The sequence below is a fragment of the Mesoplodon densirostris genome, chromosome 10 (genome assembly GCF_025265405.1).
Source record: "Mesoplodon densirostris isolate mMesDen1 chromosome 10, mMesDen1 primary haplotype, whole genome shotgun sequence".
Taxonomy (NCBI): domain Eukaryota; kingdom Metazoa; phylum Chordata; class Mammalia; order Artiodactyla; family Ziphiidae; genus Mesoplodon; species Mesoplodon densirostris.
The window spans coordinates 40,204,144-40,344,153 of NC_082670.1; the positions used below are offsets into that span (position 1 = coordinate 40,204,144).

At 55.8% G+C, this 140,010-nt stretch overlaps 1 protein-coding gene across 3 annotated transcripts; it reads left to right on the forward strand.

Moving 5' to 3' along the window:
- The first annotated feature begins 11,292 nt into the window (after positions 1–11,292).
- On the forward strand, positions 11,293–113,374 carry GRM4 (glutamate metabotropic receptor 4). Of its 3 annotated transcripts, none has more exons than XM_060109691.1 (10): positions 11,293–11,811; positions 49,751–49,967; positions 76,631–76,766; positions 79,696–79,850; positions 81,991–82,131; positions 97,049–97,249; positions 97,441–97,577; positions 99,110–100,045; positions 107,000–107,246; positions 113,325–113,374. In XM_060109691.1, the coding sequence occupies exons 1-10, from the start codon at positions 11,293–11,295 to the stop codon at positions 113,372–113,374; spliced, it is 2,739 nt and encodes a 912-aa protein (XP_059965674.1). The 3 variants fall into 3 exon arrangements, with proteins under 3 accessions (XP_059965674.1, XP_059965675.1, XP_059965676.1); XM_060109693.1 differs by lacking the exon at positions 11,293–11,811 and adding an exon at positions 40,041–40,126 and having other exon boundaries at positions 49,732–49,967; XM_060109692.1 differs by lacking the exon at positions 81,991–82,131.
- Positions 113,375–140,010: the final 26,636 nt, after the last annotated feature.

Here is a 140,010-nt window from a genome sequence, read left to right on the forward strand (position 1 = left end):
CGCCTCGCGATTGGAGGCGGCTCGGGCCGGGCGGCCGCCAGCTCCTCCCCGCTGCGTCCCGGACTCCGGGCGGCTCCGCGCAGGGCTCGGACCGCAGCGTTCGAGCCGCCCGCCGCGGCCCGGGCTCCGGCCACCGCGAAAAGCCAGCCTCCGGCCGCCGCCTCCCTGCGCCCCCGGCGCGGGCGGGTGCGCCCCCGAGTCCTCGCCGGCGCGCGGTGAGTTGTGGCCCGCGGGGAACGGGCAGAGGGGACCGTGCCCTCCGGCCTCTGGGGCGCGAGCTGCGGCGGGGACTCCAGGGCTCGGGGAGGTGGCCTCTGACGAGCTCCCGAGCTCGGGGCTGCCCAGAGGGCCGGCGGACCAGAGCTTTCGGGGCTGGAGGGCGCGGGACCCGGGCTAGAGGGTCTCCCCTCGGGGCTGGGGACGGCCGTCCCACCGCCCCGAGCCAGGCAGTAGGGCAGCGGCTCTTTCGCGGGCCTGGGGGAAAGTGTCTCTGTGCCTGGGGTTGTTTCGGGTTCCCCCGACTGGGGGGTCGAGCCCGCGCTCAGGTGGGGGCGGCGGCATCAGAGCGCCCCCTCTGCTGAGAGGCAGGGCGGGCGGGGGCCGGGCCGTTCTTTACCCCGGTTCCCCGCGGTCTCCCGGCGGGAGAACAGCACCAGCCTCGCGCGCCTCAGCTCCTTGACCCACACCAGCCCCGCGTTCCGCTCCCGTGGCCGCCCCAGCGTCGCCTTCGTCTCCGACCGACCCCGGCGCCGGAGGCTTGCTCTCGGCGGAGGCGGGATGGGACGGCACCCCAGGGTCTGGGGTCTCCCCGCGGCCCCGGGACTTCACGGTCAGGTGCTTCTCGGATATTCGGGACCGACCCTCTCCGGGACCCTGATGAACCTTTGCTTCTACGCGGCCGCGGGGCGGGCAACCGGGCCGCGTGTCCGTGTCCGTGTGTGTGTCTGTGTGTGTTTGTTTTGGGGGTGGTCCCCTCCGGGGTCGGCTTTCCCCGGTGCTCAGGAGCTGAAAGCGCCCCCTCCCCGCGCGGGGGCGGGGCTGGGAGGGGGAGGCCCCGACTTCGAGAGGCGCCCCCGCACCGGGGCGGTCTGAGGCTGTTTGTGCTGAAATGGGGTGGCAGTGGCGGCGGCAGGGAGTCCTGAGGCCCGAACCTAAGAGCGCCCCCTCCCCTAGGCCGCGAGTGACACCCCCGCCTTCAGACTTTCGGTCCTTTTTGGAGGAGGCTCCTTGTCTCTTTCCCCACTCCGCTCACCCTCCCTGCCCCTGGTGCGGGAGAAAGCTGCTTTGCGGGACTGAGCTGGTCTTGCTTAATGGGGTGCCCCAAGCCACGTGCCTGTTGGAGCCGTGGTTAGTCTGTCTGCCCCTCTGTCAGTCTGGCAGAAAGCCAGATGACGGTGGAGGGAGGAGAGAGAGAGAGAGAGAGAGAGAGAGAGAGAGTGAGAGTGTGTGTGTGTGTGTGTGTGTGTGTGCTTCATAGTCCCTCCTCTCCTCCATTCTGGGGTGAGGTTGGGGGCTGAGGGCTGGCAGGGCGGCCAGCTCTGGAAGAGTCTCCATCCTGGGCATCCCATTCCCACAGCCTCCCATCCCTGGGCCAGCTCATGTTGGAAGTGAAGAATGTTCTAGTTGCCATTGCCTCTTCCCCAGGATGTGTCCTGGGTCTGCCTTGCTTTCTCCCTGGCTCCACATTGGCTGCTGGGCCCCAGGCTCTGGGTGGGCACCTCTGTGCCTCGGAGGCCTCAGGGCATGAGGTGGTGGGAGAACTTCCATGAAAAGATGAGGACTTGCAGGGGCTTTTCTGATGGCCTCTCCTGACGTGGCAGAGAGAATTCCCACAGAGCAGTCTGGAGGCCCCTGGGTGTGGTCATCCACAGGACAGGGCAGTGGGCTTATCTCCTCTCCTGGGCAGGCCCTGGGACTAGTGGCAAGGGCCCCCGAAGAGGCTACAGTGGGGAGTAGGGGTCAGAGCCCTTGCCCCTCTCCCTGATCCCCTAGAGGACCACTTCCTGGAGGGCCTTCCCAGCCCCTAGGGTTCTGTCCTTGGGATGGGGTGGGGAACCTTTGGGGATGGTGCCTCTGAGCCTCTGCTTAGCCCTGGATGGGCATGCCTGTCCACTTGTGAATTTGGTGACCACTGTCTTCATCTCCCCCCAACTTTTGTCATTCTAGCCCTCAACTTTCCCTTAAATGTCAACATCTTCACACCTGTCAGGGACAAAAACATCAAGAAGTTCTTCCCTCCTGAGGTCTTGCTCACTTCTAGGGCTACCCATCCCCGGGGCATTTGCTGTGAAGAGAGATTCAGAGAGGAAGAAGGCAATGCTTAACCCAAAGGAATGCTCTACCGGTGGTGGATTTTCAGGAGAGAGATGTATGGGATGGTGGGGGCGGGGCGTGCAGCACATCCCATAAAATAGGTCCTGAGCTGGCAGAAGGGGAGGAGGGAGCATGCCAGGAGTTGAGCTGCCTTCTTGGCCTCAGTGGTCCAGCACAGGCCGCTCCTCCCACCTCCCTCCTCTCTCCTCCCCCAACTTTCCTCTGTGTGGCTTCATTCTGTTGGAGGCTTGACATCTCCAGGAGGGAGCGTCTTGCACAGCGGCAGGCAGGCAGCTGAGGTAGGTGAGAGTCAGCGAGCAAGCCTGTGAATGAGCAGTGTGCTGGCCAGACGGGTCGGGGGCGGGCCCAGACCAGAAGGGCTCTGCAGCCCCCACCTGCTTCCTGAGGGGTCCCCTGCCCAGCTTCCAGGATGCTTGGCCACACCCGAACCTGTCCCGCTGCAGGGGAACAGCTGGCAGGAAGCGATGGCACCAGGACTATTTTCTGAGCTTTATAATTACAGCCACTAGATACATCCTCTCCCCTAGACAAGTGTGGGGCCGGCAGCCCCTAATTACCACTGACCCCAAGACATCTGCCCACCCCTGCTGTCCTCCTCTGCTCAGTCTAGCACCCCATGTTCCAGCGGCCAGGCCCCACTGGCAGCCTGAGTAGCTGGGCCCGCCAGCTGCTGGATGGGAGGTTATCTCACTTCTGCAGAGTGAGGCTGCCTTTGCCACCTGGAGAAGGCGCGGGGGAGCTGGCATCTGGGCTCTGGCCCTGCTCACTGGGGCTGGCAGAGCTGCTGGCTGCCCAGGCCGACCTGAGGGAGGAGGCCGAGGGGCTTCCCCTGGTGGGCAGCGGGCCCGAGTGGAGGGCACCAGCTTTCTGGTCCCCCCACCCCCACCCCAAGCCTGGTGCCGGCTCCTGGAAAGAGCAGGGAGGGCTTGTTTCCGTGTCCACTCTGCCCTAGTTAGCAGGGGAGTATCAAAAATTAATTTCAAGATCTCACTGCCTTTGGCCCTTGCCAGAGTGCAGGCTGCCTTTTCTCTGGCTCCTGGGAGCTCTGTTTCTCTCCTGGCTGTGCAGCTTCTGGCCTCCCTCTGTCCTCTGCTCTGCTTCTCGTCCACTGTCTCCTTGCTGCCTCTCAGCCCAACCCCAGGCATGTAGCTTTGCCTTCCCAGCGAGCTTCTGCTCCCCGCCAGTCCTGGAGTCAAGCTCCGGGGGCTTCTGCCTCAGTACCGCCCCCCCTTCTGCTCCCCCAACCTCTCTTTCCCTGCCTGAGCTTTGCTCCTGAAAGGGAGGCTTATAATGGGAACTTGCTTAGGAAAGATGAAGCCTGCCCTGCAGCCCTGCCCCCCAGCCCCCCAGCCCACAGGGCAGAGAGAGTCTCTAGCCGCCTGTCCAAGTTTCTGTTGGCTCCTTGGAAAGACGAGCACCACAAGGATAGTAAAAATCACCCTTAAATGAAAGCTGATGACTCCCGTCAAAATGTTTTATAATTAACCTCACCGTTCAGCAATCTCGTGGCAGCAGGGAGGCATAAATATATGTGTACACACGTATATTAAATAAATTGGGGAATGCGGTGCATAATGACATTATCTGGACCCCATTCAATTAAGGTAGATATTATCTGCAGTAATTGGGAAATGCCAGCCCATAATGAGAGCCCGTGCCATTTCGGCTCGAGCCATGCTGACGAGCAAGCTGTGGTGTCTCCGTCAGCCTCCCTCTTCTGGAGAAAGCCCTGGCCGCCCAGGGGCTGTGAGGACGCCCTGGGGAGCTCAGCTGGCTGGCGGTCCCAGGCTGGGCCACCTGCATCGGGACCAGGAGGTTTGAGTCCTCCCCGGGTCCCCCACACTCAACCCTCCCAGCCACCCCTCTGTCCCTCAGGGGGACAGACTAGTCTCTGGACCCGTGTTCTGGTTGGGCCATGACTTCTAGTAAAAACACTTCATCGCTACAGGGTTATTTTTAGATTTGAATATAGAAATAAAGATTGGGGACTTGACCTGGATTCTTAAGTTTTTGGCAGGGGATCGCTTCTCAGATGTCACGGCCCCTTCTTTATGCCTGGCCTCAGGGTGCCTTAGGGTGGGAAGTCTCCCCCACAGCTGTGGTTCTGTTCGTGGCTGTTCAAGGCAGTAGGGTTTGGACAGAGACTCCCTAAGCCAGTGGGCCCCAGCTTTCCAGGGCAGTGCCGGGGTTCAGGAGAGGGGACAGGAAGAAGGAGGAGAGAGGAAGAAACAGCATTAGCAGGAAGCCCACAATAGCAACAGCTGCAAACAAAGGCACTTGCCCACTTGGATGTTGTGCTGGAAAACTGGATGGTCCTGGCAAGTGGGGGTGGGGTGAGTTGGGGCCAGAAGGAGAGGCCTGGGGGTCTGCATGGGGGCTGCTGGTTGGAGGAGACCTTGAGCAAGCGTGAGCTTGGTGGCTGGCCCCCTGGCTCTGGGAGAAGGGGAAGGTCAAGGCTGGGCATTTTCTGAGCTGAACTGGTGGGACCCAGTGCCAATGAGATGTGCTTGCTTTGCCTTCCAACTGATGGGAGCTGCTGTGGCCTTAGCAGGTGGCTGCCTTTGAGCCTCTGGTTTCTCTAGTTCCGAGTCCCTGCCTGCTGTGCTCACAGGGGGCCCTCCTTTCTCCATCCACACCATGGCCCACAAGGTCCTGCTTGATCTTGTGCTTGGAGCCCTCTCTGACCTCCTCTCCTGCCTCTCTCCCTTCCCACTGCCCTCCAGTCATGCTGACCTCCTTGCTGTTCCTTGAACAATGAATGCTAATCATATGCCCAACCCAGGGCCTTTGCACTTGCTGTTCTCTCTACCTGGGATGTTGTTCTCCCAGATACATGGCTCATGCCTTTACGGTTTTTAATCTCTGCTCTAATGCCACCTCCTCTGAGAAGCCTTCCCTGACTATCTTTTTCTGAAAAAGCTCCTCTGGGTCATTCCCTTTCTCCTTACCTGCCTTGTGTATCTTCATAGCCCCTTGATCCCCTGAAGTGCCACCCATCTGTGTGTAGATGTATTTATTGTCTCTCCTGTGCCACTCCCCACTGGGATGTTGGCTTCACAGGGCAGTTGTTTGTATCTGTTTTCACTTCCAGCGTTTCCCCAGTGCTCAGAACAGAGTCTGGCACACAGCAGGAGCTCAGCACGTATTCGGATGGCACATTGAATAACTGAATGGTCATGGATTATATTCCATGCCTGCCCACACAAGAGGGTTGTAAGAATTCAGGGCAAGGTCTGAGTCCCACTCAGGAACCTGGAATGCTGCTGCAGACCCCCAAGTCCCTGCCCTGGCCTCCACACTGGTGAGGGTGGTTCTGTGCTGGCTCTGGGCAGGGACCTGGCTTTGTCTGGTTGTTGATTAAGAATTTCCTGCATTCTGAGCCTTGGGCTGGGCACTGGGACACGGAGATGAGGGCGGTGCTGTGCACCCAGGCCCTTCACGTGCTCCCAGGCTTATCAGTGCCAAATAACAACACACAGAGAGAGGCTTTATGGCATTGACTGTGGAGGAAGGAGATAACAGGAACTAGAATCATCAGGGCAGGCTTCCTGGAAGAAGAAGTATCTCAGTTGCTCACTTGAAGGGTAAGCCTCACAGGGAGGAGGCTGGAGGGAATCCAAGCGTCGGGGAAGCATGGGCAATTGGTTTGTTTCCCCTTCTTAGTTTCCGTTGGCATGAAGCTCAGGAATTATGTCCTCCATCCCTTCCTTCGCTCCTTCCACACGCATTTCTCAGTACCCACCACATGCCCAGCACAGAGCCAGTCACTTCTGAGCCAGGCCGTTGTTTTGGAACAGGGAGAGGATGGCTTTTGAAGTGAGCTCTGGGGTTTCTGAACTTGGGAGGTTCCTGATCAGGCCAGGGAGCTGGAACAGCTCAGGGAATTGAAGGGAAGGGGGCATAGGGTCCAGACCCCCACTTTTCTCTCCTTCTTGCTCTTAGAACATGGCTCAGGCTGGGTCAGTGCCTGGAGCAGGGCTACTCTTCCTATTATTCTACAAATAGATTACCTGGGAGAGAAGGGTGGAAAGACCCCAGGGATCATTCAGTCACTTCCACAGACCCTGGTGGGGGATGCCAGGCACCGTGCAGGCTGGGAGGCAGAGATACCAAGATGAGCATGACGTGATTCCTCTCAGGTTGTGGTCCAGGTGGGGAGAGGGTTGTGCTGCTGGGGTTTGAGGGAGATAATTGATCACCCCCTTTCCTTAGGGACCCGAGTCATACAGGTGGAGATTTGTTGCTGGTGCAGCTGGGGTGGAGCGGGCTTCTGATGACCTGCTTCCTGGGTTAGGCTTTGTCCATTTGAAAGGAGACTGTCTAGCAAACCTCACCTCTGCCCAGCCAGCGCAAGTCCCCAGGGGGACAGGAGAGAGGGGGACCTTAGAGGTGACCTGCAGTCCCAAGGGGGTGGGGGTGGTGTAGGAAGGAGGGGAGAGGCCTCACGTTCTCCCTCACTGTCCGCTTTGGGGAGTGGAGCTGCCAGCCCCTCCTTCCTTGGAAATGTGAGATGTGGGCGATGAGGCGTCTAAACAGCTTAGGGGGTTCAAACCCCACTCCACTCCTCCATTCACAATCCCTGAGTTCTCCCAGCACCTGGGCTGGGCTGGGCCCAGCAGAGGTCAAGGTGAAGAGAGCTGAAGTAGGTGCTGGAGGGAACCGGGGCAAGCAGAGGGGGAGGGCCACCATAGGCCCGGAGGCCTGGCTCAGGAATGTGAGGAGGGTGTGCTGGGGACCCTGGGCAGGCGGGGAGTCCTTTCTGGACCTGGCTTTCCTCGTTCCACCCGCTCAGCCCTAGGGGCTGGCCTGCTGGCCTGCAGAGGAGCCAGGAGGCTGAGCGTCCCCTCGGAGGGCTGGAGGGGGGACTGAGCCGCTCTGGTTGTGGCCCCCACCCCTGGAAGCAAAGCGCAGGGTCCCTCCCTCCGACTCTGCCGTTCATTTTGTGTTTGGGAGAATTCTATTTCTTTAGCTTTGGGAGAAGGAAAAGCAGCTCAGTGAAAACTAAATTGGAGCTTACTAAGTCACAGTAGCTCTTTTCTGGTTGTTGTTTTGTGGTTTGTGGTTCTTTCTGGCCCAGGCCCTGGCTGGAGAGGGAAGGGTTGAGGTCAGGCAGGAGAAAAGCCTGGAATCCTGCTTGTTAAGACTCGGAAGGGGTCACTGAGGTAGGTTTGGCCAGTTCCTCCAGCGTTTGAGAGACCCTCAGGAGGTGGGGCTGGCTGGGCTAAGGGAGGGGTGAACTGCAGCTCTCCCCCCAGCCTCCCCTCCCCCATCCCCTTTCACTGAGGAGAATGTTCTGGAAAATGCCATTGGCCAGTGAACTATTGCTCTACCCTGTGCTCCTCATCCCTCCCTGCCTAGTTCTGTCCTCCCTGGAGAAAGGATCTAGCAGGGACAACAGAGGGAAGTGAGTAAGGGGCTAAGGAGGGAGGTGGGAAAGGGAGACTGAGGACCGGAGAGGAGACCCATCTGGGGGTCGGTGGCCATCCTGGTGATTTCACCTCGGGCGGGACCCCCCCTAACTGTCCCAGTTTGAGCCTTCCTGGCTGTTTTGGACCTGGGGGGGGGTCTGAGGGCTCCCAGTCCCCCCCCAGCTCCCTCCTCCTCTGCAAGTGGAGGTGCCCCGTGGGGGAGGGAGGATCAGCTGGGTTCCCCATGTCCACCCCACCCCCAGCCTCTGCTCTCCTGGCTCCTTTCACTCCCAGGTATTTTTACTTTTCCCTGGTGCCTATTATGCAGGATCAAAGAAAGGAGGGGAGGCTGAAAGAGGCGGTGGTTTGCCCAGCTCTTGGAGAAGCTCGGAAAAGGCAGGCCTGGTAGGTCTGAGGGCTGGAGGGGACTCGCTGCAGGCAGGCTGGGACCCAGTCCAACGGAGGGAGGCCTTGTGGGTGTCTGAGCAGCTTGGGGCAGGGCCTGGGGCCTTGCGGTCGTGATTCTCATCTTGCAAGGATTTGCCTTTCTCCTCACTGAGGCCTCCTTCCCCTGTGTGGCCTCTGTCCTTCCCCTGCCTATGGTGTGTGTGTGTCTGTGTGCAGGCACTGATCAGCCCAGAGGTGCTCAGGCTTCAAGAGAAGGCAGTGTTGAGCCCTCACGAAGGATCTGGAAGCCTGAGCAGGGCCTGACTGTCAGAGCTGCTGTGCACTGGTTTCCCAGCCTGAGTCTGCCCTGTTGCAGCCTTGGCTCACCACCTTGTCCTGATGCCAAAAATCTCTCCATCTGAAATTCAAGAAAACCAAGCCTGACTTCCTAGGATGTGGGAACTGGGCAGGGCCTGAGAGACCCTCGGGGCCAGCGTGGTGGGGTGGTCAGGGCCTGGGCGGCCTGCACAAGCTCTGTGTCCCTGGGCTGTGTCACTGTTTGACGTTTGGTGCCTCAGCTTCGTCATCTGTGTGATGGGGATAAAAATCCCACCTGGCTCATAGGGATGTGAGTGTCACCTGAGAAGCACCTGCATGGTGGCTGGCACACAGCACTATGCTGTCCTTTGCTGTTATTTCTCCATGGGGCACAACAGGCGTTTGGACAAGACAGCGTTTCATTGTGCGGGCTGTCTCGCCCATGCCATCTCTGACCCTGCCTGGCTGCAGGCTAGTAGGTGACTCTCTCCCATCACTGTGATAACTGATATGCTCCCACAGGACAGGATGGCCTCCAGACTGGGTCTTATTCCAGCCCATCCATTTTACAGATGTGGAAACTGAGGACTCCCTAGGGGACAAGTGTGGCTTCCAGCAGGGCAGCAGCAGGACTGCGGGGTGGTCTGAGGCTTCTGCTGTTTCTCTTCTGAATCCCCTAGAACTGGCCTCAGCAGCTAGTATACCCCATCCCCTTACTCCCCACAGCCCCCTGGGAGAGAGATCTGATAACTCACTCACACAAAGGGGTGAGTGCTGATGAGGGGTCCACACAGGTGTAGCTGCCCCTCTCCTGTATTTTAACAGCTCTTAAGCCTTCCCCAAAGCACTGACCACCAGCCCTAGGTCACTGAGTCCTGGCTTCCTGCCAGCTTCCCCAGGCTCTCTCAGTGTGACTGGTGCTGGCTTTGGGTCCTCACCCGCCTTGACTTGCTGTTTGACTTTGGCAGAGTTATGTGGTCCCTCTGGGCTACTGGTTCATCTGCAGAAGGGGGCTGAGGAGAATTAAGAGCCATACTCTTGGCCTCTGAGGAGCTAAATGGAGGAGGGAGCATTCTGATGCGGGGGTAAGATGTGAGGTGAGGGTTTAGAAGAAACCCGGGAGCTGAGGCTGGATCCTGGGGTGTGCCCCCTCTCCTCCTCTACCCCTTGTGCAGACCTGGAGCAGTCAGGGCCTCTGTGGGGTGGGGGATGGGTGGTTCTGAGACTTGGTCTTGATAGAGGGACCATATTTCCAGGGACACCTCCCAACCCAAACATAAACTCTTCTTCCAAATGGCTAGGGAAACTAAGGCACAGAACGGGTGAGTGGCTACTGGTCTTCATTTGACAAACCCATGGGGAAGGGGGCCTTGGGGTCGCCCCCTAGCCAAGCCCTGGCTCAGCTTTCCACCTTTCTCCCTGGGGCCTCCTGAGTCGAGGGGAGGGAGGTTGCTGGTGGTAAGGGAAGGCTGGGCCCACACAAGGAAGTCCTAGGGAAATTAGCCCAAATTAGCCATGAGAATGAGGAAGAGCTGGTACTCTCTCCACCCTTGCAGATAAATATTTAATCACAACAACAATAATAATGGCGATCATCATCGTAATGTGCACTCGCTCAGGCCAGAACCCAAGCCCCACTCTCAGAGGGAGGAAGTGGGGAAGAGAGAAGGAGCAAAGAGAAACTAAGAGAGAAAGACCCTTAGAGAGGGGGAGGGGAGGGGAGGGAGGCCCAGCAAGAGAAAATGAGCCTCAGTTGGGTTGACCACACCCCCACCCCACCCCTGGCTGCCGCAGGCCGGGGCAGGGGCAGCTGGGGTGGAAATGGGAGGGTTCACCTAGCCCTCCCCAATTCAGCAGGAGAACCCCAAACCCTGGCAGCCCCAGCTTCTCCCTGGCCTTCAGGCTGAGCAGCTCTCAGCCAGACTTTTTCTCCTGGGGACTTGTTGGCTTTCCTTGTCTCTGAGTCCTCAAGGAGCCCGAGTGTGTCTGGTTCCAGAGCTGGGAGCCGGAAAGCTGGGTTCCAGGCAGTGTTCTGCTGCTCTCCTCCTGTGTGACTCGGGTCAGGTGCTCTCCTGCTCTGGGCCTTGGTTTCCTCATCTCTGAAATGGGCTGTGCCCTGTGGGACCGGTTTCTGCCTGCTCCTTCCTGTGGGTGAGTGTTGAGAGGGGCCTCTCTTCTGCCCAAGTCTCCCAGGCTGTTGCCTGGGGAGAGTGCTCTCTGAGGCCTCAGGTCTGATGGTAGTGGGCACAGCCCTTAAGAAATCTTCAAACACCACCCCATTTCTGCCTCAAGTTCTCCCATTTGGACCAAAGTTGAGCAGCAGCTGGGAGGAAACCAAGTTCAGGAGATTTGTGGTCTTTGGCTATAACCTCCAGCATCTCCTGCTCTCAGGCTCCTGATGAGAGATCCGAATTGCTAATGTCTTCTTTGGGCTTCTCTTTGATTCTCTCTCTCTCTCTCTCTTTAAGGTTGGTAAGAGGAGAGCATTGGAGCTGTTTTCTCCTTGATGCCAAGATCTGCCAAGCTAGGAGCACTCTCCTCCTTTCACAGTCATCCACCAAAGACAGGCCTGCAGGACGTGGGGACCAAGCCCAGAGCTTTGCTGCACCCCAGGCACTCCCTGCTGTCTGGGAGCATGGCCTGTGCCCGTAACTGAGCATTGCCTGCGGGGCGAGGACCACCAGCATGGTTCAGCCTGTTGGCTGCCATCAGCCGCCCTGCTGCTGAAGCTGCGCTGGAGAGACTTGTGGGGGCTGCCCTGCCCCTGCTCCCCCAGGCTGTGGGCCAGGGGCCCACACGGCTAGGAGGGAGGCCTGCCATTCATGGGTCTCTAGGGATTTCCGAGATGCCTGGGAAGAGGGGCTGGGGCTGGTGGTGGGCCCGGCTGCTCCTTTGCCTGCTCCTCAGCCTGTCTGGGCCCTGGGTGCCTTCCTCCCTGGGGAAGCCCAAAAGCCACCCTCAAATGAATTCCATCCGCATAGATGGTGACATCACTCTGGGAGGCCTGTTCCCGGTGCACGGCCGGGGCTCAGAGGGCAAGGCCTGCGGAGAACTCAAGAAGGAAAAGGGCATCCACCGGCTGGAGGCCATGCTCTTTGCTCTAGATCGCATTAACAATGACCCGGACCTGCTGCCCAACATCACGTTGGGCGCCCGCATACTGGACACCTGCTCCAGGGACACCCATGCCCTGGAGCAGTCGCTGACCTTTGTGCAGGCGCTCATTGAGAAGGATGGCACGGAGGTCCGCTGTGGCAGCGGCGGCCCGCCCATCATCACTAAACCTGAGCGCGTGGTGGGTGTCATCGGTGCTTCAGGGAGTTCGGTCTCCATCATGGTGGCCAACATCCTTCGCCTCTTCAAGGTTAGTGCCTGCCCAGCTCCTTTCTCTTCTTCTCCTCCTGAATCCGAGGGAGAGAGTGTGTTTCCCAGCACCCCGAGCAATATCTGAGAATTTGGGGCCGACCTGTGGTGAGGAGGGACCCAGCTCCGTGGTGCTGACCGTGGTGCTGAAACAGCACCTGCGGCAGGCAGCTCCTGGATCAACTCCGCTCCTCTGCGGGGAATTCTGAACCGGGAGGGGAAAGGAAGTACTGGCGAACAACAGAAGGGAGGAGGAGATGGGCAGACAGAAATATAAAAAGCCCAGACAGATGGACGAATTGAAATTTAGGTAGATAGAAAGGTAGACAGTTTAAAAGATAAGCATAGAATGGGGATGTGAATGTTGGAGATTGCCAGGGAGAAAAAGCAAGACTTTTGTTTTGACATTGTTTTTCAATAATTGCAGTTGCCAAGAAAGATCTGTTTTTCTCCTGGGTAGTTGAGAAAGCCCCGCATGGCCCTCCCGCTCCACCTCAAGATTATAGTTAGAAGACGTGTCCTGATTTTTTGGATGATTTTTTGGCTACTGAGCCCGCAGTGAACGGAGATGAGGACGGGAGGAGGCCTGGAGGAGCGGGCAGTCCCTGTTTCTGGTGCCCTTGGCCCTGAACTTAGCTTCCCTGGCTCATTACGTTCCTTCTGCCCCTCTTCCTTGCACACCTTTCTCCCTTTCCTTCTGGAATTCCTCCCTGCCCCCTCTTTGCCACCTCCCTTCCTCTCTTCCTGGGGCAGGAGCTGCTGATTTGCAATTCAATTGGAGCCAAGTGCTTCGCTAAGCTGCTAAAACTACTGAAAGCTACTGGGTAGAGAGAAAAACATTACAAGCATTTTACCAATAATTATGTGCCTGCTTCTCTCTGGGAGCCTCCTCGTTTGCTGTGTGTGCATGTGTGTGTGTGTGTGTGTGTGTGTGTGAGAGAGAGAGACAGAGAGACAGAGAGACAGAGAGAGGGAGAGAGAAGAGGGTGAGGGAGGAGGAAGGGAGGCACAAAGGGAGCCTCTGGGTCCCTTCTTCACTCTGGTGTTAGATTCTTGGCCTCTGGAATCGGCCCCTTGTCTCCTCAAAGGCTCCAGAGTTAGGGAGTGGACAGAGAGAGGCTGTTTGGCCTCATGCAGGATGGGAAGTGCTGAGGCTGGAGCCGTGTCTCCTGGACCCTTTCTGGAACACGTTTGCCCAATCCCATGATGCATCAGTACTTGGGGGGCATTTCTGGGGGCCGGGGTAGAAGTGGGGATGAATGGTGCGAATGTCCCTGTGTTGGCTGCGGGGGTAGGTGGGAAAGAAAGGTGGTTGGAGTTGTCCTGTCACAGCAGGGGCGGGGTTGGAACTTTGCCATAGGCTGGTCTGGGCCACGCGTGCTGTGCAGTCCTTGCCTTGGGGCCTTCTTCCTGTAGTGTTGGTTTTGCTTGATGATCCAGATGAAAACACTATTTTAATTTAAAAACAAACGGATGCATTCTGAAGGTTGCAAAATCACGCTGAAGCCGGAGACTTGAAGGAGACTTTGCCTTTGTAGTGGGCAATTTGAACAACCTCTGGGGAGCAGTGTTGCTCGTGGTCTTGGTGGGATGGTTGGGGAATGGGAAACTGGTCCAGTCCCTCCACCTGCCCAATTCTGCAGTGAGGAGTAGAGACCCAGAGGGGAGGGGGAGCAAGGCTCTGTGGTCCCAGGGCCTAGTGGTGGCTTCGGGGAGCTGTGTCATCAATTCAGCCTGCCTTCCCTGGGCTTGGGAGGTGAGGTGACCTGGGTCAGCAGCTGTCATCCTATCTGAGTGGGGCACAGTCCCCCAGCCTTTGAGAAGACCAGACTACAGGCGGGGCTGCTGCAGTGTCCTTTTCTGAGCTTTGTATTAAACACCTTGGTGAGTCTGGGTGTTTTAAAAAGTGTTTTATAAAGATGATAAAACAACGTGATTGGGCCCTTGGGGCTATGACATTGGTAAGGGTCCTTCCCCACCATGTCCCAGAGGGGAACCAGTATGCACTTTATAGGGAGGTGGAAAAGATGAAAGGAGCTGAGAGGTGTCACCAGACACATGGCCAAGGCTCTAAGAAAGGTCGCTGTCAGCATTAGTCCTTGAAGCGGGTTCTTGGAAGCCCCACACAGCAGCGGGCTGTGACTGCTGTGCTGACCTCTCCCAGGATGGGGGAGGTCGCTGGTGGGGTGAAGGGGTCTGGGGCCAAAGGGCCTCACCAGCCGAGGGCTCTTCCGCTGCCCATCTGGTCACATATGAATGTGGCGTGGCCTGGGTTTTGTCCTACACAGAGAGCAAGATGGGACTGGGAGGTAGAGGCCTTGCGGGGGGGAAGGAAGGGGGACGGAAGGGGCCTGTTGGGAAAGGAAAGGGGACGGGCGGTGGGGGAGATGGGGAGAGAGCCAGAAGGAGACAGCTGGCTATGGTCCAAAGTCCCTGGGTCCCTTTTAACAGCATTAATGTTCCAGGCTGGCGACAAGAGGGCTCCTCAATAATTAAACTGGTAGAAATAAGAGGCTGGGCCAGAAACTGAAAAGCTATTTACAGAGAAAAAAAGGTTGAACTTTGAGGAGGGAGGTCAGGTGCAGAGCTTCAGGCAGGGAAGGATGAGGGAGGGGCATCTTGGGGGTCAGGGGAGCTGCGGTGTCAGGTGTCTGTTTCAAAGGGCATCGCTGCGCCCCAGCCCCGCTCCCTGCCAAGGCTATTAGTGGGGTCTGCTGGGAACTTCCCCCAGAGGCTGTGATTACAGCTCTCTTTCCTCCGGGAGGTGGATTTCCTGTGCAAAGCTTAGAGAGGAGCTCTGAGTTTGGGGGCACGAGGGGTAATTTCCTGCCTGGAGAATGCTGATGGGGTTCCGTCAAGGCCAGGGTATGAGCAAAACTCACACCTGCCAGAGCTGGGAGGGGCCAACTTCCTGTCGTACAGTTGTGGAAACTGAGCCCTGATTAAGGGACGGGCCAGGGCTGGGAGTCAGGTCCCAGCTCCCAGAACTGACTCCTTCCAGACTGCCTGCCCAAAGCAACTGGGTTGGAAGTGGGCCTCAAACCCAGGCCTTCATTAGGGATCAGAAGCCCTGACTTTGGGAAGTTGTGGGTCTGACAGCTTATATCCTTTACTCCCCTGTTCTCACGCACTCTTTCATCTTCATTTTGGCTCCATTCTCCTAGTTAAGGGAATATTGATGGAGGTAAAGAATACTTTTCAGAGGGGAGCCTAACGCAGAGGATGTGGCCTCTACAATACTATGTTGTGGGGACAGCCCAGGTTCTGAAGCCAGTCAGATCTGGGTTTGAATCGCTGTGCCACCAGAGTTACCTCACCATATCCACCATATCTACTCACCATACCAGTCACTTACACCATAGTATGAACGAGCCAGTAAGGTCTTTTCCTGAGAGCAGTTATTGTTGGGGGGAAAAAGAACATAGTAAGTGCCCTGGAAGGAAACAGTTTTCAAATCCTTGACCTGTAAGAGCTCAGGAGGATCCAGAAATCATTGCATTGAGTCCCTCATTAATTTTGCAGTGGAGAAAAACAACAACAACAACAACAAAAACTGAGGCTTGAAGATGGGAATATGGCCTAGCATGGTGGTTAAGAATCTGGAGACTGGAGCCAGACAGCTTTCGCCACCTTGGCAAATCGTTTAGCCTGTTTGTGCGTCGGTTTCCTCCTTTGTAAAATGGGGATGACAGTGGTCTCCTAAGCCTGGTGTGGGAATTAAGGGTTAATGTCCAGAAAAGGCCTAGCCTGGTGCCTGGCACACAGTCAGCCTGCAGGAAATGTCACTGCACAGCTTGTAGCTGGGCCTTAAGTCAGCATGAGAGACTCTGTTGATGTGGAAGAGGCTGGACCGGGTGGGCAGGGACAGATGGTGACCTTTGAGGCTGATCCTGGAGAGGACCGACCATCTGCTGGGCCTCAGGTGTCTCCCTGTGGTGTGGAGACTGAGTGGCCAACTTAACTTGCAGGTAATGAGGATTTTCTGGCTGTCACTACAGTGGGGTTTGAGCACTAAGACTGGGGTGGAGTGGTGGGAGGGCAGGAAGGGGCAGGTGGGAGAGGGGATGCCAGCCAGCAGGTGGAGGGCAGGTGCCCAGCTTCCTAGGAGAGGCCGGGCCAGGGACACTGGTGGGCGACATTGGCTCTCTGTGCCACGTCAGCCTGGCCTGTGAAGGCTTGCCCTTCGCGGGTCTGTGAGTGCTGTAAGGGTTTGTGGTGCTTTTTAGAGAAAGCTGTCTGCCAGGTGCTTGGCTTGTCTGCCCCTCAGTGCCAGGCCCAGGGCTCCTGGGGAACCTTTGTGGCTCAGCTGATACCCCATGTTCTGTTGAGGATGTGGCTTTCCTGTCTTGAAAGTGTTTTCACTGCACAACCAGGAGGAGCTTTCAAGAGGGTCCACCCACTCTCCCACAGCCTGCCTGTCTTCCTTGAAGACAGCTCCTTCCCTGCAGCGCCCAGGCCAAGAAACTTGGTGGCATTTTTGACCTCTGCCTTTCTACCATCTGCAAATCCTGCAGGCTCTCCTTTAGGACATGTCCTTGTGCTGGAGTCTCCTCAACCCCCACCTTGTGTGCTCTCACCCGGATCCGGCAGAAACCTCTCTCCTCTCCCTGCTTCCAGACAGGCCTTTCCACAGCCCAACCTTTGCTCAGCTAACAGAGCGATCTTGCTAAAAGCCAAATCCAACCTGCTCCCCACCCTGCTTAAACTTGTTCTTGACTTTGCGTTGCTCTTAGATTAAAACGCAAACTTCCAAGATGCTTGCCAGTCTGACAGGCCCTGTGCTACCTGGTGCCCTGACCACATCGTTTTGCCTCTCCTGGGTGCACTCCATACCAGTCCTACTGTTTTCTTTATGTTCCTTGAAGACACTGCGCTGTTTGCCCACCACAGGGCCTTTGTACCTGCTGTCCCGTCTCTATTGGAATGTTCTCCTCCTACTCTTTGAGGCTGCATCCTTCTCATTCAACCTAAAGTTTAAGTGGACCCTCTTCAGAGAAACACCCTCCATCCCCCAGTTATTCTATATTATTTTCCCATCTTCCCCTTCATGACCCTCACCACAGTTTGTAGTCATGTCTGTATTTCTTTCTTTGTTTTCTTGTTTCTCTTGGCTTCCCCTCTGGCCTGCTGCCTGTTTTTGTATGGCCCATGAGCTAAGAATGGTCTCCGTGTTTTAAATGGTTGAAAAAAAATTAAAAGCAATATGTCATGACACAGGAAAATTATATGAAATTCAAATTTCAGTGTCTGTAAAGTTTTATGGGAGCGCAGCCATGCCTGTTCATTTACATATTGTCTAGCACTGCTCTTGAGCTATGCCCTTGGAATTAAGTAGATGAGACAGAGACCATCAGCTGACCCCTGCTGGCCTCTAAGTTGCGCCTATAGGACCCCAACAGATGCCAGGTCCATGGGGGGCCCTCAGGAAATCATGGCTGAAGGGACTCATGGAGAGTGAGACATTTGCAGCCCCCATGTCTCCCCAAACTCTGCGATGACAGCAGGGTGGCCCCCGTCTGCAGAGCCTGCATGAGCTCCTGGCTGTGGGGATAAGTGTAGGTAAGCTCACTTTACCATGGGGTCCAGCCACTGGCTACCAGTGCCCACCACTTTGGTGACCCCTGGGCCACCTGTTTCCTCCTCCCAAATACCTCCAGCCCCTTGCTGACTTACAGAGTTCTTTTCACTTAATGCTTTGTTCCCCGTTAAAGGGTATCCCCATGTCCCACTGTTGGCTGTTATTAGAGATTTGTCCCAACAAGGCTCACTCAGTAAATGTTCGGGGGTGAATGAGGGACCCTCCTGAAGAGATCGTTGGGGTAAAATAATCACAGCATTTACATGGCATGTATCCTGTGCCAGGGTCTGCCCCAGTCCTCACAGCAACCCCCAGGGGTAGGTGTACAGCGGTTGTCCCCATTTTACAGACGGAGAACTGAGGCTCAGAGAAGCTAAGCAAATTCCCCAAGGTCACACAGCTAGTAAGTGGTGGAGCTGGGATATGAACCCAGGCTGTTTGACCCTGAATCTACCCTTTTCACCGCTCTGCTCTCCTTTCTCTTGGTCATCAGATAGTCTTGGGTGAGATCTGGCCCAATACTCACTGTGTGGCCTTTCTGAGCCTCAGTTTCTGTATCTGTAAAAAGGAGTGTGATGATACTCATTTGGCAGCAGTGATAAAGTATGCAAAGCCTTGGGCTTCCCTGGTGGCGCAGTGGTTGAGAGTCTGCCTGCCGATGCAGGGGACACGGGTTCGTGCCCCGGTCTGGGAAGATCCCATATGCCGCGGAGCGGCTGGGCCCGTGAGCCATGGCCGCTGAGCCTGTGCGTCTGGAGCCTGTGCTCCGCAACGGGAGAGGCCACAACAGTGAGAGGCCCAAGTACCGCAAAAAAAAAAAAAAAAAAAAAAAAAAAAGTATGCAGAGCCTTTAGTGGGTGCTTAGGGGAGGCTGGTGTTATGAGAACAGGATGGATAGACATTAAGGTGTGAAGTGCTGGGCAGCCGAGGGGGTCGGGGAGGAGCGAAGGAGGTGTAGGAAGTGGTCTTGCTGAGGGTGACTGTCAGGGCCTGTTCTCCTGAGGTGAGGACCACACAGCCCTCCCTCTGCTTTTACAGCATTTCTCTTTCCCCCAAACCCTAGGTGTCCCTTTGTGGTGGGAGTCTGGGGAGGGGGCCTCAAGACCCAGGGTCAGGCCAGCATCTAAACAGAGTGGGGAGGGAGGTGAGGGGAGGGGAACAGCCCTGACCACTGAGTTGCCAATTCTCTCTGTGCTCCCAGCAAGTGCTTCCCTGTGGGTGGGGCACTGGGGTACAGGTTGCATCGCCTGGTGGTTCTCAAGCCTGGCAGCTCATCATAGTCACCTGGGGAGCGTTGGATTCCTGGGCCTCCAGTGGTGAGGAACCCTGGGGCTGGGTCTGTATCTGCACACCTGCTGGGAGGCTCAGCTGGCTGCTGGATGGATGCTCTGAGTCCTCCTCGGTGTCCCGGTATTCCCGTCCCATCTGGGCTTCTCCAGCGAGTGCCCCCGCCCACCCCGCAGCCCTCTCAAGCCCACTTCCTCTGATGTGTACCTTTGGGTTGCAGGACCTCTCTGGACATGGGAAGTTTGGGAGTGGAAGCAAGAGGGTTTCAGCTCTGATCACTGGACTGGCAAACAGGCTCATTACCGGGAACGAAAAGGAGAGAATGGAGGCCTTTGGGGGGCCTCTGGGTAGACTTCCTGGAGATGCCCTGGAGGGAGGCCTGGTGGGCTCCTGGAGCCTGGGTAGGGCTGACAGGGCCCCTGGGCAAGGTGTGTGACATTGTGGAGGGGCCGAGGTGGGGCTGAGCTTCTGGTTTCTGGCTCGCTGTCCCCCACCTGGACCTTGGTTGGCCCATCTGTAAGAATCCATTCATTCACTCACTCACCAAGTGTGTATTGAACATCTTCTCCGGGCCTCGCTCTGCTAGAGCTGTGGCCTCCAACTGGCTACACACTGGAATCAGCTGGGGAGTTTAAAATTCCTGGGTATCCGAGCCCACCCAAGGATTTTGGATTTAATTGATGTGAGATGGGGCCTGGGCTCCCCAGGTGATACTCACGTGCAACCCCAGGTGGAGAACCGCCATGCTAAGCAACTTTATAAAGCAGGCAACAAAGCAGATGGAGGCCTGGCCCTCGTGGGCTTCCACGTTTGAAGGGAAGGCAGGCAGTGAACAGGTAAAACACATAAATGTATAATTGTCACGGGAGAGCAGTTCCTTGTAGGACAAAGCAAGGAGGTGGCTAGAAAGCCATGGGGGTGGGGGTGCCAACTTAGGATGGTTGGAGGTGGACTTTTTGAAGGGGGACATTTGTGCATAAACTTGTGTCGAGTGAAGGAGGTCGCCCTATGAATATCTGGAGGAAGAGTTTTCCGGGTAGAGGGAACAGCAAGTGCAAAGGCCCTGGGGCAGGACTGTGCTTGGTTGATGACTTGACCCAGGAGCTCAAGAGGGAGGACCCAGACAGCCCTGGGGCCAGGGGGAGGAGGACCAAGGGGGCTCCAAAACCCACATCTGCTCCTTCTAGCTGCAAAGGGTATTGGGAGAGGAGGGCTACCAGGATTCTGGTGACCTTGGGCAAGTCACTGGGCCTCTCAGGCCTTCAGTTTCCTCACCTGTAAAATACGTAGGTGGTTCTTGACCAGTCCTTGTGAAGCCACAGAGGTGATGGGGAGAAGATGTAAGGGTAGAGCCCATGTGAGAGGCTAGTTCTTTCTCCTGGCTCTCCCCCTGCTGGCCTCTGGCCTCCCCCTCCCAAGCCCCCTGTACCTCTTCTAACTCCTCCCCCTTCACTTCCCTGCTCCCCGCTCCCTGACCTGAGGATGAACAGAGCTGGAGACAGGAGGGAGGCAGACGGGGACCCTGAGGGGCAGTAGCTTTCAGTGGTCAAAGCATGGGCCCTGGGCCAGATGGCCTGGTTCATACCCCTGCTCTGCCATTTATTACCTGGGAGGCCCCTCTCTGTGCCTCAGTTTCCTTGTCTGTAAAATTGGGGACCCTTGTAGCCCCCACCTCATAGGGCCTTGTGAGGATTACATGAGGAATACAGAGAAAGAGCTCAGGGCAGTGCCTGGCATGGGACTCTGGATATTGGCTGAGTGCCTGGCCATGGGGGGGGCAGCCCAGAGCAACGGCCTTGGAGGCAGCCACACAGTAGGTCACTCAGATCCTGGCCCCAGATCACTGGGCCTCTCTGGACCTCACCATCTCATCTATAAAATGGGCAGAATCACATGCACCTTTCAGGGTGTGGATGCAGAATGATAAGAACGGGGAGCGGGTGGCAGGCTGGGCGCACAGTAGGTTCAATAATATTTGTCCTCATCTCTTGCTGACAGAGTATCCAAGGGGCCTTTGAGGAGGCGTGTGGTCTGGGCCATGAAGGGTGGGGGGCTCTGTGGGGCGGAGGGGCAGGTCGCTGGCTTTGGGCAGAGGAATGACTCTGGTGAGTGTACCCGAGTCCCCCTGTGTGACGGTCCTGGGGTCCTCCCGACCCTCCCAGTTGGGTGTGGGGGATGGTAGGGTGATCTCCGGCTCCCCCCTTGGGGAGGGCTGAGGGTCCCCTTACCAGAAGTCTCCCATAGCTTAGGGACCTGCGCTCTGGGCCTGGCTCTGCTGCTGATTCACTGTGTGACCTTGGGTGGGATGGCTGCCCTCTCTATGAGCCGAGGGCGTTGGATCAGGTGGGCTCTGACCCCGGTCCTTTACCTGGAGCCTTTCCTGCAGAAGGAGCGGCGAGCTTACTCCTCAGGGTTAAGGCTGACCACCCATAGCCTTCCTTGATCGTGGGCCGTGCTTTCCAAAGCCTGCCTCCCCGCCTTTGCCTGGGCCATGCCCTCCTCCTGGAATGTCCTCCCTGATGCCTGACGGGGAGAGTCAGGCTCCTCCTCCAAGCCCTGACTCAACATCCAAGACTTTCCTGACCCTCCAAGGTCTGAAATCCTGGGGTACATGGGGTTTCTCGTGTGGCATTCTTGGGTCTCCCCAAAGTTCACGAGCACGTTGAGGGCAGGACTGGGTTGGACCTCTCTTGGTGCCCGGCCTGGATACAGACAGAAAAACAAATCGGGGAGCCTGCCATCCTTGGGACAAAGAGTTGGACGAGGGAGCTGTGCCTGCCGCATGGGTGGGGCTCACAGGCCGCAGGGCTAAGCCCACTTTACTTCCCCCTGCCCAGCCTGGTTTGAACTGTGTATTTTTCGGTTGCCCCCGAATTATTAAACTAGCATTTTTATGACCAAGACATGTTGGAAATGAAAAGAAGGAAAATTCTGCTTTATATTCCAATTGACCTTTTCACTTGCCACCTGCTCAGGGGGCCTGGGCCGGGGCGAGGTGATGAGATGCAGGCCCAGGCCTCGCCTCCTGGTGCTGGTGCTGGGGCTGCCGTGGAGAGTCCTGGCCGGAAGCTCTGTTGGGGGAGGGGAGCAGGGACACCCTTAGTCTGAGGCCCTCTTTCTCTGTACATGTGTCCCCAGTCCTCTGACTCATTCTGTCTCGCTCTGCAGCTTTGTTTCCCTCTCATGGCCTCCCCCATCTCTCTCTTCCTCCTGGTCCCTTTTGGACTCTCTCTGGCTCTGTCTGGGTCTCTCCCCGGGTGACCTGGGGCAGCCTCATCCCGGGGCCCCGTGGTTCAGGTAGGATGTAAAGTGGCTGCCAAGCCCACCTGCTCCTGGCCGGGCACCCCCCAGCCTCGTGCCCACTCTGGACACCCACCTGCCTCACACCTGCATTTCGGTCGTTGGCATCTCAGCGCTGAGCACTTCCTAGTGGGCGCCCAACCCACCCAGGCCCCCACTCCTGACTCAGGTTGCCTCCCACAGAGCTCCAGAAATTTCCTTGGAGGTATGGCCTGGCAGCGGGCACACCTTGATGCTGCTCTGGGCTCCACTTTGCTCGCCCATGGAGTGACAAGGGCTGGCTCTGTGTCCTTCCCAGGGCTGTGGGGAGACCAGGCCAGGGGTGTGGACCTGCTTCAAAAAGGGAAAATCCCGGCTCTGACACGTACTGCTCTGTGACCTTGGGCAGGTCACGTAACCTCTCTGAGCCCAGTTTCTGGTCTGTGAAATGGAGAGGGTGGTTGTGAGGGTTAAATGGGACGATGTAGATGGCCAGCACAGGGCCTCGTGTCCAGAGGTGCTCAAGGACAGTAGTTGCGGCGCCCTGTGTTCATGCGCTGCTCTCCCCGCCCCCTCCTTTCATCCCTCATTCCTGGACCTCCGTCCTCCCCGGGCCTCCCTTTCTCCCTGGGGTCTGCTGAGAGGTGCCCCAGGGTGACCAGGAGGCCTGTGCTCTGCTCAGCCCTGGCCCAGCGCAGGGACAGTGAGGGTGCCACCAGGCCCGGGGCCCGGGGAAATTTTAAACTCATCACAGCTGAACTGTCTGGAGGGTGGGAGCCCCCTGGGTCCCACCCCAGCCCTGGGCAGAATGGAGAGGTGTCCTGATGGTCCTCCATGTCTCCATTTAGGGCTGCAGAGCAAAGAGAGTCAGCTCTTACCTCATTCTCCATCCCCCTGGGGCTGTGGTTTAGGGGAGAGGACAGGGCTGCATTAACCTCTGCCAGGGCTGCAGGCGGCAGGGGGCGTCTGTGTTCAGTGCAGCTTCCTCCCAGGCTGAGCAGCCTCCCCCCTTCCAGCCTCAGGTTCTGGAAGCTGCCAGGGAATCCAATGTGGCCCCCACCCCAGGGGGGCAGGAAGAGGGCAAAGCTTAACCCTTAGGAGTGAATTCCAGGTGGGAGACATTTGAAGTTTAGGCCTGGGGGGGTGGGGCTGTGAGGGGCGTGGCTTCCACCGTCAGCTCAGTTCAGAGAGACCTACGGAAGGTGGGGTGCAGGGAAGTGGGGTGCACCCAGCTCTCACAAAGAGCCTTTTATTTTACTAAAGATGAATGGCATCTCCTATGTGGGTCTGATGGGAAGGGGTTTCCTTCGTTCACCGGGCATCATATATTTTAATAATGCACTCTTTCAAGCACATGGAAAATTATAGAGAATAATATAATGAACTGCCCTTGTAACCACCCCCTGGCTTGGTCAAATATTGATATTTTTACTCTAATTGTGTCAAAACTTGTTTTCTTTTTAAAAAAGAAAACATTGCAAATATAATCAGAGGCCCCTGCTTGCGTATCCTCATCCCACTCCTTTTCTTACCCCCACAGAGATGGCCCCAGCACTGTCCTGTATGGGTTGTTTTTAATTCCTTTAATTCCTGTGCACTTGGGGAAAAAAAAGTGTATATATATATATATATATATATATATATATATATATATATACATATATCTCTCCATAAATAATACTTAGTTCTGTTTTGCCTGTTGTACGCGTGATAGACACAGGATCACACTGTGTGTGTTCTGCAGGTGCTCAGTGTCACATTGCTCTGCGGTTTTCTTTTTTCCTTTCCTTTTCTGGGTAGCTCTCCACTGCAACAGTGCCCAGTGCGATTACTGTCCATTCTGTGTGGTCACCTAGGCAGGTTCCCTGAAGATCGTTCTGTGTAACCATCCTTGCCAACATCTCCTTGTGCTCTTGGAGAGTTTCTCCTGGGTCACACCCAGGAGCGGAATTGCAGACTCATGGGGAATAAACTTCCTGAACTCTCCCAGAGGCTGCCATGTTGCTCCCCACATTCTGTGTCAGGGCACTGGTTTCCAAACCTGCCTCACCACTGGGATCCCCAGGGGCTTGTTAACACAGGTGTTCCTGGGGTGCCTGAGCCTAAGCCAGCCTTGCTAAGGAGACAGTCATGGTGTGGAGTCTTATTTCATCAAGTCCCCGGGAGCTTCTTGGACCTGCATTTGGAGGTGCCCCTCCTGGCTCTGCCACAGACTTGCTGTGTGGCTTTGGACCAGTTGCTAGATCTCTCTGAGCTAGGATACCCTAATCTATAAAATGGGGATGACAGTGATGGTGAAGACTCAGCCAGGGCTGGCCTTTACTCCCTAGGGTATAGCCTGTGGTGTCTCCAGGGTGGCCGCAGCCTGGCTGGGCTCTGGCTTCATTCAGAGGAGGGATGTCCTCTTTGACGCCATCTGTGAAATCATGCTTGGATTCATTATTTTGCTTAACAAACATCAGGGCCCCCTGGTTTGTGCAGACTGTGCCATGCTTTAGAAACACGGAGTCTGGGCCAAGGACCCTCAGCTTGGGAGTTGAATGGGGCAGTAATTCAATGACAATGACATGAGTGCTCTAATGGGGGTGGACAAGATGCCCTGGGGGTGGGTGAGGGGGGACCTCTAACCCGCCTTGGGGGGAGGTATCAGGGAAGGCTTCCTGTAAGAGGACAACTAGCTGAGGCTCACCAGCCAGGACACAATTAGCTAAGTCGAGGGGCGTGCTGGTGGGCAAGGAGGGCATTCCAGGCAGAGGGATCTGCATCCCATGGCCTGGTGGTGAGAAAGAGAGAGAGAGAGAGAGAGAGAGAGAGAGAGAGGGAGAGAGGGAGAGAGGGAGAGAGAGAGAGAGGGAGAGAGAGGGGGGAGAGAGGGAGAGGGAGAGAGAGAGAGAGAGAGAGAGAGAAAAGAGAAGAGAGGAGAAGAGAAGAGAAAAGAAGAGAAGAGAGAGAGAGCCTAGTGTGCTTGTGGGGGCCTGGCTCTCCCACCTGCCTGGGGCTGCAGGAGCTGGGCCTGACCAGGCTGCCGCCTTCCCCACAGGGGTCGCTCTTGACAGCAGGATGGCCTTGGGTCGCAGCTGGAAGGGGTTTATGGGAAGCCTGAAGTGTGAGGAAACGTTAAGTGCCTTCTAAGTACTTTGATTATTTTAAATTGCTTAAGTGGTTTCTAAGATGGTCCTAAGTATCCCCGTGACAAAATCAATTAGAAAAGTACAACAAACTCAATAAGAGGAGAGTAGCCCTCTCACCTGCCTTCCCTGCCCTCATTCCCACCTGGGCCTGGGCGCTCAGCCTGGACCAGGACCCCCTCCTCTCGCCTCCCAACACCAGACTGGGGCTCCCCCACCGCCTGTGCTGGGCTCTCCCGGCCTTGAGTCCTGACCCCTCCCTCAGGCATTTCAGTTGGTGGTGGGGGAGGGAGGGTGTGTGTGTTTGGGGACTTGACAGGGTCTCCTTTAAAGTTGCTTCTCTCTCCGGAATGAGCCTTTTGTCTGGCCGCTGGGGGACCTGGAGCACCCTAGGCACGGCCTCCTTTTCAGTGACAGCATTATTGTGTGAGTGCATCAGACCTTCCCCTGGGTGTTCAAAGGAGCCAGAGGACGTACCCCAGCCCCAGCCTCTCCTGGAGGCAGCCACCGCTCCCTGCGTGCCTTCCAGAGAGCTCTCAGCCTGGGCGTGGCTGCCGTGTCACACACTCCAGGCAACATTCACCAGCACGTGGGGGGGGTGTGCACACGTGTGTTCTCCCCCTCCATTTTCACACATCCGCAGCTGCTGCTGGGTGAGCTCCCAGTGCTCTTGGGGTTCGCCTCTGTCGGCGCGAAAGGGCTTTGTGTGGCCCCCAGGACTGCCTGCTTCCTGTCTCCTCAGGACGGACACTTAGTAGTTTCTGATCTTGTGCTTTTACAAAGAGCCATGATGGGTAATTTTGTGATTGGCCACTCCACAGGTGTCTGTAGGGTGGATTCCTACAGACACGCGTGGGGCAAAGGGCAAGTGTGTTTATAATTTCTTGTACTCTTGCCAGCAAAGGGGTGACGGCTGGACTCGGTGGCGCCCCGTGGCCGGGGCCGTGGCTCCAGAGGAGGTCCTGTGGCTGATTCAGACTTGGCCCCCGTGCAGCCTCGTGTAGTGGATCTTGGGAGGTAGGGCCGAGCTGGCCCCTGGGCCTCAGCTCAGGAGCTGCCCAGAGGAGCGAGTGGGCTCATGTCATGTCTCACTGGTGGCTGGTGGGGTGTGAGGTTTCTGAGCCGCTTCCTCGGCCGTGTCTGTGCACGTCCAGGGGGCTCTCCCTCCACAAGGAGTCGTGGCAGTGAAGGCTGGGGTGCTGGGTGCTGGGTCCTGGGAAGCAGGAGGTGGCAGGGCGCTACCTAATTGGAGCCGTTATCCTGGGAGTGACAGGTGTTCAGGTGCTCCCTTTGGGGGTGGGTGGAAAGGTGGATGTGGCAGGTGCAGCGTAGGAGGCAGAATCAGGTGTCCTCCGTGATGCCGTGGGCATAGAGCACAGGGGTGGGGAGAGGTGCCCAGCTGGACTCTGCCGGCCTGAGGCTGGGGGACTGTGGCTTCACTTGATTCCTCCTCAGGAGGAAAGCTCCCAAAGCCCAGGAAATTCAGCCCCAGGATTGCAATCCAGCATGGTGGCTGAGGGAGGGTGTGGGCAGGGGGCCAGTCCAGCAGGGAGGGGAGATGACCTCACTCGCACCATTTGCTGTAGGCAGGAGGGATGCATGGCAGGAGGGGTCTGGGAGAAGGAGGCAGGAGCCCCAGGGCTCCCAGGGTGGCCTTGCCTTGGTACCCATCTCGTGCACCTCAACTCCAACCCTCCCTCCAGCCCCTGCCAGCTCCAGTCCAGTTCCCCGGGGTCATTCCCCGACCACACCCCTTGCAATGTCCAATCTGCTAACCTCTGCTTCTGATGTCCCCTCAGCCCCTGAAGAATGCTCTGTCTACCTTTTCTTTACATAAAAAATAATTGAAGTATAACTTGTACATGGTAAAGTACACAAATTTCGGGGGCATTACTTGATGAACTTTTATAAATTAAGATACAGAACATTTTCAGTTCCCTAGAACATTCCCTTGAGCCCCTCCCAGTCCACATCCCTCCCTCCCCAAGGCTAATCAGTAGCCTGATTTCTAAAAGCATAGATTCGTTTTTTTTTTGAGGTACGCGGGCCTCTCACGGTTGTGGCCTCTCCCGTTGCGGAGCACAGGCTCCGGACGCACAGGCTCAGCGGCCATGGCTCATGGGCCCAGCCGCTCTGCGGCATGTGGGATCTTCCCGGACCGGGGCACGAACCCGTGTCCCCTGCATCGGCAGGCGGACTCTCCACCACTGCGCCACCAGGGAAGCCCCCATCGATTAGTTTTGTCTGGTTTTGAGCTTCATACAACCAGAGTCATACAGTCAGTCTTTTGTGTGTGGCTTCTTTCACTCACATTATCTGTGAGATTCCCCCACGTGGTTGGGTATTTTGATGATTTGCTCTTTTTCATTGCTCTGCACTATTCCACTGTGTCATTGTTTGTGTAGTTCAGCATTCATTTACCCATTCTGCTGCTGCTGGACATCTGGGCTGAATTCAGTGTTTGACTATTAGGAATAAAGCTCTTCTGAACATTTGCGTACATGTCTTTTAGTGGACATTAGTGCTCATTTACATTATATATATAAATATGAGTAGATATGATTGCTGGCTCTTTGGCTGCATGAATGATTAGATTTAGGAGAAACTGCCAAACATTTCCCTAATGGGATTATACCTTCCCGCCACATTTGTTTTTTCTTTGGAAATTCTACCTGTGCTTCAAAGGCGCATCTTGAATGCCACCTCTCCTGACATCCTGATGGATAACAGCATTGGTCACTTGGATGTCAGCTCTACAGGGCACGGTTGTGTCCCTTTTCTTGTCTGCTCTATCTCTAGGGCCTGGAACCTGATAGGTGCTTCATAAAATGAATAGTTGAATGTATGTCCCTGGCCCTGTGTCAGGAGTTTCACATAGGTTATCTAATGTAAGTCACTGGCTAGGAAGTCTGTCACACTGGCCCTATTCTACAGGTGAGGAAACTGAAGCTTGTCCAGAAAGCAGTGGAGGCCTGCAGCACTGCCTATCCCTGAAGCCTCTGCTCATTCCACAGTTCTCAGCGGCATGTGTTTGGAATTTCTTGCTCTTTTTCAGCTCGCCCACTTTGATTTCACTCGGCCTCATATTCTAGTCCGGGGGTTGTTGAATTAAATCTCATGGGTGACCTAGTTAGCTTGTGACCCAGCCAGCTCCTGAAGGATCTGTCAGCTTTTTCTTTATCCTGAGCCTGTGCCCTAGAATCAGGGTTTTCCAGGTTGGGATAGGGGTGGGAAGGCTGAAGAAACCCACCCGTATGAAATTAAAGCCCTCTTTTGGCATGGCCAACATTTCTACCTTGTCAAAATCCCTTTCCATTGGTTGTGACAACCCCTGAGGTCACAGCCTGGCCACCGTCATTTGCATTTTCCCAGTGAAAAAATTGGAGCCCAGGGAGGTGGTGTGACCTGCCTAGAGCTGTCAAGGAGCCTGGGCAGGAGCTGAGGTGAGGGCCTTGAACTCCTGCCTTCCAGCCATGTGCTGTAGGATTGTGGGGTGTGCTGGGAGTGGATGGAGAACGGGAGTTAGGCTAAGAACCCACCAAGGCTTGTCCCAGGGCCGCTTTGGGAAGCTGGAAAGGCTCTTTCAGGTCATCGATTTACTAAATGGTCTTTTAGAGCCCTGAAAGGTGTGCTGGGGTGTCTCAGGGGCAGATCCCCAGAGGAGCCTGGAGGCTACTGTCCATGGTGCTGAAACAGGACTTGGCCGTTGGGAAGCAGAGGAGGGGGCAGTAGAGCTGGCTTTGGGGGCGCTATAGCTTTCCAGGAGGTGCTATCCTGCCAGTTTTGGTGGGAGCTGGGCATGTGGCTGGGCAGACGGTGCAGGCGCCTTGATATTTTAATTGAAGCCTGGAGACACGGTTACTCTCTCTGCTGTGCTAACAATGTACGGAATAAATAATTCATTGGTGGCTGTGTTGTGCCTGCTGTTCTCACCCATGGGGGTGGCCACACGTGTGCTCAACATGCAAGCTGCTGGGTGGGCCAGGAGCTGCTATTATGGGCTGGTGGCTGGACCAGAGGCGGCGCGTTGCCATTTTAACAGGGCCTGGTCACCTCTCAACCGCCGTGAATCCGTTTCCTCCCAGGCAAGCCCCAAAGAGAGGTGAGTGGAATGCGGGGCCAGCTGCTCCTGTGTGCTGTAGTTAAGTGGCACTTAAAGGTCTATTTGTCCTCAGAGCAGCCTGAAATGGCAGCAACCTGGAGGAAAAGCCCCTCTTTTTTTTTTTTTTTTTTTTTTTTTTGTGGTACGCGGGCCTCTCACTGTTGTGCCCTCTCCCGTTGCGGAGCACAGGCTCCGGATGCTCAGGCTCAGCGGCCATGACTCACAGGCCCAGCCGCTCCGCAGCATGCGGGATCCTCCCGGACCGGGGCACGAACCTGTGCCCCCTGCATCGGCAGGCGGACTCTCAACCGCTGTGCCACCAGGGAAGCCCAAGGAAAGGCCCCTCTTAATGGACACTCTCCCTGGGCTGTGTTTAAACTGGTTCCATTGGATTCAGCAAATATGTATGGAGCTCCAAGTTTGTGCAAGATACCGGAGCAGGTGGTGGGGATGGGAGAGATTGCCAGTGAATAAATCTGGGTCCTTCCTGGATGCGGAGGTATGACATGCATATGATTTGTCACAGCTCAAGTTGGGGGTGTGGGAGGGCTGTGGTGGAGGTACAGGCGAGAGTGTGTGGGGGCTCAGAGTAGGGAGAGGTCGGTTCTGACAGGGCATACATGGGGTGGCTGCCTGGAGGAGGTGTCCTGCAGGCAGAGAGGGAACCATGACAGTGCTCCAGTGGAAAGGACAGCTATGTCTGGCATGGATGCAGCAGGGCTCCTGGCATGGGAGAGGGTCAGTGGAGAGGGAGTTGGGATGGATTAGGGGCTGAGGCCAAGAGTGTGGGCTTGATGCTGCAGGATGGTGCCTTGGTCCGATTTGGGTGTTAAAATATTCCTTTGGGTGTGGAGTGGAGGTTTGGTTGCAGGCCGAGGCCTGAGGCTGAGAGAATGGTTAGGAGACTGATGGAACAGTTCAGACCGGAGGTTATGGTGGCCCGAATGATGGCCTAAAGCATGGTGTCATTCATTCATTCATTCATTCATTCACCAATCAAATAATTAGTGAGTCATATGTTAGGCTAGGTTAGGAATAGAGCAGGGAACAAAAACACATGCAATCCTTCCCCACATGGAGCTGACCTTCTAAAGGGAGAGAAAGACAGTAAACAAGCAATAATTCAAGAGGTGACAGGTGCTGTGGAGGAAAATTGCAGAGGGCCAGGGGTTTCGAGAGCGATGGAGGAGGTGAAGCGCTCTTTTAAACCAGGTGGACAGGGAAGGGGCGTTTGAATATAGGCCCAGGCAAGTGAGGAAGGGAACCAGGTGCCTGGATGGTATTGTGGGTGAAGGGCACAGCCAGTGCCAAGGCCCCGAAGCAGGAGCATTCTTGGTGCATCTGAAGAACAAGGAGGCTGTTCAGAGAGGAGGGGAAGAGGTGGCAGGGCTGGGTCAGCAGGAGCTCTGGGTCCCAGGACAGAGTGTGGCTGTTCACTTCAGATGCATGAGTGGCCTGTGGAGAGTTTTAAGCGGAAAGTGATGGGATCAGATTTATGGTGTCAAAGGCCCTCTGGCTGCCCTGTGTGGGCTGAAGGTGTAGCCGTGTCAGAGGTAGGCATGGAGGAGTTTATGTGTAATAACCCTCCCTCCCTCTCCCCTCCTCCCAGGGGGCAGTCAGCCCCCAGCCCTCCTCTGCAGAAAGCCCCTGAGGAGGCTTCCAGGAGGCCTGGCAATTCTGCAGAGCCCTGTTCTTCCCGTCCCCCTGCCCCACGCCCCTGGTCCCCAATCCCTGGCACGCTGCGGCTGGGACCCTCAGCCACTGCTGGATGTGCCTTGTTCAGGGCCCTCTCTTGGCCTTAGTCACCATAAGGTAAGCATTGTGGCAAATGTCTCCCTCGCTGAGTTGATGTGAGGTTTAAATGGGAGAATGTCTGTGAAAGCTGTAGAGGGAAGGCCATTATTATTACAAATTTCAAAGCTAGAGGGCAGACAGAAGGGAATGGTTGAAGGGGGCCCTGAGAGTAGTTATTTAGGAACCTGTGACTCCAGGTGGCGGTCCTGGCTGAAATATGCATAGATTCAAAAGCTGCAGGGAAGAGATATTTAGGGAAGCACATGCTGACAGACAGCACAAGGAAGTGGTGGGTGTGGGGTGCACCCTTGCCCTGAGGGTGCTGCAGTGACCCCCTGATGTCTGAGCCCTGGGTTGAGTCCTGTCCTCACAGGAGGTCCTTCTTCAGCTTCCCCTGTGCCCTGTGCCCCCTCTGGCCCCTTCCCACCGAGAGGTTGGGGCCAGGAGGGTGTTTCCAGCTGGAACCTGCTGTGGGCACCAGAGTGTCCTCATCTGGGGAGTTGCTCACGCTCCCCACCTTCCATTACCATGCCTTTCTCTCCCCCACAGAGAACCTGGGGACTCCCCAGCCTCCAATCAGCTCAGGCCCAACCTCAGGAACCTCCCTCCGTCCCTCCTCGCGAGGGTGGTTGAGTTATCTGCCGCTCATATGTTTGGCAGAGAGCTGGCGGTGAGACCCAGACTGGGAGCACGTTCACCATGGGGCTCCTTCTGGGGGAACCCCTCTGATTGCTGTCCGCAGCCGTGGATCTGCTGAGGCCCTCCAGGAGCTGCTTATAGAGCTGTGAGCGGGAGACACTGCCTCCCTGGGGCTAGGGGAGAGGACTCAAAGAAAGGGCCTGTTTAATTTAATTCTGTGTTTTATTGCTCGTTGGATAAATAACCTTCATTGAGATGGAAGGTGGGGGGGGGATGGACAGGGAAGTTTGATTAATTTCGAGCTGGTTTCTCATTTGTTAATTTTCTCCCAGTTCAGCAGGATTATTAAAACAAATTACCGACACTGCTCTCTCCTCCCTGGGCTGGAGCGGGGCTTGGTTCACAGGAGTGATCCTGCCCCTCTTTTCCACTACAGTTATTTAGGTACGACTTGGGGTGAGGGATGAGGCCTCCCCTGTCTCGGGGTCTCTGGGCGAGGCCCCCATTTCTTCTTGGGGATCTTCACGTCCCTGCAGCCTCATGGAGGTGCTGGGCACCCAGGGAACGGTGGGAGGTGCTGGCCAGCCAGGGCCCTCTCCCTCCAGCAGTGCCAGTTACCTGGGTGGGCTGGGGCCTGGAGTGAGGGACAGGCCTGCCAACTCCAGCCCTCTCCCCAACCCATGGGATCCCAGGGAGCGGGACAGGCGGACGAGCATGGCAGGTGGGCTCACAGTCTCTGGGCTGCCCCTCCCCCTGGTGCCCAGTCCTTCGGTCCTCCTCAACCCCCGCTGACCCTGTCTAGGCTCATCAGCCCTCGCCCACCTTGAGCTCTGCCCCTGCCAGGCTGGATCTCCTATTGGTTGGGTCAACCCTGCAGAAAAACCGCCCCTTGACGGGTGGTAATGGGGTGGTCAGCACTTTCCTGCTCACTGTGGGCAGTTGAGAGTTCCAGCTGCTTGATGGGCAGCTGGGCAGGGTGGTGACAGTTCAGGGGGTGTTATGAACATTCTTTTGTGCTCCCCAAAATGCACAGTAAATGCTGCCCCTGCCCATCCTGATTATACAGGAGTGTGTGTGTGTGCCCGTGCACACACACACACATTCAGGTATATTTAGCACCATGAACCACTGTCAGCATGTGTGCTTGTGTGTCCAGGATGTGTGTGTGGGACTCAGGGCGTGCTTGTGTGAGCTTGTGCTCCTGAATATGGGGGTGGGTGTCTCAGCTACACTCAGGTAGACCTAGTGTGCATGCCTGGCTCAGGGCATACCATGTGTCTCTAGATGTATCTGTGTGTGACTCATGTAATTCTGTGTGCGTAGTGTGTGCTCTCGTGTCTGTGTACCTGGGTGTATGTGGAGCGGGCAGGGGCGAGCACCTTCTGTGTGTGTGTGCGCGCGCGACGCCCTCGGCACATGCACGTGAGCGGGTCCTTCGGTCTTGGTGGACTGAATCTGCCGGCTCCTGGCAAGGCTGCTAGGTGTGTCCACGTCTGTGTCCGTGTGTGCATGTTTCCTCCTCCCTGGTCCCTGCCCCCATTGGCTGATACTCTGGAGCATGAGATTGGATTACCTGGACTGTCCACCTGGGCAGGCTGCCCTGAGGGTGACCATGGGGAGACCTGTCTCTGCTTGGCTCCGCGTTGCTTGGGGGACACAGGGGTCCCCTGGAGAGAGGCTGTTCCCTGTGGCCTCCTGACCCTCCACTCCCCCAGCCCGCCCCAAAGGACCTTCTTGCTGTCTTCATCTCCAGGCCTGAGCTGTAGGGAGGGGCGGGTGAAGGAGAGCTGCCAGGCAGGATAGATGGCCCTGAAGCCTGGGCTTGGGGGGCGGGCACCAGCTTGACCTCTAACTCCTGAGGCTGGGCAGTGGGTGTGGGACGCCTCGGCCTCTGTGACCCACAGGCTGTTGAGGCTGCCAATCCTATGAGGCACAGTTCACTCCAGATACTTCCTCCAGGAGAGATGTGTTATATCAAGTCGAGTGAGAAGGGCCATGGGTCAGGGGACAGGGAGGGCTGTGGGGCTGCTTGAGATGAGCTGTTCAGTGACAGCCTCTCTGAGAAGGTTATGTTTGATCAGAGATGTGAATGAGTGAAAGGGTGTGCTCTGTGGCTCTGCGGGGGGGAAAGCCAGCCGGGCAGAGGGCACAGCACGTGCAAAGGCTGTGAGGCTGGACCATTCTTGGGGCTCAGGGGCTGTTTAAGGAGGCCAGTGTGGCCAGAGGGAAGTGAGTGGGGGGAGGGTTGTTAAGAGCTGAAGTCGGCCAGGTAGCAGGTGTTGGGGAGATGCTTGGGAGGCTTTGGGCCCTTCTGAATTGTCCCTGCAGGTGCCCGCTGTCTGCTGGGCCTGGCTGTGCCGGGAGACGGGACCCCTCTCCGGGCTCTGCTCCCAGCGGCTGCTCCCAGTGGGACCTGCTGAAGCCCGGGCTCATGGGCAGACCTTTGTCAACTCTCTGGCTTTATGGAGATTCTGGGGCAGGGGCCTGAGTCGGGGGGACCAGGTGGGAGGGGCCAAGATCCGCTCCGGGCTTCCCTCTCAGAGAGGAGTGTCAGCTCAGATCACCAGTTGCTGGAAACTGTGGGCATGTCCTGCCTGTCCCCTCACTGTCTGGACAGGCCCCAGATGTGCTGATGGCTCTCGCTGTGGGCTTGGAGGGAGGCCGGGCAGCAGGATGGAAAGATTCCTGCTCTGGCATTGGTGGGCCTGGGTTTCCATCAGTAGCTGAGGGATTGAGGGCCAACGACTTCTTTCCTGTCTCCAGGTCCTTGCCCATAAAGTGCAGAGAGCAATGTCCACCTGGAAGGGGTGTTGTCAGAATGAAATTAGTGAGGTTAGAAGGCCCAGTCACAGGTCAGACCCCAGAGCAGACCTGAGATGAGCATGGCGGGCAGCTTTCCTGGGTGGTGCCCTCAGGATGGAGGAGAAGTAAGAAGGGAAGTTCCAGGGCCACTGCCTTCATGAGCTGGTACCTTGGTGGGTGCCTGGGACTCATCACACCTGGGCTGCTGGGGGAACAGCGTAGAGCAGGTCCTCAGTACTGGGCAGGACCGTGCTGTCCCCATCCCATCACAGTACCAGGCACACTGTGGGCAGGTGGACTGTGGTCGCTGAACGGAATCAGACATCTGCAGGTTTCTGCAGTAGATGGAAGGAAGCAGAAGGGTCTGGGGAGAGGTTCCCCCCCCAAATCATACCTGCCATCCTTTGAGAGGAGCTGGGCCCTTCCAGGCTGGAGGCTGAATTTCTGGGCTGAGAGGCACAGAGACAGCACAACAGAGCTGGGGTGTCTCAGAGGTGATTCAGGTCAATCCTTACTTCCACGGGGAGGTGGCAGAGGCTGATGGCAGGTGGAGCCCAGCGGCGAGAGTTCAGATGCATGTCTTTGGGCAAGTAATTCAGCTTTTCTGGGCCTCGGTTTCCTCACCTGTAAAGTAGGCGGAATGCTAGTACCTTGATGACAGGTGTCTGGTGAGGACGAAATAAATGAGTGCTGAGAACAGAGCCTGGCACATAGTGAGCATTCAGTAAATGTCAGTTATTACTGTGATTGTTATTTTATGATTATTAGATGAGAAACCTGGGGCACAGGATGGAAGAGGGTCTAGTTTGAGGTCACACGATGAGTTAGTGACAGACTAGAATTCAGGCTCTTTCTACCCTGGCCAGATCTCAGAGCGGCAGAAGGTGCCGGCAACGGGGGTGAGAGGCGGGGTAGCTTCCCCTCCGCTCTGGGCTGAGTCCCTGGCCCCTCCTCAACCTGCTATGTCACTGGGGCAGCTGGAGAATCCCCAGGAGCCCAGTTATCTTGAAGGAATGGGCTTGACCCAGAAGAGAAGCGGGCAGCTGACCCGGAGAACTTGTTTGCCTGGCTCCTGGCTTCAGACTCTTCTTTTGGTCTTGGGTGCGCGCAGAGTTCAGGGGAGGGCTCACTGAGAGTTTTGTCACAGAGGGAGACACTTGGAGCTGGAGGGATTTTGGGGGGGGGTCAGGCTTCTCTCTATCTCCACACACGCCCCGGGGCCAGGCCACCCTCACCTCTTACCTGGACTAGTGCAGTAGCCTTCCCAGTGCACTTGGTGGTTCCCATCTTGCCCTGGATCTGTTTCCAGTACAACCATGTCTCATGCTATATTCTCCCATCCTCTCTGTGTTTTTGCCTTTCCTTGAACCAGCCACAGGGCCTTTGCACCTGTCTCACCTCCATCTGGGTTGTTCTTCCCTCTTTACCTGGGTATTGCCTACCCATCCTTCAGGTGTCAGCTCACTGCCCCTCCTCAGGGAGCCCTCCTTGGGTGCCCTGACCAGATTCAGGCCCTTACTCCAGGCTCTCACAGGTGACCCCCGCACCCCCCACCCCCGACCTCTTCCCAGCCCATCTCAGAGGTTGTGATTATGTATGTTTTGGTGTGTGTATCTGGTTAGAGACCGTCTCTCCCACAGGACTCAGCTCCATGGGAACAGCGGTTTGTCTGCTTTTGCTCACTGTCGTCTCCCCGGTGCCTACCATGGCGCTGGGCACAGAATGAGTGCTCAGTAAATATATTTTATTTTTGTTTAATAAATTTATTTGTTTATTTTTGGCTACACTGGGTCTTCGTTGCTGCGCACGGGCTTTCTCTAGTTGCGGCGAGTGGGGGCTTCTCTTCGTTGTGGTGTGCGGGCTTCTCATTGCGGTGGCTTCTCTTGTTGTGGAGCATGGGCTCTAGGCGCACGGGCTTAGTTGCTCCATGTGGGATCTTCCCAGACAGGGATTGAACCTATGTCCTCTGCATTGGCAAGCAGATTCTTAACCACTGCACCACCAGAGAAATCCTGTAAATATATTTTAAATGAATGCATGATGGGTTGGGAGGCCCATATCACCTCCACCCTTGCCAGGGCCCAGAAACCCTTGTTTTGCAGATGGAGATGGGGCTTCCACAGCAAATGTCCCCCAAGAGGGAACCCTGAGTTAGAACAGCACCCCAGGTACACCTGCATGGGACCCCCTTCTTGAGGGTGCTGGTGAGAGATAGGTCAGAGCCAGGGGCTGCCAGTGCCTGAGGACAGCGGTGGGCGCAGCTAGGAATCAGAGAAGCCCCTGGAGGTTGGCGGTGCCCCCTGCAGGCTGGGTTCTCAGCAGCTGGCTCCATCCCAGGGCCCCGGGAGGCAGTGCTGGGTCAAAGGGGGGTGGGCAGGGGAGAGATGAGCTCTGCAGGTGGCTAGTTGTCAGCCTGCCCTGTGGTCTTGGCTAAATTGCTGCACTTGGCCTACCCATTCCCCTGTCCAGCCCAGGGCTCAGGCTCCCTCACTCCAGTGGGGCCTCCTCCCTGCCAGCCTGGCTGTGGCTGAGCTGTGATATAAATTACCTGGAGTAATGGTGATGTGACTTTTATCGGCTTGTGTGTTCGATAATGTTTGTACATCCCATTATATCATATTATATTAACACAGAGCCATATATTCCACGCAGCGCGGCACATTTACCTGACTTGGGAGAACACTGGGCAGATGCCGTGGTTCATCTCTCGCTGCCTGGCCATGCCCCCATTGCTGGCCAGCAGGACAGTGCCATTACAGATGCTCCAGGGGCACCCCGTTTACTGAGGTCGTCCCGGCCCCGCCCCCGACACCCGCAGCTTGGGGGTGGGCTCAGCGGGTTCTGTGGAAGAGGCTTCCGGATGTCACCCCCACATCGTGGAGGCCCCGTCCTCTGTCCTTACCTTGTGAGTCCAGGGCTCATTAAACCTCCATTGAACAGATGTGGAAACTGAGGCTCGGACACGGGAAGTGTGTATCCAAGAGATGCGGTGAGGGAAGGCCAGGAGCAAGGACTCTTGGCTCCCCATCCTGGCTGCTTCCCAGGGGCAGGGATGGTGTGGACACAGGGCAGGAGGCTGGCAACGTAAATGGAGTATGTGCCAGGCGGGGCGTAGGGGTGAGAATGCCCAGGTGCCGGAGTCAGACAGACCTGGGTTCAAATCCTGCCTTGCCACTTGCTGTGTGATTTTGTTTCCATATTTTCTTGGGCCTCAGTTGTCTTATCTGCCAAATGAAGGTAATAATAACATTCACTTTGTGGGGTTGTTGTGTGCAGATTAAATGAGAGAATCCCTGTGGAGTGCTGGGCGTGGTGTAGGAGCTTCTGAAACGGTAGCTCCTGGGCCTGCTTGGATTCCGCTAATACCTGCGCAGCCTCCTGCCTGCTGCTGTCCCACCCGGCTCTCAGGATGCCCAGCCCCAGCCCGGCCGGTTCTGAGTGCCCGGTCCCTGCTCAGCCGCACCCTCACCTCGGTGCCCTGGGGTACGGCAGCCCCCTGGGCTGGTCCCGAGCCCCTGCCCCTTGGACACTTGGATGTGGCCTGGTGCCCGGTGCTGCCCGGCTCCCTGGCCCACAGGCAGCCTCATGGCATGGAGAGAGCCCAGCTTGGCCATCAGGTGGGCCTGGGTGTGGCTCCCGGCCCCAAAGCTAGGTGACCCCAGGCACGGGCCTCAGCTCTGAGCTGCAGCCTCTCGTGTCAATCGGGGCGAAGGAAACCTTCGCGCTCCCTCAGGGTGTGGTGAGAATCAACAGGAGAGTCTGTATCAGTAGCTGCCGCACCTGGTATGTATCAGACACAAAGTAATGGCTCCTGGCAGCTTGGATGTTTGTATCTCTTTCCAAGCTTTCATGTCTGTTGACAGAGGCCGGTTCTCACCACTGTGCCCACTGGACAGATGTGGAGACTGAGGCTCACAGGGGCGGTGACTTGCCTGCAGTCTTGCAGCGAGGCAGTGGGCAGAGGGGGTGGTGGCCTGCTTCTCACCTCTGGAAACCTGGGCTTTGGGCCCTTCTAGGAGAAGGGGGTGCAGGCACTGCAGCCTCATGGGGCTCCCCTGGCCCCCACCGTTCCCCCCCAGACTCTGGGTTCCTCCATCCCTCGGCTTCCCCCCACATGTCACTCTTGACAAGCTTACGGAGTCAGCATGTAAAACCTGCAAAAGTGAGTGTAATTTATTGATCTAAATTTTGCTTATGAAATAGGACAAGTGCTGATTTGAGGATCTTGTTTCCTCTCGCCCTTACGCTGCCTGCTCCCCCGCCCGCTCTTACCTGCGGTAATTCCCCCGAGCCTGCATCAGAACCCGCTCCTTTGTCAGCCCCACGAGGCTCTCCACTCTACGCCCTCTATTCTTTTCCAGGCTCCGTGCCTTATCGGCGCCCCCCCTTTTTTCCTGGGCTCCTAAGAAAACATATAATGTTTAAAAGGGTGAGACAAGGTGCTGAATAAAACACTTTCTGGGGAAATATTTGTTCAAAGACGTGTTGCCTGCATCTGTCTGGTTCTCTCCTGGAAAACATAATTCAGAGCAGGCCTGGAATTAATCCAAGTGTCCCCTTGCTTTCCTGATAAGAGGGTGGGTGGCTACCCGGGAAGGGGAGACATAGGTGGGGGGGGGATGGCCCCCCAACGAGTGCCTTCTAGGATATCACTGTGAAATCAGGGGGATAGGGCCCCAGGAGGTGCATGAGCTGAGCCCTGGGGTGGGAGGAGGGATACCTCAGAGCATCTTCCGTGAGCAGGGTGCTGCTGTGGAGCGGCCCCCTTCCACAGAGCAATGCCCTCCACTTACCCAGGTGAAGTGTCAGACCATGTGAGAATCAGAACTCGGTCGTCTCTGTCACCTTGGCAAGGCCCCAAGGCTCTGAGCCTCGGTTTCCTCACCTGTCTAAGGTGCTTGGGACCCTGCTGAGCTTGTCCTCAGGCTGGCTGTGTGGAGGCAATGAAGTGGCTCCTGCGTTTATTGAGCCAAGTTCTGTGCCAGTCATCCGAGGACACAGTGGGGAATAAAAAAAGGCCCCTGGATTCATGGAGCTGATGTTTTAGGGGGAGGCGGATAATAAATGAAATAAGCAAGTAAATCTAGAGCATGTTAGAAAGTGATCATTATTATGGGGAGAATCAAAGCAAGGGAGGTGGAGATGGGGTGCAGGAGAGGGACGCTGGATTGGTATTAAATAGGGTGGTCTGAGAAGGTGATGTTTGAGTAGTCTTGAAGGGAAGGATGTGAGAGAGCGAGCCACATGGGTCTCTGGGGAGACCTGGGGGAAGAGCAGTCAGGCAGCGGGAACAGCCAGTGCAAAGGCCCTGAGGCAGAGTGTGCCTGGCATGTTCAAGGGAACAGCAAGAAGGCCAGTGTGCCTGGAGCCACGTGAGCAAGGCCAGGATGGTAGCTGGAGATGAAGTCAGAGGTAATGTGTTGAAAGTGCTTTGTTAAAATGCCAAGTGTTGTTGATCATTTTGACAGATGGCCCTAAGCTGAGCAGTAAAGGGCGTTTTATTAGCACCCAGCAGGGGCTCCCAGAAGAAGGCTGGTGTGTGAGTTTCTCAGGAAGAGGGGAGACCTGTTATCTCTCCTGTCTTCTGCCACCTTAAAGATTTCAGTCCTTCCACCTGCAAGATGATACGAACTCTTCCCATACTATTTCCCCATTACGATGCCAGCAGGAAAAAGATGCCCCTTGTGACTGTGGGGCCGTGCTGTGGGTGGGAGGTAGGTGAGGGTCCTGGTGAGGGGCCCTGACCTGGGCAGTGGGGCCCTGGTGACAGTGGAGGGACCTACACATGCTGGCTGTGCCTGGGGCCTTGGGGGGAATCAGGGGCCATGAACCCACTCTCTGGCAGCCATGGGTGGGGTTGGTGACCCTAATTAAAAGCTTGGATCCAAAAGGCTTGATGATGGAATTTCTAATTAAATCAATTTCATCTCGTCTGGGAGACCGAGGTTTGCATATGATAAGCATGAAATTAATAATTATGTTCAGAAATTAGCTGTTGCTCAAAGCAGAGCCATTTACACAACCCTCTGGGGCCCCTGGCCCCCACCCCTGCCCGATCCTTTGTGACGGGGACAGATGGACCACTTCAGCCCATAGTGTGATAGCCAGGAGCGGAGGTGGTGGCTGAGCACAGAGGGGTGATAGGGCTGGCTCTCTGTGGCTGCTGCGGCCACAGTTGATGTGGGCGGCCCTCCTTGTCACTGGAGGCTACTGCCGTCACCCTCAGATTCTGTGTGTGTGTGTGTGTACGTTACGTGTATGTGTAGGCCCACTTGTGAAGTGGGGAGGCTGAAGTTTTACCTGACAGTAAAATGGGCTCTGGAGCTCATCCCTCTGGGTTCAGATCATAGCTCAATCACTAGCTGTGTGCCCTTGCACAAGTTACTTAATGTCTCTGTACCTAAGTTTTGGGAAAATGGGGAGAATAAGTGGGCCCACTTCATATACAGTTATTGTAAGTTTAAAGGTGTTAGTCCTATAAAACCACTTTGCACAGTTCTTGGCACACAGTAAGCACTCAATAAATGCTCATTCTCAGGATGACGATGATTACATCTGTACGTGTGTGTGTGTGTGTGTGTGTGTGTGTGTGTGTGAATTTAATTCAGTTCAGCCCAAGCCAGCCTGTGATGGGTGTGAACCAGACACATCCAGGCTCTTGAAGTGGAGGTAAATAAGACCCATTCCTTGCTCTCCTGGAGTGAGAGCTTACGCCCCCTGTGTCTGTCAGCATCAGGAGGAGGTGCTGCAAGAACAAACAGCCCCCGCATCTCTGTGGCTTAAAATATGTAAACTGAACACTTGTTATGTTACATGTCCACATGATTTGGCTGAGTGCTTTGCCCACCTCCTCAGGGACCAGGCTGGCCTGGAACATTGCTGGTCACAGTAGCAGGGGGAACATGTACCCTGTAGGGTCTCACAATGGAAATGAGATGCTCTGGCCTCGAAATGGTAGCATTTTCTGCTCCCAGCTCAGTGGCCAGAACATGGCAGGTGGCCCCGGCCAAGCATACGGGGCAGGTGGTTGGATTTTGCCAGATGCCAGGAGGTCAGGGAGCTGGAAGTGTCTCTAAGGACCAGCACCCATGTTAGTCACTTGCGGGCTCACTTAATGTCATCTCTCCTGCTGGAATGTCAGCTCCATGAAAGCGGGGATTGGTCTCTGTGTGTTTGCCCCAGTGCCAAAGATTGTGCAAGGTGCTTAGTAGGTGCTCAGGGAAGCACTGAGTGAGTGAATTCATGATAGAATCAACAGAGTTTCTGAGGTGTATGGGTGGGCTGGGAGCCTGTGGGGGGAGGGGAGGCTGGTGGCCACAGGGTGGCCCAGGCGAAGGGACCACATGGCTTTGTGGGTAGATTTCACTGTCTTTTAAGATAGCACTTGCAGCTTTGGAGACTGATGTCCATTTCTCGGTCAAGGAGGGGAAAGACTGCTGGCCTGAGGGGCCTGTGTGACTCGGGCAGAGGAGGACACCCCATCTCCGGGCCTGGGGAGGGGGCAGAGCTGGGGAGGCCGAGTGCCCTGGGCAGCAAGAGGGGCAGAAGGCCTAGTCAGGGCTCCCAGGGTGGGCTGGGCAGGCTGATGGACTGTGCTGGGGCAGAGGTCGGCGGGCCCAGGCCAGGCCGGGGCACATGGCCCGGCCCCCAGTGACCCGGTGCTTGGGGTCCGGAGCTGGCGGCTGGGCTGTGTCTGCAGGGTAGTGTGATCTGATTGATGACAGCGTCCCGAAGTGAGTCGCCCCGGGCTGTCCTGGCCTGCATTCCCACAGGGTCTGTGGGAAAGTGGCCGGTGGCCCCCAAATGGCCCAGTGGGTTGGGGGGAAGGTGGTTGTTGAGGGGAAAGACCCCATCGTGTGGCTGGGATGAGGCCCAGGGCAGCTGGCAGACCGTCCTTCCATCTAGGGCCCATCCCAGCCCTTCCACAGACCACGCTGACCACAGACCACCCAGACGCCAGCCCAGCCCCCCTGCCCAGGGCATCCCCCACTTTCCAGGCTTTGGAAGCCTGCTTCTCTGCTCTTGAACCCTGGGGTCCCTCTCAAGGGTCGGGCTGGGTCAGGACTGAGGGCAGGTGCCCCTCTGCGTGCTGGGTCCCCCCACTGCACCCCCCTCTGCCGTACCCCAATTCCTTCACCTGACTGCCCTTCCCAGCTGCCTTGAACTCCCCCTGACCCCCCTCTCTGCACCGCCCCATTTCTCCTCTTCAATCTGTCTACACCCTCGACCCACCCTGCCAGCCTCTGCTCTCTCCTCAGGACCCACAGTCTGACTCTCCCTGCAGTGAATCCCTGTTGCCCCCAACCCGGCACCTTCAGCCTGGAGGCATTTCACTCCGAGGACCTCCTCCCCCCACCCCCCCAGCAGACTGGTTCTCTGAAGGTGGGTTATTTATTTATTTTTTAAAAATAAATTTATTTACTTATTTTTGGCTGTGTTGGGTCTTCGTTTGCGGGTTTTCTCTAGTTACGGTGAGCGGGGTGCTACTCTTCTCTGCGGTGCACAGGCTTCTCATTGCGATGGCTTCTCTTGTTGCAGAGCACGTGCTCTAGGCACTCAGGCTTCAGTAGTTGTGGCGCACGGGCTTAGTTGCTCCGCAGCATGTGGGATCTTCCCGGACCAGGGCTCGAACTTGTGTTCTCTGTGTTGGCAGGCGGATTCTTAACCACTGCGCCACCAGGGAAGCCCAGAAGATGGGTTATTTAAATCCGTGTCTTTAGCACCTGGCTGAGAGGAGGTGGTCGCTGATCCACAAGGGTATGGGGGGTGCCTACTGTGTGCCTGGCTCTCAGTGAGTTGCCCTCCTGGCCCCGAGGCCCCGGGGAGGGAGAGAGGTGGGCTGGCAGCACCTCTGCTCCTCCCGGGCACCGTCTCTGCAGCAGAGGGTGCGTGGCTCAGGCCGTGAGAGGGGTCGGGTGGGAGACGACGGCGCCCCAGGCCTTTGGAAGCTGGCCTTCTGCCCTCTCGCCGGCTCTCTGAACCATACATTCCTGCCCGAGCAGCTTTCATGTACCTAAAACCTGGCTGGCTGCCTTTTATCTGCAAAGAAAACAGCCGATGCTGAGAGCTGGGCAGTCGAGGCCTCATGCAGCCAGGATCAGAAGGGCAAGGAGCAGGCAGCCACCCCGGGGTCTCACCTGCCCCATGCAGGGTCCTCTGCTCCCCGAGTGAGAGGGGCTGCGCCAGGCAGGTGGGGGTCCTGGGGTCTGCCTGGGTCCCGGCCTGGGTCGGGCTGGTGGCCAGAGGGGGCTTCAGGATCCCGGCCTCAATCTGTGGCTGCCCGGCCTGGCTTGTGGGTGGAACAGAAAGAGCAGAGTCAGTTGGGAGGGTGTGCAGGGTCTGAGGCCAGGACTGGGGGACGGTGAACAGAGAGGCAGGGGAGCTGGGTCTGTGCCTTGTTTCTGATTTCTCCTGGCTCTGATACTCAGAGGGCACTTTCATCTGTCCGAGCCTCAGTTTCCTCATCTGAAAAATGGGCACAACAGTCCCAGTCTTGCCTCCCTCTCTAATAATATCTAGTATTTGCTGAGGACCCCCATGTGCTGGGCACAGTTTTCAGCCCTGTGTGTGTTCTCACTAATGCAGTCCTCTCTGTTGTTTCTGTGACTGCTTTATAGGCGTGGAAACTGAGGCCCAGAGAGGCTGCCTGCTTGCCTAAGGTGGCACAGCTGGATGGCAAAGCTGGGTGGCACAGCCCTGGGCAGGTTGATTCCAGAGAGTGCTGAGGCAAGGGTTAGGGAAGAGGAGGGAGGAGGAGGGGCTTTTAAACACTCACACTCACAGGAAGAGGGTTGGGATTCCTGTCAGGTGGCCCTAGGTGTCCGTGGTGATGGCCCTGGACATCCAGCTGCTTGGCTCGGGGTTCCCCAGGCCTTGCACAGGTCAGGGTGGGGGTTTCACCCCTGACTGTTGTGAACAAAACCCTGGCCTTGACAAAGCCCTGGCCTTCAGAGGCTGTGGGGACTGGGCCCTTGGGGCACTCAGATGTTGGGCAGCTTGCTTATCCCCCGACACTCCTCTGGATGGGGTGGGATGGGGACCGGCCACTCTCAGGGGGTCCTCAGATTCTGCTGGTTGGGGAGCCAGTGACCCAGAGCCTGAGCTATTGGCACCTGGGGCGCCACCTGCATCCCAGCCAGTGTCTCTGTGCCCCGGGGGGTGTTTGGGGCTGCTGGCCAGGCCTGGAGCAGGTTCAGAACAGATTCAGGTTGGAACACACAGATACACATGCATGTACATGCTTACGCACACGTGCATACATGTACATCCACGTGTTCCCTCTGCCTAAAAAGCCCTCCTTCCAATACCTACGGGCTGCCTCCTTCACCCCCTTGGGGTCTTGACTCAAATGTCACCCTGCCAGAGGGGCTTCCCTACGCCTTCTCCCTAACAGTCCCCTGAACTCCCCTGATTTCTTTTTTTCTCCTGGGCCCCATCCCCATCTAGCAGCCCTGCATCGCCTTTCCATCGCCTGCCCCTGTCTACATGGGGTGCCCCACGGGGCAGTGTCCACCGCCTACCCCTGCTCTCAGAGCTGTGCCTGGCAGGTCGTTGGCGCTCGGTGACTATTGGTAAGAGGAATAAATCAACGAGTGTGCTGTGTGCTCAGGGCATGTTGCCCCAGCATGTGCTCGCACGTGCTCATGTCACACAAACACACATGTGCTTGACATTCATCTTCATTGTTGCTCAAGCCCGGAAGCAGCTTTTGTCTTTCCCATGTGGCAGGGACCTCCTTGTCACTCCAGAAGCCAGAGAGAGAGAGAGAGAGAGAGAGGGAGGGAGAGAGAGTGTTTATTCATGTATTTCCCCCTTCAGTCACTCACCCCTTTCGTACTTTTGTAAGCATGAGGCTCTGCTGGGTGCCAGCTGCAGACACACTGTGTGCCACTCATGGCATTCCACCTGCCTCCTCCCCAGGCTGTCCCCCAGATGCAGTGAGTGTTGGGTTTAGGGGTGGGATGAGCCCAGTTCCCCTCGGTGTGTCCCCAGCAGCCTTGCCCAGCACAACGCGGGGCGCCTCAGAGCGCTTGTTGAATTGATAAGTTGGCCAAATACGTAACACCTGGGAGGACGGGGAGGATGTGCTCGGTGCCCCTGGAGCAGCCCGACTTGGTGCTGTGGGAGGTCTGAGCAGGCTCTCTGGACGATGAAGGCTCCTGGGGGGCTGCTTGGAGGAGGTGGCACTTGAGCTGGGCCTTGATGCACCAGGAAGATTTGGATGTGGGGGGATGAGGTCTTGGGCTTTGTGGGCAGAGGAAGGCAGGTAGAGAGGAAAGAGAAACAGGCGAACAGATGGCCCCAGAGGAGGACAGCCGTCATTGGTCAGGGCTGCTGGAGTCTGACTTCTTGCTGACTCTTGTCCCATGAGGGTGCAATAGGAAGGTGTAGCAGCCCCAGCACCTGGAAGAGTGCCCAGCACACAGTTGGTGCTCTAACTGTTGGGTGACAGCAAGAGGGAGGCAGAGAGGGAGGAGCTGGCCGGGGGACAGGATGGGCATGGCTGTTGTGAAGGAGAGGAATGTTTTCTGAGGAGAATGTTAATCCAGCGCCTCCCTCCCTCTCGGCTGGGCTGCGGGGACAGTGAGAGCTGCGGAGATGCCAGAGCCCCACTGGGGCCAGGTTCTCACAACCCCCCTGCCCATGGGGTCCCCAGGGCGGTCCTTGCCTCTGCCCCTCCACTCCAGGCTGGGGTGGGGACGGGAGGGAGGGGAGCTTGGGGGGACCTGCCAGCCCCAGGAGGTGTCCCCACTAAGCAATAACTCTGTGGCTACAGGGAGAGAGCTGGGGGTGGGAGGGGGAGGCACCAGGGACAGTCCTAGAGGGTAAAAGCAGAGAGAGAGCTGCCAGGAGGAAGTGCGGGGGGAGGGATAATAACCCATATCAGAGCTAACCCCTGAGTGCTGACTGCCCGCCAGGCGCTGCCCCTAGCACCTCCTGTGAGTTCCCACACATGACCCTCACAACCTTATGAGAAAGGGATTGGAATTATTCCCATTTTGCAGAGGAGGAAACTGAGGCCCAGAGAGGTGAAGTAACCTGCCCCAGGTTTCCCAGCCGGTGCATGGCAGACCTGGGATTTGAACCTGAGCAGTTTAACTCCCAAATCACTGCTTCAGGCCATCCTCTTGGGCACCTCAGGAGGGCCTGGAGCTGAGGAGGGAGCCTGCAGGGGGCGGGGTAGGAGGAGCTGGCGGAGGCGATGCTGGCTTGTTCCCTGGACCCTGTTCAGGAAGCTGACTCTACTCCTCCGCAACCCTCATCACCTCGGGGCAGGGCCCCTGTTCCAGGATCTCAGGAATGGTTGGGGGCAGCGCGGGGGCCCCCACTGGGCTTCAGAACTCAGAGGCCCTGAGCACTCCTGCAGGCTGGCACACACACACACCTGCAGGAGCCCCATGCTTGCCCCTCCCACCCTTTATGGGAATGAGGGTGTGCAGGGGGCAGGGTCGGCGCCTGGGTCTGAAGCCGGCTGACGCAGGCTGAGCTCACTGGCGGAGGCTCTGAGTCCCGGGACCTGGACAGCCACCTGTCCATCCGCTATCCCTGCCCAGGCCGAGTGCCCGGATGAGAGGGGAGGGGGGAGGTGGCTTGGAAGGAGGACCGAGGGATGAGAAGTTGCCTCGTGTGAGCTGCTCTGGCCCGTTCTGCCACCAGCCCCGTTCTGCTGCCCCTCCTCTGAGCGGGCACTTTTGACTCCGGCCCTATGGCCCTGTGTTGGGAGAACACATCAGAAGTAGGAGAGAAGCTGCTTCTAATCAGGAGGCGAGTGGATTTCTGGGTGTGTGATTAGGGCTGGCAGAGGTGAGCTGGCAAACAAAGAAACACGGCCATCTTCTCTCAGGGACCTGCTGTGGTGGCCCTGCATCTCCATTGCCAGCTCCAGATTCAGGGCGCTTCTCTTCAGAGGGATGACCCCAAGGGTGACATTTATTTTGTTCTGTTTTACTGTCAACAATTTTAAATGTAGGCATTTCAGACACGCACAGAAGTACAACAAACAGGGCAGTGTACCTTCATGTCCACACCAGTCAACAGTTGTCAGCTCTTGGCCAGTGTTATTTCTTCTTCGCGTTCCCACAGCAATTCTTTTGAAGCAAACCCCAGACCTCATCATATCACTTCATGCCTAAATATTTTAGTACCTATCTCTGAAATGGTGGGTCTCAACTGGGGACAGTTTTGTCTCCCGGGGGACATTTGGCAATGTCTAGAGACATTTTTGGTTGTCGCAACTTGGGGAGGGGTGTGCTACTGGCATCTAGTGGGTAGGGGACAAGGGCGCGGCTAAACATCCTACAAGGTGCAGGACAGCCCGCCAACAAAGAATCACACCCCACTCCCCTCCACAAGCGTTAACAGTGCTGAGGTGGGGAAACCGCGCTCTAAGAGCTAGGGACTCAAAAACCAGCCAGCCAACCGCAGCTATAATACCATCATCAGACCTTAAAAATAACAATACTCTTTGAATGAATCATCAAATGTCCAACCAGAGTCCGCATTGTAGCGGGTGCTGCTTTCATGCTAAGTGCCCTCCAGGGCCGAGAGGACTGGGCTAGTTTTCAGACACTGTTGACTCAGGCAGGCAGAGGGACGCATGTGCTCTGGGACATTCCAGTGAGGTTTGCTTTCTAAACACGTGCTGTATTTGCGTGGTTCTACGTGGAAAACATACAGAGAGTCTAAGGTGGAAGGTCCTGCCCAACCCCACCTCTAGCCCCTGGCTGTCTCCCGGGAGGCAGCTTTGCCCCTGTTTAGTTTCAGAGCAGGTTGAGTACATACCCCAGTGGAAGGTGGACCCCCCCCACTGTCCCTGGGGATAGGCACACCCTAGGCAGAGGCCAGGTGGGCAAACCCATGTGCAGGGGGCTCCCGGAGTCCTCTGGCTCCCAGGATATTTTCTCACCCTCAGTTGCCATGTGGACTAAAATTCTGGCCATTAATTTTTTTCTGCCAGGATTGAATCTTAATTATTCCTTAGGGGGAATCAGTCTTCGATTTGACATCAGCCCAGATCAGTATGCCCAGCCCTTCACCCTGTCACCGTGGACGACTGAGAGCAGGGTAAAGGGCACACAGGAAGGGTACATGGCAATGTGGACCAAGGCAGGGGGTGGAGAGCACGGGCCACGGGCCGGTCCTGGGGAGCCGGGGCAGACGAGAGCCCTGTGAGGAGGGCACCCGGGATGTGGGCGGGGGGAAGGTGGGGGAGGCTCAGGAGGGTCCACACGACCCCTTTCACGTCCCTTCTGGATGTTGGATGTCAACCACAGGAGGAAGGGCAGCTTGAGAGCTCCGTGTCCCACCTTTGCCTGGGGGGCCAGGTGGGAGGTGTGAGGGCAGGAAGGTGCCCTGTGACTGGGGGAGCCGGGCTGGGGCCAGGAGGCCCGGAGTCTGCCATTGAGAGGCTGTGGCACCGGGTGGGCCCTGTGTCCCAGGCTGCGGAGAGAGGGTTTCCCGGAGGCCCCAGTCTCTCTGGCCTTCTGGGATTCAATCTGTGGGGTGGGGCGAGGGCTGCGGGAATTGGAAGCTGGGCTCTGTCCCCTCTGAGCTGGGCAGGAGGAAGGAGCCTGGGCCCAGAGGGAGCTGTGGGGATGGGGTCTGCTGGGTGGTGACAAGAAAGGCTGCCTGGGGGCAGGGAGTGGACCAGATAAACCCTCAGGCCCCTCTTACCACCCTCATCCCCACCCCATCCCCATTCCCACTCCATCCCTGGGCCAACCATCTGGCGATTCTCTCCAGCTGGGATGTTCCAGCTCTTTACGTAAATTGAGGCACCCAGAGGATCCCGTGGTGTGTGTGTGTGTGTGTGTGTGTGTGTGTGTGTGTTAGCACGTGCATGTATGTGTGTACAGGCATGTGCGTTATCCCCTAGGACTCTGGGGTGTGTACGTGTGTGTTATTGAGGGACCACCGGTCACAAGACCCAGGTGAGGTGGGCTGGGAGACTTTCTAGAGGAGGGCTTGTTGCTGACATGCCTCTCACTTCTCCTGCTGGGAGTACGGAGAGGCCTGGGGAGAGACGGGAGCAGGGGAACTGAGTGGGGGTGGGAGGCATTGGGACCCTGGGTAGAGCCAGGGGCGGGGCTGACCAACCATTTGCCCACCCTCTCTGGGCTTCAGCTTCCTCCTCTGTCAAGTGAGGCTGGGACCTATTCAGCCCATGTCAAGGGGTCTCCCCCAGGACGAGAGGAGGCGGTGCCCATTGGAAGGGCTGGGGGGGGTGGTCCCAAGGCCATGGGATGGGAGGCAAGTTGGGGTGTAGGGGCTGGTGCTGGCCAGGCAGGGTGAGGTGCCAGCCGCCCCCATCAGTGGCCCCTCTCGCCCCCAGATCCCCCAGATCAGCTACGCCTCCACAGCCCCCGACCTGAGTGACAACAGCCGCTACGACTTCTTCTCCCGTGTGGTGCCCTCGGACACGTACCAGGCCCAGGCCATGGTGGACATCGTCCGTGCCCTCAAGTGGAACTACGTGTCCACGCTAGCCTCGGAGGGCAGCTACGGTGAGAGTGGCGTGGAGGCCTTCATCCAGAAGTCCCGTGAGGACGGTGAGTCCGGCGCCTGCCTTCAGGGTCGTGCTTGGGGACGGGGGGATGTCACAGCGTGGTGGCCGAGCACTGCTCGCGAGCCGCTCCCTGGGTTCTGCCTTGGGCTCTCCTGCCCCGGGCCACCCCCTCATGGGCCTGAGTCTCTCCTCTGAGCCTGTGGCCTTGTGGGTGGGTGGCTGGGTGACTGCTGGGGGCTGAGGGTGGATGTGAATGACTTTTGTGGACATGGCTGGGCAGACGGAGGGACTGTCAATATTCCCAGCATGGGAGCTGATGGAACATCCCCTGTTCTCAGGCAGAGAGGAGGAGAAAGAGGTGGGGATGGAGGTGGGCTTGTTCAGTGGGGTCTCAGGGACACAGGAGCCAGAGGCCAACTAGCAGCTTCTTGGAGCAAGAATTTGTTTGAGGGACTGGGAATTCAGAATCCTTAAACTTGGGCCGTGTGGTGAGGGGCAGGGGCTGCGGTGGGGCTGTGCCGGCCTCAGGGAAGTAGGTGCCCTGTGGGTGGGATTCGGGGAAGGGTGGGAAAGTGACTTGCTCTCCTCGGATCCTCCCCACTTACCACAGGCCCCCTTGCCCCGCCGAGCTCACTGCGTTCCTGAATTGCCATCCTTAAAGTGATAAAGCTTCTAGATATCAGCAAGCAAGGAGAGGCTAAGCAAGCAAGGGTTACCTCCACGGCAGGCCCAGACCTGGGCCTCTGGCCGGTCCTTTCCGATGGTCACACTGAGGCAGGACAGCCTGCGTGGGACTGTGTGTGTGTGGGCGTCCAGGGCAGCAGACAGGCCCCTGGGTTGGGGGCTCCACCTGGGCTGGTGAGCCCTGCCAAGCTGATTCAGAGCTGTGGGGGCCAAGGCACGGCTCCCGTGCTGCGTGGGGCATGGAGGGAAGCAGGGAGGCCCTTCCGCCCCGGGCGGACCCTCCGCCCCGCAGACGGGGCCCCTCTGCCTCCTCTCCTGGCCTCTCCCAAGGCCCCGTCTCTAAATAGCTCACTGTGGCGCCCTCGACCTTGGGGGATGGCGTCTCTATATTTATACCCGGAGAGCCCCGGAACTCTAATTGCTTTTCCTAAGGACCACAGAGTGTCCAGAGGCTGGCGTTGGTAACACCCTGTGGGCATAATCCTGCTATAAATCTCAGACAAGCCCCTTTAATTGTACAGCCGAAGCAGCTCGGGTGCTTGTAACCTGGCGGTGAGGGCAGCGGGGTGGTGGAAGTGGGGCAGTGCTGACTAACGGCTGCGGCTCCAGCAGCTGGGCCCCCGCGGAAGGAAGCAGGGGGTGGACAGACCCCATTCCCACCTGCAGGCAGGCTGGGCAGTGTCAGACCCCAGCCCCCCCGCCCCCCACAACTGCCCACAAATCCTTTCTTTCTTTGCTCAGACTTGGGTACCTTTGCACTGGCTCCACCCATCCTGCTCTGCAGGCTCCTCTCCTCCCTGATGGCTTGAGTCCTTCCCCAAACAAGCCCACTGCCTTTCTGATTCAGGTGCGACCTCTGTTGGATTTGGGGACCAAAGTGCTGGATGGGGGCAGGGACAGAGGTCCAGAATCTTAGTGTTCAGCTGTGTTTGGTCCCTGCCATAGGGACCTGGAAGCCACCCCCTGTACTCAACATAGCCTTCCCTATGCCGCTGGCACATGCTGAACCCCTGTTTATACCGGGTGTTCTGGGTAATCTGCCCTACCAGATGAAGCAGGTACCCCCGTTTTCCAGGGAAGGAAGCTGAGGCTCAGAGACACCAAATAATTGGCACCAGGCCACAGAGCAAGTTAGAGGTGGAGAAGGGACTTGAATCCAGGCGAGCTGGCTCCAGGACTAGAGGTCTTAACTGCTTTGTATTTTTTTCTTTTTTTTTTTTGCGGTACGCGGGCCTCTCACTGCTGTGGCCTCTCCCGTTGCGGAGCACAGGCTCTGGACGCGCAGGCTCAGAGGCCGTGGCTCACGGGCCCAGCCGCTCCGCAGCATGTGGGATCCTCCTGGACCAGGACACGAACCCGTGTCCCCTGCATCGGCAGGCGGACTCTCAACCACTGGGCCACCAGGGAAGCCCAACTGCTTTGTATTTTTGTCACTCTGTCTTCTGCCCATTTCCCACTACAGTAACTGAGACCCATGTGGACCAGTCCTGTGCAAGGGATGGGGGTGTGACAGTCACATGTGCACGCACACAAACACACACACACACACACACACACACACACTTGGCCTGGAGGGACACATGCTGATGTGTTAAGCGTGGGAGAGGCATGGGATTGGGGTGAGGTCAGGGCATTGCGTTTTGGCTGAAGCTAAGGCTACTGTTTGAATTTTCTGCAAGCATCTAATCAGGCATTGAGTAGTTAGAAAATAGAAAGTCTACTCAAGATGTTTAAAAGGACCCCTAGAAAAATAAGAGAACTAGCTTCTCTGCCTGGGCCCAGCACAGGGGCCCAGCTGTGCCCTGCCGCCTGCACTCCTTCCCATTGCTGAGGGTCTGGCCTCCCACCTGGCCGGACCTCCCTCGTCCGCAGACCCCCTGGCAGGGTGTGCAGCCCCGGGGCCCTGGCTGGGCAGCTAGGTCTTCCCGCCCCACCTGCTAAATGAAATTTGATTTGGAGAACCATCTTTAGGCAAATGAAAAGAAAAGGAGAGAGAAAGCCACGCTCCAACTGCCCAAATTGAAATCAGAATTGAGCGGCCAGTAGAAGGGGGCTGCTGTACCTTTTGCCTAATTCCTGTGAAAGATTAAAGATGTCTTTGGCTGTATATCGTATTGATTCATCCTCTGAAGTATAAATCATCTTTGCGTTGCTCAGAGGAGTGCCAGGGAGTGGGGAGGACGGGAGGGTGCGCTCTCCAGGCTGAGGGTGTACATCAGAGCCCTGGTGAGAGCTCAGCCAGCAAGTCCTGGGTGCCTCCTGTGTGCTGGGCTCTGATGGGTCCTTCAGGGAGCATAAATATGGCCTTTTTATAGATGAGGAAACCGAGGCCAGAGAGGGTAGGTCACTTTCCCAAGGCTACACAGCCAGAACGTGGAGGAGCTGAGATTGGAACCCAGCTCCACCCTCTGGGTGGGGAGCTCCTGGGTAGCACCCAGCCCTATTGGGCCGTTGGCCCAGGGCTTAGAGAAAGCCCTGGCGCTGCACTTTCCAGTCCCCATCAGCAGTGCCCTCCCACCTCAACCACTTGGTCATGTGGATCATGCCCTGAGCCAGCCTATGGCCCTTGACTGAACCCTGCACTGTGCCAGGCAGCCTCACTGCACTTTCATGAATCCTGATGACAATCTTGTGGGCCCAGTGTTTTGTCCCCCTTTTACAGATGAGGAAACTGAGGCTCAGAGGGGTGAAGTGGCTGGCCCAGGCTCACACATTGAGGTGTTGGAGCAGGACGTGGAGCCAGGCTGTCAGACCTAGGCCCTTTACCCCACGCTATCCGTCTCCCCCAGCTTATATCACAGAGATGGCAGTGCATGGTTAAGGAACAGGCCTCGACAGACAGACCTGGGCTCCGACTCAGCCACTTACTGGCCACGTGATTCTGGGAAAGTCACTCAGCCTCTCTCGGTTTTGGTTTCCTCATCTGCGAAATGGGGACGAAACTGGTTGTTATCAGAATGAAACGTGCTCCCGGCCCATGGAGGTAGGCGCTCAGGAACACACATTGGAGGGTTATTATTAGGGGTCTGGCTGCCTGGGCCCCAGCCCTCCCTGGTGCCAGCCGCTCTTGGGGAGGCCCGGGGAGTGATGGAAGGCCCGAGGGGGTGGTGCTGGGCCCTGCGTGGGGCCACAGGCAGTGTCCAAGGACAGGATAAGGGACAAAATCACAGGAGCCCAGGCCAGCCTGCTTGCCCTGGTGTCTGCAGCAGGTCGTGGGCATGTGTGTGCTTTTGTGAGGTGTCGGGCGCATCCCCCATCTGTGTGTGTGCGCTGCCTTCTGGCTGCAGGGCTCCCCATCTCCCTGCCAGGCAGAAGCTGCCCAAGGGAAAGGCTAGGGACACAACCAGGCCTGGGATCAGGTACGTAGAGCAGGCCCTGCCTGGGCTCTAGAGATAGTGTGAGTGAGTCACCCTTGGAGGGAGATGAAGGCTAGAGGGGGTGAAACAGCTGGGGCCCCGCCCTCGGTGCCTCCCACCACTGTCCTGGGCGCTCTCGGGGGTTGGGGTCTGGAGTATGAACTTGTATACCCCCACAGCCTTTCCGTATCAGTGGCGCCTTGTGTGAGCCTCAGTTTACTTGCACTAGTGCTCCGTTTCAGATGAGGACAACCAAGGCTCAGGGAAGTCAAGGGGCCTCTCTAAGACCACAAGGGAGTGTCGAGTGTCAGAGCCCAGGGCTCCTGTGTGGGTGACAGGACAATGGATAATATTAGTAGGTAACATTTATGGAGCCCTCCTGTGGACCAGACCCCATTTTATGTGCTTCATACCTGTTAACTCATTTGTCTTTCAAGACAACTCCATTATACAGATGGCAATACTGAGGCTCAGGGGAGTCCCTGAGGCCACACAGCTGGAAAGTAGCAGGAGTGGGATTTGAATCCAGCATGGCCTCCTGATCTCTGGTGCATGTCATAGGAAGGACACACAGGTCAGCTCTGGGCAGGGGCATCTCCATGGGGCCCCCTTGGGAGTTTGGTGATTCCAGCACCCTGGGCACATCTAGGCCTGTACTCCTAGGGTGAGCATGGGAGGGCCTTTCTGGGTGTGGCGGGAAGGGATGTGGGAGCCTTAGGCCTGCTCCTTGAAGGATGTCCTGTCCCTCGCATGGTGGAAAATTTAAAGCCTCATCTCCCTGCTGTGTCCCCGCATCCCCCATTGGTATTCCGGAGATGTTGGTGAGTCAAGCTGTTGCCGGTCTGACCTCCAGCTCCAACTCCCAGGGCTGAGTGTCAGACTTGCATTTAGATGGGCCTGTCCGCGCGGCAGAGTGGCAGGGCTGGCAGCTGGAGGCCCAAGGCTGGGGCACCTCATCCCTCTGGCTCTGTGACATCTCTAGACTCAACTTCTCCAGCTGTAAACAGAGGCTCCAAGGGGAGGGGGGAGGAGCTGGCCAGCTGGAAAGAGCTGTGCCACCCGGAGGGGCTGGCACTGCTCATCTTTCTGGGAGACCAGAGAGGAGAGAGGTTTGCCCCAGGGCACCCCCGGGATCCAGAAGCTCCCCTTTCTGCTGCCTCCCCTCCCGGACCTTGTCTCCTTCCACGCCCCTCTCAGGCTCTTCTCCAGTCACACCAGCCTCCTCACGGCTCCTCTAACACTCCAGGCACAAGCCCACCTCAGGGCCTTTGCACTGGCTGCTCCCTCTGCCCAGAAAGCTCTGTCCCTGGCTGTCCATGTGGCTGCATTCTCAGTGCATTCAGCTGCCTTCCCAGGGGTCCCCTCTTCAGAGGGGCCTCTCTGACCACTGCGTCCCCAGTCCACTACTCTCCATTCCATGCTCCCTGCTCTGTTTTTCTTTATAGCAATTGACAAGTACATTTTTATTTGTTTATGGTCCATGACAGCAGAGATTTTTTGTCTGTTTTGTTCTCTGGCACCTCCCCAGCCTCTAGCACAGTCCCTGGCACACAGTGGTTGCTCAGTAAATGTTTGTGGGATGGGTGATCATGAAATCCAGCCACCTACTCACTTCTTTAGCCCTTCTTCCCATCCTAGGCCTGAAAGGTTGCTCTCCCAGTCTATAGAAGGGCAGACTGAGGCTGACAGAGCACGGACTTCTGGGGTCAGGCTGCCCTGGGACCCTGCCCTCCCCTCTGAGCTCCTGGCTGCCCCCAACCCTATCCTGACTCATGGAGGACAGGTATCCTTTCCACCGCAGCGCCTGCCTTGGGATGCTTTGTTCTGAGGTGCTGCCTGCCCCAGAGGGCAGGAACGGGAAGAGACTCAGCCTTCCAGACCCCGCTTGAGTCTCCCACTGTCCTGGACTTCATGGATTTATTTCACATCCACTGGGTACCCAGCCCCTGCGCGAGGGGAGGAGAGAGGCAGTGGGCTCTGCCAGCTCTCAGCGGGCGTGGGAAGAGCAGTGCCCAGCCAGACCTGGCACCCTGCCCTCCTGCAGGAGGTGCCCAGGAGAATTTGGCTTGATAATTGAATGAAGGGATGTGATGACGCATGTGTTGAGGTGAAGAGATAAACTCCAGGGTTGCAAGGGGCCCAGCCCATCAAGATGGGCAGTCCAGCAGGGCTTGGAGGAGGGGTACTTGGACAAGTGGAGAGGAAGGAAGGGGTGTGCCAGGTGGGGGAACAGCGTGAGCACAGCCTGGAGGAAGGAGGGAGCAGGCAGATGGGACCCCAGTGAGGGGCCTGGCCTGGTCCTAGTAGCCGTGGAATGGAGACCCATGTGAGATGGAGCGGAGCGGTTTCTTTCAGGTCAACCCTTCATTTAACAGTTTCTTGGCACTTGGGGTTGTTGTGTTCACCTGCCACGTCCAAGTTACTTAGGGCCCTGGGGAGTCTTCTCTGCCTATCACGGCTCAGTGCCAAGGCCCCTCCTCCCTGCAGACTTGCTTACCCAGGGAGGCATGTGATCTTCCCCTAGGCTGGCCTCCTGGGAACTCCAGTCATACCCGCCCCAGTGCCTGTTGAATTTCCCCTCTTCCTCTTCCACTTGACTGGGCCCCTTGAGGCCGTGGAAGGCAGGACCCCCTTGGCTCTGTGTCCTTCGCCGTCCCTCGCACACAGTGGGGCCTCAATAGATGTTTGTAGGATGAACACATGACCAGCCCTGTGCCCTTGGGCACGTCATTGCCCTTCTGGGGCCTCCGTCTCTCATCTGTGACAGGAGTGGGCACGTCACCTCATCTGCAGGATCCAGCTCTGACATCTGGCAGGCTGGGTCCTCCTAGCCCAAGGCCGCTGATTCCAGGCATCCTTCTCGTAAGCAAAGGCTCATCATGGGGGCACTTCAGGCTTGGTCTTTTGGTTCAGGGATGAGTGGGTCCAACTGTATGGGGACAGAGCCTGGCGCATGCGACCTTCTCACCCTCAGTCAGGTGAAATGTGGTTGAGATTAGCTGACGGGGCAGGGCGCTGGAAGCAGGGAGGCGTCCTGCCACTGGCTTTGGGTTGGTGTATAAGAGAACAGGGTGGCTTGTAGCATCTTCTTGAGGGGAGACCTCTGGGCCTCACAGCCCAGGGACCCTCAGCCCTGCCCACTGACCATGCATTTTCCAAGAATGTGGGAGGGGAGTGGACCCCACCCCGGAGCCAGTCCCCACCATTCTAGCTTATCAACCAGGCTGCCCCCAACTTGAGACAAATTGCATCTTCCTCTCCCTTGGTTTGCTGCCCGTCACTGCTCTGTGGGTGGAAATTCAGTGGCCTTGGTATGGGCATCCCCTGCCAAGCTGTGAGGCCCACCACGTGCCAGCGGGTCTCCGGGATGCTCTGGGAGATTGGCAAGGTGCTGGCATCAGTGTGACTGCTCAGTGATTACCCAGCCAGTCTCTGTCCCGCTTTGAAGGTGAACCCTGAGCTATCTGGCCTGCTGTGGGGACTTCGCCCGTCCGCTCTAATTTCTCTGCCCTCCTGGCCTTCAGTGCGGTGCTGGCACCTCTTGATTTTGTGAGTCCCGTGGGTTGGGTGTCATCAGGCCACTTTTCCTCTCTCTCTGACTCATCTCTGATGTGTTCGCCCTGGCCTATCACGATGGGGACATGCTCCCATCTGAGTTTGCCTCTGAGCTTGACGGGATTGACAGGAGGAAGGAGACAGAATGCACACTGAGCCCTTTTTGCTCTGAGTTTGCATCCCTTCCCTCTTGGACAGGAAGCAACATTTTCTTTCACCAGGCTTCTTTGTGGAACATGTTTGAAGATTTCTTCCAGGTCTAAAAATGTTTTCCTTTGCTGGTTGCAGCCCCTTTGTGAATCCCTGTCCTCCCTGCATGATGCAGTAGAGTGGAGGGCTTAAGAGCCCAGATGCTGGCTTGGCTACCATGAACTGTGCAATCTTGAGCAGTCACTTAGGGGCGCTGGGCCTCAGTTTCCACCTCATGAAATGGGAATATTTATAGCACTTCCCTGGACTTCCCTGGTAGCCCAGGGGTTAGGACTCCGTGCTTCCATTACAGGCGGCCCAGGTTCGATCCCTGGTCAGGGAACTAAGATCCCGCAAGCCGTGCAGTGCTGCAGAAAAAAAAAAAAAAAAAAAAAAGAAGCACTTCCCTTCTAGCTTGCCATGAGCATTAAATGAGTTAATACATATAAAGCACTAACTAGCACAGTCTGGGCCCTGCACTAAGCACTAAGCTTCTGGAGGTGTAATTTTCATCATTATTCATCAGAGTGGGAAGTGGGGATCAGGACCCAGTTCTAGTCCTGGCTCTGTCTCTGGGTGGCTGTGTAACACTGGGCTGGTCACTTTCCCTCTCTGAGCCTCAGCTTCATCACCAATGTGAAGGCGATGGGTCAGGGGACCTCTGAGGTCCCCCGTGATGTGGGTCTTTGCATCTCTCACCCATCTCTCTTGGCTTTTCTGTCCTCACCACATGGAGGTCCGGGTACCATGGGGTTGGCCTCTGGCTTCTGCTGTGTCTATGTTCTTGAGCCCAGACCTGAGCCCACAGAGTAGCCACATCCACAGCATCTGTTTCCTCAGCCTCTTTGGCCTCTTTGGTTTTTTTTTTTTTTTTTTTTTACGTCTGAGCCTTTTGACAAACACATCTCTAAACCTGGTCTGAACCCCATTGTCTTCAAGTTCATTTTCCTGCCCTTGTTTCTTTTTCCTCCCCTTCCTTGAGCCTCTGCACTGGAGCACCTTGGGATCTATCCTCCGAGGCTCCCACATTTAGGGATCCCTTCCGATTTCTTCCCCTTTGTTCAAGAGCAGGTGGCAAAGGCCGTTGACCTTTCCCTGCCCCCCACCACCCCCAGCTCCAGTCTGGGCCTTGACCTCCAGGAAGCCCTCTTCACCTGTTTGCTGACTACTGGGTTTGAGCCTGTTTTCCTATCTGAGGCAGGGTTCTAGCACCCCCAGCCCCCCAATCTGAGCTTCTTGGAGGTGTCACCAAAGCAAGCCCCATCTCCCCTTTCCCTGCACTGTGGCTTCCTTCCCACCCTACCCTGAGGCTCGTACTTCAGGCCAGTATGGGGCTGCTGAGTGTCCTGGGTGGGTTCTGGTTTCAGCCTCATCCCCTACTCCTCTGTGACCTTAGGCAAGTCACTGCCCCTCCCCGAGCCTCCAGTTCTTCATCGTAAGACCAGGCAGGGGCTGTGCGCCTTTTTCAATGGGTGCACATGCATGTCATGGACACACAGAGGGATGCCCACAGCCATCTGTGCCTTATTATCCTGTGTCACCCACCCAGCCCTCTTCCCAGAGCCTTTGAGCCCCAGGCTCTGCCTCCTGCACCAGCTCCTCAGGCAGCCCGGCCTGGTCTGTGTGAAGACCCCTGGACCTCCTTTTGTTTTAATATACAATCTCTAGGGCACATTTCATTACCCATCCTCATTGAAGCTACCAGACCCTGGCCCCAGCTCCTACACAGCCGCCCTGAGTACTGTCCCTGTTTTACAGAGGAGGTGACCGTGGCTCAGGCTGCCCAAGGGCTGGTGCAGTCCCTCACATCTTGCCGGATGCAGAGCTGGGATTTGCATTCTGGTCTGTGTGACTCCCGGAGCTCAGCTGGAGGGAAGGAAGGTGGGTGGAGCCCGCCTTTCAATGAGGTGTCTGATGCCTTTCACCTGGCTTCTCCAGGGAAACGTTGGTGGGTCAGCCAGATGGATGGACCTCGGAGGACCCCCCCCTTCCCCCTCCCCCCCGACACCGCCGCACACAGAGGCCAGAGGTTCTCTCAGGGCCAGGGAAGGAGGAGGGGGAGCGGCTCCTGTGACGGACAATGTGTGTGTGACCGGAGTCACCAAGTCACGTGTGGCCTTGGATGAGCGTGTGAGGGGCTCTGTCTAAAAGTGGGTGTAACGGGGCCTGGAGATCAGGAGGAATGCATCCCCTGATGGTCACCTTTTCAGTGATGGCTTCCCTCGTGCTCCTGGGGTTTTTAGGGACTCAGAAGGAGAGAGTCCAGCCCTCCAGATCACAGAGCCTACTCTGGGGGGATGTGGCTGGTAAAGAGGGCAGTGGGGGGCATTTCTTCAGCCCTTTCACCCCTCACTTCTATACAGTAATTAATTCATTTGCACTATAGATATTTACTGAGCATCTATTATGTGCCAGGCGTTGAACCAGGACATGGGGGATACAGCAGTGAACTAAACAGATGAAGATCCCTGACCTTGTGAGCTCATGCTTGGGGAGAGAGATAGAGGCGGCTTATAGTAAACAAGTAAATACATCACCATATAATGGAATTTCAGATAGGAACTGATGGGCATTTCTGTGAAGAAAAACAAAGCAGCATAAGTAGACAGAAGGCGCAGGTAGGGGAGACTATAACACAGGTGGTCAAGGAAGGCTTTCCTGCAGAGGTGACATTCGGGCAGAGCCCTAAATAAAGCGAGGGAGTGAGCCATGCAGAGATCTGTGGGAAGAGTGCCTCAGGCAGGAGAATCAGCAAGTGCAAAGGCCCTGAGGTAGCAGCCTGCCTGGCATTTGGGGACTATAGCCAAGAAGAAGGAGCAGAGTGAATGAGGGGGAGAGAAGTAGAAGGGGAGGAGCATATCACAGGGGGCCTTCTGGGCCACTGTGAGGACTTTGGCTTTTGCTTCGAGTGAGATGGGAACCATGGGAGCATTGTGAGCAGAAGAGGGACGTGAATGGACTTGGGTTTACTAGGATCCCTCTGGCCACTGTGTGGGGGAGAGACTGTGGGCCTGAGGCAGGAAGGCCAGTGAGGAGGCTACTGCTGTCCTCCAGGGTAGAAGGGACGATGACTGGGACCAAGGGGCTGGGAGTGGTGAGAAGAGACAGATCTGGGGTATGTTTTTTGTTTGTTTGTTTGTTTGTTTTTTGTGGTACGCGGGCCTCTCACCGTTGTGGCCTCTCTCGTTGCGGAGCACAGGCTCCGGACGTGCAGGCTCAGCGGCCATGGCTCACGGGCCCAGCCGCTCCGCGGCATGTGGGATCTTCCCGGACCGGGGCACGAACCCGTGTCCCCTGCATCGGCAGGCGGACTCTCAACCACTGCACCACCAGGGAAGCCCTGGGGTATGTTTTGAAGCTCGAGCCCACAGGACTTGCTCCCGGGTTGCGTGTGGGCAGAGGGCAGGGGCATCGCCCAGGCGTTCCTGGCTTCAGCACCATGGACAGCGCCAGCACCAGACACCGGGGAAGCCCTGGTTGGCTCAGGTCCCCAACAAACAAATGGCCGGTCCCTGGATGCTGATCGGAGCCTCATCTGTAAAGTGCTGGTCCCTTCCCCTCGATTTTGTTATCCGTTTCTCTTTTAGCCAAATATGTTTATTTCTGGGCACTGCTGCGCATCCATTTTGGGATGAGGCAGGTTTGAATGCAATTATATAGCTGGGATGAGAGGTTTGGAAGCAGTTGTCTCCAAAAATCTCTGCATCTGGCTAAATTATTGTATGGAGGGGGGTGCTAGGATGGGAACTGGGAGAAGGGGAGCTTCCTTGAGGAGGGGGTGATGGGAAGAGAGCCTTGAAGAACGGTGGGCCTGTCTCAGAGGAGCAGCAGGGTGCTCTGGGTAGGGGAGCTGAGTGACTGAATGTGCTTATTCATGATGCCCTCCTTCTGAGAGTGAGGAGGGGGCGGCATTCCTGACACTGAGCAGGGTAGGTCAGCCCATGGCAGACCGTGCTGACCCTCAGGGCTTCCATGGACTTGCTGTGTGTCTGTTCTTTGGCTCTCAGTTTCTCCAACTGTAAAATGGGGTAACTGTAGTCCCTACTGTGCTGGTTATTGTAAGAATGACAAAAATGGGTGAATTAACCATCAGAAAGGCTAAGAAAGGGCTGGAGGGGTGAGGGGCTGCCTCTGAGGCCTCAGACCCCAAGGGTGAGCACTTGGCCTCTTCCTGGTTGGGTGCTCCCGGTCCCTTTGTGACCGTCCTCCTTGTTCTCCCTGACTCATGTGGCGGGTTATATCTGTGCCCCATTTTGCTGTAGACAGAATGATCATATGGATATTCTATGCAAATTCTCATTTTTAACGAGCCAGAAGAAAAGCTAACGACCATCTTGCAGGCGTATTGGGGCCCAAGGGAGGCCTTGGGATGGGGGAGGAAGCAGGGGACAAAGTGACAAGCAAGAGGAGAGAGGAGGGAGGAAGGGGAAAGGAAATGGAGCGGGGTTGGGGTGGACACAGTAGGGGCTGCAGAGTGGTGGAGGGGAAGCACGGGCTCTGTTTACCATCTCTTAGAACCTCTCTGCCCCATTTTAAGATGGGGAAACAGGCCCGGAGAGAGGTGGAAACGTGCCAGATACCCCAGAAGCTGGGAGAGAGAGAGAGAAAGGCAGAGGAGAGGGAGCAGATGGGCTGGAGAAAGGGAAGGTGGAGGCAGCTGGGACTAGGCTCTGGGACTCCGTTTCCTTATCTGTATGATGGTCGTAGCACCTAAGACGTGGGCTGATTAGGAGGAACTAATGAGAGAACATGTGCAAACATTATTCGACTGAAGAGGGCTGCCTGAATGTGAGGGGCCGTGGAGTAATGTGTGTGGGGGAGAGGGAGAGGGAGAGGATGGGGCAGGGGACCGAGTGGGGGCGACAGGAAGACGAGGGTGGAAGGACACGAGCTGGAGATGGGGGTAAGAGGCCTTCTGGACAATAGGCCAGCTCTTAATTAATTAGTCCATTCAGTCATTTGTTCATTCATTCATTCATTCATTCCTCAGCATCTATAGTCTACTTCATAGAGGGAAGTCAGCTCCCGGAGGGCAGGATTCTTGTCTGTCCTATCCGTGGCTGTCCCCGTAGTGCTGAGGGCAGCATCTGGCACCAGAAAGAGCTTAAATTGTAGCTGAATCAATGGATGTTCTGTGCCCGGCAGTGGGCCCAGCAGTGGCCATCTCCCTGGAGCTCAGAGGCATCTAGTCCAGTAATTTCCCTTCCCTGTGCTAAGTGCAGTGCTTGAGACATTGCGATTGTTACCGGCACCCAAGGGAGAAGGAGCCTGGGGACAACTCCGAAGGCTTCCTGGAGGAGGGGGCCTGAGATGAATCCTCGAGAACTGACAGAAGCCGACTTGAAGGAGTCTGGGAAGGGGAACTGGGCATAAAGGCAGAGGGAACAGTCTAGTGTTGGGAACTGCAGGTGCTCTTGGAGGTGGGGAGTGATGGGAGCTGAGGCCACAGGGCCTCAGGACTGCGCTGAGGGGTTTGGATTTTGCCCTGAGCCCTGAGGGAGGTGAGAGCCAGCGAAGGTGGGAGGGAGGGGTGGGCTGGGGTGGGATCAGTTTTGGTGGAGAGGTGGGGTGGCCAGGCTGGGCAGGCTGAGGTTTGCATGCAGGTGTGGGGCTCTGGTTTGGTCAGGCAATGTTGACAGGAGTCGGGGGGCACAGGGGTTTCGGGCCTGAGGGGTCAGCTGGCTGCTGCCAGGTGAGGCTGGACCTGCCCCCGGGGCATGGAGCCAGCCTGGAGAGAGGCCAGGGCTCTGGTTTAGATTAATTAAAAGACCTCTTAGCTCTGGGCAGTCCCACCGGGGCCGGAGTGCCTGGAGAGCATTTAAATGTCAACATAAATATGACAATGACCCGAGTCCTTCCTGATACTTAGTGTCCAGATTCCCAGATGTCCCTTGTATTATAACATGGGACAGTCTCTCACTGTGAAAAATGTCCGACCCCAAATGCCTATGGAGAGAAACTAGCAGATGGTAGCATCCCCTGCCCCAGCTCTGGCCTTCCACAGGAAGGGCAAGGTCAGCTGAGCACCATTCTCCCACCTCCCCTCCCCGGATGCCCTCCTGAGGCCCACTCAGGGTTGCTCCCAGGATCCAGGCCTGGAGTCCCCTTTCCAGCCCTCCCTGGTCCCTGTCTCTCCGCTCCCAGATCTGGCCAAGCAGGCCCCCAGGCTGTGGGGCCCCAAGCTTTTCCCCAACAGTGTCGGGAAAGCCTGGGGCAGGTTTTGGGGGGTGGGGTGAGTGCTTCTCCAGCTCAGGGCCACATCTGGGCCTCTGTCCCTGACCTTTGTCTACCAACTCTTAACTAACCCAAGTCCCAGGCAGCCCAGCACCTCAAGAAAGCCTCCGACGGTCCACAGGGTCGGGCTGGTGTCTGCGCTGTCCTCACTGCCCTCCTCCACCACAGCCAGTTTATGGAGCACACTCAGGCCCACCGTCTCATCCTCCTTCCCAGCCGGGGGCATCAGCAGCCCCATTTTCTGGCTGAGGAAGCGGAGGGCTCTCCCCAGGTACATCCAGAGCCAAGGCTGGGCCCAGACCCCCCCATTCCTTGCATTTCCTGTTGTTCTGCCATCAAAAGAGTCCGCCTGGAGGAGCCAGAGCCGGGCTCCTCACCATTCCTCCCCCTGCCCTGGCCTGAAGAGGACGGCTGGTGTGGGAGAGGGTCCAGGAGGACTTCATTACCCAGTGCCTGCTTGTGGCACGTTGCGGGGCCCTGAGCCCACCGCGGTGGGGAGACATGCTTGGCCTACCTGGGTAATTACATCTCAACATTTCATTTTGCTTGTCAGTTTCCACTTTCTGGGGATGTGGGCTCCTAAATATTTCATCCCAGCCTGCAGCTGCCTGTTCCTTTCTGGCCAAACCGCAGGCCCGGCTGCCGACCCTGAACCCTGGCCCCTCCCTGCCCAACTGAGCCTCGCTTCCTGTTCTGGGCTGGAGCTGGCCAGAGGTCATCTTCTCCATGCCCCTACCCCACACAGAGGTCTCTACCACCAGCCCAGTGCTGTCTTCTCTTCCCAAGGGATCTGGGGTGAAGAGGCCAGACAGACAACATTGCCAGAAATTAGGCTCAGTTCAGCCAACATTGATTGAACACCTCCTGTATGCCTGACACTCTGCTGGAAACCAGGGAGTTAGGAAAGAGAAAGATACAGTCAAGAAAGAAAGCCCCTTGAAGGGGCTTATGGGCTAATGGAGGAAACGGACAACAGTGTTATAACAGCAAACACTTATTGAGTACTTATGTGCCAGGCACTGTTACACGTCTTAACTCACTTATTCTTCATGCTTTGTTATGAGGAGACAAGGCCCAGAGAGGTGAGTAACTTGTCCAGAGTCACACAGCTAACAAGTGGCAGAGCCAGGATCTGAACTCAGGCAACCTGGTTCCAGCCTTCATGCCCTGAAGCACTAGAGTCACAAACCGACAGCCTAGGCAGAGGATGGCAGGTGCCAGCGGAGAGGGGTGAGGTGAGAGCCGGGGTGGGCAGTGATGAGTCCCCACTCTGGGATGTTTTCTGGGGGAGGAGGTGGAGAAACTGAGCCCCGAGGTGGGGTTGGGCAGGTGGGGAAGCAGGAGGGGTATTTCTGGCAGAGGGACCAGCAAAAGCTCCAGGGTGGGAAAATTTGAGTTGCGTTGGAGAAAGTGGTCTTGCTGTAGAGTGTGGAGTGAGGCTGAGGAAGGGGCTGAAAAGCTGCTATGTGATCTCAGCCCCTAGATGTGTCACTGGAGCGGGCTGTCTTGTTCTGAAAGGGGTTTTTCAGCAAAGGACTCTGAGCTAACACTCAGCAGTCCTGTTTCTGGCTGCTGGCTGGCCTGACTTGCTGCATAAGCCTTGGGCAGACTCCTTTCCCTCTCTGAACAAAACCTGAGGAATGGGCGGGCTTCCCTCAGTTGAAGAATGCCCGGTATGGCCACTGAGAGTGGGGGGAGGTGGGCCTGCGGGGCAGGGGTCTCCTGGGGGGCCTTGGGGTGGGGGCGGGCCAGAAATCAGTCTCAGGGCCCCTCCCCCCTCAGTCCCCTCCTGCCACCACCTGCCTCAAACACCTTTGCTTCCTTCTCTCTCTCTCTCTCTCTCTCCTTTTTTCTGCTTTTCTCGCTTCAAACGTGTTTTACCTAAATGGGTTTGTGTTAAGATATTAGGTCGATCACTCAGCAAATTTCCCTCTGCTCAGAGCTGAGCACCATGAATAATGCAGCTCTGAACAGCTTGCGCTGCTAGCGGCCTCCCAGCGAGGGGACAGCAGCACTCAGCTCGGGCTCTGAGCCCCACAGCTGCCCTGGCTGGTCCCCCACAGCCTGACTCCTCCCCCTCCCCAAAATATCCCCCCAGGGGGCAGGCCTGTCCACAGGTGATCCTTTTAATCCTTGCAACACCCCTGCCACGTCTGGGGAGTGGCGAGAATGCCCTCCCATTTTACAGACCCAGATGTGGAGGTTCAGAGAGGTTGGGTGACTTGGCTCTTATCACGTAAGGGATTGAGGTGGGATGAGGGCCCCATCTGTGCCCAGCCTTGGCCTCCTGTGTCACAGCAGGCCAGCTCTCTGATGCCTGTGCCCCCTGTATCTGCAGGTCCAGCCTGATTCTCTATGGGAGCAGGTGGGTGTGAGTGGACAGCCTGGTTTCAGAGGAAAGTTGAGGACTTTGCCCTGATGGGGGCACTGAGGCTCCTCGGTAAATAGTTGTACCCCTCCACCCAGTCGCTACCCCATCTCCGTTAGCACCCCCCAGCCAGGCTCCCCTGCACCAGTAGCAAAGGTGAGGTGTTGATGGTGCTAAGGTGTGGCCGGGCTGGCTGGTGGAGATGTGGACAGCTGACTTGTGTGCCTGGGTCTGTGGCTGTGGGGCTGTGTGGAGGGTGTGACTTTGGGAGGTTGGGCGTGGTGAGTGTAGCTGTGTGGGGCGGTGTGATTAGTGTGTGAGCCTGTGTGGCTGTGAGATTGTGTGAGGTTGTAGTGATGTGTGGTATGTGATTGTGTGAGGGTGTGTGTCACCACGTGTGTGTGGCGGGATGGGGCTGGGAGTGATGCAGGGGTGGGGAGATGAGCTGAGCGTGTTCAGGAAAGAAAGGATGTGTGTCCTGCCTTGGATAGTCCCTGGGCCCCAGGTTCTGCCCAGCACTCTGTCCCTGGGGACAGCTCTCAGTTTCAGCTGGTGTCTCTGGTCCCCAGAGCATCTCTCACCAGCCCTGGGTCCTGACCCAAACTGGGTGATGAGTTCCCTGCCCCCTGCCTCAGCAGCCCCCACCCCCACTAGGACTTGCTCCCCAGCGGCTTTAGCTCCAGGAGGCCAACCCAGGCCTTCACAAACACCATCGCATTTGACCCTCACTCCAGCCCCACCGGGCTTTTTTTTCCCATTTTACTGATGGGAAGCCTGATGCTCAGAGAGGCTAAGTAACTTGTCGAAAGTCACACAGCCAGGAAGCAGTGGAGCAGGCATCTTCCCCTCTGTCTCAGACTGGAGGGGAGGGGAAAGCTGAGAGCAGGTGCAGTATCCACGCTTTGCACAAACCTTTGATGGGGTATATCAGGGAGACACCTGTAGGTGGGAAACCGGAGTGACTGTTTCCCCCTCATTGTCCCTTGGTACCTGGGTCTTCCTGGCTCCAGCCAAATCTCTCACAGTGGGCCCACCGTGTCCACAGGGCTGGAGTCGCCCTGCCCTCATGCCCTTCTCTAGTGGCCCAGCTATCTTCGGCTCTGGGCCCTTGGGGCCCGGCCAGTTTGCATGGCTATCTTATACTTCTCCACTTGTTCTTTTTGCATGTGCATTTCTTGAGCGCTCGTAGCAAGGAATTTGCATCTAGGTGGAGAAGTAAATTCCCAACAGAAGGCAGGACTGAGAGAGAGGTCCTGGTGTGCATGACGCCCAGCACCACGTGTACTTGGAGCTCACCAATGTGTCCTGCAGGCGCTGTGCATGGATAACCTTTGCAGCCCAGAGCCCGGCACAAAATGGGTGCCCAGAGCCTGTGCATGCAGACATTCGGGCACTCCGTGTGACCAGGTGGTGGCTCAGAGGGGAGGTCATCGTGGGCTTTGGGGGTCAGGGAGGTTCCCAAAGGAAGCGGGAAGGTTTGAGCAGGCGGCTGCCTCAGGTTCCTACAGAGCCTCTGCCCCTCTGCCCGTGCCAGCGGCTCCTGCCCCGCCAGCCCTCCCATCCCTGTCAGTCGGGCACTCAGTGACTCATTCAGCTGGCAAGCGTGGGTCACTGCCTGACCCGAGCAGGCACAGCATGTGTGCTGGGCCCCATGAGGGATGGGGTGGAGAGACAGACACCGAGGAGAAACTGGGGCCCAGCAAGGGAAGGGCTGGCCGAGGGAACAGCCTCTGCTAAGGCCCGTTGGGGCAGCAGATGTGGTCAGATGGTGGATTTTTGTAGAGACCAGACCTGAGGAGGAGATGTGGCCTTGAATGTCACACACACACACACACATGCACAAACACACACACACGAACGGGTGGGGAACCACCAAGGGTTGCAGGCAGGGAGCCATGTGTCAGAGGGATTTGTGCTTTAGAAAGAGGATGAAGTGGACACCGGAGGGTGGGGAGTTGGACCGGGAGTGGAGCAGACAGGGGGATGGTGGCTGTGAACCAGGCTTGAGCTGCCTCCCGGAGAGCCCTCAAGCCCTCTGTGGAGCCAGAGCCAGCCAGAGTGCGGGTCCACCCCTCTCTGTGCCCCCCAGCTCTGCTCACCCCGGACAACCACAGGTTAGGAGACATTCACTCAGGACCTGGGTGCCTTCCTGACCTCAGACGCCCTTTTAGCCACAGCTCTGCTGCCTGGAATCTGCCATATGGCTCCATTTACTTAGACAAGGACTTCCTTCCCGGTTGAAAACAAAAGTAACACCATGTTAGTCACTAAGCCCTCTGAGTAACTCCCTTTCCTGAGAGCAGGTTTGGGGAGAGGGCCTGGCTTTGGAGTGGGAGACAAAGAAGGGAAGACCAGGGAGAAAGACCTCTGTGTGTGAGTGTGTGTGTGTGTGTGTGTGTGTGTGTGAGGCTATACAGTCCAGGGTAACTCCCAGCCTCCTTCTTGCCTTCCCCCCAATTCCCTCTCTGGCAGGAACCTAGTGGAGCCTGGGGGACCCCCTTGGGTTGTTAACAATCCCCATTTTCTCTCCATGTTGCAATTTGCTGCCTTCACATTTTGCCATAATGTAGATTTTTTCCACTTGATTTCCTAGGATTTGTCTTTCATTGTTTTTCTCCCTTTTTAAATTTAAAAAGACAAAAAAAATAGGAAAGAAAGAAAAAGAAAAGGGAAAGAGAGAGAGAGGAGAAGAGCCCAGTCTTACTGGTCTCCTGCACTGTTTGTCTTCAGGGAAATTGCTCGACGCTCTGGAGGAGGATTTTCTCCCCCCTGGTCTGGAGCCCAGAGCCCGGGCTGCTGCTTGGGATGAGGGAACAGCCTGGGTTGCAGAATGTGATCCCAGGGCCCTGGGTGTTAGAGCAAGAGGGCTTTGGAGCTGTGGACATGGAGCCCTGTCTGGGTCACCTCGCTGCCCACTGCCTGCGGGCTGGCTGCTTAGCTGCTTCCTGGCGAGGGTAGGTCTCTTGGTGAGTGAGAGAATGAAGGATGGGGGAACAAGAGGATTCCCAAGCCTGGAGGATGTGGCTGAGGGCTCTGGGAAGGCACAGGGGAGCCCAGGTCCCTGATTGCCCCCCACCTGGGGTGAGCTTGGGCAGAAGCGGGCTGCTCCAGGAGGAGGCTTTTTCTTTTTGCCTGCTCTGGGCCACCAGGCTAGGCTCAGCCCACAAGTTGGCGTGTTGTGAAGGCAGGGGGTCTGGGGGCTGCTTGGAGCGAGTGGGGAGGACTTATTTAGATGGGTGGAGTGGAGAGAGCCATCCCGTGGGGGACAGGGAGGCGCCAAGAGAAGAAGGAAGCTGAGCACAGGTGCAGTGATCCTACCTGGTGTAACCCGAGTCCACCAGGACATTAGGGAGACACCTCAGGCGGGAAACTGGGCTGATGACCAACCCCCCCGCCCCCCCGCTGAGTCCTTAGTGCCTGCAGATCTCCGTGGCCCTGCCCTCAAATAAGCTCCCTGGGTCATCTGTGCTGATGGAGGGAGCCAAGTGTGGACAATCCCACGCAGCGAAGGGTAGAAAAATGAGGGCATTTCAGCAGCGATCTCTCACCTGCAGGTGGAATTTACAAGTCCAAAGTGTCTTCAATTCCTGGCTCTCAGGACAGGCAGTAGCTCCTGAGTCGAGTCCACATCTGCTGCTGCCACTGCGTGGCCCGGCATCCCTGCCCCCTAGGATGCAGCCCCCAGCCTCCCTCCATCACTTCACTCCACTTGTTTCCTCCTCTGCCCTGCGATGAGAGCTGTATGGGAGGAGGGGCTCTGTCCTCCTCATGGCTGCATCCCAGCATCCAAACGGTGCTCAGTAAACACTTGTGGACTCAGTGAAGGAAAAGCAGCGCTAGCACGCAGGACCGGGTGCGTTGTTGGATGGCTGGTGTCTGGGGAAGTGTGCGGTGGGCCGGGCACCCAGGGGGCCTCCCCCACCACCAGTGTGGCCAGCAGTGCTGTCTCCTGAGCCCCTCCTGGGGCTGGTCGCTCTCTCTTCCTGTCTTGCTTCCAGCTAGACTGAGCTCCCAAGGAAGGGGTTTTACTTGCTATTGTTTCTTTCTTTTCTTTTGAATTTTATTTATCTATTTATTTATTTTTGGCTGTGTTGGGTCTTCGTTGCTGCGCGTGGGCTTTCTCTAGTTGCAGCGAGTGGGGGCCACTCTTCCTTGCGGTGCACGGGCTTCTCATCGTGGTGGCTTCTCTTGTTGCGCAGCACGGGCTCTAGGCGTGTGGGCTTCAGTAGTTGTGGCTCGCGGGCTCAGTAGTTGCAGCTTACGGGCTCTAGAGCTCAGGCTCAGTAGATGTGGCCCACGGGCTTAGTTGCTCTGTGGCATGTGGGATCTTCCCAGAGCAGGGCTCGAACCCGTGTCCCCTGCATTGGCAGGCAGATTCTTAACCACTGCGCCACCAGGGAAGCCCTCTTTTTTTTTTTTAATTAATTTATTTTGTTGGCTGCGTTGGGTCTTTGTTGCTGCACGCAGGCTTTCTTTAGTTGTGGTGAGCAGAGGCTCCTCTTCATTGCAGTGCGCGAGCTTCTCATTGCAGTGGCTTCTCGTTGCAGAGCACGAGCTCTAGGTGCGCGGGCTTCAGTAGCTCTGGCACGCAGGCTGCAGTAGTTGTGGCACGCAGGCTCAGTAGTTGTGGCTCATGGGCTCTAGAGCGCAGGCCCAGTAGTTGTGGCGCACAGGCTTAGTTGCTCCATGGCACGTGGGATCTTCCTGGACCAGGGCTCGAACCCGTGTCCCCTGCATTGGCAGGCGGATTCTTAACCACTGTGCCACTAGGGCAGTCCCTACTTGCTATTGTTTCTTAAGGACCAAATGTGCCAGGAACTGAGCAGGACACTTCTTGAATGAATGAATGAATGAATGAACAAATGAACAAACAAACACGCAGAGCCGGCCCTGCCCTTGGGGAGTGCAGCTGGAGGCAGACACTGACACAGATTTTGGCTAGACCCAGAGAACACCGGGAAAGGTCACCAGACTGCACATGGAAAGAGCACAGAGACCACAAAATGCAAGAGGAAACCCATATCAAGTTTCACTAGTGGAGTCTCCATGTCACGTTCAAGTCAGGGCAGGTGCCTGGAGCCTGGGGGAGGCGCAGGGTTCCAGTGCCAGGGAGGGCTGGCCAGGAAAGAGCCTGTCCTCGGGGGGAGGTAGGATTTCGGGAGCCAGATGGCCGGTAGGAGGAGGGCAGCCTCAGGTGGGCTCCCCATGTGCTTCCCCTCCAGTGTTCTGTGGATTCCACCGGGCCGGGAGTGGCCGAGTGACCCCGTGTCACGGATGCACAAAGAGGCTCAGGGCAGCGCACACAGGGACTGAATGGCTTCACTGTCACTCGTGTCTGAAAGTTTGGTCTGGCCTGGGTTCTGGGGTCCACATTTACCAAGCATTTACATCTTTACATCTTGTATTTGCTTCTGATTTTTTTTTTCAAGAAATAAAATGGGGATTTTCTGGGAGCCCTTTCACGGAGCCCTCAGTCTTGTTCCATCCCTGCCTCCCTTGAGGTACCCACGACTCTGAAGGGGATGAGTTCCCTTCTTGTCCCCGTTTAGTCATTCAACAAGCATTTACGGAGCACCTAATGTGTGCCAGGCACTGGGATATCGCAGTGCATACAGTAGAACAAATCTGCCTTCATGCAGCTTTTGCTCATATATATGTGTGTGTCCATATAGAATAAATCTTATTAATATGGCTTTTAATTTCTACATTAATGGGACAGATTGTGCTGCACTTTGCTTTATCACCCAACTTTATGTTTTCAGGGTTTTGTCGTGCTGATACACGAGAGCTGTTTTATGAATCTTAGCTACATAATATTCCATTGTGCAAACACACCACAGATTAACCATTCTTCTGCTGTAACATATTTAAGTGGTCTCCATTTTTTTGCTGTTTCGAACAGCGCCACAGTGACCGTCTTTGGGCACGTTCCCTTGCACCTGTGTGTGACTTCCTCTGGGAAGGCTGTGGAGGGGGACACGCTGGCTTGTAGGATTCTAGACCCCCTGGGGCAGTCTGCCCTCAGTCTCCTTGTTCCCAGAGCACTTGGGCCAGGAGCTCTCCAAGGTCCCTACTGCCCCCAGGCACTCAGAGGCTCCTGGCAAGTGCTTGTGGCTTCCTGGCCCTGCACGGAGGCACTCGCTGGGCGGATGGTGGAGCTTGCAGCTGACATGTGGCAACTGGTGCTGGACAGGGGGCTGGGGCTGTGTGTGGGGTGAGGGGCTTGCCAAGAGTGACCCAGGAAGGCCTAGGGGAGCCACGGGGAACCCCAGACTCCTTCATGCCCCCCTTCTATTTTTTTATTTTATTTTATTTTTTAATTTTTTGCGGTATGCAGGCCTCTCACTGTTGTGGCCTCTCCCGTTGCGGAGCACAGGCTCCGGACGCGCAGGCTCAGCGGCCATGGCTCACGGGCCCAGCCGCTCCGCGGCATGTGGGATCTTCCCGGACCAGGGCATGAACCCGTGTCCCCTGCATCGGCAGGCGGACTCTCAACCACTGCACCACCAGGGAAGCCCTGCCCCCCTTCTTATAATCCTGTTCCTGGAGCCTGGGACAGGTGGAGTGTTCCAGCTTCTGTGCAGAGATAGGGCATGGGCTCGTTCCTTGCTGCTTGGGTTTAATTTGATTACATTTGCTCTCAGTATGGACTCATGGATTTTTTTTTTTTTTATCCAAAGAGAGAGTCCGTGTGGTAAAGGAGGAGGGGTGCGGAGAAGTGCCCCCGCCCTGGTGGAGAGGTTTGAAGAGGGCGTCCCAGGGGAGTGCTAGTCATGGTCCCCACAGTGATGGGGCTGCAGAGGCAGGGGCTGGACATGGGAGGGCTGGCGGGCTTGACATGAGACTTGGGATCTTCCCAGGGGTGGGGAGGGGCTGCAGGAGATGGGAGTTAACAGAGACCCAGCGACTGGGGCCTTCCCTTTCTCTGCCGGAGGGAGGCTCTGGACACAGACCTGGATTACAGGCCCACTGACCGGCCATGTGACCTCCGTCAGGCTACTTAGCACCTCCGAGCCTCAGTTTCCACATCTGTAAGATGGGGCCATTAGCCCCTGCCCCAGGTTGTGTGAGGATTCACTGAGTGCCAGACATGCCGTGGGTGCTTAGTAAATGCGGTCCCTCTTGGGCCACTCCAGTCCTCTCTGGCTGTGGCCTGGGGTCAGGAGGGCCATGGAGACACTTGGTTTCTCACTGTGGGGCCAATGACACGAGTGGTACTTAGCCCAGGGTAAGCCCTGTGCCCAGCCGTAGTTACGGGTCCCGGCTGGTCCCTGACTCCACGTGACCAGCCGTGACACATTGGACTGGGCGAAGGGGTGGTCTCGGGAGCCAGACAGCCTACATTCAAACCCCACTCTGTGCCTGACTGTGTGACCTTGGGGAAGCCACTTAACCTCTCTGCATTTCTGCCTCCTCATCTCTAAATTGGAGCTATGCTGATGATACTGACCTCAGATGAGTGAATCCATGCAAAATGTGCAGAATAATATTCAAAGGCATTAGGCACTTTATAAACGTTCACTGGTATTGAGCTCTGCATAAACCCCCAAACTCCCCTCCAGTGCCCCCACCCTTGTGGTTGTAAGAATATCGCATCCCGCTCAGACCAGCTCTCATCTCGAGTACCTTGTGACTCGCTCACATTTGAGCTGACCGAGCTGTGGTCACCTAATTCTTCTTTCACCAGCAAAACGAAGCCTGCAAGATATACCCTGGCGTGTCAGGTGGGGCCATCCTATGGAAGTTCTTAGGGGAGCATTGCCCAGAAATATGACTTAATCTAAAAGTTTCTCCCTCCTTGAGAACAATTAACTCCTATTCTATGCCTGCCTCCCCTCTGCCCCTTGGCCCCCTCCTCCCTCCTGGAGCCAGGTGGCACATCCTAACCCCTCAGCCAGCCTCCTCCTCTTGTCCATCTGTCTCCCCAGATGGGGGGCGGGAAATGTAGCAATTGGCCCAATTTCTAACTGGAAAGGAACCATATGGAAGGTGTACCTGGGAGCTGAGTGTCTGCCCGGCTGCTGTTAGGGCAGAGCCAGCGCTGTGGGCAGCAGACTGGCTCCCCGGGCTCTCTCTCTGTGAGCTGGGACCGGAGGGGCCCTGTCCTGCCCCCAGACCCTCCCTCCTTCTCTCCTTCTCTCCCTCCCCCATGAGCCCCTGGTAGGCCTGCTTTTCTCCTGTGCTTGGGGCTTCTTTGGGTGTCTTAGGAGGTCTTGAGGAGCTTGGTCTGCACGGAAGTGGCAGAAAGTAAGAGAGGTGGGTGCTGGTCAGGGCACGGGGCAGAGGGCCGTGGCTGCCTTGCCTGGTGCAGAGAGCCAGGGGGTCTACTTTCCTGGCAATGTGAGAATGTGTCTGTGTCGTGTGGCTCCAGGCCTTGCAGGTGCCTGGCACAGAGCAGCCCCCATTCTAGTGTGAGTACGTTGTTCTCCCAGAATGCCCCACCCCCCGGCTGCTTGCGCCTCCTCCTGCTAAGACTCAGCTCAGGGTCACCGCCCTTGGGCAACCTTCCCTGGTTGCCACCTACGCCCAGGAGTAGAGGGCCCTTCTTGGGTGGAGCTGGGTGCTGGCACCTTTCCCCGGGGGGCAGGTGGGTGTGTTACATCTCCCTGTGCTGGGACCCCCTTGCAGCCAGTCCTCCACGCAGAGGTGCGTGGAGTCTGCGCAGAAGGCTCAGGTGACCCCGGCCTGGACTGAGAAGCCATTCAAAGGCTCGGGGGTGCCCAGGGGTGACAGCCAGGTGCCCAGCCAAGGTGGATAGTTTGGCTGGGCCCTAAAGGGCTCCTGTGTGAGGTGGAGTTGGGCTGAGACCCTTGAGTGGGACTCAGAGGAAGGTACTGGTCTCAGATAAAGGATCTGCTTTCATCAAGAGTAATCCCTCATGTTTTTCCATCAGCTGAGCCCTGACTCTGCCACCTGGGGTCCTGGGGGGGTCTTACTCCCTGGAGGCCCCCCCATTCTGTACCTCAGTAGGGCAGGGAATTGTGTGGCTTTGGGTAAACCACTTCTCTTTTCTGAGCCTCGGTTTCCTCATCTGTCAAATGCAGTTGATAGAAACAGTGGTCCACAGTGCTTTTGTAGCAGGAGATGAGGGGAGATTGAAATACAGGCATGATACCTGTCCCCCGCCAGCACTGGAGAGACACGTCTGAGGCTGGGGACTGGCTGGGTGAAGTGGAAAGTGCTCCCAGGGTTTCTGTTAGCCACATGGCCTGGCTGTGAATTCCGGGGTGTGTTGACTGCATCCTGGCTCCTGCAGACTTGGGGGCTGGGCTTCTTGCAGAGGCATGAGCTTGAGAGGCAGGTAGGCCCTGGGTCCCCTCCCCCAGGACCCAGCCAGGTAGGTGGTGGCCCAGAGAAGAAGGAGTGACAGCAGGGCCCCTAAAGACCTTCTGACCCCAATCAGAGCTCTTCCAGTCCCTCCACCCAAAGCACTCAGGTTAGAATGACCTTCGGAGGCTCTCCTGAGCTCCCTGCTGGGAATCTGATCACAAAAAGATGGGCGGGGCCTCGAGTATCAAGGCACCCTGCCAGGCCAGGGTGGGAGCTGGAGAGACTTACACACTGAGCAGCCTGTGGGTTCCTGGAAGGGAACCTGGGAAGACCTAGATGAGGACAGTAGCTGGGTTTGCAGCATTGCTGCCCAGGATGTGTGGGCACGAGTCAGCAGCCGTGCGCACTGCTCTTACCAAGGGGCCTGTTGATGAGCATGGGGCCCGGGGACAAGAGCCCTGGTTGGCATGTGTGGATGTGGGTGCCAGAGGCACTAATGGCCCAGTGTGGGCAATTTGCTCTCGTTCTCAGACTTACTCCTCCAAAAAGCCTTATGAGGTGGTTACATTGAAAAGAACCAATGTTTACTGAGCACTTACTATGTGCCAGATATTATTGTATTTATATGCATGAACACACTTAGCTTTATAACAACTCTATGAAATAGGTAGTATCATTTTGTAGATGATGTATTTGAGGCACAGAGAAGTTCAGTAACCAGCCCGAGACCACACAGTGGTAAGTAGCAGAGCTGAGATTTGAACCCAGGCAGTCTAGCTTTAAGCACAATGCTGCATTGCCTCTTGCTAACAACCTATTTTATTTATGAAAACTGAGGCACAGAGAACCTAAGTGACATGTCCAGGGTCACCAAGCTTGTGAGTTGTGGAGCCGAAATTCCCACTGTGGCTATTCTGACTGCACAGCCCGTGCCCAGAGATGGGGACCTGGGAGCTAAGAGTCAGGCTACAGGGCCGTGAGCAGCCCCCAGGAGTGTGGGTTGGGGGAGAGACTCTGTCTGCCCCAGGCTGACTGGTGCCCTTCTTGCAGGGGGTGTGTGCATTGCCCAGTCGGTCAAGATACCACGGGAACCCAAGCCTGGGGAGTTCGACAAGATCATCCGGCGCCTCCTGGAGACCTCGAACGCCAGGGCAGTCATCATCTTTGCCAATGAGGATGATATCAGGTGAGGGCAGGTGGGGCTTGGGGCGGGGCTTGGGAGCTGGGGATCCCTGCTGGAGACCTTCCTAGGCAAGCCTGACCCACCCTGGAGTCCAGTGAGATGGGGTGGGCCAGTGAGTGGGTGGTGGGGAGACCCTTCTGGCTGGGGCACAGGCTACTGCTAAAGGGCTCCCCTTCCCCTTGCTGTTTCCTGCATCTATTCTACCAACTGGGGATGGTAAGCACGTACTTTTACAGAGGGGCTAAGGCCGTGGGCTTGGGGTCAGAGCACCTAGGTTCCTCGCCTGCTCTCCTTCCTACTAGCTGTGTGACCTCAGGCAAGTTTCTCAACCTCTCAGGGCTTCTATTCTGCTTTAAAAAAAAAAAAAGAGAGAAGCTAATTATGCTTGCTTGATGGTGTTGCTTGAGTATTGAATGCAGGAATGTGCATAAGGGGCTTAGAGCAGAGGCTGGCAAGGTTGGCCACCTCTCAGCCCCTCCCTCCTTTCTTCGGTGAGCTCAGAGTAGAGGGAAGAGGCCTGGGCTGAGGTTTTAGTCCTGATTTGGGCACACACTCACTGTGGGCAGTAATGTCCCCTCCCTGGTCCTCAGTCTCCACATCTTCAGATTGGGGGCAGGTGGACTCCAGGTGCCAGAACCATGCAGTGCAGAAACCCTGGACCACCCCACCTCTCTGCACATCTGCCCCTGGGTCCTGAGTCGCAAGTCAGAAACGCAGGTACCCTTAAAAGATGACCCCTGAGCACCCCTCCTAACCCACTTCCCTTCTTCCTGCCTTTTCTCTCACTACTACCCCTCTGAGACTGTATGTTAGGGCCAAGAGGGGCCAGCCTCCTTGATTCCCTAGTCTCAGTGGGAGACACAGCCCCTGCTCAGAGTCTGACTGGCAGAGGAGATGCGGTTCTCCCCAGGCCTCCTCCCTCAGATAGTTGGCCTGAGCTGTCAGAGCCCGCTGTGCCCTCCGGTCGACCTGCCCGCCTGCCTAGCCCAGCCTGCCCGGTCCGCCCCCCGTGCATCCCCCTCCCCATTGCTAACCAGCATCTTCTCTGGGTCGCATTCTTTCCAGCACTCTTTCCCACTTGTGAAGACCCCATCCTGGACTCCAGAGTTTCAGCAAAACAGATATCCCCCCAGGAGACATTGTCGGGTCCCTGGAGGGGTGGAAGGGGGGAGTTCGGGAAGGTCATTAAGGCCTCAAAAGCCACAAGGACCAGCTCTAGTAGGTGTTTCTCAGGCCTCGAAGGACCAGGGCGTGGGAGTCCTCAGGATCCATCTGGCAGCTCCAAGCTGAAAACAGAGGCTGCTCCTGACCCCCTCAAAGCTTTCAGGTCCCCTAAATTCCTATTGCCACAGGTCCGCTGGCAACAGGGGCAGGAGGGGCTCCTTCTGAGCTCTTTCCCTCCCTGCAGTCACCAGTCGCTGCCCCCCTGCCCCCACTCCCACCCCAGAGCCCAGCACTACTTGGGTCCCACTGCGCCCTGGGACGCATCCCACTCCAGGCCTCCCGTGTGACTCTGATGGACCCACACGTGGGGAGGGGAAGATGAAGGGGCCACGTGTCCCAGAGAAGAGGCCCCTGGGAGAGCGGGGAAGGGGCCTGAGACTGACTCCCTGAGGAGCTGCGGGGGGTAGGGTGGTGTGAGGGAGGGGGGGCGCATTTCTGGAAATCCACAGGCGTTTCAGAAGCAAACAGAAGTAAAAATAAACCCAGGTGACTTTACAGAGATGGAGTCTTGGCAGCTCTGGTCATCTCTGGCTGGCCGGATGCAGGCGGGTATTAATAGGCTGTGGTGTGGGTTCTGAGGGCAGCCTCACCTACAATTACTGGGCCTTGCCTGGGCTGCGGCAGCTTTGGGGGTCTGGGAACGTCCATCAGGAGACGATGGAGGAGGGCAGGTGTGGGCCCCGGGGCTGGGAAACATGTCTCTCCCTGGCAGCCCCAGGCGGTCCTGCCCCAGCTGGCCACCTCCTGCACAGGCGCAGCAGTCACCCCAAGCCTCGGAGTCTGTCCTGGCCTTGTCCATGGGAAGGGCCTGGACAGTTTCTAGTATCCTGGCCTCTCGCTGTGTGATCTTGAGCAAGTTGCTTGCTCCAGTCTCTCCCCGTGGAAGGAGGTGCATTGGGAGAATTCTGCCCAGTCCTTCCTATTTTTCTCCTCCCAGATGTCTCTGAGGGGCCACTTAGTTCAAGCATCCGTTAAGCACTGACTGAAAGCCTCCTGTGGGCTGGGCCCTGTGCTGGGCTCCAGGGCCCCTGACTTGACTAGGACCACTGTCACTGTGGGTCTGGGGAGGGGTGAGGCCCTGGCTGCCTGCACCCTTTCATCCATCCAGGAGGGTGTGGGGAGCAGCTCTTGGAAGCACCTGGACTTTTGGCACAGAAGGAGGTGGCATGCAGAGGGGGAAGGGTGTAGTGGGGGAGGTGTGTGAGAGAGAGAGACAGTGGATATAAATGTGAGAAAGGGCCAAGGGATGTGGGTCTGGGCTTAGGACCAGGGCGGCATGTACCTGAGAGGACAGAGCCTGGGCAGATGTGGTTCTGGGGACCTGAGTCAGACGCGGGGCAGGTCCAAACTGAGGGAAACAGCTGTGGTCTTTGCAGGGACTGAGGTAGCCCCAGGGGACAGGAGTGGGTCTGGGAGACAGACGGGGGCTAGGGGTGCCGTATGGGTGAGAGGGGAAGCCGTGGGCCTACGGGCAGGCGTGGGCCAGGGCAGCAGGGAACTGTGGGCCTGTGGGTACGACACGGGTGCTGGGGCGGCTATGGGCCCTGGGCTCATGTGGGTCAGGATGGGGGATCCAGGCACAGGCTGGGAGGGGGACAGGTGTGGGCCTCGGGGAAGGGGGTCAGCCAAGGGCAGGTGTGGCCAGGGTGGCGGCAGCCGCGTGGGCAGACACGGCTGGGTTGGGCTGGGCTGGTGCATGTTCCCACAGGCGTGTGCTGGAGGCGGCCCGGAAGGCCAACCAGACCGGCCACTTCTTCTGGATGGGCTCGGACAGCTGGGGCTCCAAGATCGCCCCTGTGCTGCACCTGGAGGAGGTGGCCGAGGGTGCCGTCACTATCCTCCCCAAGAGGATGTCCGTGCGAGGTAGGCCCGGCAGCCCGGACGGCACGCCCGCCGCCCTCACTTGGCACCGTCCACCACCTCTGTCAGTATCACCCGATGGTTCCTTCTTACCGTCGCCCTGTGCCCTTCCTCTCCCGCTCCTCATCTCCCTGCATCCTGTCTTTCCTCTTCCTTGGCTCACAGCTTCTCTGTGCTCAGGTTCTGGGATAGGAAGCCTTTCTGGCCACACTTAACCCAGCAGGATTCAAATCCAGATTCAGGACCTTTCTTCCTTCCGTCTCAGATATTTGTGGGTGTGGGAGATGGTGGCAAGTAGAGGAGGCTCATTTATCAAGGGCTCTCCTTCATCCCTATATCCTCTCATCCCTCCTCCCATCTGGGATAGAAGAGGTGAGATCCCTGCCCTGCCTGGAGCGCATCTTCTGCCAGAATGGGGCCGGGCACTGCCAGCAAGCTACAAGAAGAGGGTGCCATGCCAGGGGGCAGGGCCCTCCCTGCAGAGCCCGCCTGGGTCTGGCGGGCCCTGGGTGTGGGGGCAGGGGTTGTGCCTGCCCTGCCTGGCATCCCTTCCTCTTGGGGCAGAACCCAGTCACCCTGGGCAGGAACAGATTGCTCTGGCCAGAACCTTGCTGTGTGTGAGGCGTGAAGTTCCTATTAATGGCTCAGTTTGGCAGGGACCTCACTGTCCTCCCCATGGGGGAGGCAGGCTCCCAGGGCCTTCTCCCCTGCTCTTGCTCTGGTCAATAGAATCCAGCATGGATGGAGGCGGAGAGGCCTGCAGACATCTGCTTCCACCAAACTTTCCAAGAGACCGAGGCCTGAGCAGGGAAGGGATGTGGGTCACACCGCCGTGTCCTCTACTCACCCTGAGGCAGAGGGAGCATAGGCCGCAGAAGTTTCCACACCTCCCCTCTCAGCCTCAAGCCATAATAAACACAAAATAACAATAACTATGGCTCTTGGTACCCGCAAACGCCAGGCCCCTTACAGACATCTCATTCAGTCTTCCCTGCAACCCCAAAAGAAACTTTTATCCACATTTAGTGGGTGAATACATTTAAGGATCAGAGAGATTTAGTGACATGTAGTGGCAGTAAGTGACACATACTTGCTATTGAGTGGCAGAACGGGGATCTGAACCCTGGACTTGCCAGACAAATCCCTTTTACCTCTGGGACATTAGAGGAGCCTTTAGAGCAGTGGTTCTCACCTGGGGGTGATTTTGATCCCCAAGGGCCGTTTGGTAACGTTTGGAGACATTTTCGGTTGTCACGATTAGGGAATGATGCTTCTGGCATCTAGTGGGTAGAGGCCGGAGATGTTGCTCAATATCCTGAAACGTACAGGACAGCCCCCTGCCGCTCCAGCCCCCCACCCCAGCAAAGAATGATCGGGCCTAGTGTCGATGGGTCAAGGTTGAGAAACTCTGCTCTAAGGCCAGTCCCCCACCAGTACCAGCACCTCTCTGACAGCTCCAACAGTCAGACAACTGTGCCCATGACACGGAATGATCATGATATTTATAGAGGGGGCACTGGTAGGAGAGAGAAGGGGATATTCACTCACCAGCCTGCCTACCCTGGGATGGGGTTTTCTAGGCTTACAGCACAGTGGGTAAGCCCTTAGGAGCATTTGGAGAAGGAGGCTGCCTCTTTCAGTGATGGGGATGTTCTGGACTTGAAGGAGGAAGATCCAGCTCCCCATCTTATCTGTGTGACCTGGGTCATTCCCTACAATCTCTGGTCCGGTCTCCTCTTCAGAACTAGAATGCTCAGGTGCTCCCAGTATTGGGTGCCTGCCCCCCACCAGCCTCTCTGCTCTAATCTCAGGGCCCCCAGGTGACTCCTTCTCAAAGAGGCCCCATATTACCATTTTGGTGGTTAAGAAGCAGCGGAAACACCCTCAGCCTGTACTTCTTCCATAAAGGAAGCAGTTGTAAGATTACACAGGCTCTCCCTGGAATTGAATACAGCTCTTTTCATTGTGAAGGAAATGAAATGGTCCACATTTTGTTTTTTCCGGCTGGGCCCTGGATCAGAGGATGTGCTCTTCCCTTCCGCCTCCCTCTGCCTGGGCCACGTGAAAGCTGCGGGAAGCGGGAAGGGGAGGGGGCGGGTGGGGAAGGGAGGCGCGAGGTCCTGACATCCTGGCTCCCTGTCAGGCTTCGACCGCTACTTCTCCAGCCGCACGCTGGACAACAACCGGCGCAACATCTGGTTTGCTGAGTTCTGGGAGGACAACTTCCATTGCAAGTTGAGCCGCCACGCGCTCAAGAAAGGCAGCCATGTCAAGAAGTGCACCAGTGAGCACGCGCGTGGGGCGGGGCGTGGGACTGAGCCTCAGGGGGCGGGGCCAGGGTGGGCCCTGAGGGGGTGGGGCTATGGGGGAGAAGGCTGAGAGTGTCAGGTTGGGTGGGCGGTGGCTGCGGGACACTGCCGCAGGGGTAGCAGTGTCCAGGGGCCCAGGCGGTGCTGCCTGGGGGTGGAGTTGGGGGCCAGAAGGGGCGGAGCCCTAAGGTGGAGGGGACAGAAGGGGCGGGGCCAGGACTGACTCAAGGTCTGACACCAGGGCCTTGCCGGTGGGTGGGCTTAGGGTAGCTGACACCTCGGTGATCTCTCAGACCATCAGTCGTAGGACGCTGCTGAGTAGGGGAATGGGGCTCCTGGGTCTGGGCAGAGGTGCCGTCTGGCTGCTCACCTTGGGCTTCATCTGGACGCCCCTATGGCAAGCCCAGAGAACTGACTGACCCCAGCTGCCCTGTGAATCCTAACGCTCACCGGTCTGAGCACTTTACAGAAACCATCTCTAACCCCTCCAGGTTCCCACAGTCACTCAACAGACACCAGTTTGACTCCCACTCCCTGGCCCTTTTCTAAGCACCATGGATATAGCAGTGAATGAAAGAGCCAAAAAGCTCTTGGAATTTTTATTTTAATGGGGAGACAGACAATAAACGAGATATGTAAGTAAACTATAGACTATGTCAGAAGGAAAAAGTGCAGTAGCAACAAAATAGATAAGAAAGAGGATGGCTTCCCTTCAAGGTAACGTTTCAGCAGAGTCCTGAAAAGGACAGGGAATGAGCCATGGGAGGATGGGACGATGGGTCTATTTTATAGATTGGAAAACAGAGGCTCAGAGAAGGTAAGTAAAGGGACCTGAGTTCCCGCAGATGAAAGGTGGTGGAGCAGGATATGGACCCAGGTCTGAGTTCTAGGCCCTCAGACCCCTACGGTAGCCATCTTGGCGCATTCACCTTTGCTACAGTTGGATGTGGGTCCTTGTGCACTCTTTGCCTGGGTAGCTCTGCAGCAGGACCTGGCGTCAGGGACATTGGGGGGGCTCTGTGTACCCCTCAACCGTGAGTGGTGGCCATGCAAAGATGATGAACTCCCTCTTATAGTCTCCTGGGCTGATGCGTGCAGCTTGGGCAGAGGGCCAGATGAGCAAGGGCCACTGGATCAGCCGCAGGGACATGCTGCATGGAATCACTGGCAGTTGGGGGCGGGGGGGTTGGTCCACTAGGGCCAGGGGAGGAGGGAGCATGGTGAGGTGGGTGGGCCAGTGGGGAGCATGCTGACCTCTGGTGGCCAGGGCAATCGTGGCTACTTAGGACTGTGGGTGTCCCTTGGGGACGGAGGCAAACTCCTGTGGGTGTAGGCAGCAGTGTGTGTACACCCTTGTGTGCGTGACTGTATGTGACTGTGTATGCACATGAGGGTCTAAAAGAGAAGGTATATATGTGCATGTCTGTCTTACGTAGGGGCGACGTTCTTGGGTGAGCTAATAACCATAAACACCACTCTTTACTATGCATTTACTATGTTCCAGACATTTTGACAACATCATCTCATTTCACCCTCACAGCAAGTCTAGGGACTCATGACCCCCATATTATGGAGGCTATGGAGGGTCAGAGAGGTCAAGCAACTTGCCCAAGGCTGCACAGCAAAGGTCTTTATGAGGCAGTAATCACAACAAAGGTGTAAGAAGTACAAACATGCCTGGGCATGGGAGGCTGGGCCCTCATGGGTAGGAGCATCCTGTTTACTTCTCTCTTCCTGGCATAATTATTGAGAGCATCCCCTTTTATTCTCAAAAGTGCCCAAGTGGGGATAGAAGATTGTATCTTCACCCTGATTATAGGTCACGAGACCTAGCTTGGAGATGGGGATGGGTGAGACTGAAAGTGGGGGCAACATGGATAAGGGGGCATCTTGGCCCCTGTGTCTGGCTCACCAAGGGAGAGGGGCTTTCTGGAGTCTCCTCTTGGTCTGGGAGGGGCAGGCAGGGAGAAGGCCTTGGTCAGTCCCTGTAAGCTCTTTGCAGACTCCCAGTCCTCATCAGGACTCCCCAGCTGCTGGTGAACTGGCGTGGCGGGCACCTCTCTAGGTGCCCTCAGGGAGGTGTGTGGGCTGTCAGAGCAGGTGGGGAAGGAGGGCTTGATCAGGATTCAGGGGAGTGTAGAGTCTCACTGGGAACCTGAGGCCAGCTGTACCCTGTCAGGACCTTAGCTTTCTCATCTGAGAAATGGGATTGGTGGTGAGCCAGCCCAGAGGGTGTCTGGGGATGCAGGTGAGAAAGCTGATTGGAGGCACTTGGTGAACTGTAAGAGGGTGGTGCTCAAGCCTGGCTGTGCATCAGAATCACCTAGAACTTTTAGAGCTCTACTAGGGCCCCACCCCCAGACCCACTTAGCAGAACCTCAGGGGTGGGTGGTTTTTCAAGCTCTCCCAGTGGATTTTATGTGTATTTAGGGCTGGGAACCTCGGGCAAGAGCAGCTTTGTTTGCATCGAATCACCTGGGGATCTTTTCAAATGCCGACCGATGCCTGGCTCCCAGCCCCAGACATTCTGATGTAATTGGCCCTGGGTACCACCTGGGCATCAGGATTTTTAAAAGGTGCCCCTGTAGTTTACTGTGCAGCCAAATATGGGAACCACTGCCTCAGAAGGAGAGGTGGGTGATAGAAGGGGTGACGGTGTGCACCCCAGGCAGTGGGGAAGGCGTGAGCAAAGCATCAGAGCCCGGAATGAGCTTGGGGTGTGTGTCCCAGGGAGGGGTGGAAGGACAGCATATTCCAGCTGACCTGGATCCTTCTCGCTGCATCTGAAGCCCCAGCAGAGGCTGGTGAGGGTCCTTGGGTGGCCCCACGTCAGGCACAGTGAGCCCGTCCATCTCTGGGTGAGGTGAGGGGCGGGGGAGCTGCTGGGAATCTTTGTGGGATCCGAGACCCACCCTGGGTGAGGGGGAGGCAGCTCTGGCTTCTCCTGGCCCCCCCCAGGTTCGAGCTGAGCTCGTCCCTTAGGCCAGGAGGGCTGGGGTTACACCCGTGGAGTACGGGCTGTGGACCGGGCACCTGTCAACGTGTCAGGGTCTGGGTCTGACTCTGCCTCCTCCCTGCTGTGTGACCTTGGACATGTTATTTAACCTCTCTGAGTCTCAGAGAAGGCAGGGAAGTCACCACCCATCTCAGTGGGTTGTTGGGAGGATGGGTGATGTGTCTGAAGAGTATGAAGAAGCTGGCTGAAAAAGGATGTGTATGGGGCTTCCCTGGTGGCGCAGTGGTTGAGAGTCCGCCTGCCGACACAGGTTCGTGCCCCGGACTGGGAAGATCCCACATGCCGCGGAGCGGCTGGGCCCGTGAGCCATGTCCGCTGAGCCTGCGCGTCCGGAGCCTGTGCTCCGCGACGGGAGAGGCCGCGGCAGTGAGAGGCCCACGTACCACAAAAAAAAAAAAAAAAAAAGGATGTGTATGATCAGCGCTGATAAAATGGTGGTTGTTGTTGATAGAGAGGGAGGGGGAGAGGTGGGATTTACCTGCAACTGGGTAATTTAACAGCTCAGGTCTGCCGTAAGGATTCTGTCGGTTGTAGGATCCCTGATGGGGAGGACACCATCCTGAGGGTGGGTGGTATAGGCTGTCACAAGTGTTGCATCCATTTTGCAGAAGAGGACGCTGAGGCGATGGGTGAACTTCGCAGTGCTAGAGAACTGGCAGAGCTGGATTCATACCCAGGCAGCCCGGCTCTCCAGCTGGTGCCCCACCTGCCTCTCCCACTTCCTTTCCGCCCACGTCCCCAGCCACCGTCTCGCTTGCCCTCAGCTAGCCCTGTATTCTCCACCTGCCTCACTCTGTCTCCCGAGCCTAGCTTCACGCTCACTTCTTCCAGGCTGCCTGCCCATCCACACTGGGTGGGCCCACTCTGGTCCCCTCAGTGCTAACAATTTCAATAGCCAGCCTCTGCCTGTCTCAGTCCCTCAGGCCCTGCCCAGGATCTCAGCATGAGCGATGCCACTCCTGTGTTCCCCTGCCCTTTGCTCTGCCAAGTCCATGCCTTCCCTCCCCAGGGCAACAGACGGGCCTGATGACCTTCTCAGAGGGTGGGAAGGACCATCTCATGCTGGGGTCTTACACTTGGAAAGATCCGATCCATCCTTCAAGGCTGTGTTAAGTTGAATTCCCCTCAGGAATTCCCTGGTGGTCTGGTGGTTAGGACTCCGCTCTTTCACCGCCAAGAGCTGGGGTTCGATCCCTGGTTGGGGAGCTAGGATCCCACAAGCCTTGCAGCGCGGCCAAGAAAAAAAAAGTTGAATTCTCCTCAAGACAGGGAATTGAGAGCCAGTCGTTTCTTTGGGAGAGAATCCCAGGAAACATTGGTAGGGGAGGGAAGGCAGACATAAAGGGTGTGATACCAAGCAGGTTACCACTGTGAACAGCTGGAGCTTTACTCCCCCGGGGGCTCTGGAGACGGAAAGGAGCACGCCTGGCAGTCATCCCACTGGAGGTGTGAGGGAGCTGGGGTGTGTGTACACCAACTCCCGTCAATCATTGCTGGCTGTTCCCAGAGGGTGTTAATTCTTCACTGCCTCCACATGCCAAATGGCTGGCAAAGAGGGCTTCCGTGGCCAGAGAGTCTCAGAAGAGTGGCAGACCCTGGCAGTTGGAGACTGGGCTGGTGTGTCTCAAAGCGGCAAGTGGTCGTGGGCACCCATTCTTTCTCAAATACACAACTGTGAGAGTCCCCCTGAACTGAGTGTGAATCCTAGTGCTGCCACTTCCTAGCCGTGCGACCTGGGGCAGGTCACTTCTTGAGGCCTCAGTTTCCTCATCTGTAAAATGGGGATCATACCACCCACTTCCATTCCCCAGAGCCCTGTCCCTAGCAGAGCTGCCTCTCATGGTTTCCCAGAGAAGGAGTGGAGGTGATCTGCCGCAAGCACTAGAAGATGGCCTGCGGGCTGCTCCACACCTGAGCGAGATAGGGGTCACGGAGCAGGGCGTCTCTGCAGCTGTCAAGGCCTGCGGGAGGGCAGTGCCCACCTCCCACCTCCTCTCCTGGCCCCCTCCCCAGGAGCCCTCAGAGCAGGGCTTGGGAATTCAAGCTGTAAACAAGGCAGATGTGGCATCCGTCTTTTTGACAGGACTGCCAGCCAGGTGATGGCTGAGTGGAGGAAGGCCTGGTTTACGAGGAGATAGGAGAAATTTACTGCCCGCTGCTCCCAGGGGACGGGAGTTCTGAGAGGGAGGGTGGCTGCATGGCAGCTGGGGATGTGTGGGGAGATGCTGATCACCCAGCCTGTGCCAACAGCAATAACAATAATAACAGCTGATATTTATATAGCATTTATTACATGTCAAGCTCTGTTTTAGTGTTTTGCATTTGCTTTTCACAGCAACCCATTTTACAGATGAAAAAACCGAGGCACAGAGAAGTTAAAGACTTTCCCAAGGTCATACAGGTAGTAAATGGCAGAGCTGGGATTTGAACTCTGGCCATCTGGCTCCAGGGATGTCCTGCCTCAGGCCAGCTGATGTCCCAGCCCCAGGGCCCTCTGGCTATTCCAGCCTGGCTTTGTGGCTCTTTTCACTTCCACATTCCTAAAGGAACCTGGGGAAAGGAAGGAAGACCCACATTTGGGATTACCTACTATGTGCCAGGTTGAGCCACTCATTAGAGGAACTCACGTTTGCCCAAGCCGTCAGCCACCTGGTGGCCACAGGGGTCCTGAGCCCTTCCCCTCAGTGCTGTTTCTTACTTGTTCAGCTGGCGTTTACTCAGAGGCTGACTGTGTCCCCAGCCCTGTGCTGGGCTCTGTGAAGGGGACAGACCTGCCCTGGGGGGCTCCCCCTGCAGGTGGGAGATGATAAGGCCTTGGAGACAAGGTGGTACATGATGGTGTGGTCCTGGTAGTCAGAGCTGAGGGCCTCCAGAGAGCTTAATCATGAGACCAGAGAGGACAGATCCAGCAGGCCTACTTGAGAGTTCTGGGAGACTAGGGATGTTGCACCTTTAAATCAGGAGGTCAGAAGTCCTCACTGGGAAGGTGAATGGGAAAGAGCATGCCAGGCAGAGGGCACAGCGTGTGCAAAGGCCCTGAGGTAGGCTCAGGCCTGGCAGGTCTGGGGAGCAGTGAGGAGACCCATGTGGTTGGAGCAGAGAGATCAACAGGTAGGAGATGAGGTCCTAGAGGTGGGGTGGGGTGGCACAGGTCTGTGGGCCTTGTCGGCAATTTGTAAGGATTTAGTCTTTTAATGCCAAATGAGACAAGGCCATGGCAGGGTTTGAAAAAGGGTTAACGTGATCAGATTTATGTTATAATGGGCTCACTCTGGCTGCCTCCTGGAGCAGAGATGGGGGTGAGGGCAGAGCTGGAGGTCAGTTAGGGGCCGGGGCTGTAGTCCAAGTGGGAGGTGATGGGAACTTGGAGCAGGTGGTGGCCATGGAGATGGTGAGAAGGAGTCTGATTCTTTATCAGTTTTGCAGTGTGGCCTCAGAGGTTGCTAAAGGATTTGAGGTGAGAGAAAGATGACAGAAAATCAAGGATGACTCTGAGGTTCTTGGTGGTGCACTGAGATGGGGGTGTGTGTGGAGGGTCAGGCTTAGCCACGTGGAGATTCCTGGGAGAGGTGGGTGCAAAACCCAGACTGGGGTTGGTCAGGAGAAAAATGGAGGAGAGCAACTGATGACAGTGAGTAAGGACAACCCTTCTGAGAAGTTTTGTTGTAAACAGGGAGAGAGGGATGCTAGCTGGGGGAAAAGTGGGGTCAAGAAAGGGTTTCTGTTTAAATGGAAGAAATGAAAACATATTTCTATGTTGACAGCAAAGATCCAGTAGAGGAAAATCTAGATGCTCCTGGAAGGAAAAGGAGCATGGCTGGGTGATGAGGGAGAAGGGGCATCCACATGGGGGGTTGGCTGTGACTTCGGCCCCGCGAGCTGCCTCCCCTTCACCCCTGGCCCCAGTCTGACCCAGTCTGGGAGAGCTAAGCCCAGGCCCCTGGGCTGGGCAGAACCAGTGAGGGGTAGAGAACGGCCTTCCCTGGGAGCTGGCCTGTGCAGGTGCCGAGTGTGGCTTCTGCTGCAGGTATCACTCTTCTCTAATGGTCCCGGGAGCCGACCTCATTACAGACAAGGGGATCGAGGTTAAGAGATGCTAAGCAACTTGGCAGGCCAGTGAGAGGCTGAATGGCGGCGGGGGGGGTGGTGGCGTGTCAAGCTGCTCCCATCTGGCCGGACGTCCACGTCCTGTTTCTTGAATTAGGGTCTGTGGACATCTGGGGATACGTTCTTGAGGTCAGACTCTCAGGAACCTAGGAGTTCCATGACGATTCTTGAACTTGGCATTTTCATTCGACGGCCTTCCGAAAGCGGTCTTTACAGATTGCAAAGACAACTTCTCTGCTCCTGTGATCATTTGCAGTTGGAAGTAGCTGTCACTGCCAGGGCTTCAGCCTCTGATGTCAGTATTTTCATCCTGGGGCCATATTCATCCTAGGATCATCCTGGGACAGAATTGTTTTCCTTCAAAAGGGGCCTGAGGCTGGCTCAAGTTTGGGGAGCCCTGGGCTGTACCCCCACTGAGAGCCAGAAAGAGAGCACCTGGAAGAGAGTCAGGAGCCACCACCCCCTGCCCCCGCTGCTGGGCAAGACCCTTCACCTCCCCGCCCCTGAGGGGGTGACCATTACGGGCCCCCACCCCTAACCCCCCAAGACACTGGGGCTGGCTCAGGGTTCCCCAGGACGGGAGTTGGCGGAACAGATCTAGGGGTTGGGGGACCTGGCTGAGTTGTTTAGAGGTGCCCTACCCGGAAAGCAGGTGGCTTGATGGAGGTTGAAAGTTCAAGAGGAGGGGCTGGCAGACACCGTGGTATGAATGGGGCTGAAGAACAAGGGTGCGACTCCAGACAAGGATGGGGAACCTGCTCTGTGACTTCTGGGGATGCTGGGGTGTTGGAGCCTGGCCTCCGGAGCAGGACTCAGGGACCCTCAGAAAGACCTGTGTGTTCCAGGGAGGTGATGAGGAGAATGGCTCAACCACAGGCAGAGTCAGGAAAGAGGGGGACTGGCTAGGAAGCACAGGTGGCAGCTTCCTCCCCCATCTGAGTGTCAGTGGGTGAGCTGACCTGGGCCCCTGCCCATGAGGTGGGCACCCCAAGCTCATCTTTTGGGGGTCTTGGAAGACCCAGCACGTGCCGGGCTGCAGACAGGATGGGGGTGCAGCCCAGGGCTGGGGTGGAGGCCTCCGGGGGTGGGGAGTTATCCGCCGGGAAGTGTTAGGGAGGAGAGGAAAACGGAGGCTTAGAGAGCACTATGTGTAAGGCATGATGCTGTGTGTTTTACGGCTGCGCCTCCTTGAATCCTCTCAGTGGCCCCTCAAGGTAAGTATTATTACCCTGGATTTACATCTGGGGGATGTAAATTTTACTTGACCAGGGTCATATGGCTGGTCCAGGGCAGAACCACACACTAGACAGCTCTCCCTTGGGGGGGCATCTTAGGACCCTCTTATCCTGCTCCCTGGAAGTTTGCACAAGGGATGAAAACCGGTGTGTATGTTTGCGCATTTGTATGTAGGTGCAAGTTTATATGTGTGTAGATGTGTGTGGTATGTCCACACACCTATGCCGATTACACGTGTGGACTTGAACCTGTGGGTGTGGTGCCCCAGGTCCCCTCGGCACTCCCCAGCCCTGCTTTGCCAATGGAGTTAATGCCCCCGGGAGCAGTCTGCAGCCTGAGACTGGTGGGAGCGGGGCTATTTATCCCCTCAGATGGGACAGCCCTGAGGCATAGGCTACACAGTTTTCTAGAGCCCGCCACAGGGTTGAGCCTCACACCGGGCATTAGTGTCTTCCCATCCCTTCCCATCTCCGCCTCACTTCCTCACCCTCAATTTGTGCTTCCAGCCATCACCTCCCAGATGAAACACTTGCACTCACATCCTTGTCAGCACCTGCTTGTGGGGCTTCTCAGCTGACAGTGAATCTGAATGACCACATGCTTGTAGGAGTGTCATGCTAATTGTGTAGCTGTGTATTGGGTTGGCCAAAAAGTTTGTTTGGGTTTTCGTAAGATGTTACAAAAACCCAAACGAGGGACTTCCCTGATGGGCCAGTGGTTAAGACTTCGCCTTCCAGTGCAGGGAGTGTAGGTTCGATCCCTGGTCGGGGAGCTAAGATCCCACATGCCTCGCGCCAAAAAACCAAAACATAAAAACAGAAGCAATATTGTAACAAATTCAATAAAGACTTTAAAAATGGTCCACATCAAAAAAAAAAAAAATCTTAAAAAAAGCCCAAACGAACTTTTGGTCAACCCAATATATAGAGTATGTGTTTATATGGACACTTATGTTTCTACATGTTTGAACATAGATGTGTGTATAGGGATGTATATAAATGCATGCAGGTTTGTGTGTTGCTACTTTATATGTGTAGATGTGAAAATATGGGAGGGTATATGTGGCTGATTTTGTATACCTTTATGTGAGGGAGTGTGTGTGTGTGTACACATGAGCCTAGAACTCAGGAGGATTGCGGCTGGGTGGGGTGAGTAGTTGTGGAGAGGTGAGCAGGGAGACAGGGAGGAACTCTGATTATTTCAACCTTGAAAACTCATTTCAATTACAATTTACAACCTGCAGACAAAGGCTGCAGTCGCTGTAGTAACCACAGCTGTGGGGGTTTTGAGGAGAAAATCCTCTCCCGGATGTCCGGGGCTGGCGGTCATCTGTGGCCGAGCCAAACACATCTCTGGCTCACTGTGCCTCAGGACACAATTAGGACATCTTCAAACTGTTGCTGCTCTCATTGTTGCCATGTGTCTGGAATTTCTCTCCTCTAGGAGCTCTCGGAAATGTGTGTCTTGTTTCCTGCCAGAACTGTGGTTCCCCTGTCTGGGCCTGCGGGTCCCAACCACCCATGAAAGAGGATTCTCTGACCCCCCGCTTCCCTCCATGGCCATCTGCCTCCTCCAGCCCTGGAGACAGGGATCCTTAGCTCCTGGTTAGACCTGGCCAGACAACTGGGGCAAGGCCTGAGCCCCAGAGAAGGGGGAAGGCAGGTCGGGGCTGGATGGAGGGAGAAGAAGGAGGCAGACAGTTCAGGGTGGTGGAAATTCTTTGGGAGCCAGAGAGATCCAGGTTCAAATCCCAGCCACTCACCAGCCAGGCCAATCCCCAGGTGGGTAGGAACACCTGCTGGGGGCCAGGATTCCCTCAAGACTCTGGGTACCATACTCGACCACCTGCAAATCTCAGTTACCTCCTCTGTGACCGGGGCCAGTCTGGCCTACGTCCCAGAGGCTCGGGGAAGAGGAAGCACCAGCCATGCTGCAGAGTTATTTGCTGAAGAGTCGAAGGTGTGCAGAGAGCTGCACTGGTTATGGGCACAGCTTCCAACGTTCAGGACAGCATGTCTTGACCTTGTTTGACTTGTGTTTGTGATCCCTTCCCCCTCCCCCAAAGGGAGCACACTTAGGCTCTGTCATTGTTGCTTCCTGTGGGGCTCAGGGGAAGTGCCCTTGGAGTTTGAGGGGTGTGTGTGTGTGTGTAGGGGGTCACACTCAAGGCCCGCCGCTTCCTTTCAAATTAAGGCCCTTTTCAGGGCACCTCACTGCCCTGTTATCTCATTTGTAATTGGGGGCAGACTTGAGATGAAAGTCAAGGACATGAAAGTGTGTCGGGAAATCTCTAGAAGTCCATGGCTGGCACCATGACAACTCTGGGGTGGAGATCCCAAAGGGTCAGTGCCCAAGGGCCACTGACAGCCCACAGCCCACAGGACCTCAAAGCCCTTCCCACGGGAGCCTCCCCCAGGCAGAGGTGGGCTCCCCTGGTGAGGACCTCCTGTGGGGTCATCTGTATTCCAGTGCCGGTGCAGGTGGCTTCGTGACCCCAGTGAGAGCACGTGGTCCTGGACCTGAGTGGCCCAGGGATGGATGCTTCAGCTGGACCACTGAGGAGGGACCCCTGGGAAGATAGGGAGAGGAGGGGGCTGAGGGCGTCTCAGCCAGGGTCCCTTGGCCTGGTGTGTCCTTGGCCTTGGGATAGAGCTGCTGCTTCTCTGCAGTGGCTGCAGCCTCCCCCTCCGTCCTGGTTAATAATTCAGTCTCTCATCCATATGAAATGAGGGCATGATGGGAACTTTGGGAGCATGGAGCAGTGGGATACAGAGGGCAGGACCTGGGGGCTGGGGGTGATGGTGGGGTCTGGGTCTGAGGCCTTCCATGCAACCCTGCCACAGGCCCCTCTGTCACCCTTTGGGGACAGGATTGTCCCTTGCACTTCTCTCCTGGCTCTCAGAAGCTGTGATCAGAAGCCCTGAACAAGAGGGCAGGCTAGGGCTTCCCTGGTGGCGCAGTGGTTGAGAGTCTGCCTGCTGATGTAGGGGACACGGGTTCGTGCCCCGGTCCGGGAAGATCCCACATGCCGCGGAGTGGCTGGGGCCGTGAGCCATGGCCACTGAGCCTGCACGTCCGGAGCCTGTGCTCTGCAACGGGAGAGGCCACGGCGGTGAGAGGCCCGCGTACCACAAAAAAAAAAAAAAAAAAAAAAAAAGAGGGCAGGCTGCTGAGGCTGGAGAACTTGCCTCTCCTGTCCATCCATTTCTGTTTGTGCCGTGGCCTAGAGAAAGCTTTGCCTGTTAGCAAAGCTCTGCTGTCCCAGGAGCTCCGAGGCAGGCAGGGCTTAGAACTCTTTGTACCCTTGTGTTTAACAAACTTCTGCAGCACCTGGCAAGCATCAGGCCCCTCTTTATGACCCGTTGTGAATATAAACCGATTTATCCTCATAGGGACCCTATCCCGACCTACGAGGTAAGTACCATCATTATCCTCATTTTGCAGATGAGGAAACTGAAGCCCGATAGATGAGGTGGCAGGTCCAAGGTCACAGCTAGAGTACATGGTAGAGCTGGGGTTTCAGCCCAGACAGTCTTGTGTGAGTGAAGCGTAGTGGGTAGCCAGGGGCTTAGCTGAGCCCTGGGAGAGCCAGGTGAGTCCCCTTGAAGACTACCCTGTCTCCAGCCCCAAGGCCACGCCGTAAAAGCTGTGGGCTCTCTCTGGACCCAGCAGTGCCCCCAGAGCCAACTGGGCATCTGCCCCTAAACTGTCCAGTCTGTGTACTGGGGACCTTTGATCTCTGACCCTGAGGTTGGGGTACTGGAGTCAGTTTCTGACCTTGGTCACAGAGTCTTGGTGGCCAAGACAGGTATATGAGATGTGCCATCAGCTCCGTGGGAGCCCGGGGCAGCAGGGCACAGTGACCATGCATTGGCTAAAAATAGAGGAATCGGGCTTCCCTGGTGGTGCAGTGGTTGAGAGCCCACCTGCCAATGCAGGGGACATGGGTTCGTGCCCCGGTCCGGGAAGATCCTACATGCCGCGGAGCTGCTGGGCCCGTGAGCCGTGGCCGCTGAGCCTGAGCGTCCGGAGCCTGTGCTCCGCAACGGGAGAGGCCACAACAGTGAGAGGCCCGTGTACCACAAAAATAAATAAATAAATAAAAATAGAGGAATCTAGGGGGTGATCTGTGGGTCCCTGGGGCCTCAACCTGACCCCCCACATGACAGACATGGGAGACCCAGGCCCGTGGCCCATAGGGTGGGACACAGGTGCAGCCACTCACCCTGCTGGCCTCTGGGGAATTACTTCTGTAAGGTGCAGCACTGGCCCTCCAGCACGGAGGCGTGGGGGGTGTGTGTGTGTGTGTGTGTGTGTGTGTGTGTGTGTGTGTATGTGTGTATAAATTTCATTGTCCTGGCCTTGAGGGAGGAGGCTGCAGGCCATGCTGTATGCAGCGGCTGTGGGAGGGGAAGCTGGGGTTCCCTAGCGCTCTCCCTTCCTCTCCTCTGCCATCCTCCGGCCCCTGTGTCCTCACCTCAGAGCCCCTGCCCCATCCCCCACCCTTTCCTGCCCTCCCCCTGCAGTCAGGCTCTTACAATCTCTCAGGTGTAGTGTGGTGCACAGGCTGGAACTGGAGCACCTGGCAAATCCAGCTGTTTGTGGTCCTGGAATGCCAGTGAGCTTTTCTGTGCCTCAGTTTTTCCATCTCTATAATGGGGATAGTTACTCACCTCATAGCACTGTTCTGAGTATTCAATGACTTAATATACATAAAGAGCTTAGAAGAGTGCCTGACACAGAGTGGATGCTCCATAAAAGTTAGCAGTCCTTGGGACTTCCCTGGTGGTGCAGTGGTTAAGAATCCACCTGCCTTGGGGCTTCCCTGGTGGTGCAGTGGTTGAGAGTCTGCCTGCCGATGCAGGGGACACGGGTTCGTGCCCCGGTCTGGGAAGATCCCACATGCCACGGAGCGGCTAGGCCCGTGAGCCATGGCCGCTGAGCCTGCGCGTCCGGAGCCTGTGCTCTGCAACGGGAGAGGCCACAAGAGTGAGAGGCCCGCGTACCGCAAAAAAAAAGAATCCAATGCAGGGGACATGTGTTCGATTCCTGGTCTGGGAAGATCCCACATGCTGTGGAGCAACTAAGCCCGTGTGCCACAACTACTAAGCCTGTGAGCCACAACTACTGAGCCTGCATGCCACAACTACTGAAGCCCATGTGCCCTAGAGCCCACGTGCCACAACTGCTGAGCCCACACACCACAACTATTGAAGCCCGCGTGCTCTAGGGCCCGCCTGCTGCAACTACTGAGCCCACATGCTGCAACTACCAAAGCCCACGTGCGTAGAGCCCGTGCTCTGCAGCAAGAGAAGCCACCACAGTGAGAAGCCTGTGCACCGCCAGGAAGAGTAGCCCCTGCTCGCCACAACTAGAGAAAGCCCATGTGTAGCCACGAAGACCCAGTGCAGCCAAAAATAAATTAAAAATTAAAAAAAAAAAAATAAACAGGAGCAAGTTAAAAAAAAAAAGAAGTTAGCAGTCCTTATTCTTCATCATCATTATTACCCAGGGCCCAGGCCAGGAGCTCCTTCTCCTCCAGAAAGCCCTCCTGGCCTGCTCTGGCCCCGGGACCTCTGTAGCCCACCTTAGAAACCCTCTATTCTGACCACTTAAATATAATAACCATGTGGCTTAGTCAGCTACTCTGTGCCACGTGTTTTCTGTTATCTCATCTCATTTAAGCCTCACAGCACTTCTGTGAGGCAGGATGATGATCTTTTTACCAAGAGGACATCGAGACCTCAGGCAGCCAAAGAGTTTGCACAGGGCCCAGAGCAGAGGGGTTGGGTGTGCCCAGAGCCCAGGGGGTGAGGATGGGAGGTCACAGTGCCCTGGGGAGCCACTGCTGTTTGCAGTGAGAAGTGGGTGAGTGGGGTGGGTTCCCCATTTTGCAAAGCTCACTCACCGTGGCTAATGGCGGAGTGTCACTGGCATGGGGGAGGAGTGGATGGGGGTGATGGTGCCTTCTGGTGTCTGGGGCACCTGGAAGTCATTGAGGGCATCTGGTGTCCTGAATCTTGAGGGACCTGTGGCACGTCTCTCCCCCTCTCTGGGCCTCAGTTTCCCCACCCGTACCCTGTGCTGGGGCTACCCATGGGAGAGCTGCTGTAGGGCACCACTGCCCTCATCGACAGTCACAGCTCCTGCCTGTGTGAGGGCCAGCTGCTCCCGTGTTTGGTCCAAGCCAGGCTGGGGGAGGGCAGGCAAGCACCACGGCCACAGGGAGACCTGCAGGCTCACTGCCCTCCAAGGGTGATGGGGACAAGGGAGCCTTCCCTGGCTGTTCTGGGGCCTCAGGGCACAGGGTCCAGCGGTACAGTAGTGAGGGCAGCAGACCTTCAGGACCATCCCCCGGGCCCTCCACAAGACCATCTCCTGGGGTGATGGAACGAGCACTGGACCAGGGGCCTGGAGACCTAGGTGTGCCCAGGTGGGCTCTCGGGGCCCCAGGGGGCTGCTGTGGTTCCCACCATACACCTGTGAGGATGGTGGGCCTCATGGGCGCCCCCACTCTGAATATGTCGTTGCAGGCCGCGAGCGCATTGGGCAGGACTCAGCGTACGAGCAGGAGGGGAAGGTGCAGTTTGTGATTGACGCTGTGTACGCCATGGGCCATGCGCTGCACGCCATGCACCGTGACCTGTGTCCGGGCCGCGTGGGGCTCTGCCCACGCATGGACCCTGTGGACGGTACCCAGCTGCTCAAGTACATCCGCAGCGTCAATTTCTCAGGTGGGGGCACCACCCAACCCTGGGGAGGGGGTCCTGGGGCTCCATGGGGTGGGAGTGCACGGGGGTCTCTTCAGATGCTTCCAAGGGGTTCCATACAGAGGTGTCTCTGCCCTGGGCTCATGATCCTTCCTGACTCTGGGTGAAGGCTCAGCAAAGAAGCTGAGTGTGTGACCCCCCACGGGCCCCCGCAGGCATCGCGGGGAACCCTGTGACCTTCAATGAGAATGGAGACGCACCTGGGCGCTATGACATCTACCAGTACCAGCTGCACAACGGCTCTGCCGAGTACAAGGTCATCGGCTCCTGGACTGACCACCTGCACCTCAGAGTAAGCACCTGGCGGGAGGGCAGGGAGGGGTCCCGGGGGGCTAGGCGGCGGAGAGAGGCCACCCCAACCCCGGGAGGGGAGGCCAAGGGGGAGGCAGCCGCCGACTAGCCCTGCCCCCCCGGGTTTGCTGCTGCCAAGTTGGGGCTTCCTTCCATGCCCCACCCTAGACCTCAGAGGGCCCTGAGCCCCCCAACCCTGAAGCAGAAGAACAGGGTGGCTGGGCTTCTGCTGCTCTTCCTGCCCCTGCCCTTTCCCTTGGCCTGGGGTCTTCTTGCCTGCTGCCCCTTCGCAGGGCAAGAACTCTGGATAGATGAAGTCACGCTGGAGTTCAGGGGCTCAAAGTTTTGGGGGGGTTCGGTGGGGAGAGAGGTGAGGAAGGGGAGGGCTGCATCTGGACAGAGGAGGACGACGTCTTAAGGCAAAGAGCACAGCCTGCTGTTCTCTAAGCATGAACTCTCCTAAGAGCCACTTGTTTAGAGCTGATGCTTTGAATACGGCTCCCAAGTGTAGTCAGGCTCCCTTTGCCCAGTGCCTGGAGCTCTATGGGGCTCTGGCTTACTTTCCAGAACTTTGTGACACATTCAGTAGGGCGTGCCAGCTTCTATCGCCTCTTAGCTTGCAGCAGTTGTGTCTTCAGAGACATGTAACAGTGACTAGCACTCATTTAGAGCAAGATGCAAAGAAACGCTAACCTGTGGGCACACATTAGTGGTCCTCTGATTGAATCTTTATTCGTTGTTCTCTTCTGAACCCAAGTCCCTGTGCCGCCTGGAGGAGGCCCAGTGGGCTGAGCCATAGCACACTTCTTTTTTTTTTTTTTTTTTGCGGCACGCGGGCCTCTCACTGTTGTGGCCTCCCCCGTTGCGGAGCACAGGCTCCGGACGCGCAGGCTCCGGATGCGCAGGCCCAGCGGCCATGGCTCACGGGCCCAGCCGCTCCGCGGCATATGGGATCCTCCCAGACCGGGGCACGAACCCGTATCCCCTGCATCGGCAGGCGGACTCTCAACCACTTGCGCCACCAGGGAGGCCCCCATAGCACACTTCTTGAGGGTGCACAGGAGTCACCTGCGGGGTCTTGTTAAAACTCAGATTCTGTGTCAGTGGGTCTGGGGTGGACCAAAATTTTCCATTTCCAACAAGCTCCTGGGTGATGCTGATGTGGCCGGTCTGGGGACCACTTTGAATAGCAAGGCCTCATGGGGCTGGGAGTCGGACTGCTGGGTTCTCTCCACTCTGCCATGTGACCCTAGGTTGTCACTGCCGGTCTCTGGGCGTTTCTCCATACGACCCTTGGGAGTTTTGTTTTCGAGCAGGATCCCCCATGGTCAGCTGGGTCTGAATCCTGCCCTGGGGAGCTTATTTAAATGCAGCTGTTGGATTCAGCTGATCCTGGCAGGGCCCGGGCAGCTGGATTTTAGCCATCTAACTAAACTCACTAACTAAGTGATTCAAATTGGTGCCACCAGTGGGGCGGTCCAGGGCACTTGGCGGCGTGTCCTGAGGCCTTCTCCTCTGCACTGTTGTTGCCAGATAGAGCGGATGCACTGGCCAGGGAGCGGGCAGCAGCTGCCCCGCTCCATCTGCAGCCTGCCCTGTCAGCCAGGTGAGCGGAAGAAGTCGGTGAAGGGCATGCCCTGCTGCTGGCACTGCGAGCCCTGCACGGGGTACCAGTACCAGGTGGACCGCTACACCTGCAAGACATGTCCCTACGACATGCGACCCACAGAGAACCGCACGGGCTGCCAGCCCATCCCCATCATCAAGCTTGAGTGGGACTCACCCTGGGCCGTGCTGCCCCTCTTCCTGGCTGTGGTGGGCATCGCTGCCACGCTCTTCGTGGTGGTCACCTTCGTGCGCTACAACGACACGCCCATCGTCAAGGCCTCGGGCCGCGAGCTGAGTTACGTGCTGCTGGCGGGCATCTTCCTGTGCTATGCCACCACCTTCCTCATGATCGCCGAGCCCGACCTGGGTACCTGCTCTCTACGCCGGATCTTCCTGGGGCTCGGCATGAGCATCAGCTATGCGGCCCTCCTCACCAAGACCAACCGCATCTATCGCATCTTCGAGCAGGGCAAGCGGTCGGTCAGCGCCCCGCGCTTCATCAGCCCTGCCTCGCAGCTGGCCATAACCTTCAGCCTCATCTCCCTGCAGCTGCTGGGCATCTGCGTGTGGTTTGTAGTGGACCCCTCCCATTCGGTGGTGGACTTCCAGGACCAGCGGACGCTCGACCCCCGCTTCGCCAGGGGCGTGCTCAAGTGTGACATCTCGGACCTGTCGCTCATCTGCCTGCTGGGCTACAGCATGCTGCTCATGGTCACGTGCACCGTGTACGCCATCAAGACGCGCGGAGTGCCTGAGACCTTCAATGAGGCCAAGCCCATCGGCTTCACCATGTACACCACCTGCATCGTCTGGCTCGCCTTTATCCCCATCTTCTTTGGTACCTCGCAGTCGGCTGACAAGGTGAGTGGAAGGGGCTGGGGGTGGGTGAGGGCGGTAAGCAGGGGGCAGCCTCCTGGGGCTGGTTGGCCTCTCACCTTGCTCTGGAAGCACCTTCATTCCTGCCTCATTCTGTCTTCTGTCTCAGTTTTCTCTCCAGGTTCTGGGTTTCTCTCCTTTCTCTCTCCCTTTCTCTTTTCCTGCCTCCTCTCCCGTTTCTCTCCGTCCCTCACCACCTTCCGCTGCCTCATCTCTCTCCTTCCTGCTGCTTCCCACCCTCTCTCTACCCTCCGCCTCTCCTCTCTCTTTCCCTATCTCTCCATCCCTGCCTCTCCCGCCCCACCTTTTTCCCCTCCCCATCTCCTTCCCACCTTCCTCTCTCCTCTCTGCCAGCCTGGGATGCTGCCCCCGCTTTCGTTCTTTTTCTTGGCTGTGCCACGTGGCTTGTGGGATCTTAGTTCCCTGACCAGGGATCAAACCCCGGGCCCGCGGCAGTGAGAGCGTGGAGTCCTAACCACTGGACCGCCAGGGAATTCCCCATTCTTTTCTATACTCTCCCTTACCTCTCTCCCTACTCAGCCCATCCTTTCTGTCCACTCCTCTTTTCTTCCTCCTCTCTCCACCCTCTTCTCTGCCCTTGCAGGATCCCCATGGGTCACCGAGGTGGGTGATGTATTGGGTACTCGCTCCCTCTCTCCCTGGCCCCAAGCCACCCCGAAGGCCAGGTGGGGATACCTGGCAGCGTCAGCTGAGGGTCCACCCTCCACTGGCTGGAGCTGCTGATGAGCTGCCTCTTGCTGGCTTTGTCAGGCCATCCTGCCAGCCTGGCCTGAGGGTCTAGATACACCCCAAGGGCCCCATGGACTCTGCCCACATCACTGCCCCAGTGCTGCCTGGGTGCTGGGGGGTTTTATCTTGAAGGATTGGGAGTCCCTGAAGTCAGAGGCCAGAGATAGGGAGAATCAGAGGGACCGAGGACCCCAGCTCTGTGTCTAACTGTGGGATCCTGGGCAAGCCAGCTGGCCTCTCTGCTTCAGTTTCTTCATCAATAGATTGGGGCCATGACCCTTCCTCTGCAGTCCTTACAGGTGTAACAATCACACAACATGAGGAGCGTAAAAGCCGTTTACCCACCATAAGGAGGCTGGGGCTGGGAAGGAGGGTGGAGGGGACGAGGTCAAGGGGCAGACAGAGCAGATGATGTAGGACACCCAGAGGCTGTGGGAAGGATGTTGGCTTTTACCGGGAGTGAGAAGGGAGCCACTGTGGGGTTCTGAGCAGGGAGGGATGCGTTGGGACATAGGTTTAAAAGGATCCCTCTGGCTGCTGGGTGGAGCCCTGCTGGAGGTGGTTGTAATGATCCCGACAGGAGCTGCTGGCAGCAGGAGTGGTGAGGTGCGGGGGATTCCTGCTGTGTCGGGGTGGGGGGCTGGCTGGGTTTCCAATGGAGTGCATGTGGGATGAGAGGCTCAGAGGGGAGTCAGGATGACTCCACAGTCGTTGGTGTGAGCGATGGGAAGGAAGGAGTGTCTGCACTGGGGTGTGGGGGGTGTGGGCGGGGTAGAGATGGCAGTGGAGCCTATGGGGGCGGAGATCTGGAAGTCCTCTGGAGGTGCTGGGTTTGGGATGCCCATGAGAGGTCCAAGTGCAGCTGTTGAGTCAGCGGTTGACTATGTGAGTCTGGGGTTCAGGGACGAGGGCTGGGTTAGATCTGTACCTGGGGGAGTCGCCATCCTGTGGACAGCATTTAAAGAGTGAGCCTGGGTGTGAGCTCCTAGGGATGCTTGGCCTCAGTGAGGCGGCGGTCAAAGCAACCACGGATGGCTGCTTGTCTTGTGTTAGGCACTTCACCCGCTGGTCAGCAGACACCCCAACAGTGGGCTAGGGTAGACTCACCATCCCTGTTTACAGATGAGGACGTGGAGGCACAGAGAGGTGAAGTGACTTGTGTAAGGTCACACAGCCAGTAGGAGGCATGGCTGGACTACTTGAACCTACTGTGTCTAACTCAGGAGCCCCTCCCAAGCCCACACCACTCCCTGCCGCTCTGGGGCACCACTCCCCCTGGGCCTTCCTTGGTAGGTGCCCACCCCTTCTCCAGCAGCTCCTCAAGTGCAGGAGCTGCGCCCTCCACCCCAAATCCCTTGGGTCTGGTGCAGAGAGGCCTGTGGCCTGTCTTCCAGTGGTGACCCAGCAGGCTGGGGGTTCTGAGAAGCAGACCTTGAGGCTGGCGGTGAGCGCCCTGAGGTCTGAGACCAGACCTGGCTCCAGGCCACCCTGAAACTTGAGCCAAAGCCACTGCCACTGAGGAACAGCTCGCACGGTGGGCTGGGTCTCCACCCCCAGCAGGCCAGCGAGAGGCCTTCCCCTCTGAGGGCAGGTGCAGGCAGACGCCTGCACGCCCCGCAGCGCCCAGGGGGCCCATGGAGCCATCAGGGGAGGCCGCCCACGCCCCAGGAAGCTGGCAGCTTGAGACATTACCCTCAACAATCCCAGGAGGCCCCTTCCCTCGCCTCCTCAGGGTGTAAACATACACAGCCAGGTGGCCGACAGCATGGTGGTTCAGGCCCTTGCTCTGCCTTCCCATAACTTCCCCTGGGTGCCTACCAGCACGCTGCTCCCAGTGCGGTCCCTGTCATCCTGGTACCAGACCCTCCCACCTCCAGGCGCTGGGGCCCAGCCCCCCTCTCGGCACCCTCCCCCCATCTCTCCAGGCCACCCCACCTGCCTCTGATTTCTCCCTTTTTAGGAGGCTCCTCTCAATACAGATTATGAAAAGGAGCCTCTGAGATGATCTCCTCTGAGGCCCAGAGAGGGCGAGGGACCTGCCCAGGGTCGCAAAGCAGGCTGGCCCACACCAGCGTATGGTCCTGAGACCCAGCTCTGCCCCTGATGGCGTCAACATGGGATACGCCCCCTCCTTCTCTGGGCTTCTGAATGAGGCAAGGGTGGGGAGGGGAGCTCTGAAGTCCCTGCAGTTCAGACCACCAGGCTTCTTAGAGGCTCAGGCAACCCTGGGGCTCTATCTGTGCTGTGTCATGTCTGAGCTACAAACAGCCCCAATGACTGCCGGGTCCTGAGTGCTAGTGTGTGTGTGTGTGTGTGTGTGTGTGTGTGTAGATGGAGTGGAGTGGGGCTACTATGGGGAGTTGTGTTATGGGTACAGAAGTGTGTGTGTACAGAATGTGTGTGTGCCTTTTTGTGCACATTGAGCAGTGGGTGGGCAGTGTGTGTGTGTGTGTGTGTGTGTGTGCAGATTGAGTGGGGATGGACAGGTGTGCACTGACGATTCATGGCTGCTAGGGTGTATTTGGGAGTGCAGATTAAGTGTGCGTGCTCAGCAGTGTATGTGCAGATGTTTGTAGGTGTGTGTGTGCACAGGTGTATGTGTGTGTTCAAGTATGTGTGCAGGTGTGTTGAGTGCATCTGTGTGTGCGCACACGTGTGTGTACCCAGGTACATGAAGGGGTGTGTGTGTGAGAGCCCAGGTGTATCTGAGTCAGGTAGGAGTGTGCGGCTGTGAGTTCAGGTGTGTGTGTGTGTGAATGCAGAGTTGCATGGGTACATAAGTGTGGATTTGTGAGCACCTATGCTGCCCTGGTGTGTGCGCACGCGTACTTGCAACCCGCCTGTCCCTCAGGCTGCAGGTGGTGCCGAGTGAAGCTGTCCATGTTGCCCTGGTGAGCAGGTGACCGGATCTCCCATGTTGGCCTGGATTTCCAGGGCTCACCTGTGTAGCCGCGTGCCATTACCCTGAGCTGACCGGGGCATCGTCTCTCCACCGGTTGGGGTAACTGCTCAGCCAGGCTGGGGTGGGCCGTGGCCTCAGAGGCCGGCCAGGTTGTGGGGAAGGTCATTTGTCTGGTTTGTTAGACTGAGGATCTCAGGACCCACCAGGGTCAGCCTGGGCAGAAACACGAAGCAGGCGGACTCCTCCGTGCCCCCCACCAGACCGAGCACAAAACAGGCACTTCATTGTCCACCTCCACAGCAACTCCTTTCTTTGCCTTTTGCCCCACCCCAGGTGACCTCTGTCCTCTTCCATCAAAGCCAGCTCTGACAACCTCCTTCACTCTGGGGAGCAGTGACTCGTGAGGCTAAGGCAGGATTCCTTGCAGAGGACGGAGTGTAGCAAGGGCCTGACCAAAGTCAAAGAGGGGAGCAGGAAGGGTGACAGTTCAGGCTGGAGGATGGGTGGATGGGAGAGAAGGTGAAATCACATCCTGGAACAAGAGAGAAGGTAAAATCACATCCTGGAAGCCGCCTCTTACTCTGCATCCGTTTGAGACCTGCATCCATGCCTGGGCCCCATCCCTGTAGGCTAGAGGTTCCAGAGGACCGCTGCTTCTCTCACAGGGTTAACACACTACCACCTCCTGGTGAGGACATGCACCTTCACGCCGGGGGGGCCCCAGAACAATGCTGGAGCCAGTGGTGGGGTGAGAACTCCAGACCCTGGGGCAAGGAGAGGGGCTGGGGGTGCACAGCCCCACTTCTGTGCACAGGGCCAGCCGCCCCCAGCCTGGGCATGGCTAGAGGAGCCCCCAGGGCCCATGCTGGCGGGGAGGGGCCCCAGCAAATGGGGGGGGCAGCTTTGTCCAAGTTTGATCTCTTTACACCCCTCCTTGTATTTCGTGTGCAGAAAGGCTCCTAGGCTGAAAAACAGGTTAGAACAGAACACCGAGGCCTATGCTCGGGGCTGGCTCCATAGTTTTCAGGGACAGGAGCACAATGAAAACGAAGGCCCCTTGTTCAAAAATTATTCAGGATTCAAGGTGGCGGCCGCAAGGTGTTAAACCGAGTGTGCATGCCCATGGAGCGAACTCTGCCTATATTAGTGGAGGGGGCTCAGCATCCCTCAGTGAGTCAGGGCAGAGTGGAATCTGGAACCCAGCCCCCTGACCCCCATACAGGGCTGTGTCCACTGCAGGCCTCCCTCTGCCCAGAGAGGGTACTTGACCCCTGTCCCACCATCCCCATATTGGCCCAACCATACCTCCTTCCCATCAACAAGTTGGGGGCAAAAGACCTAAGACGGATATCTGCCCTGGAAATACACCCTTATACTCAAGAACCCCCAGTGCAAAAGGAGAGACACCCCTGCCCTCAGGAAACCCCCAGTCTAATGAGGGAGACACACCTTGTCCCCACAGGACCCCCAGTCAATAGTGAAGACCCAGATAACAAGCCTGTTCTTGCTTAGCCCAGATTTCCACTGTCTTCTCCAAGGGTCTGTTATGATATTCTGGAGACTGTCTCCCTTCACTCCTTCCGCCCTGGCCCCCAGTGCCATCCAGGGGGTGGGAGAGGTGGCCAGCACCCTCCTACTGGCTTGTCATGACCTCTCCCTGTCCACATGCTGGGCGGCAGCACCGTGCCTGTTGGTGAGAGTGTGGGTTGCGTGTGAGGACAGAGGGGTGTGTGCTCACTAGGGAACAAGCTCTCATTTCCCCAGGCCCGTGACATTTTCTGAATGGTGGCAAATGAAACAGCCTCTCTATACTCCCAGCCTCCTTCCCCCCGACCCTGCTCTGGTGCCCTGTAAGTTTCATGTGACCTCACAGTCTGCACTTGGGTAGCCTCACGGTTTGGGTGAGGTAGGTGCTATTATCCTATTGTGCTGTTGAGAAAACTGAGGGCCGGAGAGGGGATGAGACTTCCTCAGGGTCACACACCTCTCTCCTCTCAGACCCTAGAGCTTCTCCAGCCCCTCTCCCAAAGGAGACCCGGGGAAGGGTGGCTGGGATGAAGGCCTTCAGATCCAGGTCATGAGGTATTTATGAGAGGGGCGAGAGACGGGGAGGAATGTGAGAATGGGAGGACTTGGCCCCTCCTTTCGGGACACTTCCAGATGAGCTCAGGGCTCCTGTGACCTCAGGAGGCAAGTCCAGACCTCGGTCCCCCACTGCTGGGCTGGGTGCAAGGAGTGAAGGCTATCATGGGGGATTGGCTAGAGCTGAGAGTCAGGGAGAGCTTCCTGGAGGAGGTGGCACATTAGCCAGGCCCCAGGGGAGGGGCCCAGGCCCAGAAACGGCAGATCTGGGGGCAGAGCATTTCCTGCTTTCCCATACCCAGACCTGGGGGCCACAGCCTGGGCTTCCCCTGGCCCCACCCTGGCTGAGGGGGCCAGAGGGGCAGCTGAGGCCTGGAGGACCTGGAGGGAGGGAGGAGGTGGGGAGGGCATCCCAGGTGAGGGTGGTGGGAATTGTCGGGCCCTGCCTGGAAGGCCCCACTACTGAAAAATGGATTACCCGACACCCAGATTAATGGACTTTCATTTTGCTAAACATCTGTCAACGTTAGTGCTGGTGAGTGAGCGTGAAATGAGCTTTGACTGGGCTGGCATCAGTGGATCACGATCAGGCCACGACTCCTGTGCCAGCAGCCTGCTCTGCACAGGGTGGCATCTGGGGGGGCAGTCACTGAATGGGGGGCCTGGTCGAGGGGCTGTGCCATGGCCACTGGGAGTTACTACAAGGCACCGACAGATGTTCATCTCACTCCCAGCCCTGTGCAGGGGGCGCTGCCCCCAAGGAGGGTCAGCTGTCCCCTGAGGGCCCCTCCCCAGGGGCCTCTACCAAATAGCAGATAACAGTGGTGAACACTTCTGTGCACTGACCATGTGCCAAATATTATTTTACATGTTTTTGCCATTTATTAAGTCATTTCAAACTCACAACAGCCCTATGAGGAAAGGGCTAGAATTATCATGACCATATGATACCCGAGGAAACTGAGGCCCAAGGATGTGACTTGTCCCAGATCACACAGTGACAGTGGTGAGCCCAGCTGAATCCAGGGATTCTGGTCTAAAGTCCAAGCTCTATACCACAACTCCCTTCTGCCCGAAGCCAGCGGGACACAGGGCGGTCCCCGGGTTTGTCCCCAACTGTGTCTGTCTAGGGCGTGGGCGTCAGACAGGGCCCCCCAGAGGCCGGGGCGGAGCCCGCCCTGACACCGCCCCCGGCCCGCCCTCAGCTGTACATCCAGACGACGACGCTGACGGTCTCGGTGAGTCTGAGCGCCTCGGTGTCCCTGGGGATGCTCTACATGCCCAAGGTCTACATCATCCTCTTCCACCCGGAGCAGAACGTGCCCAAGCGCAAGCGCAGCCTCAAAGCCGTCGTCACCGCCGCCACCATGTCCAACAAGTTCACGCAGAAGGGCAGCTTCCGGCCCAATGGCGAGGCCAAGTCCGAGCTCTGCGAGAACCTGGAAGCTCCAGGTGAGTGTCTGGCCCCTCGCCTCTCCCTCTGGGCCCGCCCAGGCCCCGCCCCCTTCCTGGAGAAGGTCAGCCCCAACCCAAGTCTGGTCCAATGAGGGCACTGGGAGAGCCCTGAGGCCGCAGGTGAGCCGTCCTCACCCAGAGGAGAGGCCTGAGGCTCTAGCTTAGCCCCCTCTGCCCCACTCTGTCCAGGTAATGGGGTCTCTCCTCCCGCTCCACACACCCCCTGCTCCACTCTAGCCTCTCCTTTCCAGGGATCCCTGCCTACCTAGGGAGAGGCGGGGGAGAGGCGGGGGTGGGGTGGGGGTGGGGGGGTGTTGGGGGGGCCTCGGTTCAGACAGAGTGACCTGAGACTTCGGGATTTCTCTGCCCTAGAGTCCACATCTGGGCCTGTGCCCTTTCAGTCTCCCTGGGGAAGGGATTGTCTGGAGGGCCACTGCTCTGGGGCCCTTTGGTAACCTGGGAGCTGTGGCCCTGGTGCCAGAGCAGTTGAAACCCCTCGGCTTGGCTTTGCCCAGCCGCCCCCTGGCAGGGCCCTGAGAGATGGGGACTCAGGATACGGGCCCTGGGATGGGTAAGTGAGGGCTGGGGCCGGGAGGAGGGCCCGCAGAGCCGTGGTTCTCAGGGGGGTGTCCAAGGAAACCTCAGCTGTAGAGGGCTGTGCTTTGAGAGGGTTGGGGGAGGATGTGGGACCCTTAGCCTCTGAGGGGCAGACCCAAAGCCTGGGCAGGACTTGGTCCCTCAGTGGTTGAGGGGTGTGTGCCGGAGGGGGCAGGGCCACCATCTTTGCCTTCCTCCCTGTGCCCCCTGGAGCCGGCCCACGGTGTGATGAGAAGGGACAGAGAGGAGAGAGGGGCAGGGCATGTGAGGGGCAGGTTAGGCCTTGGGGGACCAGTAACAGTGGTGACCATCTCTTGAACCCCCACCGTGGGCCACGCCTGCCAGGAACCAGTTTTCATTTTCACAGCAACCTTGAAAGCAGTGAGTTTAATTATTTGCCGCTACAGGCTCAGAAAGGTGAGGGACTCACCCAGGCCACACAGCAGCAGGTGGTATCCCCGCTGCCTCTGAGCAGAGACCGAGGCGTCCGGCCTGTGGGCTGGGCCTCCATGGGCCTCACTTCTGGTTGCTCCCGGGTGGACAGGGTTGAGGGGTTGCTATGGTCACCCTGCCCCACTGCACACCTGACTCCCTCCCTGGACACCCTGAAAGTGTCCAAATGGTTAACATGGCAGCTCCTCCTGCCCGCCCCCCCCGCTCTCTGAGAGTCTTGGGTGGCTTCCGTTGGTGGGGGAGGAGGAGAAGAGCCCCTCTCCCCAGGAGAGTTTCAGATCCTGGTGGCACCTGGGGTTAGCACTCCGCTTTCTCCCTCGAGTACTGGGGGAAAGGCCAGATGTGGACGTTGTTGGTGGCAGCAGGAGGGACATTGGTGAGCATAGGCTCCAGAGAGGAGCCCCTTTGTCACCCACCAAGAGATCAGGAGAAACAGGAGACCTCCCCTCACAGGTGTGTTTGGACTGGGACAGCCCCTCTTACAGGCTCCCTGCGCTGGGGCTCTGGGTGAAGCATCTTCCATTCTCAACATCATTCCCACGTGTAGAAGGAATATCAGCTGTGGAAAGGAGGAAAGTAGCTTCCCACATCCAAACAGGATTTTTCACTTCCCAGAGCTCTCTCCCCTGTGAGTGATCTTCACAGCAGTCCTGTGAGGCCCGGATTGGGCTGGATCCCCAGCTGAGGCCCAGAGAGGGTGAGTGCCTCTCCTGAAGTCACATAGCAAGGTGGTGACTGGCTGGCCCCACCCAGTGTCTTTCCCTTGACCCTGACTTCATATGGCCTCCCTCTCTCTCTGTGCTGAGCAGTGTACCTGGCTTCCAGCACCCCCCCACTTTGATGGACACCCCTGATGACTCTGTTGGCCACACCCTCCACCAGATGACATCTGGTTCTCTCCAGTCCTGCTCTTCCTCCCAGAGCACCAGCTTCCCTATACCTACAGCCTGGGGCTCCCTTCAGATGCCAGGTGGGCCCTCTACTTGCGATGGGAAGGGGCAGTGTCTTTGTGGGCCTCCCCATCTCTGGCCTTTCTCATCCACGCAGATGTGCAGAAACCCCCACTGCCGCCCCTAAGCACGGACCCCTCGCCACTCCCTGCCCCAAGCTCCTGACTTATTTTTCCTCCTCCCCACGGAGGCTCGCCCTTGCTGGGTCCCATCCCTCCAGGCCCTACTCTGTTCCAGGGCTCATGAGACTGAGTGGGGCATCAGCCCTCTGGAGACCATGGGTATCTAACAGGAGGTAGCACCCTGACCCCAGAGGGTGGCCCTCATGGTGCTGTGACAGGCCAGAGGGGACCACAGGGACAGGGCTGTCACAGAGAGCGCTGATGTCACCTCATTGACACTGTTGCCTCTGCCTCTGCTCAGGCTGGTCACCTGGGGACAGGGGACAAGGAGGGGTGTGCAGGCATGGCGAGGGGAGACCCAGCCTTCCCAGCCCCTGCTTCCTGTGAGGGAAGGGTGAGAGCTGCCCCTCCCCATGGCCCCCTGCACTGAGGACCAGAGGCCAGTGCCCCTTGCCCCCACCATCTGAGCTTGGTGACAACAGGGGCCGTGGAGGCGCTGGGCAGGAGCTGGGTGATTAATTCTGGGAACAGCCAGATGGAGGGGGTGTGAGCGGGAGGTGCGGGGAGGTGTCACTCCCGTGGAGCAGGGACATTTTTCACTCTGTCCCTGGCAGGCCACGTATCTTTAAACAAACAACAGAATAAATAATTCAGGGACGCGATTGCAGGCAGATTAGGCAAGGAAACATGGGGCCGACAAATGGGGGCTGACAGCTCGTGCCTGCTGCTGCCCAGCTAATTGTTAGCAGAGGCGGTGGGGACTGAGAGCCAGCAGCCGGGGCCTGTCGTCGGGGAGGGATGGGTTGGGGCCCTCTGCCCACACCCTCCCCCTCCCCCCATGCTGAGGCTGCCCCTGGAGTGTCGCTGTCCCCATCCTGCCCTCATCACTATGGTTATTCAGCCCTGCCCCTTCGTCTACCATTTTGCAGGGTTTAGAGAGTATTTCTATCCATGCCGTGGCTGAGAGCAGCTAAGGATTTATGATCACCCCATCTTACATGAGGGAGTTGAGGCTCCGAGAGGTTCAGTTTGTTAGAAAGGCCGCGTGGCAGGTGCTGAGATCCCCTACACCAGTGAGGGCAGGGCTGGACCTCAAGTGTCCTGACTCTTGGCCAGAACTCTTCCTTTTGAGCCTCACAGCTCCTGGGGGCCCCGGGCAGAATCATTGCTCCCATTTTCCAGACGGTCAGACTGAGGCTCTGCTGAAGGACTCTGGGGCTCTTAGCTCCTAGCTGAGGGCCCAATGTGCTTCTAGGTTCTGAAACCTACAGATTGGGTTTTCTAGAGGAGGCAGCTCTGGTGTTTCAGGGAGAAGAGGGGCCCAGCTGTCCCTCACCTCCCCGCCACTTTCTCTCGTCCCTACCGCGCTCGGTGCCGCTACGGCCACCCTCAGGCTCCCGTTTCCCTGTAGTCAGTGGAGATTTTGCTGCTGCTGCTGCTGCTGCTGAGGTTTTCCTTCACCTCTGAGCCAGGAGCTGCTGACAGGTTTACAGGTTTAGAAACTCAATAATTATCAGTTCACCAAGGGGTGATGGAGCCCTGGGGAACTGATTCTCACCAGCCTGGTCTGCGGGCTCGTGATTCACAGAGCCAGCTGCCGGCTCTTTTTCTGGTGGTGGGGGAGAGAGTGGGGTGGAGAGGTGGGGGTGACCAAAGCCCCACAGGAAAAGAAGTCTAGGCACAAAGGGCTACTCCTCTCCTGCTACTGGCAGGGAGACCACAGCCTTGCAGGACAGGGGAGGAGCTGCTTGAAGTCACAGAGGGAGGCTGAGGCCCTGGTCTCCAGAGGCTGATCTGCGCTGGCCTCCCACCTTCCGCCTCCTTTTCAGCACCTTCTGCCACCCCCAGGTCCCAGCCTCCTGTCGCTCAGCTCTCTTCCCCTGGTGCCCCCCAGCCCAGGCCCCTCCTTAATGGTGCCCGGTCTGTGCTCCTTCTCCCCTCTTGGTCCTCCAGCATCCCGGAAGGACCTGGGCCATTTTAGAAATGAAGGTGGGCATTCTTCACAAACAGTAAGGCGCTGTGCTGTGTTCTTAATGTTGTCTTGTGCGTCGTGGGCACCATTTCCTTCCAGTAGACCTGTACAGGTGGCACCTAAAACGTGAAACTTCCCTGCCCAGTGATTGTTCATCTTCCGCTTGAGTATTTCTGCTGACAGGGAACATTTCAGCTCATCTACAGCACAAAGCAACCCACCCCGCTCTCAGCTCAGGCCAGGAGAGAGTTCCTCCTTTAGCTGAGCTGCACTCTGACCCTCATGCCTCCGCACTGGTCCCATGGTGTCCCCTCTGCTCATCCCACCCGGGCAACTTTGCTTCCTCCCACCCTCGGGGGAGGACCCCCTGAAAGGGTGACACAGCAGTCCTGCCTGTATGAGTGGGCTTCTAGTTACGCTGGTGTGACAGAGAGGCCCCAGGACAGAGTGGCTCAAGTCAGACAGATGTTTGTTTCTTTCTGATATCGTAGTGCATGGGGGACGGGCAGGTGCAGGGACCCGGATTACTTCCATTTTGTCATTTCATCAGCTCCAAGAGGGTTGTCCTCATCCTCATGGCCGAGGCTGGTTGACCTCAAATGTCTGTTCTGGCCCTGGAAGGGAAAAGAGAGGAAGTACAGGGGAAATAGTCTATTTTAATCACATGACATGGAAGCTGCACACAGGGCCTTGTCATTGACAAGTGTCCTTGACACTTGTCATTAGCAGGAATGTAGTCACACAGGGCCACGTGGGGCTGCAAGGGAGTCTGGGAAATGCGGTCCTTAACTTGGCAGTGAAAAATGGGGAAAGAGGGTTGGGGGTGGTCAGCGTGCAGCCCACCACACTGCTCCCCTCCATGTCACCTTCTCCAGGCAGACACCCCTGGCTGCACCTGGCAGATGTACCCTCTTTTCTGAGCTGTCAGGATCCTGATGGAGTCAAGGCAGTTTTATGGCCAAGGGCACCAGGGCTTTCCCCCGTCTAGTCTTCTCTCTCAGCCCCAGCAGACCAGCCTCAATTACTCTCACTGAGCTGTCCCCAGGCCACAGAGGGAGACCCTGAACCCTGGCAGGACAGGACAAAAACCAGGACCTGGCTGGACTGCTTACCCCTCTGGCCTCAGCCCCTCAATTGTCAAATGGGGGTGCTGCTTATCTGGCCTTCTTGTGAGGCTGCCGTGAGGCGTGAACACCGGCAGGGTGGAGGTGGGGGCACTCATGCTGCCCAGGGGAGCTGACGTTGTCACCTGGCTGTGGTGGGGAGGGGGGACACCCAGAGAGGCAACCCTGGTCCCAGTGGGGATGAGTAGGGGCCAGGGTGTTGGGTGCAGATAAGAGAGGCTCAAGACTGAGGCGAGTCAGGACACCCAGAAATGGGAAACGTGGCTGCACGGAGGCCTGAGGGGCCCTGGAGGACTTCCGTTTCCCTTGGGCATGGGGAGAGGGCCGAATCAGTCATACGCCTCATTTTCTAGCCTCGCAAGACCCCTCTCTGGTTCCATTATTTATCTCCTCTGTCCCCATTTTCCACTCACTTCCGCTAGGCTGCCATCTACGTATATTCTTCACACGTACTCTTCCAGAGTGTGTTGAACTTCTGAAAAACTCCCCCTTGATTATACTTGAAGACTGTATATCACAAATAAAAACGATTCTCTTAAAAGTGTGGTGGAGTCAGGAGGTGGCAGGGACTCCGTGTGGGGTGTGACACTCACAGAGGTTTGGGGTCGGCAGGCAGTGCTCCTAGAGGGACAAAGTGAAGAGGGAAGGGCCCTCCTGGCCAGCAGCCGAGGTGTGGGTGTGGGTGGGATGAGTCTGGGGGAAGCGATGCGAGGGGCGGGGTGGGACCGTGCTCCGGTCTGGCGATGCTCAGTTCAGGGGTCTGGACTTGATGCCGTGGGCAGGACCACACCCCTGCGGAAGGGGCATTGGAAGAAGACAGCCCCTGACTCCTTCTCCCCCCGTCTCTCTCCTTCCAGCGCTGGCCACCAAACAGACCTACGTCGCCTACACCAACCATGCAATCTAGCTAGGCCACCGGAGCTGCACAGGAGGAGGAGAACAGACCCTTGTGGATGGTGCATCAGGCCAGGCCCCCCCCCGCCACTGCAGGGGGGCCCAGCTGATGTCCTACCTGCCCGTGGGCACCCACGGACGTGGCTTGGTGCTGAAGATAGCACAGCCCCCAGTGGTCACTGCTGGGTTGCCTGGGCAAGCCGGGCTGGTGACAGGAGGAGGATGAGGGGCCGGGGAAGCTTCAGGCCACCCCAAGACCCTGTGTCCTGGACCAAAGCCCCTCCCAGCCCCAAACCACAGGAGGCCCCCGGCGCTGGTTTTCGCTCTCCCTCGTCTCTCTCCGTCCTATTGGTGACCTTCTCAGTCTGTCTCCATCCCTGTCTTTATTTTCTCTTCTCTCTTTGTATCGCCTGTTCTCTCTGTGTCTGTCTGCTTTTTCTGTATCTTCTTTCTTTCTGACTCTGCCTTTTCTCTGCCGTCTCCAGCTTTCTCCTGTCTTTTCTCTTGTGCTCCACCCGGTCTCTCCTCTTGTGCATTTTTGTTTCCTGTCCTCAGCCCCCTCCTCACCTTCATTTACATCCAACCTTTGCTCTCTCTCCCTGCCATCTTTTCCTAATTCACCAAATCTTACATGTCACAAAAGAGAAAAAAGGAAAAAAAGATCAAAACACAAAAAAGCCAAAACTAAAACAAATCTCGAGTGTCTTGCAAAGTGCTGCGTCCTCCTGGTGGCCTCTGTTTGTGTCCCCATGGCCCGCAGCTTGCCCGCCTACCCCCGCCTGTCTGCCATGTGTCCTGCCCGCTTGCCCCTCCTGCCGATGACACGGAGTTCAGTGCCTGGGTGTTTGGTGATGGTTATTGATGACAATGTGTAGCGCATGATTGTTTTTATACCAAGAACATTTCTAATAAAAGTAAACACATGCTTTTGCACCCTGGCTCCACATCCACTGAGGGTCCTGCGGTGGGACCCCCGGCTCAGCCTGAAGCTGGAGAGCCTGGAGTTAGAGGGAAGGAGGAAATGGCTGATAGGGACATAGGGCTTGGGGGCAGCGGAGGCTGCTCCCTGGGCTGGCATCGGGTGGGGTCTCGGAGAGTTCTTGGGCGGGGAGGGGCCGGGACACTGTGGGAGGTTCCAGACATCAGCCCCTGGTACTCCCCTAAGTAAGGGGGATGTTCCGTCCCTGTCTGTCCTGCAGCCCCTAAGGAGGGTACCATTTCTGCCCTGCCTCTCCTCTGGCTCACATCCCTCATTCCTGAGCCCCACCCCACCCCCCATCCCATAACCTGAGCCGCTCCTCCCCTTCCAGCCAAGAAACTCTCCTCTTGAGAAATCGCCTTCTGGGGCTCCCAGCATCCACAGCCCTCCCCTCCTGCCTGTCCTGTCTTCAGGTCACAGGTGCTGGGATGATGTGTGACTGTCTTGGTGATGAGTATGTGGTGCATGGCCAGGTGGGCCAGGTGCACAGCACAGGTTGTGTGTGTGTGTGTGCGACTTCCCCCAGCCCTGTGCGTGTCTGTTTTATCTGTGTGTGTGTGTGCTCCTGCACCTCCATATTCAAGCTTGTTTGTCTTGTGGGAGTGTCTGTCTGTTTAGGCGCACGTGGGTATGAGTCCACACCACACCCATGTCGTGAGGATGCCTGTCCTGGGCAAGTGTGAGAGTGTGTTCACAGCAGCTGGCGTCCGTGGCAGATTGGGAGCTAGGGAGCGTGAGCGGCTCAGGGGCTGGGCCCTGCCAGGGGTAAATTATAGAGCCAGCAACACAATGAGACCACAGGCAGCAGCTAGAGCCCGGGCTGCCTGTGCCGCCCCTTCCTGCCGCACCCCCAGGCCCATACCCCCTTCCACCTCCTCCACTACCTGACAGGGGGGCGGGGCTTGGAGGGACCCGGTGGGGCAGGAGGGGACTAGGTGTGGGAGCGTGTGAGAGGTGAGGCTGCAGCATTCAATCATGCCACGTGTCAGTGCCCCTCTGTCAGCCCATCTACTGGGGGGCGGGCTGCACTTGGGAGTCCGTTCTCCCCAAGGGTCTGTGTGATACACACTGCGTGTGTGTGCAGCGCCTACTGTACGCTCAGTAAATATGTGTGTAAGGGAAGGGGCAGGGAAGGAGGTCTCACACTGATCATCTTGCTTTCGAAGAATGTTCCCTGAGACTGCCACCCGGCATAGATTCTACCCAGTGCCCCAGGGTAATCAGGCAAAACTAGGGTGTCAGTCCAAGAGCGTCCTCCAGAAGCTTCCAGGGCAGTGTATGTGGGGGTGGGGTGGGGAGGAGCTGGATGTAGAAGGGGAGTGGGGCCTCTGATAGCACCCCCGGCCTGGGCACCTTGTTCCCTCTCTGGTCCATGTCCCTCTACAGTGATGGCCGTGCTGGGGCCCAAGTCTAGACTGAGGGTCTGGCCTGGAACTCGAGGGTTTGACGCTCAGCCCAGGACTTTCCCGTGTCCTCCACATCTGTGGAGCCCCCTTCTAGGTTCCAGGGAGAATCACCTTCCTTCCAAGGCGGTGCTGCCCTCTCTGCTCCCCTCCCTTCAAGGCCTCCTAGGGGGAGGAGGAGGCAAGGGTCAGGCCAGGGTGGGCTCTCGGTGGGACTTAGGCCCATCGGGCATCCCTGAGGCTTGGCCTAGTCCAGCCTGCCTGGGGCTCTGAGAAGGGGCAGGTGGGAGGGGAGGCATCCAGGCCCTGCCCTCAGGAGGCCACCAGTTGGATGCGGGAGACAGCCCTCAGGGAGCCAAACAGCCTAGAAATGCTGATGGTCCCAAAGAAACATAATTATGCGAATGAGTGGGTTAAGTGGGGAAGGCTTGGGTGGGGTGTGAATGCTGAGCCACTGGGTCTGGTACAGAGGAGAAGTGTGCAGGCTCCGTGGTCCAGAGCTGGAGAGGAGGGACCAGTCCCCAGCAGGACTTGTGGAAGTCAGGCCTGCAGCAGCTGTGTGGGATGGAAGACATCCAGGCCCGTGAGGCCAGGGCTGGGATTCCGCAGGTGGGCCTAGGTGAGGCCTGCCCTGATGCACATGGTGGGGAAGACCTTCCCGGGCTAGTTGGCTGCTCATCTTTGCTCTCCATCCCATATTCTTAATTCACCAAGCTCATGGGACACCCAAGAAAGGTGGACAGATATTTGTATCTTCAGGATTTTCTATTTCAGTGAGATGGGGTTTGCAGTGTCCCTGGCTCCCTGGACCAAGCCGGCGGCCCCCAGAAACCTTTGCTCTGCAAGAGGGGTGATGGGGTCTCCACAGGCTCTGCGCTTACCCCTCCCCTGGGGCCTCAGCCTCCGAGTGAGAGGCCCAGGGGTGAGGTCAGGGGCAGACCCCATGGCTGCTCTCCTCAGGGCAGGATGAAAGGATTAGGCTAGTGGAGATTTTACCCCCACCAGAACTTTTAGACTATGCAGATGCTGGGCCCTCCCCAGAAGGACTGGATCTGAGGCCCTGTGGGTGGGTTGGCACAAGTGTGCTTTACAAGCTCCCCAGGAGATCGGGGGCAGCCCAGTGGGCCAGGTGAATCAACATTCCAACAACAGAACCTTAAATCAGCATCAGCATCCCTAAGGAACTTGTTAGAAAATCAAATTATGGCCTTCCTCCCCACCCCCACCCCAGGTGGGCTGAACTGGAAGCTCTGGGGGTGGGTCCTTATGTCCATTTTATAGGCCCTGCAGGTCAATTCTGTGCAAAACCAAGCTTGAGAACCACTGCCTAAGACTGTGTGTTAAAAGGCCAATGTGTGAGATTGAAATATGTTTGTGGGAGGGCAGGGGGAGGGTGGAGTTCAGGCCTAGGGTTCCTGGGGCCTGGGGAGTTCCTGGGATGCAGGACTTTCAGTGCTAAAACCAAGAGAGTCCTGGAAAAATCTAGACAAATCTGATAAGACCCCTTTCCTTATTCATTCAACAGATATTAAGTACCTACTATGAGCCAGGCCCCGGGTATGCGGTGGCGAATGAGCCAGGTGTAGTACCAGAACTTGGGGTTTCTGCAGCCAGTAGAGAAGAATGCCACTCAAGAGCTTTTTGAGGCTCAAAACCAAGACCAGGCTGCTACCTGCCCTGAGCAGGAGCCCACTGAGCTCCCAGGCTGGCTGGGCACACGGGACACCTCTGTGGAACTCCCAGGATCCTGGGAACTCAGCTTCGGAAGCAGTATCCAAGCTTGGATACCTTCCAGCTCAGATGAGCTGGTTCTGAGTTCCAGTGTCCTGTGGTCAGTTTCTCCCACCCTGTCTTCTTGGGCCCTAGAGGCAGAGGCAAGGGGGCCAGGGAGTGGCCTGTTAGCACCACGCCAGGTCCCCTGCACCACTTCAGCCTCCAGGCCCAGGGAGGGGTCCTCGGGAGCCCGCAGGAGGAGGCTGAGCTTTTAGGAGGCTGTGGGACCCCTCCCCGGCCAGAGGTCAGACCATGGACCCTTTTTTTTGATGCTCTCGCTTTTTTTGTTGCTGCTCCCTCCCCCAGCCTGGGGTTTCCGTCCAGCCCCTGAACACTGAGGGGAGACTGAGGGGCTCTCCCTGGCACGAGAGCCCCTCTCTACCCCTGTGCCTGCCCTGCCCTGCCCCACTGCCCCACAGGCCTTGGCCCTGGCACTCTGAGCTTCCCAGGGCTTTGGCTTCCCTGCAGACACCCTGGCACCAAGTGGTACACGGTGCCAAAATCTCACTTCAGTTGGCAAAAGCAGCAATTAGCATCTAATGAGGCTTCTTTCTTTATTTTTAGGTAACCTCCAAGGCCCTGCCTGTGTAATTCAGCCCGCCATTGCTCGGCAGATAATTAAAGCATGTCACCGTAATTTACCTTTTTTTTTTTTTTATAAAGCCCATAATTAGAGGGAAAAAAGCCAAAAAGAGGAGGGAAAGAAAACAAAGAGAGGTGGAGTTGGGGCAGGAAACGGGGCTTGGCTGCCCCAGCCAGGAGCCTCTGCTCCATCGGCAGGACCAGGAGCCCCATTCCGGGAGCATGTACCCCTGGGGCCTCCCTAACCTCAGGGGCTTCGCCAGGGGCTTCCTGCCCAGGACTCCCCACTTGTTGGCTGCCCTTGCTTGCACTTCTGGAGTCTTCCTCTTCCAGGTTAGGTTTGGGGGAGACGAGCTTCCTGTTCTTTCAGTTCTTTCCTTATAAAACCAGCCCCAGTATTCCAGTATTCCAGAAAACCAGAGGATTCCAGTGGGCAGAAAGGGTGTGGAGCTGAAACCAGAGTAGCCCTGAGTTGATGATTCTTGAGCTGCACTTGGGCATCTGAGAATTCTTGATACTACTCTCCTGCTACAGATGTTTGAAATTTTCTTTAATAAATAAATAAAATTCCTTCACCAGGAAGGGGTCTGCAAACCGAGGCTGGCACCTGGTATCTGCTCTCAGAAGCACTTGTGACTTGATGTTCTCTCTAACTCTGAGCTCTTTATGCACCAAGAACTGCATTTCAGTCATTATTTTGGTGCCGGTGACTGGTGGTGGGCGATCCTCTTGGAGCCTGTAGGCCATGCTGGGAACAAACAGGGCAGCTGCCCATGTCATTTCAGGGAGGCCACTGCCCCCAAACGTCTTCCCACCTGCCATCTATGCTACCTCAGATTCTACCGCTAAAGCCTCAGGCTTCTGGGTCGAGGCATGTTCTCCTAAAACACGGCAATGGTTGGCAACCATATAGGCGTCAGGTTTCAAGACACCAGCTGCCCTGAAGGCGTGGAACGGGGTGGTGGTGGTGGGGGATGACAGGTAAGTTTTGAAAGACTTGATTTTGAACGAACTTCCCAGATCACCCTAACTCAAGTAGCAAGCATTCCGTCCACCACTTTCTGGAGACCACTTCACCCCAGACATCATCTTACGTTCATGTGGTTTGTTTATTATCTTCATCCTCCCACCAGAAGGTCAGCCCCACCAGGGCAGGGATTTTTTGTCAGTTTGATCATAAATCACACATGTCAATTTGATCACAGCTGAATCTAGAACAGTCCCTGGCACACAGCAGGCATATAATGAATATTAGTTGAATGAATGGATTGGGGGGAGGGGGTGGGACTGGAGACCCAGAGGAACCTATTTAGCTGTATCCCCACCTCCACCGCCCCCACCCCCATCCCCCAGCACTCAGCTCTATCACTGAGTCCCTGCCCAAAGTCCAATGGTTCATTTCTTCCTTGTAGCTTCCCAAGGTCTTCCCCAGAGGCCTGAGGGGAGCATGGTTGTACCACTCTGGTCGCTGGATAGGGAACTGGCCCCCACCTGCCCCCTCACCCCCACCCCAGGATGACAGGCAGCCTGGAGTTGGAATCAGGAGACCTGGATTCTAAGTAAGGCTCTGCGGCTAACTCAATGTGTGCCATTGGGCAAGTTGCTTTCCCTTTCTGGGCCCCAGTTTCTTCATCCATTAAATGAGGTATTGAGCTCTGAGCCTTCAGAGGCTGGGTAAGCAGCCAGTATTCCAGCGGTACAGAAAGGTGAGGCAACTGCAAAGAAGAGTCTTTTGGGGTCAGTTGCTACGGCAACTGTGCACACACTAAGGCCTGCAAATCAGGCCCTTCGTTTGGCTTCCCCAGCCCTGGTGGTCTGTCTGTGATTGGAGGAAGAGGCTTTATTAACGTTGTGGGCAGTGGAAGAGGATGGAGAAATGATGGGGGTTGTTGGGGAGCTGGGGACCAGTCTAGGGTGGGCCTGCCAGCCCTGCCCTCCACCACAGTGTGGGAGATGGACTGGCTCGTGAAGTAGGTATAGAACTAGATGTCTAAGCTGGGCAGGACCCCAATGACCATGCACTCTACCCCCTCACATGTACAGTAGCCGAGGAGGAAATTGAGCCCAGAGAGTCAAGAAGTTTGTCAAGATCTGAGAGGCCCCAGAATGACCCTCCCCACCACCATCCTGGTCAACCTAGGAAGTTAGGGGAGGAGTGCTTTTCAAGGAGCCTCGCAAACCATCTTCCTGGTAAACACTGTCCTTTCTGAGCTTGTACTTGGGAAAGCAGGGGGCCGAGCTTGGAGGGCAGGAGCCACCTGTTCACGCTGTCTGGGGAGGTGGACAGTTGTGCCTGGTCTTGGCTGTGCGTAGGCGGGGGAGGGGACACAGAGCCACTGACGGGTCTGGGGCTAGAACTCTGGCTTTGGTCTCTGTTACTTGGGCCCCAAATTCACTCAGCTCTCCCAACTTTAGTCTGCATCTGCGAAATGGAGATAAATATGTACTGAAGATGATTATAAAAGCATCGTGAAAACACAGGAGGTCAGGAGGGGACACGAGCCCACCCTGGAGCCCTGGCTGCCTTACCCTCCAGGACAATGTGCCCTCCTCTCCTTCGCTGCCCACCCACCCACCCTCCTCTGTGGTTTGGGGCTTCTTTTATTCCAACCACTCCTCAAATGCTAGGGTTCCCTCTGGGGCTCTAGGCCAGTGTCCATTTGCTCTTTTCTTCTTCCACCTCAGTACTTTCCCAATATTCCATGTCCTCCCCCTACATGTCCCAGCCTCCCTTGCAGTTGGGTTGAGGCCATGTGACCAGTTCTGGCCAATGAGCTGTGGGCAGCAACAATGTCCATCACTTCTGGAAGCACGCAGGGGTACTTCCTCCAGGCTTTTCTTCTCTTGCTCTGGCAACCTTGGAAGTCACGTGTTGAGATGGTGGCACATAAGATGGAGGTCACCTGGCTCCCTGAATCATGGATTGGAGGGGAGCTTCTGCCAACCCATGATGAACTTTGTATGCCCAGGAAATAAATCTCTTTTTTGCTAGGATGCTGAGATTTCAGGATTGGTTTCTAAGTTATAGCTTTTCTTATCCTGCCTAATAGATCATCAAATAAATGCCAAAGTTATCTCTCTTCCAGCTTCCAAACCTCCTTCTGAGCACCCCACTAGCTACAATTCTCCAGGGTTCTCTCTCTGTGACTGGTCCACGGTGGAACTCAGTCTTCCCCTAAATGTGGTCCGCTTCCTTGCTTCCCATTTTGGTGATCAACAGCCATGAAAACCAGAAACATGAACCTTCCCCTAGACCTCCCCTTCCCACCTCTCATGTGTGGCCAAGTCTCCACCATCTTCTCTGTCCTCTCCTCCATGCCCACTGTCACCTCTGGACCTCACGCTCCCACCACCTCTTGCCCCTGGGTGGTGGGCACAGTCTCCCAGTGCCTCTCCCAGCTTCTAGCCTTTATCTTGGTTCTTTAAAGATGTTGCTCCCTGTCTTCCAGTTTGTGTTGTTTCCAAGGATAAACGTGCCATCATCCTTATCTTTGTCCCTTTGTATATAATGTCACTTTCCTCTGGCTGCTTTTACGTTTTTCTCTTTATCACTGGTTTTAAGCAGTTTGATTATGACATGCCTTGGTGTAGTTTTCTTTACGTTTCTTGTACTTGCATTTTGTTGAGCTTCTTGGATCTGTAGGTTAATAGTCTTTGTTATATTTGGAAAATTTTTGGTCATTATTTACTTCAGAACTGTTTCTGTCCTCCCTCTATCTTCTCTCCTTGGGGGACTTCTATTACATGTATATTAGACCTTGTTCCAATAACTCAGGGATGCTCTGTTCTTTTTTTTTCTTCAATCTTTTTTCTCATTGTGTTTCATCTTGTATAGTTTTTATTTTTTAACTTAAAAATTACTTATTTAAGTAAAATTGATTTACAATATTACATTAGTTTCAGGCATACAACATAGTGATTCGATATATATATATATATATATATATATATATATTTTTTTTTTTTTTTGCGGTATGCGGGCCTCTCACTGTTGTTGCCTCTCCCGTTGCAGAGCACAGGCTCCGGACTCGCAGGCTCAGTGGCCATGGCTCACGGGCCCAGCTGCTCCGCGGCATGTGGGATCTTCCCGGACCGGGGCACGAACCCGCATCCCCTGCATCGGCAGGTGGACTATCAACCACTGTGCCACCAGGGAAGCCGATTCGATATTTTTATACATTACAAAATGACCACCATGATATATCTTGTTATCATCTGTTACCATACAAAGTTATTACAATATTATTGACTATACTCCATATGCTGCACATTATATCCCTGTGGCTTCGTTATTTTATAACTGGAAGTTTGTACCTCTTAATCTTCCTCACCTATTTCACTCACCTCCCAACTCCTCTCCCCTCTGGCAACCACCAGTTTGTTCTCTGTATCTATGAGTGTGTTTCTGTTTTGTTCTGTGCATTCGTTTGTTTTGTTTTTTGGATTGCACATACAAGTGAAATCATACAGCATTCGTCTTTCTCTGTCTGACTTATCTATTTTAGTTTAATATGCTCTAGGTCCATCCACGTTGTCTCAAATGGCAAGATTTCATTCCTTTCTATGACTAAGTAATATTCCATTGTATATGTATACCACATCTTCTTTATCCATTCATCTATTGATAGGCACTTAGGTTGCTTCCATGTCTTGACTTTAGTAAATAATGCTGCAGTGATATAGAGGTGCATATATATTTTTGGGTTTTTTAAAATTTATTTATTTTATTATTTTTGGCTGCATTGGGTCTTTGTTGCTGTGCATGGCCTTTCTCTAGTTGCAGCGAGCGGGGGCTACTCTTCGTTCCGGTGTGCAGGTTTCTCACTGCGGTGGCTTCTCCTGTTGCAGAGCACGGGCTGTACAGGCACGGGCTTCAGTAGTTGTGGCTCGCGGGCTCCAGATCGCAGGCTCAGCAGCTGTGGCGTACGGGGTTAGTTGCTCGGCCGCATGTGGAGTCTTCCCGGACCAGGGCTCGAACCAGTGTCCCCTGCATTGGCAGGCGGATTCTTAACCACTGCACCACCAGGGAAGCCCCTCTATTTTTTAATTAAAGTTTTTGTTTTCTTTGGAAAAATGCCCAGAAGTGGAATTACTAGATTGAATGGTAGTTCTATTTTTAATTTTTTGAGGAACCTCCATACTGTTTTCCACAGCGCTGCACCGATTTACATACTCGCCAATAGTGCACGAAGGTTCCCTTTTCTCTTGCTGCTTTTCTCTCTTATTCTTTAATTTTTGCCATTTTAATGACCATGTGTCTTGGTGTGGACTTCTGAAGGCTAATCTTTTTTGTGACTCTCTGTGATTCTTGGACCTGGATGTTTTCAGCTCTTATTTCTTCAAATAAATTCTCTGCCCCTTTCTCTCTCTCTTCTCCTTCTGGGACCCCTATAATTCAAATGTTAGTATGCTTGATATTGTCCCAGAGGTCTCTTAAACTATCCTTATTAAAAAAAAAAATTTTTTTTTTCAGCTTGGGTGATTTCCACCTCTCCATCTTTCAGTTCACTGATCCATTCCTCTGTATCATCTAATCTACTGTTGATTCCTTCTAATATATTTTTTATTTCAGTTATTGTATTCTTCACCTCTGTTTGGTTCTTCTTTATATTCTTCAACTCTTTGTTAAGTTTCTCCCTGGATTCATCCATTTTTCTCCTGAGTTCTTTAAACATCTTCATTATCATTACCTTGAACTCTTTTATTTTTGGTAGGTAAGAAGTGGATTTATTTAGAGATACACATTCCATAGACAGAATGTGGTTCATCTCAAAATGTGTGAATGGCCCTGGGAGAAATACACACTCCACAGACATGGCCATCTCAGAAGGTGAGAGCACCTTGAACTTTTTATTGGGTAGATTGCTTATCTCCACTTAGCTTACTTCCTCTAGGATTTTGTCGTGTTTCTTCATTTGTAACATATTCCTCTGTCTCCTCATTTTGCCTAATTCTCTGTGTTTATTTTATGTATTAGGTATTAGGTAGGTTGGTTACATCTCCTAATCTTGGAAAAGTGGCCTTAGGCAGGAGATGTCCCATGGAGCCCAGCAGTATGCTCTCCTCTGGTCACCAGAGCTATATAGTCTAGGGTGCCCCCCATGTGGGTGGCACAGGCCCCTCTGTTGTGGCAGGGCTGGCTACTGTGGGTGCACTGGTGGCAGGGCCGATCCCTGGCCTGGTTGGCTGCCCCCTGCTGGTGGGTGGGGCCAGGTCCTAGGGCTGGGGCCAGCCCACTGGTGTGCGGGGCCAGATCTGGTGTGGCTGGCTGTTTGGTCCAGGGGGTCCTTGGCCAGCTGGTTGGCGGGCAAGCCCCGGGCACTAACAGGCGAGATGGAGGACTCCAAAATGGTATTTGCCAGCACTAGTGTCCTTGTGGTAGAACAAGCCTCCCAAATGGTTGCCGTCAACATCCGTGTCCCCAGGGAGAGTCCCAGTTGCCTCCTGCCTCTCCAGGAGGCTCTCCAAGATCAGCAAGTGGGTCTGACAGTCCCTCTGTGCTGGGACTTGGAGAAGGTGAGATTTTGCGTGTGCCCTTTAAGATCAGAGTCTCTATTTCTTACAGCCCTCCACCTCTCCTGTAGGCAAGCCCCGCTGGCCTTCAAAGCCAGACATTCTGGAGGTTCGTCTTCCGGATGCAGAACCCCCAGACTGAGGAGCCCAGTGTGGGGCTCCGCACCCTCACTCCTTAGGGACAACCTCTGCAGTTGTAATTACACTCCTGTTTATGTGTTACCTACCCAAGTGTGGGCGTCTTGACTATACCAGGTCTCCGACCCTCCTACCATCTCGTTGTGGTCCTCTCTTTACATCGTTAGTTGTGGAAAATCCTTTCTGTTGGTCTTCAGGTTGTTCTCATAGACAGTTGCTCTGTAAATAGTTGTAATTTTGATGTGCCTGTGGGAGGAGGTGAGGTCAGGGTCTTCCTGCTCTGCCGTCTTGACCACACTCTCCACTCTGTATTGTTTCTATTGCTGTGTCTTCAAGTCCACTGACATTTTCCTCTGCAATATCCAATCTGCTGTTGTTTGTGTCCAGTGCATTTTTAATCTCAGCGTTGTAGCTTTCTTTTACTCTAGAAGCTTGATTGGGTCTTTTTAAAATTAATTAATTAATTAATTAATTAATTAATGTGACTGCCTCGGGTCTTAGTTGCAGCACGTGGGATCTTCGTTGTAGCATGCAGGATCTCTCGTTGCAGTGCGCGGACTCTTTGTTGCAGGCACTGGCTCCTCTCTGGTTGTGGTGTGCGGGCTCACTAGTTGCGGCATGCAGGCTTAGTTGCCCTGCAGCATGTGGGATCTTAGTTTCCTGACCAGGGATCGAACCTGTGTCGCCTGCATTGGAAGGTGGATTCTTAACCACTGGACCACCAGGGAAGTCCCCTTGATTGGGTCTTTTTAAAAATATTTTTCATATCTCTAGTTAAATGTTCAATTTTTCCTCTACTTCCAGAACACATGGAATACAGTTATAATAACTTTTTTAATATACTTGTCTACTAATTCTGTCATCTTGTCATTTCTGGGTTGGTTTCAATTGATTGATTTCTTTTCTCATTATGGCCTGCATTTTCCTCTGTCTTTGTATACCTGGTAATTTCTTACTGGATTCCAGATACTGTAAATTTTACCTCCTAGGGGGCTGGTTATTTTTGTGTACATACAAATATTCTTGAGGTTTGTCCAGAATGTGGTTAAGTTACTTGGAAATGGTTCAATCCTTTCAAGTCTTGCTTTAAAGTTTTGTTAGATGGGACCAGAGCAGCATTTAGTCAAAGACCCCAAGGGGAGATCACCCAGGACCTGGCACCATGCAGCCAGAAAGCCACTGGAAAGCTTTAAGCAGGATGGGGCATGACATGCACTTTTAATGACCTCTGGATGCTTGTGTGTCCAGGGCTCAGGCCACAGACTCCTTTCCTTCTCCAGCTGTACCCTCTCCCTAGGGACTAGTCCTGTGGCTTTGACTCCCAGACATGCATCTCCAGCTCTCCGTTCTTGCACCTGAACTTGACTTGTGTGGCTCCTTCCCCATTCCCCAGTTCTGCCAGCATAGGGGAGGGAAAGTTTTCCTTGAGCCTCTTAGGACCCCTGGCTGGATCTGAAAATTAAACGGACAAAGACAGATTCCCAGGAGAAAAGCATACACATTTATTTAATGTAAGCTTTACATGACATGGGAGCCTTCATAAGGAAAGAAGAGCCAAAGAAACAGAACCGAGTGTTTTTATGCTATATTTGATGAAGAGAAGCCAGCTGCATAGAAATATGACAGGTTAGAGGGACTTCCCTCATGGCGCAGTGGTTAAGAATCCGCCTGCCAATGCAGGGGACACCGGTTCGAGCCCTGGGCCAGGAAGATCCCACATGCCATGGAGCAACTAAGCCCGTGCGCCACAACTACTGAGCCTGCGCTCTAGAGCCTGCGAACCACAACTACTGAAGCCGGCGCGCCTAGAGCCCGTGCTCCGCAACAAAGAGTAGCTCCCGCTCACCGCAACTAAAGAAAGCCCATGCCCAGTGATGAAGGCCCAACGCAGCCAAAAATAGAAATTAATTAATTAATTTAAAAAAATCACTTTAGCCTCAGCTTTAAAAAAAAAACCAAAAAGAAATATGACAGGTTAGAGAGTAAGAGGTAAGTGTAATAAACTTAGGGGAACTTAGCAGGGCCTCTTTGTCAGGTTCCTTCTTGTCACCACTTTGTCTTCAGAGATGAGGAAGCTCCTTTCATGGGGCGTAGGGAGAGCACCTGTCACATGAAGGTTTTATGACCTGTTTCAGGGAAGAAAGGTGGGAGGTAGGTCAGGGTGACCTTCCTGCTTCTGCCGTTTTTAAACACACTCAGCTTAAAATATTCAATATGCCAAGGTGCCATATTTTGGGATGGCCTGTTCTGAACCCCATGACCAGGCACCGCCACCTTAGCATGTGCAGATCCAGACTTTCGACTACCCCTCAGCCTGCTCCTCCCTCTTCTCTCCTCTCAGTAAAAGGCCCTACCAGCCTCATGGTCAGAAACTATAGGATCAACCTTGACCCCTAATCCCCACCCCTCATCCAGTATGTCAGCGAGTCCTGGTGGCTTGCCTTTAGGAGGAGTCTCAAAATCTAACCGTTCCTTCCCATCTGGTGCAAACCACCACTATCCTTATGAAATTGCACAGTTCAGATGGGACTCAGCCAATACTCGGATTGGGACTTGAACCCACTGGCTGGGACTGGAACCCACTGACTTTTAATTAAGATTACACACCTGGTCTCAGGACTTAATGAAGCTCAGGTTCTTTATGTCTCAGTGCAGAAGAAATTCAGTGAGAGGCAAACTGAAAGGTAAGTGGATTTATTCATTTCATAGACAGCATGTGGTCTATCTCAAAAGGCCAAGAGCAGGTCTGGGAGAAACACACTCCACAGACAGAGTGTGGATCATCTCAGAAGGTAAGGAGCCCACAAAGGGGGTGGTTAGTTTTTATGGGCTGGGTAATTTCATAGGCTATTGAGTGGGAGGATTATTCCAACTATTTTGGTGAAGGGGCGGGGATTTCCAGGAATTGGGCCACTGCCCACTTTTTGGCCTTTTATGGTTGGCCTTGGAACTGTCCTGGTACCTGTGGGTGTGTCATTTAGCTAATGTATTACAGTGAGCGTATAATGAGGCTCAAGGTCTACTGGAAGTCGAATCTTCCAGCATCTTGGACCTAGTTAGTCCTAACCAGTTTATGTCATATCCACAACAGCTCTGTGGCTATGTCATTCTTAAAGGGTTGTACCCTGTCTCCTTCCCTCGTCTTTCACTTAGCCTGGGTTACTTAGGCCCCCTCCTTCAGCTCTTGCTTCCTCACACAGGTCCTATGCAGCAGCCAGAGGGACCTTGTGAAAAATGTAAATCGGATTCTTTCATGCCCCTGCTTTAAACCCTCCAGGTTTCCCACCACGGTGAAAATAAACCTCAGATCTCTAGCCAAGGCCCGTGAGGCTCAGTGGGGTGGGGCCCTAGTGTTTTTCCAGCTTCCTTTCCTTCCTTTCTTCCCCTTTCTCTTCCCAAACTTCCCTCCCCTCCACCAATTCTGGCGCACTTACTTTCACTGAACGAAGTTGTCTTCACAGAGAGGCATTTTCTGATGCCCCTCAAACGGCATTCCCACCCCCCCCATTACTCCAGCCATAGATCTTATCACCCACCTGGCATCCCATAGTATATTGATTGTGTCTCTCCCAGGAGAACAAAAGCGCTGAGTGGGCAGGGACTTTATTTTCTACTAAACTTCAAATGCTTGAAACGGTGCACACGGAGATACTCTACAAATATTTATTGAATGAATGAATGAATGGAGTGAATGACCTTGGAATTCCAGGAACTGCTCTGACCACGAAGACCTTGTTTTGCTCTTTCCAGGGAGAGTGTTGGGGGTTGCGGCAGTTTGAGTTTTTGGAGGTGGGGAATTAAGTCTTTGGAACGGGCTCCCTTTGCTTTGTCTTCATCCCAGGCTGGGCCCTGTAGTCACAAACAAGCAAGAGTCTGCCCTATTTGTTCTCGGAGGAAACTGTAAAGTCACCACAAATTGGAGCACAGATGCGGCAGTTTGTGAGGTTAAGTGCGCTGTTTAGTTATGGAAATCAGGAGCTCCTCTAGCCCGGCTGGCTGTGCCCTTGAGGCATTAGAGAAATGTTTTCCCTAAATGTGCACTGTGGCTGTCCCAACACGGTGTCACTTTGAAGTTGAATAACCCAGAAGCCAGGAAATGTACATTTGCTTATTATAATGGCCTTGCTGGGCCCAGAAGCAGGGCCTCATTCAATCATTCTACAAGTCAATACTGAGCATCTCTTGTGGGCCAGGCTCTGGTTTCCAGAGCAGATAAGCCTGACACAGACTCTGAGGGATGGGATGCATATCCTTGCTGCAGGAATTCCTGGGGCCTTGGGCTGGGGGGAGGTAAGAACATTCTCTCTGAGGTTGTGAGCGAGGGGGGTGAAGAGACCTGGAGGTCAGGGGAGGAGGGAGGTTGTGGAAGAGTAACTGCTGCTGGTGGGCACATCACACTCTCTCAGGACCCTTTTGATTGTCTCCCAAACCTTCAGTAACATTCTCAGGGCTTCCTGTGCACTGCTGTGCACTGATGCAGGGAGAGGGCGTGAAATAGACAAGATGGTCACCAGACAGTGAGAGGTGAGCCTGAGCAGCAAACATTAGAGAGGTGGATGCAGGCAGGAGTGACAAGTGGACATCCTGAGACATCTCCCACCACAGAACAGCCAAAGGTGCTCCATAAAATAGACAACTATTTTTCAAAATGCATGTCTGTGTTTGTAGAATGAATGAATGAATGCATGCATGCAAGGAGTATCTTTAGGATGTCAAACATAAAGAGGGTGCTGGAAGCCTGAGTGTTAGGGAGCCCTGAAGCTGCAGGGAGACCTCAGGTCCTTTGCACATATATTTCTGTGACCTAGATCAGAGTTTCTCAACAGTCGCACTATTGACATTTTGGGCCAGATTATTTTTGGTTGAGGGTGGCTGTCCTGTGCATTGTAGGTTGTTTGGCAGCAACTTTGGCCTCTACCCACTAGATGCCAAAGCAACTCCCTCCTCCAGTTGTGACAACCAGAAATGTCTTCTGGGGGACATGATTGTCCAGGCCCAGAAACAAAGGCCTAGAGCCTTGTTAAAGGCTCCACAAGGAAGAAGGAGACAGGTTGTGGGCACTCATGGTGGGGAGCTGAAGTTGAGACCTCTACACACACACACAAAAAAGAAAAAACAAAAACCAGGACTCTCAGAGCTACACCTTTTGTGAAAGGATAGAGAAAAAAGTCTCCAGTGGCAAAGAGAAATGATTAGAATATTTGTCTATTTCAGCTTGTGTTCTAGATAGAAACAAAAGCCTTTTTGTTTGTAACCACAGGCCTGCCCACACAGGGGTTTAGGGTAAACATATGCATTACCTGTGTTCAAGGAAACTTCAAGTAGTGAAATTAACTCCAAGTGTATTGATAGCCCCTGGGGCACCTGGCTGAAGCAAAAGCAAATTCTTTTGGGAGGGACATACCCTCAACTCCTGCTGTGCAGGAGTCCCACGTGTAGAACCCAGCTAAGCTTGAGTTTGCAATACAAAATTACAAAGCACATGAGGAAACAACTGCTCATGAGTGAGTCAGTAAAAACAACAAATGGCCAAATTAGACCTTCAAGACTTAAGATACTGGAATGATCAGACCCAGAATATTATAAAAACAAAACCAAAACAAACCAACAAAAACTTGCTAAAAGTGTTTAGAGAAATAAAGATGCTACCAGGAAAACCAGGCAAATATGAAAGCGAACACATAGACTCAGAAATGAAAATGATAATGTTGAAATGTAAAACCCAATGCACAGGTTAAACATCAGATTAAATACAGTTGAAGAGATAGTTACTGAACTGGAAAACAGATTTGAAGAAATTATTAGCCATAACACAGCACAGAGAGAAAAATATGAGCAAGAGGAAAAAAAGACATGGGATATAGAATAAGGAATTTAACAAATGTCATCTAGGAATTCCATAGGAGATAATTGAGGGAATTGGGGGAGGCAACATTTAATGATATTCATTAGGAATTTTCCAGAAATGATAAAAAAGACAAGTCCTGGGAAGGAAGCATGAAGAATTGAAGCAGAGTAAATAAAGAGAAACCCAGACCTAGAAACATTGTGGTGAAACTGCAGAAATCCAAAGAGATCCTAAGAGCAGCTGGATAGAAAAAAGTCAGATTACAAATGACTCCAGGATGAAACTGGAGACATGAACACTTGTCCTTGGGAGGCCCAGAAATTGTCTGGGGAATTGTCTGTACCTCAGGAGAAATCCTGACTACTGCCAGCACGAGCAGGTTGGGCCTCAGACTATTACTGGTAAATTATTAAAAGAAATATGATCTTAGCGTTCTCTCAAGCTGAGTCTGGTGGTTTCACAGCCCAGTCAGTGTGTATGAGTGTGCAGGGTGGGCACACTCGGTAACCTCTGGACAGAGGTCTGGTCCACAAGCTGTGGGAGGTTACTTTTGCCTGTAGAGGGCAGAGGGCCACTTTTGGAACACTGCCTGGACACAGCTGGAGGGTGGGCAGTGAACATGAGGCAGTGTGAGAATTAGGGTGCCTGGAGTGGGCCCTGGGGGCAACAGAGACGGCCAGGGAACTAACTCTCGACCTCCAGACACTAGGGCCCACTTTTCTAATCCCCAAAGGCTTCCTGGAGGAGGTGATGGGCTGCAAGAGGAAGCTGGGAACAGTGGGTTGGGGGAAAGGAGAGGTGGGTCTGGGTGTGTGCCGGAAACTGTGGAGGGCAGGAAAGAGGCTGAGAAGGCTGAGGGGAAGCCCAGGGACTGCCTCTATTTCTGGATAAGTGCACCATCTCCCACCCCCTTCACACACACACACACACACACACACACACACACACACACCCCTCATACATACACGTCCCCTTCTCCATTTTTGCTATGAATTTCTCACCAAATAAGCTTCATTAATCATCTAATAACCAGATTAATTAAGGACGCTGAAAGTAAACAGCAAGAAGGTAATTTGCTCCTGATTACTGTGTAATTGCCGGAGGATGAATTCATTTGCATATGCAAAGAAGGCTCCACACACAGCGAATGACAATGAAGAGAAGTAATTGTGTATCTGACCCAAACCCCTCCGTCCCTCCCTTCTACTTCCTGCCTCCTCCAGCCCCTCTCAACCTCTCTTGAAAGCTGGTGGGGAGGCCAGCCCTGCTCCCTGCCCTCAGCCAGCCCAGTCTGACTCCCTGCTTACCAAGCCCTCTGGCCCAGGCCGGCTCCTGCAGCTCCTTTCCCTCCCAGAGACGTGGGTCTCACAAAACAGATTGGGAATTCTAGCCTGGGCCCTGCCTGAGTGATCTTGGCAAGACACCTCCTCCCCATCGAGTTCCTTAACTGTAAAACGGACTCACACACCTGCTCTCTGTAGCCCTTAGGAGGACTCAACTAAGGGCTAGTTAGGGAGCCTTTCATAAATTGTAAAGCACTGGGCCAAAGCTTACTGAACATTATTTTTGCCTGAACCCAGTATTTGCTGAATGTGAGTTTTCAAAGGCCCCTAAGAATTCGGCCTCGTCCAGGAAGACTTCCGGTATTGTGCCCTTCAGGAGAACTGGCTTCTCTCTGGGGCAGTAATGTGCTCTTTTCTGTGGAAGAGCTGCCCCAGGGCTAGGTCCCCTTGCCCTGGGGACTGGGGAGGGGTAAAGGCTCCAGGGTACCTCCTCCCTCCCCCCCCAACCAAGGCTAAGCTCAGGTTTGGGGGATGGGCACCTCATTCTAGGGCGCCCCCTGCCCACCAGGGTCTTAGACGCCAAATTGTTTTCTGATGGCGGCCTCCGTCTCTCCTGAACTCAATTTGCGTTTTCAAAGCAGCTTATAGACGCATTAAAAAATCCATTTTCGCTCGGGATTGAATCTGTCTGGAGCGAGATCAATGCGCAGAGGCCTCTCTCCTCCCCCTGCGTCTCCCCTCTTCCCCCCTACCCCTCGCGTTGCCATGGAGACCGCGGAAGCCCGAGCCCTACTCGACTCCCCAGGATCTGCTGGGCCCTTCTGCTCCCCAACATCCTTCCAGCGCCTTCCTCCACTCCCCATCCCCGCAGTCGTGGTCAGCTTAGCTACTTGGGTCAGAAACCTGTCTCTGCCACTTAACTACTGTGTGGTCTTGGGCATGTTAGTTAACATCTCTGTGCCTCAGTTAGTTCATCTGCAAAGTGGAGATAGTAATTGTACTGACCTCATAGCGCTGTCATGGGGATTAAATGATTCAAGTATACAGTACTTAGAACAGGGGTGGTACACAGTGAGTCTTCAAGAAGTGTAAGCTCTTATTACTCAAACCTCATGCCGCAGTTTTTATGGAGGGGGAAGTCCCTGTGTGCAGGTCTGTCTCTCCTTTTCCTTCTGTTCTCTCAGAGCAGCCCCAGCCCAGGAGCTCGTGGGCCTCCTGCAACTTCTCTCTCCAGATGTCCTTGGCCAGAAGCACACGGAGGGCAAAAATCTCCAGCGCTTTCCATCTGTGTTCCAATCTTTGTGAAATAGGACACCTGTGTGGGCAGAGAGATCACCCCTCGTCACTATTCCACCACCCCTCTCTTGTCTCTGGCCTCTCTGACTGTCATCCTCTCACCCCTGTGCTCCCTTAGTTTTGCCCTCAAGCCCTCTGGCTGCCTCTGAAGCCCTTTGCTTTTGCTCTGGTCTCCAGAGAGATCCTTAGTGGACAGGTGGGGCTAGGAGGGGGGAATGTCTGGCCTGGCCTGGGTTTTGGATGAAGCAGATTCTGGAGCTGGAGGGACCTGGGCTGCCCAGGTCACACCCCTGCTGGCAGCGACTCCTCATTAGCAAGCACCTTTGATTCTGTGTGGCTCAGCCCAACAGTGCAACAGCCCGGTGTCCCTCTGGGGAAAAAAAAACTGCCTTTGATGCCTCAGGAAGCTGTTCTCACACACACACACACACACACACACACACACACACACACACACACAGAGGACCAGCCCCTCTCACCAAAAGCTGGGTGAGTCCCCTTCCCCCATCATCTCCTTTCTCAGCCCCCTCCCTCCCTCTGGTACCCATGATGGGACCAGGCTGGTTGGAGGGACAAAGAAAATCCTTTCTCCACTGAATTGCAGTGGTGTCTTTGTCGTAAATCAATTGACCGTACATGGGTGGGTCTATTTTTGGGTTCTCTCTATTCTCTTATACTGGTCTATTTATTTACCCTTACACCAACATCACAGTGTCTTAATGGCTGTAGTTTTATAGAAAGTTTTTAAATCAGGTAGTTTAAGTCATTCATCTTTGTTCTTCATGATCCTCTTGCCTATTTTAGGTATTTTGTAGTTTCATGTATGTTTTAGAATAGGCTTGTCGATTTCCACAAAAAACTTGCTGGAACTTTGACTGGAATTTTGCCGAATCTACAGATCATTTTGGGGAGAATTGACACTATCGATATTGAGTCATCTAGTCCAGGAACATGGTGTAGCTCTCTATTTATGAATGTCTTCCTTAATTTCTCTCGGCATCCTGCTTTCTCTTTTAAACCCCGCTGCATTCTGGCACTTGGTGGAAATTAACTTCCATCCCTGTGACTGCTGTTGCTTGAAGGCAGTTTGTTGTCCGGTTGCAGCTCTTCAGGGAGACACCAGGGACGAGGTCCTGGGAGAGGGAGAGGGGCAGGTGGAGAGAGCTAAGAGGGAAGGGGACACCCGGGACTCCAGCCTCAGTCCTGACCACTGAACAACCAACCCTCTTGTGGAAACTCTGCTCTGAGCTCAGCAATTTCGCAGAACTCTTAACCTCATTTTTCCTATCTGTGCTTGATAAATCATATTGGTGTTTGTTCCCACCCTCAAGGGAAGACCGATGCCACCAACGTGGATATAGAACTGGAAAGCACCAGGCTCATGACTAGTACCCTCCAGTCATGCTTTTTCCCCCCTTTTAAGGACAAACTGAGAGTGTGCCTTAGTAATCAAAGAGATGGAAAAAGAAAGATGATATCTGGGCAGAAAGTTTGAATAGACAGTGGAGGCCTGGTCCAAGTACCTTGCTGACTTTCTATTCCTCTTGTTACTACTGGACTTTTCATTCTCTCAATACACTTGCATTGTGTTCCATCCATCCATCCAGGCCCTGGCACCCACAGTCCCCCTCGCCTTGGGCCTCCTTGGCTGTTGAGGGTCAGATGCCTAAAGGCTGAGCCCCCCGGCTCTGCCCATTCAACTCAGCGTGTTCACCGAGGCCGGGGTGAGGGGTCCCTGCCAGCTGGTGCCCCTAAATCAGGGTGTGCTGGCCCCTCCCAGGCTGGTCACTGCTCCCACCTGTACAGGCCTCTGGGTTTGGCCTTAAGTGCTAAAAGGAGCTAATTAAACCGTTGGCAACTCTTGCTTTGTTTCCTAATCACTGACTCTGTGCTGACAGAAGCAGTTTCTTCCAGATTATTCTTAAAGGGGGGGAACCCTTTTCCTACCTAACATTTTCAATACAATTACATGGAAGAGAGTGATTTTAAAATACACTTCACTAAGCACTTTCCTTTTTACTTAAAAAACACTTTTATAGCACTTGTCATGGGCTAAGAACCTTACAGATGTGATCTCATTTAGACCTCACACTCACCCTGTTATTGTCACCCCCATTTTTTAGGTGAGAGGCACCCATAGGGTAATCAACCTGCCCATGGTGGGCAGCTAGCGGGGGACAGAGCTGGGATTCAAGCCCAGGCCACCTGGCTCCACAGCCTTGTGGTTCAACCCTAGCCCTGGTGGCCTCCTTGGAAACATCACCCTTGGCCAGCTGGCCTCAGAGTGGAGCACTTGGGGGCTTCCCCTCCTGTAACCCTCTACTGGGCCTTTAGCCCCAAGCTCCAGGCCCTCTTCAGGAACAGGACTTGCCGCAGTCTGGTTCCTGGCCCACAAGATCCAGGCTGGGGAGTCCCATAAGAGGCAGTTAGGCATTATGGCATTTGGCTTTGAGTAAAAAATCAGGGGACTTGGCAGGCAAAGAAGGCAATGCTCTGGATTCCTGGCACAAAACAGCTTATGTGGATACCTATTAACTAGGGCTGGCAGGCAGGGCTGGCAGAGGGGGTCCAGGGCTGTGGGTTGGGGGGACTCAAAGGGAGGAAGTCCCAGGGCAGCCTGCCTGATTCACTCCCTTTGAACCTCGTCCAACATTGTCCTTCTCCCTAGCTGCTGGAGAGACCAAGGGAGACCAAGGATACACTCAGGATTCAGGATGCACACCAGGTGCTAAGCAGACTCCTACCTCAGGACCTTTGCACTTGCTGTCACTTCTGCCTGGACCACTCTTTCCCCAGATACCCACATGGTTCACCTTTCACCTCCTTCTAGTCTCTGCTTAAATGTCATCTCCTCAGAGAGGAACCCCCGACCACCCCATTTAAAATAGCACACACTCCCCAGGCCTCTGTCCTCTGGCTTTGCTTTTTCTTCATAAGTGCTGTGAAAACATTATATGCATCTGTTGCTTATTTATTTATTGCCTGTCTCTTTCCCACTAGACTATAAGCTCCATGATGGTAGGCACTTTCAACCCTTCTTCATTACTGTATCCTCAGTGCCTGGAACATGTCTGACATAGTATGTGCTCAATGAATACTTGTTGAATGATTGATTGGTGAGTGCTGAGAGGCTGGATGTGCTGCCCTGTGTCTCTGTGCCCACATCTCCTCGACTACACAAAGGTGAGACGGCGGCTGTTCTCCTATCTGACCGGGGAGTGTCTGTAGTTGTCAAAATAGGTTGAGTTATGCTGTGGTAACAAACAAGCCCAGAACCTCGGTGCTGAGCTCTGATTTCCCTGGGTCTTTCCTCTGTCTCATCTTTCATGGTGTTTCATGTCTTTCATCTCTCCTCATGATAAGAAAAGGCTGAGAGAGGGTAATGGGGCCGTGACATGCCACTGTTCTTTCTAGATCAGTCATATCTGTAGGTTATGAGTTCTTGGAATTGCCCCTAATTGCCCTACCCTCCCAAATCTGACAGCTAGAAACTGAATCCAACCACTTGTCCCACTTAAGTCTTTACACCTGGGCTTCTGACAGCTGTGTCCTCTTTTAAAGGAAGCACAGAGACAGACCCTTTGACGAGCAGGGGCAAATCCATGTTGATGGCTGAATAGTTATCAGTGAACTTAGGGCCTAATAGGAGAGACAGGCAACAAGCAGCAGCAAGGCCACTTTCCCAACCCCTGCCACACACACACACACACACACACACACACACACACCCACACCCACACCCACACCCACACACAGAGGACACAGCTAATGGGGGCCCCACCTTAAGCCAGGAGTTGCGACACACAGAGATAGGCTAGGGTGGGGCAAAGCCCGCGCAGAGTGGGCGCACAGAGAAGGGGCTCCTCACCTCTGGGTGGCAGTTCAGGTAGGGCTTCCTGGAGGAGGCGATGCCTGGACTGAAGCTCAGAGGTTGCAGCTTTGAGCCTGGTGATGGGCAGGGAAGCTGCAGGAGGAGGATGGAAGGGAGGGAGAGGTAGAGGGACTGGGGCTTTGGAGCAGTGGCCCTGGAGACCCGAGGATTGAGCGAGGCTTCTCTGCAAACCCGCTGGGGGAAAACCAATACCTGGTCGGTCCCCAGGTACTGCACCTGAGCACCATGTTCAGAAACTCTGGAACAAAGCAGGCTTCCCAAACCTCGCTGGAGGGAGCAGAGGCTGCCACAATCCCCACGGAGGGGAGTTTAGCAATGCCTTTCAGAATTAAAGGTGGCTTTCCCTCCCAGCCTCACATCCCACACCTCCCTGAGGGCCTGGGGAGGCTCTGTCCTCTTCAAGCTCGGATGGGGTGGACGCCCTCCCCCCAGAACCGCCCTCGCCGGCCTGCCCGCACGGCGTCAAGTCCCTGTCCCCTCTCCCTCTGGGGCCTCCTGTCCTTCTGCTTCTTCCTCCTGACCCTGCGGCCACCCCAGGCACACCACCGTTTCCTGACTCAGCCTGCTCTCTCCCACCCCCGGCCTTGTGGGAACTGTTCCGATCTCCACCTGCCAGAACCCTGCTCCCATTTCAATACCTCACCAAGACGCTACCTCCTGCAGCCCCAGTCAGAGCCTCACCTCTGGAAAGGGCCACCAGGAGGACACTGGAGTCACCAGGAGGGCCGACTAGAAAGGGTGGCAAGGAAGCCCATGGGTTAAGAACCTAAAGAAAGATCTGGACCAAGAGGACCAAGGGACCAAGGAGAGCCCAGGAGGATACCTCCTGGCCCCATCTATCCTCAAGTATTCAGGAGCTGGGGGGTGGTGCAGGAGAGGGGCTTAGCAGTTACGGGGAAGGAACCAGCCAGGCTCCACAAGGCCCTGAGGTGGAGGAAGGTTCTAAGAAGATGGTGGCAGTTTGCAGAGGGAGGGCATTAGATCTGAGGGGACTCGCTGAGCAGGTGGGGTGCGGGTCAGTGGCTGATGGGCAGCAGGGAAGCTATGGGGATGTTGAGGCGATGAGGGGAGGTCCCTAGAGGGGACCTCCTTTGATTGCCTGGGTCAGCCCCAGGGCGCAGTGGCTCCCAGAGGGGTTTTGATCAAGGGGTTTCTCTCAATCAAGGACCAAGCAGTACAGGGAGCAGGCTGGTCTTGGGATAAGACAAAGACTGTTGTGTATGCGTTATGTTTGCACTTGCCTGGACCACTGTCAGTGGGTTACACAGAAGCTGCTAGGAGGATTTGGGTGGCTAGAGGATGGGATGGAGGCCAAGGTCACCTTTTAACAAACATTTTATTATAAAAATTTTCAAGCATACAGAAAGGTTGAAAGAGTTGGACAGAGAACACCCATCTATCCACCACCTGAATTCTGCAATTGACATCTCACTAGGTTGACTTTACCCCACATCTCTCAGTTCACCCACCCATCTTATTTTTTGATGCATTTCAGAGTAAGTTGCAGACATCAGTATACTGCACCACCTACACTTCTGCTTGCGCAGCATTAACTAGAGCTCAGTATTTGTTTACAGTTCTTTTTTTGTTTGTTAGCCATGTTTAGAGATAATACTTACATAAAGTGAAATGCACAAATCTTAAGTAGATCATTCCTTGAGCTTTGAAAAATGTATGCACCTGTGTAATCCATCCTCTATCGAGAAAGAGAACATTACATCACCACAGAAAATTCCCTCATGCCTGTACCAGAGAATCTCCACCAGAGACTCTTCACTGTACATCTTTTGTATGACTGATGTTTACCAATCTCTGTTCTCCCCTGGAGCACATGGCTGCGGAGGGGAAGACCATGTTTCCCAGTCTTCCTTGTAGCTTCATGGTTATGTGATTAAGTTCTGGTCTGTGGAGTGTAAATAGAAGCATTGTGAGGCAGGTTCTAAAACCTTCCTTAAAGACAGCTGGTATGTCCTTGGCCCCTTTCCTTGTCCTCTCTGCCTCCTTGCTGTTGCCTGGGACACAGCTATCATGGCCACCATAGTGGACCATGGAGGAGGGGACACACCCAGGACGGTGGAGCAGTGAGCCAGAAGGAGCCTGGGTCCCTGAACTCTCTGAGGTGTAGGACCGTCCTGGATCACTTGCTTACTCCAGACTTTCATGTGAGAGAGAAATAAACATCTACCTTGTCTCAGCCACTGTCAAATGACGGCCTCTGTTACAGTCAAACCTAGTCTTTTTGTTTGGCCGTGCCTTGCAGTGTACGAGATCTCTGTTCCCTGACCAGGGATCGAACCCAGGCCCCCTGCTTTGGGAGCGTGGAGTCTTAACCACTGGAAGTCCCTAAACCTAGTCTTAATGGCAAATTTTGTGTCTTTTAAATGTTGTACTGTGTGCATTTATTACCTATTTTAAAAAGTAAATTATAATACCAGATTAAACAGAAAATAATAAAGAGATTCTGCTGTAGAGACTGTGACTGGTCCCTCCCACCCAGGCAGAGGAGTGATAAAGGGGCAGTCGGTTCTGTTATTTACTAATGAGAATGGGTGTCGTGTGGCAGAGGCCCAAATTAAGAGGGGCTTAAACAAGATAGAAATGTATTTCTCTGCATGTGAAAACCCGAGCCAGCCAATACCATGGATTTGTGACCAGCTCCCACTCACCCATATTTCACATCATGCAGTGGCCACAGTTTCTGAACATTGGGCCTCACACCTGAGGTGGCCACAGGGCATTGTTACCTTCCAGGACACGTAGGTCCCCCTCTGGTCCACACCGTGGGAAACCCTCTGACACCTGCCTGGACCCTGGGCAGGGGACTTTCCCGCCTGAGGCAGAATCTTGCGAATGTGGGTGGCTTCTAACACGGACATCTCAGCCTGGACCAGCTCCTAGCTTGTGCCTGTGGGCTGGCTCCAGGCTGCCATCTCTGTCCCCAG

Excerpts from the sequence above, each read along its gene's own strand:
- GRM4 (XM_060109691.1), top strand. The coding sequence starts at position 11,293 with ATGCCTGGGAAGAGGGGCTGGGGCTGGTGGTGGGCCCGGCTGCTCCTT. Across the intron at positions 82,132-97,048 it reads CCATGTCAAGAAGTGCACCA|GCCGCGAGCGCATTGGGCAG; the intron begins GTGAGCACGCGC and ends ATGTCGTTGCAG. Across the intron at positions 97,250-97,440 it reads CCGCAGCGTCAATTTCTCAG|GCATCGCGGGGAACCCTGTG; the intron begins GTGGGGGCACCA and ends GGGCCCCCGCAG.